Source organism: Hypanus sabinus, chromosome 9 (assembly GCF_030144855.1).
Source record: "Hypanus sabinus isolate sHypSab1 chromosome 9, sHypSab1.hap1, whole genome shotgun sequence".
Taxonomy (NCBI): domain Eukaryota; kingdom Metazoa; phylum Chordata; class Chondrichthyes; order Myliobatiformes; family Dasyatidae; genus Hypanus; species Hypanus sabinus.
The window spans coordinates 159,186,101-159,297,416 of NC_082714.1; the positions used below are offsets into that span (position 1 = coordinate 159,186,101).

Consider the following 111,316-nt stretch of genomic DNA (forward strand, 5'->3'; position numbering starts at 1 on the left):
CTGTTTCTTCATAATAGAGCCAGGGGAACCCTCACATCCACCTGGAAGAACTGATGGGGTCCCATGTTCACATCTCAGGCTGAAAGCTCATCTGGAGTGGTGAAAGGTGCTATATACAGTATGCACAGATTTCTCTTCCCCTTTGATGCACCATCAATAACTCACTCTGAGACGTAAAGGCGAGATATCGGCTTTTATTGACTGGAAGAAGGAACAAGCAGTGAGTGACCACCATACTACATCCTGGAGACTGAAAGGCCGGGCACAGACCTCAATCGCCTTTATACCGGGGTCTGTGGGAGGAGCCACAGGAGCAGTCAGCAGGGGGCGTGTCCAGACAGGTATATGTAGTTCACCACACCCTTCGTTCAGCATTTCAAAAAAACATATGTTAATGAGCGTACATTAAACGCAAGCTGCTACATTTGCAATTATTGCAGCTGCAATGAAATACTGCAGAGAGTAAGAGTAAATGCAATGGAAGAAGTGAAGTCCTCTGTCAATTAGAGTCAACCATGGATATTGCATCCCAGCTGTCTACATGATTCACAAGCCAGGGTAGTACGATATGGAGAGTTAGCTGTTGCTCTTGTAGCAGGCTTCCCCTCCCCATGCAGCTGACGAATCCAAAGGAACGGCAGAGACTGATACAGTTTAGTACCAGCAGCGTCGCGGGAGTTGCCAGTCACCGTTGAACTCAGTGTAGCACTGCCTTAGGGACTCCAGCTCCAGATTTTTTGTTGGGGTTTACTCCTGAAGCCTTCCCACGAGTGGGTTTAACCACAAGGCAGTGGAGCTTTGAGATCAGAATCTGCCTTCTCCCAGATGAGCTGCCAACCACAGCTAACGAGCCCCATCTACCCAGTGACTGGCTTCAAGGCACCAGTAACCTGTCTTTGCCCCTTCTCCTGTCAGTAGAAATGGTTCCGCCAGGCTTAGTAGCTGAGCCGCATGTGAAGGCCAGGAGCAGGGCTTGGTTGTCAGAGGCTATTTGAGACGCACGCGGTTGGGAGTGTACCACCCCTCTCCCCACCCGGGCTTTGACAACCTTAAGGACCCAAAAGCTCCACACAGTGGAGGGAGTAATTTTAATGTATTCCCCACAGTGGGGGATGTGGTGGTTATGGATTTCGGAGGTGCGATCAATACACAGAGTGGTCACATGTACATGGAAACATCCAGTGAAATGCATCATTTATAATAACAGACAGACAGACAGACATACTTTATTGATCCCAAGGGAAATTGTGTTTTGTTACAGCCGCACCAACCAAGAATAGTGTAGAAATATAGCAATATAAAACCATAAATAATTAAATAATAATAAGTTAATCATGCCAAGTGGAAATAAGTCCAGGACCAGCCGATTGGCTCAGGGTGTCTGACACTCCGAGGGAGGAGTTGTAAAGTTTGATGGCCACAGGCAGGAATGACATCCTATGATGCTCAGTGTTACATCTCGGTGGAATGAGTCTCTGGCTGAATGTACTCCTGTGCCTAACCAGTACATCATGGAATGGATGGGAGTCATTGTCCAAGATGGCATGAAACTTGGACAGCGTCCTCTTTTCAGACACCACCGTCAGAAAGTCCAGTTCCACTCCCACCCCCACAACATCACTGGCCTTACGAGTGAGTAACACAACAATCAACACAGTCCGAGGACGTGCCACGGACCACCCACAAGTGTTGCCATGCTTCTGGTGTCAACGCAGCATGCTTAAAACTTACTGAACCTAACGTGGGAGGAAACAGAAACGCCTGTACTGGAAATTGAGCCTGGGTCACTGGTACCGTAAAGCGTCATGCTAACCGCTAATGCTACCGTGCCGCCCTGTGTGGCGGGAAGTGACCCCATCCATGTCTGTAGTTCTGTGGCCAGGACTCAGGACATTTCACCAGTAGCATAACCACTGAGCTACCATGCCAAGATTCAGGCTTGCACTCAGCGGCCACTTTATTAGTTACATCCTGTATACAATAACCTGATCACTGAGAGTATGTCTCTTGTCATTATCTGCTGTAGCCCCTCCACTTTGAGGTTCAACATGTTGTGCATTCAGAGATGCTCTTCTGCACACCACTGTTGTAACACGTGGTTATTTGAGTTACTGTCACCTTCCTGTCAGCTTGAACCAGGCTGACCATTCTCCTTTGACCTCTCTCATTAAAAAGGCATTTTTTTCCCACAGAACTGTTGCTCACTGGATATTTTGTTTTTTCTTTTTTCACACCATTCTCTGTAAACTCTAGAGACTGCTGTGCCTGAAAATCCCAGGAAATTAGCAGGTTCTGAGATCCTCAAACCACCCCATCTGGCACCAACTATCATTCCATAGTCAAAGTCATCTCTTCCCCATTCTGATGTTCAGTCTGAACAACAACTAAACCTCTTGACCATGTCTGCATGCTGTTATGCATTGAGTTGTTGCCACGGGGTTGGCTGATTAGACACGTGCTTTAATGAGCAGGAGAATAGGTGTACCTAATAAAGTGGCCACTGAGTGTACAGCCCTGCTGTAAAAGAGAAATTTAAGTTTGAGGCAGACTACGTTCACTATGCTTTGGTTTAAGGAGAAGCAGGAAACTGCATTAACATCTCCTAAAGTCACAAATCAGCCTGACATGCTCCTTCATCAAAACTGAATCTTTACTCTGGAAATCCTGAGCAAACTTTGGTATGCCATCATTCAAAGAACAAGATAAATCGCTTCCCCTGTGCAAACAGTGAGGGCCAATGTTATTTGTTTTATTTGGTACTGGTTTATTATTGATACATGCACTGAGGTACAGTGAAATACTTGGTTTTACATACCAACCATACAAATCATTCCATCATATTAGCACATTGAGGTAGTACAAGGGAAACAATAACAGAATGCAAATAAGATTAATTTCTCAAATTCTGGTAATTTTTTCCCTTTCCCCCTTTTCTCTTTTCCCATTCGCTATTCTAGCTCCCTTCTCACCTGCCCATCCCCTCCCTCTGGTATCTTTCTCTCTTCCCTTTCTCCAATGGTCCACTGTCCTCTCCTAACAAATCCCTTCTTTGTCAGCCGTTTTCCTCTTCCACCTCGCATCAACCACCTGCCCTCTCACCTATCACCGACCAGCTTGTTACCCCTCCCTACCCCCTACCTTATTATCCTGGCTTCCTCGCCCTTTCTTTGCAGTCCCCATGAAGGGTCTTGGGCCAAAATGTGGACTCTTTATTCCCATCCATTTAGACTCTCTGACCTGCTAAGTTCCTCCAGTTTTGTGTGTGTTGCAGAACAAAATGTTTCAGAGAAAGTGCAGTGGAGGTAGTCTGCAATGCAGAAGATTGTAACAATTGTAACGATTGTGAGGTCAAAGAGTCCATCTTGTCATATTATGGGATCATACAATCATCTTACAATAGAACAGCAGGATAGAAACTGTTCTTGACCCTGGTGGTACGTGATCTCAAGCTTTTGTATTTTCTGCCCTTGGGGGATGACTGGGGTGAGAGGGACCCTTGGTTGCACTAGTTCCTTTCCCAAGACAGTGAGAAGTGTGGACAGGGTCTGTGGAGAAGAGATTAGTCTACATTGTCTCCAGCTGCTCTCCCCTGCTGGTGAAAGATTCCACCACACAGTTCTGAAGACTTTCCAATCTGATTAACATTCTCCCCCATTCATTTCCACTGTCACTGATATCGGATTCTTGAGCAAACCTCTTGAATGACAAGATGGATTCTTGGCCTCACAGTCTACCTCATTATCATCTTGCACTTTATTGTTTACCTGCACTGCACTTTCTCAGTTAATCTGCATTGGTATTGTTTTTCCTTGTTCTACCACAATCCAGGATGTAATAATTTGATCTTTGTGAACAATGTGCAAACAAGCTTTTCATAAGAGCAGAAGACATTGGGCCATTTGGCTCCACCATGACAGATTTATCACCCATCCTCAACTCCATTCTCCTGCTTTCTCACCATAACCTTTTTATGTCCTGATCAATCAGGAACCTATCAAATGATGCCTTTGTACATGTGTGTGTAACTTTTGCTGCTTAGGAAGCTGGGTGACATCAGATGGGAGGTGTGATATGGACATCAAAAGAAGAATAGGGATGGCAAAAGACACCTTTACGAGAATGAAGAGTATACTGACCAATACTAACCTAGGCATGACAAGCCGCCCCAGAGTACTGAAATGTTACGTTTATCCAGTTATGTTATATGGCTCAGAATGTTGGACAATATCTAGTAACATGAGGAAATGAATTGAAGCAGCTGAGATGTGGTTTTTGAGGAGGATGCAAAGAATATCATGGATGAAACAAATATCTAATGAGGATGTCATGAACAGAGCAAGCACACAAAGAGAAATAATGTATGAGATCATGAAAAGGCAACATGACTTCATTGGAAATGTGATTAGGAAAGAGGAGTTAGAATGCACGGTAATTATGGGAAAGATTGAAGGGAAGAAAACAAAAGGAAGGCAAAGACAAATGATGATGGAGGCAGCAGCCAGAGAACTGGAAATGAATACAATGAATTGATCCACATGACCCGAAACAGGAGTGTGTGGGCCGTGGCAGTCAAAGCTCAAACTGGGCACGGCACCCAATGATGATGATGACATGTGAAAATTAACAATAAACAATAAATCACTCTTTAGTGACAAGAGGGGAAAATAAAATAAAACAAAATACCACAGCTGCTGCAAATCTGAAATAAAATCAGAAAACATGGAAATAGCAGTTCAGGATGTCCGGTAGGTGAATGGTTCCGTTCGAAGATCAGATCAGGATGTCTGGGTGGGGAATGGTTCAGTTCGAAGATCAGATCAGGATGTCTGGGTGGGGAATGGTTCAGTTCGAAGTTTGGGTCAGGATGTCTGGGTGAGGAATGGTTCAGTTCGAAGATCAGATCAGGATGTCTGGGTGGGGAATGGTTCAGTTCGAAGATCGGGTCAGGATATCCAGGTGAGGAATGGTTCAGTTCGAAGATCAGATCAGGATGTCTGGGTGGGGAATGGTTCAGTTCGATGATCAGATCAGGATGTCTGGGTGGGGAATGGTTCAGTTCGAAGATCAGATCAGGATGTCTGGGTGGGGAATGGTTCAGTTCGATGATCAGATCAGGATGTCTGGGTGGGGAATGGTTCCATTCGAAGATCCGATCAGGATGTCCAGGTGGGGAATGGTTCAGTTCGAAGATCGGATCAGGATGTCTGGGTGGGGAATGGTTCAGTTCGAAGATCAGATCAGGATGTCTGGGTGGGGAATGGTTCAGTTCGAAGATCAGATCAGGATGTCTGGGTGGGGAATGGTTCAGTTCGAAGATCAGATCAGGATGTCTGGGTGGGGAATGGTTCAGTTCGATGATCAGATCAGGATGTCTGGGTGGGGAATGGTTCCGTTCGAAGATCGGATCAGGATGTCTGGGTGTGGAATGGTTCAGTTCGAAGATCAGATCAGGATGTCTGGGTGGGGAATGGTTCAGTTCGATGATCAGATCAGGATGTCTGGGTGGGGAATGGTTCAGTTCGATGATCAGATCAGGATGTCCAGGTGAGGAATGGTTCCGTTCGAAGATCAGATCAGGATGTCTGGGTGAGGAATGGTTCCGTTCGAAGATCAGATCAGGATGTCCAGGAGTGGAATGGTTAAGTTCGAAGATCAGATCAGGATGACTGGGTGGGGAATGGTTCAGTTCGAAGATCAGATCCGGATGACTGGGTGGGGAATGGTTCAGTTCGAAGATCAGATCAGGATGTCTGGGTGGGGAATGGTTCCGTTCGAAGATCAGATCAGGTTGTCTGGGTGGGGAATGGTTCCGTTCGAAGATCAGATCAGGATGTCTGGGTGGGGAATGGTTCAGTTCGAAGATCAGATCAGGATGTCTGGGTGGGGAATGGTTCAGTTCGAAGTTTGGGTCAGGATGTCTGGGTGAGGAATGGTTCAGTTCGAAGATCAGATCAGGATGTCTGGGTGGGGAATGGTTCAGTTCGAAGATCGGGTCAGGATATCCAGGTGAGGAATGGTTCAGTTCGAAGATCAGATCAGGATGTCTGGGTGGGGAATGGTTCAGTTCGATGATCAGATCAGGATGTCTGGGTGGGGAATGGTTCAGTTCGAAGATCAGATCAGGATGTCTGGGTGGGGAATGGTTCAGTTCGATGATCAGATCAGGATGTCTGGGTGGGGAATGGTTCCATTCGAAGATCCGATCAGGATGTCCAGGTGGGGAATGGTTCAGTTCGAAGATCGGATCAGGATGTCTGGGTGGGGAATGGTTCAGTTCGAAGATCAGATCAGGATGTCTGGGTGGGGAATGGTTCAGTTCGAAGATCAGATCAGGATGTCTGGGTGGGGAATGGTTCAGTTCGAAGATCAGATCAGGATGTCTGGGTGGGGAATGGTTCAGTTCGATGATCAGATCAGGATGTCTGGGTGGGGAATGGTTCCGTTCGAAGATCGGATCAGGATGTCTGGGTGTGGAATGGTTCAGTTCGAAGATCAGATCAGGATGTCTGGGTGGGGAATGGTTCAGTTCGATGATCAGATCAGGATGTCTGGGTGGGGAATGGTTCAGTTCGATGATCAGATCAGGATGTCCAGGTGAGGAATGGTTCCGTTCGAAGATCAGATCAGGATGTCTGGGTGAGGAATGGTTCCGTTCGAAGATCAGATCAGGATGTCCAGGAGTGGAATGGTTAAGTTCGAAGATCAGATCAGGATGACTGGGTGGGGAATGGTTCAGTTCGAAGATCAGATCCGGATGACTGGGTGGGGAATGGTTCAGTTCGAAGATCAGATCAGGATGTCTGGGTGGGGAATGGTTCCGTTCGAAGATCAGATCAGGTTGTCTGGGTGGGGAATGGTTCCGTTCGAAGATCAGATCAGGATGTCTGGGTGGGGAATGGTTCAGTTCGATGATCGGATCAGGATGTCTGGGTGGGGAATGGTTCAGTTCGATGATCGGATCAGGATGTCTGGGTGGGGAATGGTTCAGTTCGATGATCAGATCAGGATGTCCAGGTGAGGAATGGTTCCGTTCGAAGATCAGATCAGGATGTCCAGGTGGGGAATGGTTCAGTTCGAAGATCAGATCAGGATGACTGGGTGGGGAATGGTTCAGTTCGAAGATCAGATCAGAATGACTGGCTGGGGAATGGTTCAGTTTGAAGATCAGATCAGGATGTCTGGGTGGGGAATGGTTCTGTTCGAAGATCAGCTCAGGATGTCTGGGTGGGGAATGGTTCTGTTCGAAGATCAGATCAGGATGTCTGGGTGGGGAATGGTTCAGTTTGAAGATCAGATCAGGATGTCTGGGTGGGGAATGGTTTAGTTCGAAGATCAGATCAGGATGTCCAGGTGGGGAATGGTTCAGTTCGAAGATCAGATCAGGATGTCCAGGTGGGGAATGGTTCAGTTCGCAGATCAGGTCAGGATCTCTGGGTGGGGAATGGTTCCATTCGAAGATCAGATCAGGATGTCAAGGTGGGGAATGGTTCAGTTCGAAGATCAGATCAGGATGTCCAGGTGGGGAATGGTTCCGTTCGAAGATCAGATCAGGATGTCCAGGTGGGGAATGGTTCAGTTCGCAGATCAGATCAGGATGTCTGGGTGGGGAATGATTCCGTTCGAAGATCAGATCAGGATGTCTGGGTGGGGAATGGTTCAGTTCGAAGATCAGATCAGGATGTCCAGGTGGGGAATGGCTCAGTTCACAGATCAGATCAGGATGTCTGGGTGGGGAATGGTTCCGTTCGTAGATCGGATCAGGATGTCTGGGTGGGGAATGGTTCCATTCGAAGATCAGATCAGGATGTCTGGGTGGGGAATGGTTCCGTTCGAAGATCGGATCAGGATGTCCAGGTGGGGAATGGTTCAGTTCGAAGATCAGATCAGGATGTCTGGGTGGGGAATGGTTCCGTTCGAAGATCGGATCAGGATGTCCAGGTGGGGAATGGTTCAGTTCGAAGATCGGATCAGGATGTCTGGGTGGGGAATGGTTCAGTTCGAAGATCAGGTCAGGATGTCTGGGTGGGGAATGGTTCCGTTCGAAGATCAGATCAGGATGTCTGGGTGGGGAATGGTTCAGTTCGAAGATCAGATCAGGATGTCTGGGTGGGGAATGGTTCAGTTCGAAGATCAGATCAGGATGTCTGGGTGGGGAATGGTTTGGGCAGAAGACCTTTGATTAGATCTGGGGAAGGTGATTTTCAAATTACTGTTTGTGGGAGCTTGCTGTGCCTAGTTCAAAGTTCAGAAAGTTGGAAGTAAATTTATTATCAAAGCATGTACATGTCACCAAACACTTCCCTGAGATTCATTTTCTTGCAGGCATACATAGTAGAACAAAGAAATGCCAATTGAATCAACCAAAGATTGTGCAGAACAAGACAATCTGTGCAAATGCAAAAAGCAAATAACTAACAAACAAATACATAGATAGATAAACAATGCTGAGAACTCGAGTTGTAGAGTCTTTGAAAGTGGATTTAGAGGTTGTGTTCAGTTCAGTGTTGCGGTGAGTGAAGATGTGCAACAGGAGCCTGATAGTTGAGGGCTGATAACTGTCCCTGAACCTGGTGGTGTGGGTCCCGAGGCTCCTGTACCTTCTTCCTGATGGTAGCAATGAGAAGAGAGCATGTCCCGGGTGGTGGGGGGTCCCTGATGGATGATACTTTCCTGGGCAGTGTCCTTTGCAGACGAGCTCGATTCTTTTCCTGTGTTTCCAACCTTACAAGAACGGGCACGCTCCTGCGGGATGTAACCGGCCGCAAAGCTCTTTGAGACGCCCTGAGCTCGGGAAAGGCGCTACAAAAATGCAGATGTTATTTGGCTCCATCTCATTTACACGTCCCCGTCCGTCTCTGAACGTGCGGCTCCACCCCCCCCCCCCCCCCCCCCCCGAGGGATCTGCACCACTTGTTTCACCAGCTGACAATCTCCTGGTCCCTGTGCTGCCGATCTGGAGGACACGTCCCGGACTGGGGCGACCCCCGTTCTCTCGAGGGGGGTTTGGGGGAACGGATGGGCGGTTTACAACAAACACACGTGCCGGCCACTGACGTTCAGTCAACCCTGATGTCATGGATTTCCGAAGGAGTATAAAGGAAAGCAGCTGGGGTCGTGTGTGAAATCAAGGAACAGGGATGTTTCGAGGCGTTCCGTGAAACAAACGGCGGAACAAAACTCCTACAGAAGCTTTGAAGCAAGAGGATTATTCCGGCCAGTGAGTAGAAACAGTTTAACCATTCGTTCCAAACCGTAAATACTGCTAAACATTTAATCGCCGCGGTGCGTGGAGAAATTGCCTCTGGTTAGAACTGGTCAGAAAAAGCTGCTCTCCAAAGTTTTGACCGATTGAGTCACTTTTTCCATCCCGAAGCAACAGTCTGGTACTGGTTAACATCGGTGGGGAGGAGGAGGGCGGCTTATGCTTTCTGGGATCAAAATAACGTTTGTCAAATCACCTCAGCACGTTCGCTGGTCATGCAGGAAAGTTTAGTTTCAAAAGTGAGTTTTTTTATATGACGAGAACTAAGTTTTTATTTTCCATAAAATGCTGCCAGAAGTTCTGAAAGCTTTTACAAGGGGGAGGGTTCATGGAAAATATTCCCACCCACTCACACAGAAGCCCGAGGGCTTAGACTTCAAGGTGAGGCGGGAGGCTGGCCGGAGGGCGGGGGAGGGGGGAGAGGGGGAGGGGTGGAAGCTGAGTCCCTGTAAAGCTCTTCAAACATGGTCAAAATTTTCTAAAAAAAATATTATTGAGGCGAATCCTTCTCGTCATTAAGTGCGAGAGTCCGAGCCCAAACTTCCCATCTTTGGCAGGTACTCGACGGGTGAGAACATCAGTCTTTGCTCTGCTTAACGTGTGGGGAATGGGACCAAGTCACCAGATAATGGGTTCAGAGGAGCTGCTATTGGAGTCAGAAACACGTTTAATATCATCGGCATATGTGGTGAAATTTGTTTTGCGGCAGCAGTACAATGCTATACATAATTTTTAAAATCTCTAGATTTCAATAAATAATTGAAATGACTATTTATTCATTTCCATATGAGCTGCCTGACCCGCTGAGTTAGTCTATGTGTCGCTCCGCATCTGCAGAATCTCCTGTGTTTACAGTATGTAAATGTATACAATGCAAAAGCAGAAGAAAAGGCAGTGAGGTAGAGTTCATGGGTTCGATGTGCATTCAGAAATCTGATGGCAGAGGGGAAGAAGCTGTTCCTGAATCATGTGTCTTCAGGCTCCTGTTGATGGTAGCAATGAGAAGGGGGCATGTCCTGGGTGACGGGCGTCCCTAATGGTGGATGCTGCCTTTTTGAGGCATCGCCTTTGAAGATGTCCTTGGTGCTGGGGAGGGGGCGAGCGCCCACGATGGAGCTGACTGACTTCACAACTTTCTGCAGCTTTTCCCGACCCTGAAGAGTGACCCCCTCCATTCCAGGCAGCGATGCAACCAGTCAGATGCTCTCCACGGTACATCTGTAGAAATGTCTGTCTGTGTGAGGTCCTCTTAGCTGGCTTTGGTAATATCACACTTGATTGTGGAGAATGAATTATTAAAAGCATGTTGCCAAGTATTATTTGGTATTTTTAATTTAATAGTTCAGTCATGTGATAACTGATAAGACAAGCTCTCTTTAATTCTTAATTTAAATGGAACATTGTCAATGTGTCATAGATCCACAGACTACAGAAATAAGCCCTTCAGCCCATCAAATTCACCCTGGCCTTCAAGAATCTATACTAATTCTAACCAGCACCAGCCTACCCGCCATCAAAAACATACTGTATATACAGAAAGATGCCTCAAAGAGCCCAGCAATATCATAGAGGAAACCACCCACCCGGCTCATGGACTGTTTGTCCTGCTCCCATCAGTGAAGAGACTATGCCAGCATTCACACCAGGACCACCAGACTCAAAAACAGTGACTTTCCCTAAGCAGTAAGGCTGATCAACACCCCCACCCACTAACCCACCCCTCCACACCCCCAAACACTACTACTTTATCATTTCTTGTCAGAGTCACAGACCGTCCTGTGCCTAGTGTCAGCTTATGTGCATACAATCAGTCTATGTATAGAAGCTTTTCTTGTATGTATATATTTATTTATTGTGTTATTATGTATTTTAATGCTGCATCAGATCTGGAGTAGCAACCATTTTGATTTCCTTTACACTCATGTCCTGATGAATGACAGTAAACAATCTTGAATCTTGAGTTCTATTATCCTGATGCAGGGTTTTGACCGAGACTGAGTTCCTTCAGCAGACTGTTTGATGGTGTAGGTCCAAGCATCTGCTGTCCCTTGTGTCTCCTTATTCCCACCTCCCCGAACATTCCCTCTAAGTCTAGCCCTCATACACATGCACTAAGCTAATTTACAGAGGCTACTTAACCTACTGAGGCAGCACAGTAGCAAAGCAGTCAGTGCAGCGCCTTACAGTGCCATTCGTAAGATCGGGGTTCAATTCCCCCCGTCTGTGAGTTTGTACGGTCTCCTCTTGCACAGGAGGCATGGGTTTCCTCCTGATGCTCCGGTTTCCTCCCACATTCCAAAGGCATACAGGTTAGGGCACGCTGTGTTGGTGTTGGAAGTGTGGCAATGCTTGCGGGCTGCCCCCAGCACATATTCGGGTTGTGTCAGACGTTGGTGCAAATGTATCATTTCATTGTAAGTTTTAACGTTCTTGTGACAAATAATGATCTTTAAGACAAAGATCAACTTATCTTAGCCAGCCCATACATCTTTGGGACATGGGAGGTAACTGGAGTATCAGGAGGAAACCCATACAATCACATGGAGAGCGTGAAAACTCCACACAGACAGCACACAGATCAGGACTGAAACCAGATCGCTGGAGTCCTGTGGCAGTGACTCTACTGATTGTGTCACTGTGTACATAAGTGTATCTGAAACCCCAGGGAGGCTGGACGAGACCCTTTGGCAAAATGGGTCCAGTAGACCTAAATGCTGCCTGGGCCAAAGAGCAGCATCTGGGTGTCATGTGGATAGGTTGAGTGAGCTGTAGCTTAGCCTCCTTGGAGCAAAGGAGGGTGAGAGTTAACTTAATGTCTTTCCAGCTGGTAGAGCTGGTGGGTCTGAAAGAAGCTCCACAGAATGATAAGAGGCATAGATTGAGTGGACAGCCAGATACATTTTCCCAGGGCAGAAATGACAATTAGCGGGGAGCGTAATTTTAAGGTGATTGTAAAAAAGTACAGGGGGGTTGACAAAGGTAGAATTTTTTTCTTCACACAGAGAATGATGGGTGTGTGGAGCACGCTGTTAGGAGTGGTGGTAGAGGCAGGTACATTGGGGGCATTTAAGAAACTCTTAGGCGAATGGATGATGGGAAAATGGAGAGTTGTGTAGGAGGGAAGGGTCAGATTGATCTGAGAGCAGGTTAACAGGTCAGCACAACATCATGGGCTGAAGAGCCGGTTCTGTCTTGTGATGTTCTATGTTCTACCACTAGTTAGTATATATTAGATGTGCATATTAATTAGTTCAGCACAACATTATGGGCAAAAAGGCCTGTTCCTGTACTGTATAGTTCTATGTTCTATATTGCCTGGGTGATAAACTAAACTGGTTTATTATTGTCATATGAACTGAAGTGCAGTGGAAAATGGGGTCCTCATACCGTCCAAACAGCAGTGCATTGAGGGAAAACACTAACCAAATTCAGAATAAAGTTTTACAGTTACACAGAAAGTGCAGTGCAGATAAACAACGAGTGCAAGGCCATAACGGGGTAGATAGTGAAGTGAAGAGTCTATCATATCGTACAAAGGGACTGTTCAATAGATCAGCCTCAACAGCTCTGAAGAAGCTTGACAAGATTCAGGAAATAGCAGCCCGCTGGATAGACACCCACACACTGTTATAGAGTGCGTACATTGGGTGGCAGGCTGGAGATGTGTCTCTGCCAAAGGAGGTGTAAGGCACTGTTAGGTCCCCCCAGATCCCTCTGCTCCTCCACACTACCAAGTATCCTGCCACTTACTTTGTAAATATGCTGCTACATATCACGTCCAGGTTGATGCCAGCCAGACGATCTCTGATGAGTATCGGTAATGGCTGGGGTCACCCATTTTTTAAAGACACTGCCCAGAAGAAGGGAATGGCAAACTACTTCTGTAAGATTTTCCAAGAGCAGTCGTGCTGATGGGAAGACCATGATCATCATATGACAGGGCACATGATGGTGACGTCATACAACCTGGCACATAATGATGATGATGATCAACAAGATGCACTGCACCAGCTTACCGAGACTCCTTGGGCACCACCTTCCAAACCCACCAGGTGCAAGGAGCAGGGCAGTAAAAGCACGTGGAACACCACCCATCACCATCACAGGGTCAGTATTGTGGGGTGCACCAACATCTCAAGGACTGTACTACTGAACTGTTGAACAGTCCCCTAGTACAACAAAATGGACTTTTGACTGCACATTCTTTATAATGACCTTGAGTTTTTGTCCAGCTGCACTGCACTTTCTCTGTAACTGCAACATCCTATCCACTCTCCCCCCACCTTCTCGAGGGTATCTAAGGACGGGCATTTAAATGCTGGCTCAGCTTGCAAAGCCCATCTCCCTTGAATGAAATGCAAGTCTGGTTATATCACTGATCAGGGTTCAATTTCCACCATTATATGTAAGGAGTTTGTACGTTCTCCCCGTGAGTGGGTGGGTTTCCTCCGGATGTTCTGATTTCCTCCAAAGGCACCTCCAGGTTAGAGTTAGTAAGTTGTGAGTGCGCTGCATTGGTGCCGGAAGCCTGGTAACACTTGCAGGCTGCCCCAGCGCATGTTTGGGCAGTCTTGGTCGTTGACGCAAAATGACGAATTTCACTGTTTCACTGTGCATGTGACTGACAAAGTTACTCTTTAAGGTGTGCTGCACAACCACATTATAATATCCAAAAGTGTTCTTTTTAACCCAATGATGAGCCAGTATTTAGAAACAGTAGTCTTTTCTGAATGCGAATGGTCTTTTATTGAAAAAATGTCTTTCACGAGTATAGGATATACTAGAGTATGGGCTGTGTTACACTGTACCCTGGCCTCTGAAGGTCAGCAAAGTTTATTATACGTCACCGTATAGCACCTAGATTCACAGTAGAGCACAGAAATAATAAGAATCAATGAAAAACTACACATAAAGACAGACAAGCAACAGGAGACAAAGTGTGCAAATACAAAAAAACAAATATTGATAATGAAAAAATAAATAATACTGAAAACTTGAGTTGTGGAGTCCTTGAAAGTGAGTCTGTAGGTTGTTGAATCAGTTCAGAGTTGTAGTGAGTGAAGTTAACTCCTCTGCTTCAAGAGCCTGACAGTTGAAGAGTAATAACTGTTCCTGAACCCGGTGGTGTGGGACCTCACTCTCCTGTATCTCCTGCCCAATGGTAGTAACGAGAAGAGAGCATGGCCTAGATAGTGGGTATCCATGATGATAGATGCTGCTTTCTTGTGGCAGGGCTCCTTGTAAATGTGCTCAGTGTGGGGAGGGCTATTCCTGTGATGGGCTATCCACCACTTTTTGTAGAGCCGTGCTGATGGAGATTGTGAAGGGGGTGTTGCTGCCAATCGGAACTGGCTGGGTCTGAAAGTGGAGAAGTCAAGGATCCTGCTTCACAAGGACATATCGAGGCCCAGGTCTTGGAGCTTATTGATTAATTTTCAAGGGATGTTATTGCATGGCACTAAATACTCTCATAAATTTCCATAGATGTGCGGAGCATTCTACCTGTCTGCATCACTGTCTGGTATGGAGGGGCCACTGCACTGCATCAGAAAAAAGCTGCAGGACCTTATAAACTCAGCCAGCTCCTTCATGGGCACTAGTCTACCCAGCGATGCCTCAAAAAGGCAGAATCCATCATTAAGGAACCACCTCACCCAGGTCATGCCCTCTCCTCACTGCTGCCGGCAGGGAGAGGGTACAGGAGCCTGAAGACACACACCAATGTTCAGAATCAAAATCAGGTTTAATATCACCGGCATATGTCGTGAAATTTGTTATTATGTGACAGCAGTACATTGCAATACATAATAACAAGTGTGAATTACAGTAAATATATATAACTAAATAGCTAGGTCAAATAAGTAGTGCAAAAAATAGTATGTTAGCATTCATGGGCTCATTATCCATTCAGAAATCAGATGGCAGAGGGAAAGAAACTTTTACTGAATCATTGAGTGTGTGCCTTCAGGCTCCTGTACCTCCTCCCTGATGGCAGAGGGGAAGAAGCTGTTCCTGAATCGTTGAGTGTGTGTCTTTAGGCTCCTGTACCTCCTCCCTGATGGCAGAGGGGAAGAAGCTGTTCCTGAATGGTTGAGTGTGTGCCTTCAGGCTCCTGTACCTCCTCTCTGATGGCAGAGGGGAAGAAGCTGTTCCTGAATGGTTGAGTGTGTGCCTTCAGGCTCCTGTACCTCCTCCCTGATGGCAGAGGGGAAGAAGCTGTTCCTGAATGGTTGAGTGTGTGCCTTCAGGCTCCTGTACCTCCTCCCTTTTGGAAACAATGAGGAGAGGGCATGTACTGGTGATGGGGGTCCTTAATGATGGACGCCGCGTTTTTGAGACATCGCTCCTTCAAGATGTCCTGGATACCACGGAGGCTAGTGCCCATGATGGAGCTGACTGAGTTTACAACTCTCTGCAGGTTCTTTCGATCCTGTGCAGTGGCTCCTACATACTAGACGGCAACACAGCCAGCTAGAATCCTCTCCACGGTACATCTGCAGAAATTTGTGAGTGTCTTTGATGACATAAAAATAAATTGTTTAGGCATTGAGTAGTTGTGTATAATTTCTTTCATTATAATTACTGGGTGTAAAGATTTTGGGATATTGTCAGGCCTTGAAGCCTGTGATCAGTGCAGATTTTTCAAGTGGTCAGTGTTGTACTGTGGGCAAGAGAGTTGTCAGAGTAAATCCCAGACTGAGGACATGGGAATTGGAATTGGTTTATGATTGTCATGTGTACTGAGATGTGTTGTCTGGTGGTGTAGATGAATTCATTACACAGTGCATTGAAGTAGTACAGCAGAAACAAGAGCACAGTGCTGAGAAATGTAACAGTTACAGAGGAATTGCGGGTGCCCGATCACGGTCACGTGAAGCTGTGGGAGCAGGTGGTGGATGGTCATATGAGCAGCTGGTGCAGATCACAAGTCCTCACTATGTGACCAGTGACACCAGGCAGACAGTCTCTGAAGGGTATTGATAACGGCTGGGGTCACCTGTCTTGCAAAGACACCACCCAGAAGAAGGCAATGGCAAACCACTTCTGCAGAAAAAGTTGCCAAGAGCAGTCACGGCCAAACAGCATGATCGCCCACAACGTATGAGATGGCACACAATGATGATGATATAGCAGTGGGGCAGAAACTGGCCTTGAAGCCTGGAGACGTGGTTTCCGGCTTTTTTTACCTTCTGCTTGATGGAAAAGGGAGTAAGAGGGAAATGTCTGGGGTATCTTATTATGCTGGCAGCTTTACTGAGGGAAAGCAGGCTGGTTTCCCTGATGAAGGCAGAATGCAAACTGCAATCCCTGGTGAGAAAATGAAGACCGGGGGAAACAATTCAGTGTCACATTGTGATGACAGGAATGAGTAATGAACTGGCTTGTTTTACTTGGACTGCGAGAGCAGAACTATAAAATGTTGGCCAGAGTAATCAGCTGGCCAACTCGCTTTGGCTCCTGGTCCAGGAAAGCTTAAATTTAAAAGTTCACACCCTGGGGCGATGCGACTTTGTCAGCCGGTTCGAGTGCGCTGGGAAGTGGGTCACCACAGTGCTGGTTTATTTGTTTAGAGATACAGCACAGTAACAGGACCTTCCGTCCCGACGCGTCCACATCGTCCAGTTACACCCAAGTGACCAATTAACCCACTAGCCTGGACTGTGGGAGGAAACTCATGCGGTCGTGGGGAGAGTGTGCAAACTCCTTACAGGCAGTGGCAGGAATTGAACCTGGGTCTCTGGTGCTGTAAAAGCATTATGCTAACCACGAAGCTACCATGCCATCCCCAAATCTGCTGGAAAGGGCAGGCCATGAATCGAATGTTGATGGGCCAACAGCACTTTAGAGGGTTCCTCAAACTGCCACATGTACCGAGATACAGTGAGAAGCTTGTCTTGCATGCTGTTCATACAGATCAGATCATTATACACGGTGCATTGAGGTAGAATAAGGCAAAGCAATTTCAGAATGGCACCAAAATAGTGCAGTGCAAGTAACCAGTAAGGTACAAGATGCATAATGTATTGAATTACCTTTTAACACAGGGAAATGATGCAGTAGCTGGAGTTTACTGATGTTGTGTGACGGAAATGGCTAATGAAAGAGGTGGATAGAGACAACACGTAAAGACCTCCCTTCCATCTAACAATTAAAGGAGAGTTGCCACAGGAAAGCAGCATCCATCATCAAGGACCCCACCATCCAGGCCATGCTCGTTTCTCGCTTACTATCAGACAGGGGCTACAGAAACCTTGGGTCCCACACCACCACGTTCAGGAACAGTTATTACTCTATAACCATCAGGCTCCTGAACCAGCGTGGATAACCTCACTCACCTCAACTCTGAACTGATCCCACAACCTCTGAACTCACTTTCTAGGGATCTTTACAACTCACATTCTCAGTGTAGTTCTCTTTACCTGCACAGTTTGTCTTTTGGACATGGGTTGTTTGCCAAGCCTTTGCTTATGTATAGGTTTTCATAAATTGTGCTGTACCTCCTTATTTTCCTGTAAATGCCTGCAAGGAAATGTGTAGATGGTAACATGTATAGTATGTACTTCGATAACTTAATTTGAATTTTGCACTTTCCTGCTATGATGGAAGGTTAATACTCCTTGTTTTTTTTTGGTCAAATAATCTGCTGACCTCAGAGTAGGGGTTGCCAACCTTTCTTTATGCTTTGGACTTCTACCATTAACCGAGGGGACTGTGACCCCCCCCAGCCTGGGAACCACTGCTTCAGAGGCTGGTACAGTAGTAGGGGCCCTATAGCAGGACAGACTGCATTTTAACAATCAGAGCTCCTGTGCCTTTTTACATCTCTAGTAGCGATCAGGGTAGCGGTGTGGAGATACGTCTCTACCAAAGGAGGTGTAAGGAGCTCCTTCCCTCCGCTAGCCTGCAGCACACCCTGAGGCAAGGTGTAGCACCTGCTTAACCCCCGATCAGGGTCACGTGAAGCCCTGGGAGCAGGTGGTGGATAGTCGTATCACAAGCCCTGGTTATGTGACCACTGACACCGGACAGACAATCTCTGAAGAGTATTGATAATGGCTGGGGTCCCCCATCTTGTAAAGACACTGCTCAGAAAAAGGCAATGGCAAACCACTTCTGTAGAAAAATTTGCCGAGAACGACCATGGTCTTGGATCCGAGGGAAGACCATGAACATCCAAGTCATATGAGAAGACACACAACAAACAAATATGTGATCTGTGATGGCTAGAGGTAGCTTGAGAAGGCCCAATGACCTTGGCCAAAGCCCTTGAAGTTATAGAGGAATTCAGCATGGATACAAGCCTTTCAGCCCAAAGAATCCTTGCTTTCTCTCGTCATCTCCTCACCTCACATCTGTTGTTAATTGAAAGCCATGGATTACTGTGGTTAATCGATAAGTCCATTACAGTGTAGCTTGTGACTCTCATCCAATGATTTTTCTCCCCCCACCCTGTCAATTTCTTCGGGAGGGAGATGGGATATTTTTGCTCATCATGGTTCATTGACAAGACAGCTCCCCGATTGTCCTTGGGAAAGTGATATTGAATTGAATCCTTGAAGTTCAAACTACATTTACTATCCCAAGTACGTACACACAATACAACCCTGGGGTTCGTCTCCTTACAGTTAGCCAAACAAAGGAACTCAAAAGAACCAATTAAAAGAAAAGATCGTCAAACGTCCAATGTGCAATCATGCAAACAATAAACTCAAGCAAATTGCGTTCTGAACTGGAGTCTATAAAGAAGTACTAAATCAAGTGTGTACTGGGCTGTTTCAGAAGCCCGGTATGCTGTGTGACAATGGGGTGTCTTGGTAAACAACAGCACGCTTCTTCCCCTAAAGGACAGCGGTGATCCAGATGCTTGTACTCAGGCCATGCTGGCAGTTTTGCGGTTCGGCTGCTTGTACAATGGTGGGATTTATTATGCTTGTAGCCCACTAAGTTGTGTAACCGTATTTCCATTTAAAGTCTGAACAATACAGTCAGTAACATGTGCAAGAGGTTCAGATCTGCAGACCGCTGTTACACAGGAGAAGTGTGGGGAAAGATTTTTTACACAGTGAGTGGTGGGCTTCTGACCAGGGTGGCCAGTTGTACTGTTGAAAGCAGATGTGATAGAGGCATTTCAGGGGCTTTTAGATAGAAACATGAATATGCAGGAATAGTGGAATATGGAACATGTTCAAGGTACATTTGTTATCAAAATATCTGTGCAGTATATAACTCTGAGATTCATCTTCGCCGGATAACCACGAAACAAAGAAAACATGAAGCCATTCCAAGGAAGGCATCAACCCCCCCCCCCCCCACGCCCATGCGCAAAAAAGTCCAAGTGAACTACATTCCAATCCATGAATCGCGAGCCCAGAACTTTTCTAACACCCTCCCACAGCATCGAGGGAGAGATGCTATCATCCTCCAACAGCAATGAGGGAAAGAGAGAGATCACTCAAACTCAGGAGTCTGCCCTCCGGAGTAGTGAGTAAGAGACCACCACACGCGGACGCATTCTCCAGTAGCAACGAGCGAGAGACTGGTAGACGATGCTGGACGCTTCCACACTCACTTTGATGTTTCAATCTTCCTCGATGCTTTGATCGGCGAGGAATGGAATCGAACTGGGCTCGCACTCCATTTCGAACATCATTGACCTCGAGGCTGCTTGCCTTCTGGAATCTTCTCAGAGACAGCAAAGAGCCAGATCACTCAATTGATCCACAAACTATAGATTACAGGCTCTAAAAGAACCAGAAACACATTTAAAATACAAAGAAGATGTGAAATAAATAGTTTTATGGACTATCTGGAAGATGTCGCCCGAGGGAGCATTGTTTGTAAGTGGATCTTGATCAGATATGCAGGCAAAAAGCATTCAGTTTAATTTGACATTATATTAAACTGAGGAGTTCAATATCTCAAACTATGAGGGATGCAGACTCAGTTGACACTTTTAAATGCCAGCTCAAAAACTTTATTTAACATTTTTGTCTCTTATTTCATTTTTAATTTTTTTAGTTTATTTTCAACTTAGCACTGTTATCACATTGTAAAGAACTTTGAACTACGCTGTTGATATAAAAAGTGCTCGATGAAAAAAGCTCTTATTCAGATTATTATATTCAGCATGGGCGTTGTAGGCTGAGGAACCTGCTCCTGTGCTGTACTGTTCTGTGTTCTAACTGGGGATAGTTAGCTGGTCTGTGTGTGGAGGAGTGTGTGTTGTATTTCTGGGGGTATTAATGTTCAGCGATGCGTGTATACCACTCAGTCTCCTTGGGGAAGTGGGGAGGGTGCGGAGGAGACTCATCAGATGTTGCCTTGGAGAGGTTGGATAGGCAGCTTTGCCGCAGGACACATACATGGATAGGAACTAGGCCAAAGATAGTTAAATGGGATGAGCTTGGGTAAGCACCTTGGTCAGCATGAACAAGTTGGGCCGAAGGGCTTGTGTCTGTATTGTGGAACTCTACGCCTTTAAAATACCAGAGATATTTTAACAATCATACAAATTATAAGTAATTTTATATAAATAAGTGATACAATAAATAAATATAAATATAAGATGTTAATAATATGAATATATATATTTTACATATATGGTGCACAATAGTATAACAGTTGGCATAAGCTTTACAACGTAAGCGGTCATGGTAAGGGTTCATTTCACGCCGCTGTCTGTAAGGAGTTTGCACATTCTCCCCGTGCCCACACGGGTTTCCTCCACGTGCTCCAGTTTTCTCCTACAATTCAAAGGTATACAGGTTAGAGTTTTTAAGTTGTGTGTCTGCTATGTTGATAGCGGAAGCACTTGTGGACTACCCCAAGCACAATCCTCGGAATGCATTGGCTGTTGATGTAGACGACACATTTCACTGTGTGATGCTCATGTGATGAAGCTAGTTAAATCTTAATCATAAATATAATAATATAAATCCACTCTGCCATCAGATTTGTAAACAGACAATAAACCAACCCTTGCACACTACCTCTAATTTTGCTCTATATTTGCATTAGTTATTTTACATACACACACACATACATACGGTGCCTTTAAAAAGCATTCACCCACCCCCATGGATATTTTCATGTTTTATTGTTTTACAACATTGAATCATAGTGGATTTAATTTGGCTTCTTTTTGATATTGATCAACAGTAAAAGACTCTTCTGTGTCAAGGTGAACAGATCTCTACAACGTGATCTGAATTAATTACAAATAGTCGATTGCATAAGTATTCATCCCCTTCAAGTCAGTATTTAGTAGATGTACCTTTGGCGATAATTACAGCCTTGAGTCTGTGTGGATAGGTCTCTATCAGCTTTGCACATCTGGACACTGCAATTTTTCCCCATTCTTCTTTACAAAACTACTCAAGCTCTGCCAGATTGCATGGGGATTGTGAGTGAACAGCCTTTTTCAAGTCAAGCCACACATTTTCAATTGGATTGAGGTTTGGACTCTGACTTGGCCACTTCAGGACATTAACTTTGTTGTTTTTAAGCCATTCCTGTGCAGCTTTGGCTTTATGCTTGTGATCATTGTCTTGCTGGAAAACAAATCTCCCAAGTCACAGTTCTCTTGCAGACTGCATCAGGTTTTCCCCCAGGATTTCCCTGTATTTTGCTGCACTCATTTTACCCTCTACCTTCACAAGCCTTCCAGGACCTGCTGCAGTGAAGCATCCTCACAGCACGATTCAGCCAGTACCCTGCTTCACAGTAGGGCTGGTGTGTTTTTGATGATGTGCAGAGTCTGGTTTATTCCAAACATAGCATTTACGCTAAAGGTTTAAAAGGTTAAATTTGGTTTCATCAGACCATAGAATCTTCTTTCAGCTGATTTCAGAGTTTCACACATGTCTTCTGGCAAACTCTAGCTGAGATTTCATGTGAGTGTTTTCAACAGTGGCTTTCTCTTTGCCACCCTCCCATAAAGCTGAGACTGGTGAAGCCCCCAGGCAACAGTTGTTCTACGTGCAGTCTCTCCCATCTCAGCCACTGAAGCTTGCAACTCCTCCAGAGTTGTCATAGGTCTGTTGGTGGCCTCCCTCACTGGTCCCCTTCTTGCAAAGTCACTCAGCTTTTGAGGGCGGCCCGCTCTAGGCAGATTTACAGCTGTGCCATGTTCTGTCCATTTCTTGATGATTGACAACAGTACTCCAAGGGATAGTCATTGACTTAGATATTTTCTTGTACCCTTCTTCTGACTTGTGCTTTTCAATAACCTTTTCATGGAGTTGCTTGGAGTGTTCTTTTGTCTTCATAGTGTAGTTTTTGCCAGGATACTGACTCACCAGCAGCTGGACTTTTACAACAATCAATTGAAACACCTTGACTACACACGGTGATCTCCATTTCACTAAATATGTGACTCCTAAACCCAGTTGGCTGCACCAGTGATGGTTTGGTGTGTCATATTAAAGGGGTGAATACTTACGCAATCAATTATTTTGTGTTTTATATTTGTAATTCATTTAGATCACTTTGTACAGATCTGTTTTTACTTCGGCACAAAAGAGTTTTTTCTGTTGATCAGTATCAAAAAAGCCAAATTAAACCCACTGTGATTCAGTGATGTAAAACAATAAAAAATTAAATATCCAAGGGGGTGAATTCTTTTTATGTATGGTTTGTTTGTATGTATTTCACTACACTGCTGCTGCAAAGCAACACATTTTGTGACATACTGTAGGCTGGTGATATTAAATCTGATTCTAGTAAATAAGATCATTTTAAAGGTAAAATACCAGAGGTTGTTGTGGAGTTTGCCTTGCTCTAATGTTCTTCACTTTCCCTTTCTGCCAGCCACGCTGAGATGACTCTCAACACACAGAGAAGCACCGGCCACACTGTGCTTCAGAGGCGTGCCAGTTCCCCTGTGCCCTCGTCTCATCAGCACGCCCACCCCGTCCACAGCCTGACCACTGAGAGGGAGCTGGCAGCCTGCCCGGACCGACCTGGCAGACCTCGGCTGGGGTACTCTGTCTCGTGCCAGCCGTCGGAGAGGGAGCGGAGTGGCTGGTCGTCCGACTCGGCGGATTCCGACGTATCCAGCGAGGACTCTGGCTGTGGCACCTTCCGGGTGCTCCTCCTTGGCGACTCTGGAGTGGGCAAGACCAGCCTGGTCAACGTCTTTGCGGGGATTCAGGATGCTCACGGCGAGAACACAGGAGGCAAGATTGGGAAACCTGGGAAAGGAGGAGGCTGTTCAGCCCCTCTAACTTGTACAATCAATTTTCCACTCGATCGTGGCTTCACTACATTGGCTTAGTCTCCTGCTAATGTTCCATATTTAGGGTGCTGAGGAGGTTTACCATGATGCTGCCTGGATTAGAGAGCATTTCTTATGAGGAAAGCTTGAGCAAGCTGGGGCTTTTCTCTTTGGAGCAAAGGAGGAGGAGAGGCAACTTGATAGAGGTGTACAAGACGATAAGAGGCATAGATAGAATGGACATCCAGCACCTTTTCCCAGGCAATGGTGAATACCAGAGGAGATGGAGGAAGGTGTAGATGCCCGAGGTGGGTTTTGACACAGTGATGGTGTGTGGAGTGCACCGCTGTGGGTGGTGGTGGAGGCAGACATGTAAGGGCCACTTACGAAACTCTTAGATGGTTATGTGGATGATAGATAAGCAGAGGGCTATGTGGGAGGAAAAGCTTAGATTGATCTTGGAGTAGGTTAAAAGGTCCGTACATCATCATGGGTTGAAGAACCTGTACTCTGCTGTAATGTTCTATATTCTGACTCCTATGTTCTACCTCAACAAAGTCGTTTCCATCTTTTCCCTTGGTGTCCAACATCCAGACTCCCACAGACTGGAGAAGGTAGAACATAGAACAGTACGTCACTGGACAGGTCATTTGACCCACAATGTCCTGCCAATCTCCATGCCAATTTATACTCAATGATCTCCTCCTGTGTATCATCCATATCCCTCCACTCCCTTGATATTCACGTGTTTACCTAAGAAGGTTGTCATAACCGGGGTGGTAATAAGGACAAGCTCCCACTACCTACTAAATGCTCCCAATGATGTGTGCCTCAAATAGCCTCTGACAACCAAGTCCAGCTCCCGGTCTTCACGTGTGGCTTAGCTACGAAGCCCGGTGGAAATGTTTCTATTGACCGGAGAAGGGGCAGAGGCGGGCTACTGGTGCCTTAAAACCAGTCGCTTCGGGCAGATGAGGCTCGTCAGCCATGGTTGACAGCTCATCTCGAAGGAAAACTCGGATCTCAAACCTCCGCTGCCTTGCAGCTACACCACTCATGGGGAAGGGTTTGGAAGTAAACCCCGAGAGCAAAAAATGATACTAAGTCAGTCCTACTGACTGGCAACTCCTGCGATGCTGCTGGTACAAAGCTGTATCGGTCTCTGCCCTTCCTTTGGGCGGAGAGGGGGAGCCTGCTACATGGGCAACATCTTGCTCTCCATATCATACTGCCCAGGCTTGCGTATCTAAACAGCTAGGTCACAATGTCCATGGTCAACTCAGACTGATAGAAACCCTCACCTCACATCTAAAAGCCCCTTAAACTCCGCCAAACCGTTTGCTTCCACTACTGCCCCTGGTAACCCATTCTTGGCATCAGTCACTCTCTACATTTATATATAACACAAAAAAGAACTTGGCCCTCACATCTCCTTCAAACCTCCACCTCTCCCCCTCCCCCACCACCTTAAAACTCATGCAGTCATCCATTTGAAGATGTACCTTACACTTTGAATATCTGAGAAGTCTACTCCATACTTAAAGTCATCCTCCCTTATTCTGATTGCCCAAACAAGGGACATAGCTTCCATGGCAACAGACACAAAATGCTGGAGGAACTCAGCAGCCCAGGCAGCATCGATAGGAATGAATAATCAGTCAACATTTCAGACCAAGGCCCTTCTTCAGGTCTGAGGTAGAAGCTAGAATAAGAAGATGGGGGAGTGGGGGAAATTGAGTGGGTGGGGGAGTGGGGATGAAGTAAGAAGCTGGGAGGTGATAGGTGGAAGGGGTAAAGTATTGAAGAAGAAGGAATCTGATAGGAAAGGACAGTGGACCATGGGAGAAAGTGCTGGGCAAGAGAGAAGAGGTGAGAGGGGACCCCTAATTAATTACTCTGCGAGTGGCTAGACTTTAGAACCATTGAGACAAGGGGCCCAAAGCACCACACAGGTCCTTTCCAGACGGGCAAAAGGGAAAGGGTCAGAGGCCTATTCAGAGGGAGTAGGGGAGGGGAAAGCAGGCATGGAGCAAAACCACAGACCCATATCTGTTTCTATGATGGAAATTTCAGCCACATTTTTAAAAAAGAAAGTTTGCAATCTCACTCGAGGAGTGCAGAGCATGGCAACAGGGCACAGGAGGAAATAGCTAGCCAGACCAGAAATAGGGGCAGCTAGAGAAGTTGGAGCTATGTATGCATCATTTCTATAAATATGTTATGCTGATACCACTGATGGCTGTACAAGGTGCAGGACTGAAGAACTGAACCTTCAGCATTTCTGGGAGCAGGCTTTAAATATATTGACCCACGGCACGGGCCAAGTCGTCTGCTGTGGGAGGTGAATCATAGCAGAGCTGACCCTGTTCCACCTAATCCCCAAGAGCTTATACATCTAGAATAAACATCTTATCATAGTCCCATGGTCAGACAGATCTGCAGAAGTAGAAGTAGAAGCCCCGGTAACCATATAAGAACTGAACACAAGAGTTAGGACTCTCTGCTTTCTACTCCCTCTATCATTGAAGGGAGGTCCATTCGGCCCTCCCCATTAATCTCCCTACTGGCTGCAGAAGTGCTACACCAAGAAGAATCTTGGCCCGAAACGTCGACTGACTATTCACTTCTATAGATGCTGCCTGACCGACGGAGTTATGTATGTGGTGCTCAAGACTGGGGACATCATGTCCTAGACAAGGTGTCCAAGATGTTGGTGAGGCCACATTTGGAGGACTGGTATACAGTTCTGCTTGCTTGGCTGTATGAAGGATGTCATAAACGCAAGAGGCTCTGCCGATGCTGGAAATCTGGAGCATCACACACACACACTCTGGCACAATGCTGAAGGAACTCAGCAGGTTAGGCAGCATAAATGGAGAGAAATAAACAGTGGACATTTTGGGCTGAGGCCCTTCATCAAGACTGGAAGGGAAGGGGGCCATAATAAGAAGGTGGGGGGGTGGAGGGAAGAAGTACAAATTGGCAGATGACAGCCAGTCGGTGAAGCCTGGTGAGGGGTAGTTGGTTGGGTAGGTGGGGAAGTGGGTATGAAGTGAAGAGTTGCGAGGGGATAGGTAGAAGAGGTGAAGGGCTGAAGAACTCTGATTAGAGAGGGCGGTGGACCATGAGGATGTCATTAAGCTGAGAAGGATGCAGAGAAAATTCACAAGGACATGGCTGGGAATGGAGGGCTTGTGTTGTGGGGAGAGACTGGATAGGCTGGTATTTTCTTCTTTGTGGTATAGGCAGCTGAGGCGTGACCTTGTAGAGGTTTTCTAAATAATGAGGGGCACGATTAATGTAGCTGATCACAGTCTTTTCCCCAGGGTCGGAGAGTCTAAAACTAGAGGGCATATGAGGAGAAAGATTTATAGTGGACCTGAGGGATAACTTTTTCATATGGAGGGTGGTAGATACCTGGAACAAGCTGCTGGAGGAAGTGGTAGATTGTACTGTTACAAAGTTCACAAGTGACATTTGGACAGGCAAATTGCAAATGTGGCTAACCTGAATATTCAGAACCACAACGTGATTTGCTGACGTTTGTACTCGCTGTGACAACAAGCACGTCGTGCACCTACTGAGATCAATAAATTCCCCACATCGTCACCCTGACAAAATTAATCAAAACGACACTCCAAAAAAAAAGGTCTCGTCCGGAAATGTTGACTGCTTACACTTTTCTATAGCTGCTCCCTGGCCTGCTGATTTTCTCCAGCACTTTGTGAGCACTTCTTCCAAGCAAATGTGCGAGTTGTCAGGTTAATTGCCCACAGAAAATTTCTCCCGATATGTATGTGAGTGATAAAACCTGGGGGAAGTTGATAGGAACGTAGGCATGATCAAAAATGGGATTAGTATAGGTGTAACTCTCACTTTGGCTTGCGGCTTAATATAGGGGATGATAGCAACCCCACCACCCCCCCGGCCTAGCCAAACTTAAGAAATCTCGTTTGGACGGATTCTGCACGATGTGTCCCCTGTTACAAATCAGTACCACGAAATAATAAACAGTACACAATATGCGATTAAACAATTGAGCTTTATAATTCTTAATTTGACTACATGGTTAGTAAAGAAAACGAAAAAAAGACAAAAGGGTCCATTCTCATGAAACAGTCTCATACACAAAGTTGGAGCTCACCGATAAGGCCGTTTGTCCACCATTGACCTCCTCTGATTGTCGCTGACCTTCGGACCCTCGCTCCACATCCACTCCATCCGGTGGTCTACCAACTCTCTCCATTCGCGTCTTCTCTCCTCATCTCTCCCCGGCAAAAGACCCCGAATTCCTGGCTCCCAGACACACAAGGAAGAGCAACATCCCACTCATTGGCTAATGTGCACCGTTATTTCCAGTCATAACCCACCCAAACTGCTACAGAGAAGCCATTACATTAGCAGTGAAAACTTACAGAGTGTTACATAGGATTAGTGTAACTGGATGCTTGGTGAGTTAGTGTAGACGTGATGGGCTGCAGGGTCTATTCTTGTGATTTGTCTAAGACTCTAAAACAAGTATTCCCAATACAGACCCCTCAGTTAATGGTCAAGGTCCATGGCATAAATAAGGTTGGGAACGCCTGTTCTAAATTGACTTTAGAGGGTGGAAGTTCAACAACAATAATATTGAACAGTACAGCTCAGGACTAGGCCTATGATGTGCCAAACTAATTCAGCTAGTAATTAATTATCTACTAAACTGATCTCTTCTGCCTACACAATGCCCATATCCCTCCAGTCATGTGCCTACCTGAGAACCTGCTAAATGCCTTCATCAATTTTGCTGCCACCCCTGACAGCACATTCCAGACATGAAACACACTCTGTGTTTATTAAAAAAAATCTTCCTTCCTCTCACATTAAATGCATGTCTGCTCATATTAGATATGTCAATCCTGGGAAACAATGTTGAGTGTACATATTCTATATCATTTGTTGTGTGCCATGTTGTACAACGTTAACACTTTCATTCCCAGAATCATCCTCTGTACCTTCTCCAATGCCAGCACATATTTTATTATATAAGGGGGCCAAATCCGTATGCCATCATCATCGTACAGCGTGGGCAATCATGGTCTCATGGCCGTGTTTGTTCTTGGCAAATTTATTTTCAGAAGTGGTTTGTCGTTGCCTTCTCCCAGGCAGTGCCTTTACAAGGTGGGTGACCCCAGCCATTATCAATACTCTTCAGAGATTGTCTGCCTGGTGTCAGTGGTTGCATAACCAGGACTTGTGATTTGCACCGGCTGCTCATACAACCATCCACCACCTGCTCCCATGACTTCACGTGACCCTGATCGGGGGTCTAAGCAGGTGCCCAAGGGTGACCTGTAGGCTAGCGGATGGTAGGACTGCCTTACACCTCCTTTGGTAGAGACATAACTACACACATAACCCACCACCAGTTATATATGCTCTATGTATGCCCCTTAAAATCTCTTAAACTTCTTTCAGATCTCCACTCAGACTCAAGACACTGTTGTTCCTGATTCTTTTATATAATAATATCACTTGAGAGAGATGTCATCATTGATGTTGAATGCATAATATTATAGAAATCCACAGTGGTGTAATTAAAGATTGAATAGTGGGTCCAGGAGTGAGTGAGCAAAGACTCATGGCATTTTGAGGGTGGGTCTTGTGAAGAAAGAAAGAATGGGAGAGGGACACCAGGTGGAATGAATGGCAGAGGATGATGAACATTTCTGAGGCTAAGAAAAATGAAGGAGTTTTTCTTTATATTTTGAAGAAACCTGGGAGATTTAGAAGCTGCATTCTTTGTGAAGTTGGCTGTTATATTTCAGTGAGCAAAAGGTCAGGGTTTGCTGAAAGGTCTCAAGGCTTCGGGAAACCGGGGATGACAAGGCAATTAATAACTGCTGGGGCCTTTCTCCAGCCTCACTTCAGACCACTGCAATGGAAAATGTTTCAAAGTGTTAGCTTAACTTTTGATGAAGAGCATGTTCCAAATTAATGAGCTTTTCTATTGGGCAGTCCGCAGGGAAATCTAGAATTTTAGCAATGTGCCTCTTTGTGTTAACCACAAATAATTCCACTGTTTGCAAAGTAAATTCTTTGGAGATTTGATTCCTGACGAGTCAAATAAAAATAGCTGCCTGAAGATATTGAAGATGTTTCCTTTCAACTCAATAAATTAGGGAAAACCGAAGCAGATTCCTCCTTTGAAACTTCGAAAGTCAGAGGTGAAAGATTGGAAATGCCAGCTCTAAGTCCTACATTTCAGAGTTCCCTCCCTAAGTTTTTCTACTACATTCATGTTCTCTCCCTCTCACCCCACCGCACCCCACTACCCTAAAGAACTTAAAACCACCTTCTCTGAACAAAGCTTTTAACCACGTGTAGAGAATGTCTCCTTGTAGGGCCTTGATGTGAAGTTTCTTTGATAAAGCTTTTGTTACCTCACTGCGTAAAGGCCATACATTACAGAATCAGAACTGGATTTATTACACCTCTGATATATTTCATGATATTTGTTGTATTGTGGCAGCAGCACAGTGTAATACATAAAAGATATTATAAATTACAGTATTTAAAAATACAGTAAGGTGGTGTTCTTGGACTGTTGGAAGCCTGACAGCAGAGGGGAAGAGGCTGATCAAGTGTTGCATGTGGGCCTTCGTGATGGTAGTAATGAGAAGAGGGAATAACTGAGATGCTAAGGGTCCTTAATGATGGATGCTGCTTTTTTGAGGCATTACCTTTTGAAGATTCCTTGAAGGTGGGGGGTGGGGGGGGTGGCTAGTTCCAGTGATGGGGCTGGCTAAGATTACAACCCTTGGCAGCTTTTCTGATTCTGTGCAGTGGCTCCTGAATGCCAGACAGTTTATGCAATCAGAATGCTCTCCGATGTGCATCTGTAGAATTTGCTGGAGTCTTTGGTGACAAGCCTCCTCAACAGCACATCATGCCACCATTTCTGGACCATTATGTTCCTACTATTTCCCTGAAAGCAATCTCGTCAGAGTTAGTTCCAATCCTATTCTGCTATTTTCCTTTCCCACTCTAGTACACCATCCCATTTCCTTTTCCTGCTTCCATGGTATTTCTGGAGTTGGAATATCTACTCTTGTGTGATGACATCTCTCACGTTAGATCACACCTACTTCCTCTGGTCTCCACACTAATGAAAGCAAATCCCCTTTTTCCATCTCAATTAAACCCTTCAGGACTTTGAAATTCTGTAGAGTAGAGTTTAGACATCTAAATGTAAGTTACTTATAGAGCCGTACTATAGCACAGAAATAGGCCCTTTGGCCCATCTAGTCCACACTGAACTGTTATTTTGCCTAGTCCCATCAACCAGTCTCTGGGCCATCACCCTCCATGCCCCTCCATTCCATGTACTAATACAAATTTCCCTTAAATGCTGGAATCGACACACATCCACCACTTCCACTGGCAGCTCGTTCCACACACTCACCCCCCCCCCCACCCCCGAGTGAAGAGGTTCTCCTTAAATTTTTCTCCTTTAACCTTTAACCTATGACCATTAGTTCATGTTTCACCCAAGTCAAGTCAAGTCAAGTCACTTTTTATTGTCATTTCGACTATAACTGCTGGTACACTACACATTAAAAATGAGAGAACGTTTTTCAGGATCATGGTGCTTACATGAAACAGTACAAAAACTACACTAGACTACAGACCTTCCCAGGACTGCATAAAGTGCACAAAACAGTGCAGGCATTACAATAGATAATAAACAAGACAATAGGTACAGTAGAGGACAGTAAGTTGGTGTCAGTCCAGGCTCCGGGTATTGAGGAATCCGATGGTTTGGGGGAAGAAACTATTACATAGTCTGGTCATGAGAGCCCGAATGCTTTGGTGCCTTTCCCCAGACGGCAGGAGGGAGAAGAGTTTGTATGAGGGGTGTGTGGGGTCCTTCATAATGTTGTTTGCTTTGCAGATGCAGCGTGTAGTGTAAATGTCTGTAATGGCAGGAAGAGAGACCCCGATGATCTTCTCAGCTGACCTCACTATCCGCTGCAGGGTCTTGCAGTCTGAGATGGTGCAATTTCTGAACCAGGCAGTGATGCAGCTGCTCAGGATGCTCTCAATACAACCCCTGTAGAATGTGATGAGGATGGGAGTGGGAGATGGACTTTCCTCAGCCTTCGCAAAAAGTAGAGACGCTGCTGGGCTTTCTTTGCTATGGAGCTGGTGTTGAGGGACCAGGTGAAATTCTCCGCCAGGTGAACACCAGGAAATTTGGTGCTTTTTACGATCTCTGCTGAGGAGCCATCAACGTTCAGCAGGGAGTGGTCGCTCTGTGCCCTCCTGAAGTCAACAACCATCTTTTTTGTTTTGTTCACATTCAGAGACAGGTTGTTGGCTCTGCACCGGTCCGTTAGCCGCTGCACCTCCCATCTGTAAGCTAACTCGTCGTTCTTGCTGATGAGACCCACCATGGTCCTGTCATCGGCGAACTTGATGATGTGGTTCGAGCTGTGTGTTGCAGCACAGTCGTGGGTCAGCAGAGTGAACAGCAGTGGACTGAGCACACAGCCCTGGGGAGCCCCCGTGCTCAGTGTGATGGTGTTGGAGATGCTGCTCCCAATTCGGACTGACTGAGGTCTCCCAATCAGGAAGTCTAGGATCCAGTTGCAGAGGGAGGTGTTCAGGCCCAGTAGGCTCAGCTTTCCAATCAGTTTCTGAGGGATGATTGTGTTGAATGCTGAACTGAAGTCTATGAACAGCATTCGGATGTACGAGTCTTTTTTGTCCAGGTGGGTTAGGGCCAGGTGGAGGGTGATGGCAATGGCGTCATCTGTTGAACAGTTGGGACAGTACGCGAACTGCAGGGGGTCCAGTGAGGGGGGCAGCAGGGTCTTGATATGCCTCATGACGAGCCTCTCGAAACACTTCATGATGATGGATGTGAGCGCAACAGGATGGTAGAACCTCGGTGGAAAAAGCCTATTCGTATTTACCCCATCTATACCCCTCATAATTTTGTATACCTCTAGCAAATCTCCCCTCACCCTCCTACTATCCAGGGAGTACAGTCCTAACCTTTTACTATAACTCAGATCCTCAAGCCCCAGCAACATCCTCGTAAATTTTCTCTACATTTTTTCAGTCTTATTTAGATCATTCCTGGAGGGAGGTGACCAGAACTGCACACATTGCTGCAAATTAGGCCTCACCAATGTCTCATACACCTTCAACATAACATCGTAACTCCAGGACTTAATACTTTAATTTGTGAGGTCTAATATGCCAGAAGATCTCTTTATGAACCTATCTACCTGCAGTGCCACTTCCAAGGAATTATGATCTGAATTCCCAGATCCCTCAGTTCTATTGCACTCCCTGCACTGCAAAATTTCTCTGTACTCTCAGTTTTATAACTTTTCTGACCAGAACTGTGCGCAACACCCCACATTTGACCTTACCAGTGTGGAATCTTGCTTGGAATCCGTGAATTCAAAACTTGCCCCCGCTTCTCACGTTGCTTCAGGGAGGCCTCTGGTATCTCTGGAATGGAGGGCCACATGTCACTCTGGGAGCACTATCTCTAGAAAAAGAATGCAGGGAGACCTACCAGGCCCGAGATAGCTCGCTCTGGATGCCAAAAATAGAGACAGAATTCCATCCACAGCACCAGCACGGGTCCAGATGATGAGTTAAGAAGTATTTTTAAACAAAAGCTAAAGATACCCAGAGGTTATCCCAGCCACCGGCCATGTTAAGCTTTGACTTACAGCCTGAGGCATGCAACCTAGTCACTGTTTGTAATTAAACCCAAGTTCAAGGCCAATTTAGCAACTGCCTCTCCCCACTGTTGCATCAGCAGTTACCCTGCCCGTGGAGAGCTTGAGAAATCCTCTCGTGCTGGTGGCTCAGCAACATTCTATTTGTGGCCTGCTTGCTCCAGTAGATTTGGGACGGCTAGGTTGGAATGCTATGGCTTTCTTCTCTGGGGATTGTTGGGCATGTTCCATGCTTTCACTTGCTGTTGTCCTTTCGCTCGTTCGTTAGGTGCGGTGTCATATGATGTGGGTGATCATGGTCTTTCCATGACCGTGGTTGCTCTTGGCACATTCTTCTCAAGAAGTGGTTTGCTATTGCCCTCTTCTGGGCAGTATCTTTACAAGGCAGGTGACCCGGCCATTCTCAATACTCTTCAGAGATTGTCTGCCTGGTGTCAGTGGTCGCATAACCAGGACTTGTGATATACACCACTTGCCCATACAACCGTTCGCCACCTGCTCCCACAGCTTCATGTGACCCTGATCCGGGGGTTAAACAGGTGCCCCTAAGGGTGACCTGCAGGCTGGCAGAGGGAAGGAGCACCTTACACCTCCTTTGGTAGAAGCGAATCTCCAGCTCATCAGTTTTTATAGTTTCAGAACAAAAAGCATAAGAATGGGGAATCTTAGCAAAAGAAAATGGAGTTGTTTTATTTGAATTGATGTGTCAGTGCAAGAAATGTCACAGCAATGAAAGGTTCAAAGTTCAAAGCAAATTGAATTTTGTGCAACTTCTAAATACCATCATGGCTTTGAGCTAACTTTCTGTCTTAAGCTACTGTGACTTAGTCTCTGGAGTAGGTAACCTAGTCAGCACAACATTGTGGGCCAAAGGGCCTGTAACCTACTGTAGATTTCTATGTTCTATAATACCAGGAGACCTACTCATGTCCTCCGTCATGGGTCATTGTGGGAGCTGGTTAATCACTTCAATGTCAACAGTGGTGTTATGGTTAAGTAGTTCCTGAAACTGTCCCTTTCATTGAGAATCGATGGCATCATTGTCCTTTAGCAGCCTTTGTCCATCTTTGGAGCGATGGGGGTTTGGGCCATTGATGTACCATCAATAACTCTCGGAGACGTGAGGCGAGGGATAGGCTTTTATCAGCTGGAAGAGAGCACTATCAGCAGCAAGGGACCATCACACAACATCCTGGAGACTGAGGCCGGGTCTGTGCCTCCTATCGCCTTTATACAGGGGTCTGTGGGATGAGCCACAGGAGCAGTCAGCAGAGGGGCATGTCCAGACAGGTATATGTAGTTCACCACAGCCATACACTGCCTTGGTGGCAATAAAGAAACCCCTGACATCATCAGTCAGCAAGCTGCTGTATTTCTAGGCCCCCCTTAGTCCACCACTGACTCTGACTCTACGCTGGACTACAGCCTCAGCTTTGGAGTGGGCTTCCCTTTTTACCTTGCAGTTGGTGTCCTTCAGCCAGGCACAGAACGTTTTCCTTTTGCTGTTGACTAACTCTTCCATTTCATTGTTATTTTCATCAAACCAATTTTTGTTTTTCCCGGTCTTGCATCCACTGATGTTTTTACACGTGTCAGTGATGCTGGTCATGCGTGCTTCAACGTCCTTTGGTTACTGCTTTGGGAGTCTTTCAGAAAGGAGCCTGGAGATGTTCTACCTTTGCTGTCTTTTCAGCTCTGGATGTTGAACCTGGGGCAGTCAGCTTCTTTTGCACTCTACTCTTCCTCATGATTTTGATGGTCATTTGTGAGCGAATAAGCCGATAGTCTGTCTGGCCATCATTGTGTTGCAAGTACTCATGTTGAAAATCTACATGAGCCTGAAACCTGTTTATTAAAAAAATATTTTAGAGATACAGCACAGTAACAGGCCCTTCGGGGCGAACGAGCCCACACCGCCCAATTGTACCCGTGTGATTAATTAACCTACTAACCCATATGTCTTTCGAATAAATGATTCCTCAGAGCTCAAAAAAAAAGTGGTGGAGAGGCCTTTGAGTTCCTGAGATCCCGAGAGCAATACAGTCTTGAGTTTAGCCATCCGGCACTTCATTCCTGGTGGGGCCTCCCAAGGGAGAGGGAGAGGTTCCAGACAAAGTGCGATCCAACCAAGACCTCAGTGGTGGAGCTGGCAGAAGACGATGTCACATCACAATGGCAGTGAGGGTAGAGGAAAACTGCAGTAGTGAAGAATCTGCAGTCCTGCGTTCCACGCCACTGGGCCCTGACCCCGATCCGTCAAGGACTGTTTGGTGGCTGCCCGTGCATCAGTCTCCCTACATTAAACATTCTCCATTAAGGGAATCCACTCTAATATGGATCCTGGATCAGCCCCTGCTACCACCTGAAGATCCACCGATCGACATCCCTTAGGAGAGCATCATACTTGACTTAAAGCGATCACATTACTGCCTGAGGCGCTATAAGGCATTGGTCAAAGCGCATTTGGGGTATTGTGAATTTTGGGCCCCATTCCTCAGAAAGGAAGTACTGGCACTGGAAAAAGTCGAAAGGAGGTTCATGGTCTTGGAAGTGAAAGGGTTAATATTTGAGGAGCTTATGAACTCACTGGAATTTAGAAGAATGTGGTGGGATCTAATTGAAATCTACTGAATACTGAAAGGCTGAGATAGAGTGGATGTAGAGAGGATGTTTCCTTTCATAGGAGAGTCTAGGACCAGAGAACATAGCTTCAGAATAGAGGGACTTCCATTTAGGACAGAGATGAGGAGTAATTTCTTTAGTCAGAGGGTGGTGAATCTGGAATTTATTGCCATAGATGGCTATGGAGGCCAAGTCATTATACGTATTTAAAGCAGAGACGGAGAGATTCTTGATTAGACAGGGTGTCAAGGTTATAGGGAGATAGCTGGGGACGGGGCTAAGAGGCCATAGATCAGCCATGATGGAATGATATAGCGGATTCAATGGGCCAAAGTTCCTATATCTTGTCTTTATTTCAGCTCCACTGACCCGCATTCAATTCGGCCGCTGACTGTAAGGAGTTTGTACGTTCTCCCTGTGGCCATGCGCGTTTCCTCCAGGTGCTTGGGTTTCCTCCCACATTTCAAAGATGTATGACTAGTACGTTAATTGATCACAGGGGTGTAATTGAGCAGTGTGGGCTCATTGGCCAGAAGGGTCTGTTAATGTGCTGAATCTCCAAATTAAACAAGACTGATACTCCAGTGCTCCCATGAGCTGCTCTCGCCTAGCCCACAGCATTCCACCATCAACTCCTGCCCGTCCTACAGTGAAACAACATTCCACCATCAGCTCCTGCCCGTCCTGCAGTGAAACAACATTCCACCATCAGCTCCTGCCCGTCCTACAGTGAAACAACATTCCACCATCAGCTCCTGCCCGTCCTGCAGTGAAACAACATTCCACCATCAACTCCTGCCCGTCCTGCAGTGAAACAACATTCCACAGCAGCAATAGCAGTTAGAGTTAAACATCCAGCCAATTAACGAGGTACTTATCTATTTATTTTATGAGATACAGTGCAGAACAGGTCCTCCCAGTTCTTTTGAGCCGGGCTGCCCAGCAATCCCCCGATTTAACCCTAACCTAATCATGGGACAGTTTACAATGACCAATCAAGCTACCACAGCCTTTGGACTGTGGGAGGAAACTGGAGCACCCGGAGGAAATCCACGCAGTCACAGGGAGAACGTGCAAACTCCTTACAGGCAGCAGCGGGAATTGAACACGGGTTGTCTGCAATGTAAAGTGTTGTGCTAACCACTACACTACCGTGTCCCCTCCACGCAGTCACAGGGAGAACGTGCAAACTCCTTACAGGCAGCAGCGGGAATTGAACACGGGTTGTCTGCAATGTAAAGTGTTGTGCTAACCACTACACTACCGTGTCACCCATCTGAATAGGTTGCTCACATTCATGTGTTTTAGATATAAGTGTCTGAAATTAGAGGCCATAAGCTTAAGGTTGGGGGGGTGTGAGTGGTTTCCAGGAGCACCTCTCAGCCCCCTACGATCCAGCGGGATTATCTGACCTCTCCCTATACCTCAGACTCTGGAGTCCTGGCAACATCCTTGTAAATCTTTTCCGCATTCTTTCCAGCTTAATAGCATCTTTCTTCTAGCTGGGGGACTAAAACTGAACACAGTACTTCAAGTACAATCTCACAAGTACCTTGTATAATTGCAAAATAACCTCCAACTCTTATACCCAATACCCTGACTGATGAAGGCCAGCATGCCTTCACCACCATGTCCACCAATGAATCCACTTTGAGGGAACCATGTACTTGGACTTGAAGGTCCTTTGTTCTACAACATGTCCCTGGCCCCTGCCTTTCACTGTTAAAGTACACCTCCCACTTCTACATATGAATTAAACTCCATAACACAGCCAATCCTTGACTAAGACCATGAGACATAGGAGCATAATTAGGCCATTTGGCCCATCAAGCCTGTTCTGCCATTCAATAGACAATAAGTGCAGAAGTAGACCATTCAGCCCTTTGAGCCTGCACTGCCATTCTGAGATCATGGCTGATCAATTACTATCAATACCCGGTTCCTGCCTTGTCCCTATATCCCTTGATTCCCCTATCCATAAGATACCTATCTAGCTCCTTCTTGAAAGCATCCAGAGAATTGGCCTCCACTGCCTTCCGAGGCAATGCATTCCAGACCCCCACAACTCTCTGGGAGAAGAAGTTTTTCCTTAACTCTGTCCTAAATGACCTACCCCTTATTCTCAAACCATGCCCTCTGGTACTGGACTCTCCCAGCATCTGGAACATATTTCCTACCTCTATCTTGTCCAATCCCTTAATAATCTTATATGTTGCAATCAGATCCCCTCTCAATCTCCTTAATTCCAGCGTGTACAAGCCCCGTCTCTCTGATCTCTCTGTGTAAGACAGTCCGGACATCCCAGGAATTAACCTCTTGAATCTACGCTGCATTTCCTCTATAGCCAGGATGTCCTTCCTTAACCCTGGAGACCAAAACTGTACACAATACTCCAGATATGGTCTCACCAGGGCCCTGTACAAATGCAAAAGGATTTCCTTGCTCAATTCCCTTTGTAATAAAGGCCAACATTCCATTAGCCTTCTTCACTGCCTGCTGCACTTGCTCATTCACCTTCAGTGACTGATGGACAAGGACTCCTAGATCTCTTTGTATTTCTCCCTTACCTAACTCTACACCATTCAGATAATAATCTGCCTTCCTGTTCTTACTCTCAAAGTGGATAACCTCACACTTATTCACATTAAACGCCATCTGCCAAGTATCTGCCCAGTCACTCAGCCTATCCAAGTCACCCTGAATTCTCCTAACATCCTCATCACATGTCACACTGCCACCCGGCTTAGTACCATCAGCAAACTTGCTGATGTTATTCTCAATGCCTTCATCTAAATCGTTGACATAAATCATAAACAGCTGTGGTCGCAATACCGAGCCCTGTGGCACCCCACTAGTCACCACCTGCCATTCCGGGAAACACCCATTCACCATTACCCTTTGCTTTCTATCTGCCAACCAGTTTTCTATCCATGTTAATGTCGTCCCCCCGATGTCATGAGCTCTGATTTTACCCACCAATCTCCTATGTGGGACCTTATCAAATGCCTTCTGAAAATCGAGGTACACTACATCCACTGGATCTCCCCTGTCTAACTTCCTGGTTACATCCTCGAAAAACTCCAATAGATTAATCAAGCAATTCAATCATGGGCTGATTCAATTCTTCCAGTCATCCCCACTCCCCTGCCTTTTCCCCATACTCTTTGATGTCCTGGCTAATCAAGAACCTATCTATCTCTGCCTTAAATGCACCCAATGACTTGGCCTCCACAGCCGCATATGGCAACAAATTCCACAGATTTACCACCCTCTGACTAAAGTAATTTCTCCACGAGCCTGCAGACATGGTCAAGAGGCACCTGAGGAATCCCAGACATGATCACAGGAAGAACGTATAAGCTCCTTACAGACAGTGGTGGGAATTGAACCCTGATCTTACAACTGGCACTGCAAAGCTTAATGCTGAGCACTACACTCCTGCACTACCCTAGTTTCCTTGACCGAGTGGGTATGGATATGAGATGTTGAATGATGCCCACAACACAGAAAAGGTAAAGAGGGACTTGTACTTCATTGACTCTGTCCCTACACTATACAGCCATTGAAGTACACCAGATGTATAATCAATGTAGGCAGCCAATCTACACGTCCAACAAGCTCCCACTAACAACCTCGAGGTCATGGCTGATAATCTGTTTCAAAGATCTTTCTTGAGGCATAAATATTGGTTGAGGCCACAGGGAAAGGGGGGGATCGGGACTGAGACAAAAAATGCCAGGCAACCTCAGAAGGTCAGACATTGTTTACGAAAGGAGAAGCATTTAACATTTCGAGTCAGGAACCCTCCATCAGACTGGTACAAGGGAGATACAAGCTACACAATAATGTAATACTATTACAGCACCAGTTGTAAGACAGGGGTTCGATTCCCACAGGTGTCTTTAAGGAGGTTGTATGTTCTCCCCATGACCGCATGGGTTTCCTCCCACAGTCCGATGGGTTAGTGTTAGCAAGTTGTGGACTGAGCCCGGCACAATCCTCGCTGATATATTCAACATGTGAGGCATTTCACTGTGTACTTCAATGTATATATAACAAATAAAGCTAATCTTTTAAACAAATTGGTTGGAGTAACAGGGAAAGTGGGGAGAGCAAAGAGCGGAACGCAGCGAACTATGAAAATTGGGATCAGGTTTATTATCACTGACATGTCGTCAAATTTGTTGTCAGCAGTACAATACAATACATAATAACAACTATAAATTACAATAAAAATATCTATTAAAATATAAATTAAATAAGTAGTGCAAAACGAGAGGAAAAAGGTAGTGAGGAAGTGGTGTTGATGGGTTCAGTGTGCATTCTGAAATCTGATGGCAGAGAGGAAGAAGTTGTTCCTGAATCACTGACTGTGTGTCTTCAGGCTGTTGTACCTCCTCCCTAATGGTGGCAATGAGAAGAGGGCACGTGATTAGGGTCCTTAATGAGGGATGCTGTCTTTTTGAGCATCTCGTTTTGAAGGTGTCCTGGATGCTGGGGTAACTAGTGCCCACGATGGAGCTGGCTGAGTTTACAATCTTCCTGCATCTTTCTCCCCCTTCAGTGGGCCCTCCATACCAGACGCAACCACTAACAGAGGATTCCCTCATTCTTTTTCAGAATAACAGAACCATTTCGGTCCACCTGTGACCCATTAAAGCTTTACTTTAATGCCATATCAAATAGCCAGCAAATATCCTGCACCCAAGTAATTTTACGCTCAAAGCCTAGAGTGGGAATAGGACTCTGTGACTCACCAAACACCACCCTTGCTGGATTTAGTCTTGATCATTGTGTGTTGCTGCTCTCTTGCAGAGGAGACATATGAGCGAACTCTAACAGTCGATGGAGAGGACACGACACTAATAGTGATGGACACATGGGGATCTGAGGTAACCCCTTCATTGCTGAATTCATGCATAGTATATAGTCCACACAAGAAAGACCGCAGCATGCACCACCCATCCCTAATTGCTCTGATGGAGATATACCTTCCTTAATTGTTGCTGTTTTCCTAATTCGGATGTTCCCAGGAACAGTTGGGTGGGGAGCTCCAGGATTTGGACACAGTGATAATGAAATTAAATTATGAATGAAATTAATTTATTTTGGTCTGTACAAACATAACAGAAAGCATCATTTACAATGATGATTTTGTAGGACAAAAATTACAATAAAAAGACATAGATATTAATTAAACCAGACCAAAAGGGTATAGGCAGAAGCTACAGTTTATTACACCTACCCCTCTTACTTATACAACAACATATTTGGCCTCAATCATCACATCAAAAACAAAAAATGTTGTAATCTTTTAACACAAAATCCAATTCCAAATATCATTTATTTATATTACCCCCATTCATTTTAAATCATGCATTTTATATTTGTTCCTTAAATAATTTTTAAATAACTTTTTAAACTCATTAAGTGTGGTGCATGTTTTTAAATTCTCACTACAACTGTTCCATAGATTCACTCCTCGGACTGAAATACAATGATTTTTAACATTTGTTCTTATCCTTTCTTTTTGGAATGTTTTTGGAATTTTTGGAATACATGTTCCTCTCAAATCATGTTGACTTTCTCTCATTTTAAACAACTTTTGGATACTTCATGGTAGCTGTCCATTTTTTACTTTATACATAATTTGTATTATTTTAAAATCTACAAAATCTCTAAATTTTAAACTGTTTAGTTGAATAGATAATGGATTGGTTAGCTCATAATAACTTGTCTTATTTACAAATCGTTTAACTTCCTTTTGGAGTAGAAAAATCATTGGAGTATTTTGGAGCAGAAAAATACACATAGTGGCCACTCTATTAGGTATACCTGTACACTTCATTAAAGCAAGTATTGATTCAGCCAATCACGTGGCAGCAACTCAATACATAAAAGCATGCAGACATAGTCAAGAGGTTCAGTTGTTGTTCAGAGCAAACATCAGAATGGGGAAGAAATGTGATCAAAGTGACTTTGATTATTGGAATGATTGTCGGTGCCAGATGGGGTGGTTTGAGTATCTCAGAAACTGCTGATCTCCTGGGATTATCACACACAGCACTCTGTAGAGATTACAGAGAACGGTGCAAAAAAAACCAAAAAAAAAAGCATCCGGTGATTGGCAGTTCTGTGGGCAAAAACACCTCATTAATGAGAGAGGGTCAGAGGAGAACGGCCAGACTGGTTCAAGCTGAGAGGAAGGCAACAGTAACTCAAATAACCATGTGCTACATCATTGGCGTGCAGAAGAACATTTTTGAACGCACAACATGTCGAACCTTGAAGTTCCAAAGGCGTACTGGTTAGTTAACCTTTGACGAACCAGATGTACTGGTTAATTAATCTTTGGTAAATTGTCCTAGGGTGGAGGAGGTGGGTTGCTGGATGTGTGGCTCGGTGGGCTCGGTCTGCGCTGTGTCTCTAAAATTGAAAAAGAAATTAAAACAATAACCCAGTAGTGGAGAGAAACGTTTAAACGTTAAGAAAGTTCCAGATGTGCGGCAACAAAGACTACGTGCATGGGAGCATTTCGGTTACTGCGCGGCCATGCGGCTTAGAGAGAACAAGCCCCTTCCCACGCGGGTGAAAGACTGGAGGGTCCCTGGTGTTTGTGGAGGTAGATCAGTGTGGATCTGTGCAGGGTAAGTCATTCGATACACTTAAAGTGGAGGTTGATAGGTTCTTGATCAATCAGGGCATTCAAAGGTTGCAGGCTCCCGATGAAGGGTCTCGGCCCGGAACTTCAATTGTTTACTCCTTCCCATTGATGCTGCCTGGCTTGCTGAGTTCCTCCAGCATTTTGTGTGTGTTCCAAAGGTTACAGGGAGAAGGCAGGAGGGATAATATATCAGCCATGATAGAATGGCTGAGCTGACTTGATTGTCAGAATGACCTAATTCTGCTCCAGAATCTTAAATTAATGTGTAAGATGATGCTCCAATGAAGTATCATGTCCTGGGTGTTTTCACTCTTCCTGAGACAAATGGACATAATTCCATTACACGATAGTGCAGTAGTTAGTGCATTGCTTTATAGTCCCAGCTGTAAGACCAGAGGTCCAATTCCCACCGCTGTCTGTAAGGAGTTCGCACATTCTCCCTGTGGCCGTCTGGTGCTCCAGTTCCCTCACATATTCCAACAACACACAGTTCAGGTTCGCGAGTTGTGGACCTGCTACACTGGTGCTGGAACCATGGCAACACCTATGGGCTGTCCCAGCACAACACTCGCTGATTTGATTTGACGCGTTTCACTGTACATTTCATTGTACATGTGACAAATACAGCCAATCTTTCATGCTAATCGTTAAAACCTCTCTGACAATCTGACTGGATGTTCCTCCACCGCGGTTACTACTTTCTCCTGTCTATATCTCTGTCGAAGAGGGGAGTCTTTCAAAGCCCTTTATCAGAGCTTTTCTAACTTGTGGATAGCTGAGGCTCTGCAGACAAGGCACACTGAGTAACTCTTCCATTTTATCCTTCACTTACCCAACCATCTCCCCTTGCACTTCCCACCAGTCCATAAGACATCAGAGCAGGATTAGGCCATTCAGCCCATCAGGTCTTCTCCACCATTTCACCATGGCTGATCCATTTCCCTCTCATTACATATCTTCTCCCCATACCCTTTCACACCCTGACTAATCAAAGCCCTAACGACCCTGGACATTCACTCTTCTCCCGCTCCCAATAGGGACAAGATGCAAGCGCCTAAAGGCACATTTCACCAGGCTCTAGAACACTTCTATCTTGCTGTTATAAGCCTATTGAACAGTCTCCTAGTCCAATAAGGTGGAATCCTGACCTCACAATCTGCCTTGCTTGTTGTTTGCCTGTGCTGCACTTTCTCTGTAGGTGGAACACTGGCATTTGTCATGAAATTTGTTTGTTTATTTTAATTAGTGATGCAGTGTAGAGTAGGCCCTTCTGCCCCTTTGAGCCACACTGCCCCCATCAACCCCCAACAAACCAGGTTAACCCTAAACAAGTCACAGGACAATCTACAATAGGCAATTAATATACCTGGCATGTCTTTGGACTGTGGGAGGAAACCAGAGGGCCAGGGACAAACCCATGCATTTCACGGTGAAGATATACAGAAACTCCTTACAGAATCGTACCGGAATTGAACTTTGAAATCCAGAATGTCCTGAGACATAACAGTGTTGTGCTAACCACTATGCTCCCATAGCTCCCTTGTTTGGTGGCAGCAGTACATAAAAATATCTATAAATTACAATGATAAATTATATATAATATATAAATGGTATATAATAATAATAATTAATTAAGTAATACAAAAAGGGAACAAAAATAAAGTAGTAAGGTGGTGTTCATGGGTTCAATATCCATTCAGGAATTTAATGATGAAAGGAAAGAAGCTGTTCCTGAATCACTGAGTGGGTGCCTTCAGGCTTCTGTATCTCCTCCTTGATGGTAGCAATGAGAAGAGGGCATGTTCTGGCTGATGGGGATCCCTAACATTGGATGCCGCCTTTACGAAGCATGGCCTTTTGAAGATGTCCTCGGTGCTGGGGAGGTGAGTGTCCGTGATTGAGCTGGCTGAATTTACAACTTCCTGCAGCTTTTTCCAATCCCGTGCAGTGGCCCCTCTATACCAGACGGTGATGCAACCAGTTAGAATGCTCTCCACGGTTTATGTAGGAATTTGCGAGTGTCTGTGGTGACACAAAAATTCTCTTCAGCCCTAATGAAATATAGCCGTTGTCATAAACAAGGGAAAATCTGCAGATGCTGGAAATCAAAGCAACACACACAAAATGCTAGAGGAACTCAGCAGGCCAGGCGGCTTCTCTGGAAAAGTACAGTCAACGCTTCGTGCCGCTGTCATTCCTGCTTTGTAATTGCATCAATATGTTGGGGGCAAGATAGATCTTCAGAGATGTTGACATCCAGAAACTTGAAGCAGCTCACTCTTCCCACAGCTGATCCCTCAATGAGGACTTGTGTGTGTGTGTGTGTTTCCTTGACTTCCCCTTTCTGAAGTCCACAATCAATTCCTTGGTTTTACTGATGTTGAGTGCAAGGTCACTTAGAGCAAAATAAAGAAAATAATAGAACCTATGAAAACCCATACAGAATCAGGTTTATTATCACCGGCATGTGACATGAAATTCATTAACTTAGCAGTAGCAATTCAATACAATACATAATCTGGAAGATAAAAAGATAATAAATAAACAAATAAAGCAATTACATATATTGAATAGATGAAAAAATGCAAAAACAGAAATATTGTATATTAAAAAAAGTGAGGTAGTGTCCAAGGATTCAATGTCCATTTAGGAATCGGATGGCAGAGGGGAAGAAGCTGTTTCTGAATCACTGAGTGAGTGCCTTCAGGCTTCTGTACCTCCTACCTGATGGTAACAGTAAGAAAAGGGCATGCCCTGGGTGCTGGAGGTCCTTAATAATGTACGCTGCCTTTCTGAGACACCACTCCCTGAAGATGTCCTGGGTACTTTGTAGGCTACTACCCAAGATGGAGCTGACTGGATTTACAATCTTCTGCAGCTTCTTTCAGTCCTGTGCAGTAGCCCCTCCATACCAGACATGATGCAGCCTGTCAGAATGCTCCCCATGGTACAACTATAGAAGTTTTTGAGTGTATTTGTTGACATGCCAAATCTCTTCAAACTCTTAACAAAGTATAGCTGCTGTCTTGCCTTCTTTATAACTACATCAATATGTTGGGACCAGGTTAGATCCTCAGAAATCTTAACATTGAGGGACTTGAAGCTGCTCACTCTCTTCACTTCTGATCCCTCTATGAGGATTGGTATGTGTTCCTTCGTCTTACCCTTCCTGAAGTCCAATCAGCTCTTTCGTCTTACTGACTTTGAGTGCCGGGTTGTTGCCGTGACACCACTGCACTAGTTGGCATATCTGACTCCTGTACACCTCGTCGCCACCTGAGATTCTACCAACAATGGATGTATCATCAGCAAATTTATAGATGGTATTTGAGCTATGCCTAGCCACACAGTCATGTATATACAGAGAGTAGAGCAGTGGGCTAAGCACACACCCCTGAGGTGCGCCAGTGTTGATCGTCAGCAAGGAGGACATGTTATCACCAATCTACACAGATTGTGGCCTTCAGGTTAGGAAGCTGAGGATCCAATTGCAGAGGGAGGTACAGAGGCCCAGGTTCTGTAACTTCTCAATCAGGATTGTGGGAATGATGGTATTAAATGCTGAGCTGTAGTCAATGAACAGCATCCTGACATAGGTGCTCGTGTTGTCCAGCTGGTCTAAAGCCATGTGAAGAGCCACTGAGATTGCGTCTGCTGTTGACCTATTGTGGTGATGGGCAAATTGCAATGGGTCCAGGTCCTTGCTGAGGAAGGAGTTTGGACTAGTCATGACCAACCTCTCAAAGCATTTCATCACTGTAGATGTGAGTGCTACCAGGTGATAGTCATTAAGGCAGCTCACATTATTTTTCTTAGGCACTGGTATAATTGTTGCCGTTTTGAAGCAAGTGGGAACTTCCACCAGTAGCAGTGAAAGGTTGAAAATGTCCTTGAATACTCCCGCTAGTTGGTTGGCACAGGTTTTCAGAGCCTTACCAGTTACTCCATTGGGACCTTTCCCTTTAAAGACAGTCTAGCATTGGAATCACAAGGTCGTCAGGTGCAGCAGGAATCTTAACAGCTGTAGTTGTGTTCTCCCTTTCACTGCGTACATACAAGGTGCTGAGTTCATCTGCTAGTGAAGTATTGCTGCTATTCATGCTACTGGGTTTTGCTTTGTAGGAAATAATGTCTTGCAGACCCTGCCAGAGTTGCCTTACATCCAAAGTTGCCTCCAACCTCATTCAAAATTGTCTCTTCACCCTTGAAATAGCCCTCCGCAAATCATACCTGGTGTTCTGGTACAGGCCTGGGCTGCCAGACTTGAATGACACAGATCTAGCCTTCAGCGTTAACAAAGACTGACAAACAACCAATGAGCAAAAGAAGACAAACCGTGCAAATAAAAGTATCTGAGAACACGAGTTGTTAAAGAATCTTTGAAAGTAAGACTGTAGGTTGTGGAATCAGTTCGGAGTCCTGGTGAGTGAAGTTATCCATGCTGATTCAGGAGCCTGAAGGTTGTAGGGTAATAGCTGTTCCTGAACTTGGTGGTGTGGGAAGTAAGAGACCTGATGGTGGTAATGAGAAGAGAGCACGTATCGGATGGTGGCCGCCCTTGATGCTTTCCTCTGGCAGTGCCTTATATGGATGGCAGGGAAGCCTTTGTCTGTGACAGACTGGGCTGCATCCACCACTTTCTGCAAATGTTTCTGTTCCTGGTGTGATACACCCAGATAGGATACTCTCTGCTGTTCAGCTTTAATCAAAAACCATCTCCATCTAGGCCATGCTCTCTTCTTGCTATTACCATCAGGATGGAGGTGCAGAAGCCTCAGATCCCGCTCCACCAGGTTCAGGAACTTTACACAAAGTCAGGCTCCTGAACCAGTGTGGATAACTTCACTCACCTCAAAACTGAACTGACTTCGCAACCTATGGACTCACTTTCACAGACTCTGCAACGTACTTTTTTAACTATTTTCACAATTTGTTTTTGTTCGCACATTTAGTTGTTTGTCAGTTTTACTCATGTATAGTTTTTTAATTATAATTTATCATTTTCCTGTAAATGCCTGCAAGAAAATGAATTTCAAGGCAGTGTACAGTGACATATACTGTACATACTTGAATGATAGAAGTTTTTTTTATCTTGCATATGGAATGATCAGTGCAGAAGACATAGTCCCTATGTCTTAGTCAATAAACCAGTTACCAATTTCCAGTGAATTTCCTTCCTCTGCAGAGTGACGAGTCGTGGGTTCAGGATTACTGTATGCAGGTGGGCAACGCCTACATCATTGTCTACTCCATCACCGACCGCACCAGCTTTGAGAGCGCGTCCGAGCTCCGTATCCAGCTGCGGAGGCTGAGGCAAGCGGAGAACATTCCCATTATCCTGGTGGGCAACAAGAGTGACCTGGTACGGCGTCGCGATGTCTCCGTTGAAGGTCAGTCTCACGGCGGTCTTTTTTATTTTGTTCTGTGACGCACAATGACACCCCTGTGACCAATTAAAACTACCAACCCTTGGACTGTGGAAGGAAACCAGGGGAAAGAAATGTGGTCACGGGGAGAACGTACAAACTTCTTACAGATAGTGGCAGAATTGAACCTGGGTCACTGGCGTTGTGATAGCGTTATGCTAACCGCTATGCATGCGTGTTGACTGTGTTCAAAAACAGCGAATACCAGATCTGAACAGCATCCACCCTGCCCAATGCTAACCCTCAATCTCGACCCCTCTAATACAGAGTATGAACGTAGACCAGTTTCAGTGGGGAACCGGTCCGAGTATCGTTAACTCTTAATCAGAATCAGGTTTATTATCACTGATGTAAGTTGTAAAATTTGTTGTATGTGGGGGGGGGGGGCTGTCCACAGCACAATGTGGATCTATCAGTGATCGTTGGCCTTGGCCATGAAGCCAACATTCATTGGTGTCCACCACCATCTCAACTTGTCAAATTCGACTGCCCAGTTCTGCTCCCATGTCCTGTGGACTAAGTCCAATTCCTTGTGCCTCGCCCAAACTGGACAGATAAGCTGTGCTCTGGCGCTCAACATCATCAGAACGGCTCCATCTCTAAGAAAATCCATCAGAGTTAAAGGATTTGGGCCAACACACAAGAAGTGCTGGAGAAACTCAGCAGGTCAGGCAGCATATATGGAGGGGAAGAAACAGTCGACATTTCAGGCCAAGACCCTTCATCGGGACTGGAAAGGAAGGGCACAGGAGCCAGAATAAGAAGGTGGAAAAGAGGTTAAAGAGGTAAAGCACTAAAGAAGAAGGAATCTGATAAGAGAGCAAAGTTGTCCAGGGGAGAAAAGGGAAGGAGGAGGGGAACCAGAGGGAAGTGACTGGCAGGTGAGAAGAAGAGAAGAGGTGAGAAGAGAGGAACTCAAGTGGGAAGTGGAAAAAGAGTGGAGGGGGAGGGGAGAGAAATTACCGGAAGTTAGAGAAATCAGTGGTCATAACTTCAGCTCAGAAGCTAGCCGGGCGGAATTTGAGGTGTTGCTCCTCCAGCCGGAGAGTGGCTTCATTGTGGCAGTAGAGGAAACCATGGAACAACATATTGGAATAAGAATGGGAAGCTGAATTGAAAGGCGGATGAAGCAAAGGCGCCCAACAAAGCAGACTCCCAAACTCCGGAATTTCCTTTTATCCCACTGCAATCCACTTGGTCCAAGCTAAGCATTTTTTTAACAAGCTGATTATCAGTTTGCAAATTTTCCCTCCCTTCTTTTTCTCACGCTATCCAAGATCACGTAGCTACACGGACACGGTCAGGCAGAAGTTCTGTGGCACTAATTAAATCTCCAGAGTCCTGAACCTTTCCATTTATTGGTAACTTGGAAGCTCGCTGTCAGACAAAAATAGTCTGCTTCTCGCTGGGAGGCTTCAGGCTCTTGGCTGGAAACGAGGATTTGCTCATCGATTGACATCATGATCCAGGAATCTAAACAAAAACTTTAACCTCAACTTTTGCTCACAAGAGTTGGACATCTTGCAAACAATGATTACTGAGCAAGGAAAATTTATCACCCGCATTGCTTGTGTTATGAAATTATGCAGACCGATTTACAAATATTGTTGCTACTGGATGTGTGAAATAAAACAGAGTTTTACTGTGTTGAATTCTGGTCACCCTGTCAAGGTAGGATGAGGAGGCTTTGGAAAGGAGGTACAGAAGAGCTTCACTGGGACGCTGCCTGGATTAGAAAGCATGTGTTATCAGGAGAGGTGGGACACATTCATGTTGTTTCATCTGGAGTGACTGAACCTGATAGAAGTTTATTAAATTATGAGAGGCAGACAAGATAGCATGTCCACAATTTATTTTTTACTCAGAGTGGTAGAGGTGTGGAAAGTATAGGGGGACGATACAGTTAGATATTTTTTACGCAGAGTGGTTGAGGCTTGGAACATGTTGCCAGGAGTGGTAGTAAAGACAGATACATTACCTGGGATGGTGGTGGAAGCAGCTATGATAGTGGCTGTTAGGTAGAGACATGAAGATGCAGAGAATGTTGGGTTATAGATCCTGTGCAGGCAGAAGAGCTTTAGCTTAATTTGACATCACGTTCAGCAGAGATATTGTGGGCCGAAGGGCCTGTTCCTGTAACGTACAGTTCTGTCTTCATATTCTGAAAATATTTCGCAGGTCAGGCAGCTTCTATGGCAAAAGGCATGGATAAGGTTTAAAGTCAAATGAGAGATCACACTTGGAGTATTTTGTTCAGTTCCAGTCACCTTGTTATAGGAAGGATGTGGAGGCTTTAGAGAGCGTCCAGAGGACGTTTACCAGGATTCTGCCTGGATTAGAGAGCATGTCTTATGAGGATAGGATGAGTGAAGCAAAGGACGATGAGGGGCTACTCAATAGAGGTGCATAGATGTTAAAAGGCAGAGATAGAGTGGACAACAGAAAGGGGCAGAACCCAGAGTAAGGTGGGGCGCGGGTGGGGGGGAGATGGGAAGGAGTACAATATAGATTCATTCCTCTCCCTCCAGCAGCTGGAAGATGTTACATTTTATTGACAGTCATCAAGCCCCAAAGGTTCTGTAGTCAAGAGAAAGAAGTAAAGAAATACAGGAATCAAAGAACCCCAGAATCAGAACCAGGTTTATTATCAATTACATACTGTATTGTAGTGAAGTTTGTTATTTTGTGGCAGCAGTACAGTGCATTACATTAAATATATAATAAATTATAATAAGAAATATGATATACATACACACTCAGTGGGCATTTTATTAGGTACACTTGCTCATTAATGCAAGAATCTCATCAGCCAATCATGTGGCAGCAGCTCAATGCATAAAAGCATGCAGACATGGTCAGGAGGTTCAGCTGTTGTTCAGAACGAACATCAGAATGGGGAAGAAATGTGACCTGAGTGACTTTGACCATGAATGATTATTGGTGCCAGACGGGGTAGTTTGAGTATTTCAGAAACTGCTGATCTCCTGCGATTTTCACACATAACAGTCTCTAGAGTTTGCAGAGAATGTGTGAAAAATTTAAAAAAAAAATTCTGTGAGTGAGAAAGCCTTGTTAATGGGAGGGGTCAGAGGGGAATGGCCGGAATGGTTCAAGCTGACCGAGTAACTAAGCTGGTGCACAGGTGTACCTAATAAACTGGCCATTGGCTGTATTTTCATTTCTATCCTTACCACATAGAAGGAAACCTCTCCTGGCCCACAAAGCATTCACAGTTCCTCAACAACGCTCTGTTTCTCGCCACTTTTTCTCTCCACATTCCCACCTCCATGCTGCTCTACTGTGCTACCGTGTCTGAACGGGACATGAATCAATCGACTTTATTTCTTAAATCTGTCACATACATAAGGAGTAAAAATCTTTATGTTACATCTTCATCTAAATGTGCAATGTGCAACCCTAGTAATTTATAATAACTAGAACAGTGAATGAAACACAGAAATACACTCAAATCAGCATGAGTTAATCAGTCTGATGGCCCGGTGGAAGAAGCTGTCCCGGAGCCTGTCGGTTCTGGCTTTTATGCTGCGGTACCGTTTCCCGGATGGTAGCAGCTGGAACAGTTTGTGGTTGGGGTAACTCGGGTCCCCAATTATCCTTTTTTCACACCTGTCTTTATAAATGTTCTGAATCACGGGAAGTTCACAACTACAGATGCACTGGGTTGTCCGCACCACTCTCTGCAGAGTCCTACGACTGAGGGAAGTACAGTTCCCATACCAGGCAGTGATGCAGCCAGTCAGGATGCTCTCAATTGCGTCCCTGTAGAAAGTTCTTGGGATTTGGGAGCCCATACCAAACTTACACAACCATCTGAGGTAAAAGAGACACTTCTGTGCCTTTTTCACCACACAGCTGGTGTGTACAAACCACGTGAGATCCTCGGTGATGTGGATGCCGAGAAACTTAAAGCAGTTCACCCTCTCAACACCAGATCATGAGAATCACCACATAAATTACTTGATGCAGCTACAAAGGCATGGCAACAGGTATATTTCACTAGGGGTTTAATGATGCTTGATATGTCACTGAGGATAGATACAGTACATTGCCAGGGGTGCTGGTGGAAGTAGATATGATAGTCCCTCTTTGATAGACATGTGAAGCTGCAGAGAATGGAGGGATATGGATCCTGTTCAGTCAGAAGAGCTTTAGTTTAATTTGACATCATGTTCTACACAGACATAGTGGGCTGAAAAACCTGTTCCTGTGCTGTACTGTTCTATGATCTGTATTCTGGAAATGTTTAGCAAGCCAGGCAGGGGCACCATGGCGAGCATTCTTTTGTTTTATAATTTATTTTGTATTACATTTATCATCAAACAAACATTTCCATAAGATGTATTTCAGATACTGCACATATATATCATAAATTCATATTTGTCACAAATCTCCACATTAAGATTGTCTGAGATATACACTTAAAGAAAGGAGAGGAGAGAAAGAACCATTGAAATATGAAAACTATGTACAAGTAGGGAGTGATTTTTTTTACAACAGATTCATTAACTTGTGAGAATAAAATCAGGCTTATGAGGTGTTATGTAGTTAAATCATTTTTCCCAGTATGAATCAAATTGTACCAACTTATGATTAACAGATGCTGTTATCTTCTCTATTTTGTAAATGTCCATTGTAATTTCCATCCATACATTTAAAGTTGGGCTCTCCTGTGATAACCATTTCCTAGTAAGAGTCTTTTTACCAGCCACCAGCTGTATATTCATTAAATATTTATCTCTTTTCAACCATTCTTGAGGTATATATCCAAAATATATGGTCTTACTCTCTAAGGGTATTTCACATTTAAAGATGTCTTGTAGGGCATTGTGTATCCCCCCCACTTTGATAATGGGGCAGTCCCAGAAAATATGCTAATTGTTTGCATTTTGATTTCCACAACTTCTCCAGTAAACAGGGAGGTTACTATCATAATGCGATTTCTGAGAGGGTGTAATAAAATATCAAGTTTTTCCACCCGAACTCCCTCCATTTCTGTGAACGGGTACACTTCCATTGATACCTCCATATTATTGTCCATTCTTCCTCAGATATAATTATCCCTCCTTCCTCCTCCCATTTTGTTTTAATGTATGAAGTCGAATGTGTTTTAAGATTTGACAAACCCTTATGCATTCTTGAAATGACTCTACTACCATTGTCTGAATTATATGCTTTTCTAAATAACTCTATCAGACATATACTTGCCTTGGTTACATTTTTAACCGTCCTATTAACATACTGTCGCATCTGCAAATACCGATAAAAGTCTTGTTTTTCTAACAAGTGTTTCTGTTTGAGCATTTCAAAACTGAACAGTGTTCCTTCTTTCATTATATTGCAAATAGCTGTTATTCCTTTAGTTGTCCAGTCCTTAAATCTAGCATCCAGTTTATTCGACGTAAAATCTGAGTCATATGCAAACCATTTAAGAATTGCACTACAATATAATACACTCCAGACATATCTTACAGAAAAAGTAATTATGAGAACTAAACAGAAATATTATGAATTAGGTGAAAGATCACATAAAATTCTTGCTTGGCAGTTGAAAACAGAACAGGCTTCTAAAACAATAAATGCAATTATAAATGCAATTAGAACAAGTGTAAATAAGGTTACATATAAACCTTTAGAAATTAACGAAACTTTTAAAAAATGTTACACTGAACTATATCAATCAGAATCACAAAGTACGATTGCTGAGATAGATAAATTTTTATCACAAATAACCCTTCCAAAATTAAATTTGGAAGAACAGAAAGGATTAGATATGCCCTTTACATTAAAAGAGGTTGAAGAAGCTTTAGGATCACTTCAGAGTAATAAATCTCCAGGAGGAGATGGTTTTCCTCCTGAATTTTATAAAAAAAATTTAAAGATTTATTAATTCCTCCTTTTATGGAATTAATATACTAAGTGGAAAGAATGCATAAACTCCCCCAATCTTTTTCAACAACGATCATAACTGTATTGCCAAAAAAAGATAGAGATCCTTTAAAACCAACATCATATAGGCCTATTTCTTTGTTGAATACAGATTATAAAATAATAGCAAAAATTTTATCTAATAGAATATCTAAATATTTACCAAAATTAGTACATCTGGATCAAACAGGTTTTATTTAAAACAGTCAATCAATGGATAATATAACCCAGTTACTTAGTATAATTCATTTGACACAAAAAAGAGAGGAAATGAGTGTGGCAGTTGCTTTGGACACAGAAAAAGCATTTGATAGATTGGAATGGGATTTTTTATTTAAGGTATTGGAAAAATATGAGTTAGGAAAATCTTTTATACAATGGATTAAAACCTTAAATACTAATCCTCAAGCTAAAGTAATTACAAATGGTCAGATTTCAACACCATTTTGCTTAATGAGGTCAACTAGACAAGGCTGTCCATTATCACCTGCTTTATTTGTATTGGCAATAGAACCATTAGCTGAATTAATTAGAACAGATTCAGATATTGGAGGCTTTAGAGTTAATCAAGAAGAATATAAGATTAATTTATTTGCTGATGATGTTTTGATTTACTTAACAAACCCATTGCAATCTTTGCAAAGATTATCTTTTAGATTGGAAGAATATGGGAAAGTATCAGGGTATAAAGTAAATTAGGATAAAAGTGAAATTTTACCCCTTACCAAAGGAAATTATAATCAATGTCGATTAGTAACTCAATTTCGGTGGTCAATAAATGGGATAAAATATTTAGGTATTAGAGTTGATAATGATGTAGAAAATTTATATAAACAAAATTATTTGCCATTATTAAATCTTGATCTTGATAAATGGATGATGTTACCAATAACATTAATAGGTAGAGTTAATGCTGTAAAAATGAATATATTTACTAGATTGCAATATTTATTCCAAACTTTACCAATACAATTACCTCAGAAGTTTTTTCAAGAACTGAATAAATATGTAAGGAAATTTCTTTGGAAAGGAAAGATGTCAAGAATATCACTGGAAAAATTGACACGTAAATTTGATTTAGGAGGGTTACAACTTACAAATTTTAAGAATTATTATAAAGCAAATCAACTTAGATTTATTGCGTCTTTTTTTGATGAAGAAAAACCGGCATGGATTAGAGTATAATTAGATAACATAGGAGAAAACATACCAGAAGATTTTATATATAAATGGGAATCCAAATGGATACGGGAGAAAAAAGAATCTCCTGTAGCGGTGTGCTACACGCAGCGCTAAAATAATTACATGTAGTCGGTAAACTGCAGTTAAAAAAAGATTTTATTCGAACTTCGCGGCCTCACTTTAAACCCTCCCTGATCCCACCCTCCCTGGGCGCGGATGCTGTAGGGGGCACGTATTCACAGTCCTGTCCCGCGCGCGGATGCTGTAGGGGGCACGTATTCACAGTCCCACGTGGGCTTTTCCCTTTGTTGGTGAAGCAGACCTGGCGCCCTTTTGGGACTGGCCTTTATGCCGGCGCGCTGGCTATTTGTGAGCCGGTTCGAGTGTGCTAGGAAATGGGTCGCCACATAAACCTCCCCCCCCAGCACCGGCGATACACCCCTCAATGTCCACAGTCTGGGTCGGACCCTGTTTGGGAGGTCGGCCTTTGTACTGCGGTGCCGGAAACTCGACCGGTTGCGCCAGGTCCACATGGGCCGGTTTGAGTCGGTCCACGGTGAAAACCTCCTCTCCCCCCCCCCCCCAATGTCCAGCACAAACGTGGACCCGTTATTCCTGATCACAGTAAACGGCCCCTCGTAGGGCCGCTGTAGCGGTGGCCAATGCCCGCCCCTTCATATAAACACTCTTACAGTTCTGCAGGTCTTTGGGTACGCAGGTCGGGTTCTGCCCATGCTGCGAAGTGGGTATGGGGGCCAGGTTACCGAGCCTCTCGTGTAGTCTGTCCAGGACTGCTGCGGGTTCTTCCTCTTGCCCCCTTGCGGTTGGTATGAACTCCCCGGGGACGACCAGGGGTGCGCCATACACCATCTCCGCTGATGAGGTGTGCAGATCGTCTTTGGGTGCCGTGTGGATGCCGAGTAGGACCCAGGGAAGCTCGTCCGCCCAGTTGGCTCCTCACAGGCGGGCCATGAGAGCCGACTTTAGGTGACAGTGGAAACGCTCCACCAGGCCGTTCGACTGTGGGTGGTAGGCAGTGGTGTGGTGCAGCTGAGATCCCAAAAGGCTGGCCATAGCTGACCACAGGCTGGTGAACTGGGCGCCTCTGTCGGAGGTAATGTGGGTTGGTACACCAAAGCGGGACACCCAGGTGGTGATCAGTGCCCAGGAGCAAGATTCGGAGGTGGAGTCAGTGAGCGGGATCGCCTCTGGCCATCTTGTGAACCGGTCCACGATAGTCAGGAGGTGCCGCGCTCCGCGCGACACTGGCAGGGGGCCCACGATATTTACATGAATGTGGTCGAAACGCCAGTGGGTGGGGTGGAACTGCTGTGGCAGAGCTTTGGTGTGCCACTGCACCTGGGCCGTCTGGCAGTGCATGCACGTTCTGGCCCATTCACTGACCTGCTTGCGGAGTCCGTGCCAAACGAACCTGCTGGAGACCATCCAGACAGTTGTCCGGATGGAGGGATGCACTAAGTTGTGAATGGAGCTGAAAACGCGCCGCCGCCATGCTGTCGGGACAGCTGGATGGGGCTGGCCGGTGGCGACGTCACAGAGTAGGGTCCTCTCACCTGGGCCTACGGGGAGGTCCTGGAGCTGCAAACCGGAGACTGCGGTTCTGTAACTCGGAATCTCCTCATCCGCCTGCTGCGCCTCTGCCAGCGCCTCAAAGTCTACCCCTTGGGAAAGGGCATGAATGTTAGGGCGAGAGAGCGCATCCGCCACGACTTTGTCCTTACCCGAGACGTGCTGGACATCCGTCGTGTATTCAGAGATGTAGGACAGATGGCGCTGCTGGCGGGACGACCAGGGATCGGACACCTTCGTGAACGTAAAGGTCCGTGAACGCGGTGAAGGGCCGACCTTCTAAGAAGTACCTGAAATGCCGGATTGCCAGGTATAGCGCCAACAGTTCCCGGTCGAAAGCACTGTATTTGAGTTCAGGTGGCCGCAGGTGTTTGCTGAAAAACGCCAGGGGTTACCAGCGACCCGCGATGAGCTGCTCCAGCACCCCACCGACTGCCGTGTTAGATGCATCCACTGTGAGGGCGGTAGGGATGTCTATTCTGGGGTGCACTAACATGGCGGCGTTTGCCAAGGCTTCTTTCATTTTAATGAAAGCGGCGGCGGACTCCTCGTCCCAGGTAATGTCCTTGCCCTTACCCGACATCAGGGCGAACAGAGAGCGCATGATTCGGGCAGCTGAAGGGAGGAAGCAGTGGTAGAAATTTACCATACACACGAATTCCTGAAGGCCTTTGATTGTGGTGGGTCGGGGAAAATAGCGGACTGCGTCTACCTTAGCGGGCAGAGGGGTTGCCCCTGTGGTGAACTATGTGCCTGTCTGGACACGCCCCCTGCTGACTGCTCCTGTGGCTCCTCCCACAGGCCCCTGTATAAAGGAGATCTGAGGCCTGACGCTCGGCCTCAGTCTCCAGGTCATTGTATGATGGACACTCACTCCTGGTTCCTTCTTCCAGTCAATAAAAGCCGATATCTCGCCTTACGTCTCAGTGTGAGTTATTGATGGTGCATCAGCCCCGTCTTTAGTAATCCTGTGGCCCAGGAAGTCGATGGTGTCGAGCCCGAACTGGCATTTGGCCAGGTTGATTGTTAGACCGTATCCACTCAGTCGGGCATAGAGTTGGCGGAGGTGGGACAGATGCTCCTGACGACTGCTGCTGGATATGAGGATGTCGTCCAAATAGATGAAAGTGAAGTCCAGACCGCATCCATTAACCACAGGAACGTCTGTGTGGCATTCTTCAGGCCGAACAGCATGTGGAGGAACTCGAAAAGGCCGAAAGGGGTGATGAGTGCCGTTTTGGGGACGTCGTCCGGATGCATTGGGATTTGATGGTATCCTCGGACGAGGTCTACCTTGGAGAAGATCCGTGCACGGTGCAGGTTTGCTGCAAAGTCCTTATGAGCAGGGCTTTGAATTCTGTGTACTTGCCATCTTCCGAAGGTGACTGTATGAACTCCTCAACCTGGGCCGCTGTGTCCTGGTCGAGGGAGCTCACCACATAGTAGTAACGCGTGTCCTCCGAGTTTATCTGCCGAACGTGGAATTGGGCTTCTGCCTGCTGGAACCAGAGGTGAGGTTGCAGCATCCAGAAGCTTGGCAGTTTCAACGAAACTGCATGAACAGATGCGGCATCGGTCATCTTCGGCCCAAATATCGTTTGGGCTGTCGGGGTCACCAATTGTAGCGGTGTGCTACACGCAGCGCTAAAATAACGACACGGAGTCGGTAAACTGCAGTTAAAAAAAGATTTTATTCAAACTTCGCGGCCTCGCCTTAAAGCCTCCCTGATCCCGCCCTCCCCGGGCGCGGATGCTGTAGGGGGCACATATTCACAGTCCCGCACGGGCTTTTCCCTTTGTTGGTGAAGCAGACCTGGCGCCCTTTTGGGACTGGCCTTTATGCCGGCGCGCTGGCTATTTGTGAGCCGGTTCAAGTGTGCTAGGAAGTGGGTCGCCACACTCTTATGTTAAGACACTTGATTGATTTATGGAATAAGGTAAATATGGACGATGAGATAAAGGAATCTTTATTAGCAAAAAGAACTTTAATTCAAAATAGACTTATTCCTTTTACAATGGATAATAAACTTTTACATAATTGGTTCCAAAAGGGGATTAAATATATAGGTGATTGTTTTGAAGGAAGTATATTGATGTCGTTTGATCAATTAAAAAATAGATATAAAATATCAAATAACACTCTTTTCTGTTATTTTCAATTAATGGCTTATTTACGAGAAAAGCTGGGACAAACAATGTTGATGCCAAAACCTAGTGAAATAGAAATATTAATTCAAAATGGAAAAATGAAAATATTTACATCTTGTATATATAATTTGATTCAAAAACAATTAAATCAGGAATTCATAAATCAAGACAAAAAATGGGAATCTGATTTGAATGTTAAAATTGATGGAAAAAAATGGTCAAGATTATGTTCTGATTGTATGAGAAATACAATAAATGTTTGACTTAGATTAATATAATATAATTTTTTACAAAAATTATATATAACACCACAGAAAGTAAATATATTAAATTCAAATATGTCTGACCAATGTTTTCGATATAATCAAGAAATTGATACTTTTTTACATTCTACTTGGTCTTGTTTTAAAATTCAACCATTTTGGATAAATCTAAGACTTTTATTGGAACAAATTACCAGAGTACAACTCCCACATAGTCCAGTATTATTTTTATTAGGGGACATTGAAGGGACAATACCGAAACTTAAATTGAATAAGTATCAGAAAAAATTTATAAAAATTGCATTGGCAGTAGCCAAAAAAGTTATCGCAGTCACTTGGAAATCTGATTTATATTTAACTATGGATCGTTGGAATAATGAAATACATAGTTGTATTCCACTTGAAAAAATTACATACAATCTAAGAAATGAATATGATATATTTTTGAAAATTTGGCTCCCATACTTACAAAAGATAGGATTAAATACATAGGTCCTTTGAAGATAAAATTATAAAGTAATTGAGGAAAGTAAAAATAAATATTAAAATTATTTTGAACTCCATGGAGCATGTGGGGATCCTCCGATATCCAGGCAACCTTTCTCTTCTTTTTTTTCTTTCTTTAGACAAGGGTTAAGGGGAGGGGGGGAGGGTTAATATTATTTCTCTCACTATTTCATCATCTCGTTTATTGTTGTAATTTTCTAAAATTTAATAAATAAAAATAAAAAATAAAAAAAAAAGAATTGCAATGTGTGGTGAACTACATATACCTGTCTGGACATGCCCCCCCCCCCACCACTGACGGACCCCGGTATAAAGGCGATTGGAGACACAGACCCGGCCTCAGTCTCCAGGATGTAGTGTGGTGGTCAATTGCTGCTTGTGCTTTCTTCCAGCCAATAAAAGCCTATCTTAACTCACATCTCTGAGAGTTATTGATGGTGCATCACAATGTCTCTCTCTAGTTTATATTCTTTTATAATAGTTTTCCATATTTTAAGAGTCCATTTCACCCACGGGTTATCAGTAGTATTTATGTAACTTTGTAGGTTGTTATTGCCTGTATGGGGATGGAAAGTATCCTCTCCTAAATGTTTTTCCATTGAGCGTCATATGATGGGTTACACCAGCATATCACAGCTCATGGAGAGCATTCTAACCAGTTGTATCAGTGTCTGGTGTGGAGGATCAGAAAAAGCTGCAGGAAGTTGTAAACTGAGCCAGCTCCATCACAGGCACTAGCCTCTCCAGCATTGAGGACTGCTTCAAAATGCAATGCCTCAAAAAAGTGGCACCCATCGTTAAGAATCCCCATCACCCAGAACAAGCCCCCTTCTCAATGCTACCGTCAAGGAGGAGGTACAAGAAACAAGACAAACATGCAACATTTTAGGAACAGTTTCTTCCCCCTGCCATCAAATTTCTAAATGGACAAGGAACCCATGAACTCTACCTCAATATTTTCTTTTCTATTTTTTTTTGCACTAGTTATTTAATTTTAGATATGTATATTTCTTATTGTAATTTCTAGTTTTTTATCATTATGTACTGCAAAGTACCACAGCCACAAAACAACAAATTTCACGACATAGTCAGGTGATACTGAACCTAATTCTGATTCTGATTCAATTCTCTCTCTCCCTCGCTGTTCCTTGCTGCAGAGGGCCGTGCGTGTGCTGTGGTCTTTGACTGCAAGTTCATCGAGACCTCCGCCACCCTGCACCACAACGTGACTGAGCTGTTCGAAGGCATCGTGCGGCAGATCCGCCTGCGCAAGGACAGCAAGGAAGCGAACGAGAGGAGGATGGCCAATCACAAGAGGAGGGAAAGCGTGACGAAGAAAGCCCGCCGGTTTCTGGACAGGTTTGTAGCCAAGAACAACAAAAAGATGGCCTTGAAGGTCAGGTCCAAGTCCTGCCATGACCTGTCAGTGTTATAAATACACGGAAGTGCAAGTAAACCAGACACCGGTGGGGAGCATTCGCCACAACCAGCAAGTTGATTCAGGACCAAGGTCCATTCTCTTCTGTGCCTTTCCTGATAGGTTTTGTTGGTGGTTGTGGCCCAACGATCATGAAGAAAACTTGGTGAAGATGAGAGTCAACAAGATGGATTTCCAAAGCATCTTCATGAAGCCCCTCAATATTCAAAAGGGGAAGAATTGACCAAAATCTCACATGCAATTCATGAGCCAATAAACATACTGTATTTTAACTTGTAGTGAAAACAATGCTGGTTGGCTCCTGAGGAAACAAGGCTTTTCTTCCTTCCATTCTCCTTTGTTGAAGATACTTAATTCTATCTTTAGCAAAGTAACCCAGCCACCTCCTGTTTAATCCCCTTACATCAGAATTCTAAGTCAATTTATTATCAAAGTACATACATGTCACCAGAGACAACCCTGAGATTTGTTTTCTTGCAGGTGTACAAAACAGATTCATAATAGAATAGTAACCTTAAGAGAATCAGTGAAAGACCACACCAACTTGGGTGTTCAACCAGTGTGCAGAAGACAACAAACTGTGCAAGTACACAAAGAAAGAAATAATAAATAAGCAATAAATATCAAGAATATGAGATGTAGAGTCCTTGAAAGTGAGTCCATAGGTTGTGGAAACATCTTAATGATGGGGCAAGTGAAGTTGAGTGAAATTATCCCCTTTGGTTCAAGAGCCTGTTGGTAACTGTTCCTGAACCTGGTGCTGTAGACCCTCAGGCTCTTGTACCACCTTCCTGATGGCAGCAGTGAGAAGAGAGCACGTCCTGGGAGGTGGGGAGACCCTGATGATGGATGAATCTTTCCTGCAACAATGCTTTGTGTAGATGTGCTCAGTGGGAAGGGCTTTACCTGTGATGGACTGGGCCATATCACAGTACATGTCTGAGTCCTGCAGGTAACCCAGGCCCAGCGTCCACCTTCCCCTACTTTGGTGTGGCCGAGGTCCCTGCACTGACAGTCAAATCGAAAATCAAAGTTGGACACATTCACTACATTGTTGACAGGAGGTCAGATCTTTGAACTTTTCAAGACGAGATGGGATTGGAGATGGTACTCTGTCCATAATTTAGTCTCATTACAATGTCTAGTTTGAGTATTGCGTGAGAAGCTTACTTTTAGAATATTGATTTAGCTTAAATTAGTGAAAGATCATGTTGAAATCAACATCCAATAAAGAAGTCTCAAATATGTTGGCTGTCCACGTATGGGGCTATAACCAGATACTGAGCCCACTGCTTGAGGCAGAGGGTTACACAACATGGAAATAAGCTCTGTGGCCCAACTCATTCATGCCGACCATGTCTGCCTGATAAGTGAAGTGTAGAAATATTCCAGGTCTTCAGGAAAGGATATGTAGCCAGAATATAAAAGTAAGGATGTGATACTGGAGATTTATAAGGCATTGGCTAGACCATACTTGTGAGCAGTTTTAGAGACCTGCTATCTAAGAAAGAATGCACTGGCGTTGAAGATAGTCGAAAGGAGGTTCACAAGAATGATTCGGGGAATGCAGGGTTAATGTGCAAGAAGGATTTATTTGATGGCTCTGGGCCAGTACTCGCTGGAGTTTAGAAGAACGAAGGGGGGGGTCTCATTGAAACCTATTGAATATTGAAAGGCCTAGATGGAGCAGATGCTTGAGATTTCCAGAATTATGTGAGTTATAGTTTTTTTGGAGGGTCTGACCTCAATAGGTCAATGTTAAGGATCCTCCAACTTTAGAAGATCAATGTTGACTACATGAGCATATGGACAATGAATCATTGGGATAAGAGAATGGCAATATAAAGGAAGCCGTTCACCGAAAAGGTGCTGAATCCATTACCACTGACCATCCACTTTCATGGACATTTGCTTCAACTTGCCTGCCGTCCAACCATTCCTTCTCAGCACAGGAAACCTCAGTTTGACCTTGAATCTTGCACAAGTTCGGAAGCTACCCTTGCCAGTACAACGTAAGCATTTATGTAGCTTTGGTATCAGAGCAAGATGTCCCAAGATACTTTACAGGAGCATTCTAAAACCAATTTTGGCACAAGGTCATACAGGGAGAAACCTAGATGGAGAAGTAGATGCGGTCATTTAAAGACTGCCTTGGAACTTTGGGGCTGTGATTCTCAGTAATTATGGTTTTATGATTTTGTTTTAATATTGCATTTTCACCTAGTGGCCACTTCTCATGATTCAGTGATAATCGAGCTGGTAGTTGGATGTTATACTGAGCTGTGATCCAGGACAGCATACTTGGTTATTTAGAATAGTGATTTTCAGAGAACGGGTCATCAGAAAAGTACAGTTCCCAGAATGTAATCTGACACTTACCCATCTTACTAAAGATTCCAACCCAACTCCACAAGGTGGCAGAACAATGCTCAATCTCTCAATTTTCCCATTGCCTATTGATCCTCAATAGGAGAACCTCAGCCCAAAACGTTGACTCTTTATTTCTTTCCGAGGATGCTGAGGTTCACCAGCATTCTGTGTGGGTTACTCTGGATATCCAGCACCTACAGAGTCTCTTGGGTTAGCTATTTAAATACTTACTAACTGTCTATGACAGTCTCTGTTATCCCATTCCATAAGATGATTCCCATTCACCTCTTGGTTTTGCCACTTCTGACTATATTCCAAGAGTCCATTCCCCATTCTGACTCCCCTCTTAGCCGTTCTCTTCTCACCTGCCCATCACCTCCCGCTGGTTCCCCTCCTTCCCTTTCCCCTTTCTCCCATGGTCCACTCTCCTCTCCTGTCAGATCCCTTCTTCTTCAGCCCTTTACCTTTTCTTCCTATCACCTCCCAGTTTCCCACATCATCCCTCACTCCCACAACCCACCCACCTTCTCTGTCACCTAGTCTCACCCTTCCCCCCCTCAGCTTTTCACTTCATCCCTCAGCCTCCCCTACCCATCTACCTTCCCCCTCACCTGGTCTCACCTATCACCTGCCAGCTTGTGGTACTCCTTCTCCCCCAACCTTCTCATTCTGGCTTCTTTCCGCTTCCTTTCCAGTCTTGATGAAAGGTCTCATCCCATTATTCCCCTCCTTTGATGCTGCCTGACCTGCTGAGTTCCTCCAGGATTTTGTGTGTGTTATTCTGATTTCCAGCATCTGCAGAGTGCCTTGTGTTTCTATTCCTAAGAAGTCCTACCCCCAAGATCCTGCTATTGGTCTTCCAATGTGTCCGTCATTATAATATGCCTCTCCTGATTGGAGAATCAGCAAGAACCTTGCAGATGTGATTGGATGATGTTTCTCAATGGAATTGGACTACCTTGTTCCCATCTGTGATAGGTTAACTAAGATCAGTCTGTACTTCCTAGATACTCAAAGCCAAAAATGGAGAGTTGATAGTCCTATTCGAAACCGACCTTCTGAATATTTTTATATCTAAATCTCCAGGTTTTGAAGGGTTTTTCTTTTTATTGATTCATGAGAATGCTGCATGTATTCTGATAATAAATGATAAGTTTACATTGGTCATAACTGGTTCTATGTCATTCACTATGGACTGAGTAATGTGTACAGTAATGTATCCGCTTTCTACAATAACTTTTGCAGTAAAATTTTGAACCTGTTTCTGTAATATAGCTCTTCATGTATTGTAGATTTAACTTTTGCAATAAAAACAGACCTTGTTTTCTAAGCCAAATACAACTTACTTTGAATCGTGCCGGTCATTTTGTTACTGGAGACGCAAGAGCCTGCAGATGCCAGAATCTGGAGGTAAAATCGGACTGCTTGAGGAACTCGGTGAATCCAATGGCATCTGGTGGGAAGAGGAATTGTGGGTCTTTCAGGTCGAGTGGACACAGTACTTCAGTCCAAGACACACACTTAATCATATTGAGGGCAAGCTGTATTGTTGGATGTCTTTTAACATCAGCCATTACTGACAGTTTTGCTGCAGCATCCTTTCACAATGGTCACTTAATTAGGCACACCGGTACAGCTGCTCGTTCATGCAAATACCTAATCAGCCAATCATGTGGCAGCAACTCAATGCCTTACACCATGCAGACACGGTCAAGGGGTTCAGTTGTTGTTCAGACCAAACATCAGAATGGGGAAGAAATGTGATTTAAGTGACTTTGCTTTTGGAATGGTTGTTGGTGCCAGATGGGGTGGTTTGAGTATCTCAGAAGCTGCTCATCTCCTGTGATTTTCATGCACAGCCATCTCTAGAGTTTACAGAGAACGGCATGAAAAATAAAAAGCATGCACTGAGCAGCGGTTCTGTGGGTGAAAACACCTTGTTAATGAGAGGGGTAGGAGGAGAATGGCCAGAATGGGTCAAGCTGACAGGAAGGTGACCCTAAGTCAAATAATCACACGTGGTGTGCAGAAGCGCATCCCCAAACACATTCCAGACCTTGAAGTGGATGGGCTACAACAGCAGAAGACCACAAGCATACATTCAGTGGCCACTCATGAAATGGTCACCAAGTGAACAACTACTACAGCGAACTGTCAGGTCATTGGCTGCAGCCTGCCAACACTGCAGGACTCGTCTGTGTCCAGGACAAACAAGCTGGCAGGGAGGTTTGTTGCAGTCACTACCCACACTGCGCACTGCCCATTCCAAAACCTCCTCTGGAATGTACAGTAGGGCTATTAAGTTCAAGTTCAGGTCTATCATCAATATTCCTGCAGCCCATGGTGCATCCATGAAACATATATCACACACAGCTCATAAACCAAAATATAACCATAAATAACAATAAAATATAATTCAAAGGGCACGGAGTGTGCAGCACAAGTAAACAGTAAACAACTTGCTGCCCTAGTGACAAGACCTCGGTGGTGGCAGGGTATTTATTAATCTCACAGCCTGGGGGAAGAAGCTGTTACCCCCTGATGCTCCTGTAACTCCTTCCTGAGGGTAGTGGGTCTAAGAGACTGTGGGGTGGGTAGTAGGGATCCTCAGCAATGCTTTGGGCCCTTTGTCTACAATGCTTACGTTAAATGTCACAAACAGGGGGGGAGGGAGACCCTGGCGATCTTCTCGGTGGTTTCTCCTGTTCTCTGTAGGGACTTGCAGTCCAGTGCCTTGCAGTTTCCATGCCATGCAATGATACAACCAGACAGGACATTCTCGATGGTGCTCCTTCAGAAAGCTGTTAGAGAGACGGGGGAGAGTCTTGCATGCTTCAGTCTCCTCAGAAAGTATACACTTTGCTATGCCTTCTTGACTAGTGAGGAGGTGTTGTGGGTCCAGGTTAGATCACCTACAGCATTATGTACACACCTTCGTGCTCCTCACTGTCTCCACAGCAGAACCATTAATGTGCAATGGAGAGTGATGGACCTGTGTTCACAATCATCTCTTTTGTCTTGTCCACATTGAGACTCAGGCTGTTGGTCTCACACCATCTGACAAACCTCTCTACCTCCTCTCTGTATGCTGACTCATCGTTGTTGCTGATGAGGGCAACCACTGTAGTGTCGTCAGCAAACTTGCTGATCCCGTTTGAGCTGGATCTCGCAGTGCAGTTGTGAGTCGGCAGCAGACTGAGCACAGAGCCCTGGGGCGGGGGGGTGGAGCGAGGTGTGGGGGGCCACTGGTGCTCAGCGTGATGGAACCTGAGAAGTTGCTGCCAACTCAGGGGGTCTTACCATCAAGATGTACTAGATCCAGTTACCGGGAGGGGTGTTGAGCCACAGCAAGAACGGTTTACTCACCAGCATCTGAGGGATAATCAGGGTAAACGCCAAGCTGGAGTTGATGAACAGCTTCCTGGCATACGAGGCATCATTTCTGAGTTGGGACAGGATAGAGTGGAGGGCTGGGGCTGTGGTATTATCAAAGGGCCAGTCAGAGCAGTAGGTGAATTGGAAGGTGGGAATTTACACAATCCATTACCAGCTACTTAAAGCACTTCATGATTGTTGAAGTCAGTGCCACTGGGCAGTAATCATTTACCTTCACTCTCTTGGGCACTGGAATGAGGGTGGCTGCCTTGAAGCCTGCAGGGACGGTGGACTGTTCCAAACATGTTCGTTAAGACCTCTGTTAGCTGGCTGCACAGCCCCTCACCATCAGACCAGCTGTGTCTGGCTCCACAGCTTTGCATGAGTTTACCCAGGCTAGGATTCTCCTCGCCTCGGCTGCAGCCAGACAAGGAGTCTATTCCTCGGGGTGGGGGGGAGTCCTCCTTCGATTCAATACATTAAATCATGCATAGAAGGTCTATCAGGAAGGGAGGCATCACTGTTGTTGACGCACAAAAACAAAGCAGCTGGTTGTGGACTGTAGGAGGAATGGAGGCAGGCTAACTTCTATTGACATCAACGAATCTGGGGTTGAGAGGGTGAACAGCTTTAACTTCCTCGGTGTACAAACCGGCTGTGGTGAAAAAAGCACAACAGCGCCTCTTTCACCTCAGATGATTGAAGAAGTTTGGCATGAGTCCCCAAATCCAAAGGACTTTCTACAGGGGCAAAATTGAGAGCATCCTGACTGGCTGCATCACTGCCTGGTGTGGGAACTGTACTTCCCTCAGTCGCAGGGCTCTGCAGAGAGTGGTGCGGACAGCCCAGTGCATCTGCAGGTGTGAATTTCCCACCATTCAGGACATTTACAGAGACAGGTGCGTAAAAAGGACCCAAAGGATCATTGAGGACTCGAGTCACCCCAACCACAAACTCTTCCAGCTGTTATCATCTGGGAAGTGGTACCACAGCATAAAAGCCAGGACCAACAGGCTCCGGGACAGCTTCTTCCACCAGGCCATCAGACTGATTAATTCATGCTGATACAATTGTATTTCTATGTTATATTGACTATCCTGTTGTACACACTATTACAAATTGCATGTTGCACATTCAGACGGAGATGTAACATAAAGATTTTTACTCATGAAGGATGTGAAGGATGTAAGAAATTCAATTCAATTCAGGGTGGATTTGCAAATCGGTTACGGTTGGTATACCTTAATGCAATTAAAACAAAAACCACACAACATTTTAAAAATGTTGTCTCATAGGCAGTTAATCTAAACAATTATTTTAGTTAGCCCCCTCCCCACCCCTCTTTATCTATTATCCCCATCACTGCACTGCACCTTACACACATAATGGGAGAAAATGGCTGTTTACATTGTAAATACATGCTGGTATTTGCAGTATGTATTCATGCACATTTTATTCCATATCTGTACATTAACGTCCAGCATTATATTTTATCATTTTTCTTAGTAATTGGTGAATGTTGCTTATTGCTGCATGTCATGCCCTGACCAACACACCGCGGCAAATCCCTAATCCATGTAAATGTATATGATGGGAAAGTGGATCCTTGATGCTGACATTGAGCTGCAGAACTTCGTGCCTGTGATCTCAGCTGGGCTGCCTGGGCGGAGAGTTATCTGGCCCAATAGGAAAAAGTCAAAAGTCAAAGCCAATTTATACTCAAAGTATGCAAATATCACCATATACCATCTTGAGATTCATCTTTCTGCGGGCATTTGCAGGAAAATAAGTACAATAGAATTGATAAAAAACCGAGCGTAGAAACTGACCAATGTGCAAAAGAAGAAAAAGGTGCAAATAAAAATGTAATACCGAGAACAAGAGTTGTGGAATCCTTAACAGCACGTCTGTAGGTTCATCCTTCATAGTTCAAGTTCAATTGTCTCTCAACCATACCCAGGAATATGGCCAAATGAAACAATGCTCCTCTGGGGCCAAGGAGCAAACCACAGTGCCAACAGCACAAGGTACATTTAGTAAAATACAGTCACACAAAATAATATCATCCAAGATCCTGAGTCTACGAGCATCCCAGAACTCTACAAGTGAACACAGTACGACTTGAGTAGAGAAGGCATCATCACCCTCACTCAAATTCCCTCTGTTTTCTATCGCACTGCTTTTCATGGGAGCTTCTTGTGCACACGTTTACAGCCCCGTGTACTGGACTACCTCCTGCTTTGTTTCCAAAGAGCCCTGTAAGACAATATGGTTGTGAAAACAGTTCAGTTTTGAGGTGAGTGGAGTTATCCCCACTGGTTCAGGAGCCTGATGGTTGGAGGGTAATAACTGTTCCTGAACCTGGTCATGTGAGTCCTGAGGCTCCTTTACCTCCTACCTGATAGTTGTAGGGTAATAACTGCTCCTGAACCTAGTAGTATGGGACCTAAGGCTCCTGTACCTCCTTCTCAATGGTAATGAGAACACGGCCTGGATGGTGAGGGCCCTTGATGATGGAAGCTGCTTTCGTGTAACAGCTCCTCATATAAATGATAAACAGTCCCACCGAAGGATCTCAGCATGAAACATCATCTATTTTTTTCCATGGACACTGCCTGGCCTGCTGAGCTCCTCCAGCATTTTGTGTGTGTTCCTTCGTGTAAATGTTCTCCATGATGGAGAGGGCTCTGCCTGTGATGGTCCGGGCTGTATCCACCACTTTCTGTTGGATTTTCCATTTTTGGGCATTGGTGTTTTCATACCCAGACACGATGAAACCAGTTCGAAGTCTCCCCGCAGTGCATCTGTCAAAGTTTTAAGTGAAATCTACAAAATCGACAAAATCTTGTATTGAAGTAGATTGCCTCAGCTAACATCGCTGCATGAAGCTGTGCCAGAGTAGCGGAGAGTCACAAATGACACATTTCACAGTATGTTTCGATGTACATGCGATAAATAAAGCTAATCTAATCGAAACTTCACAAATCTCGTACTCCTCTTCCTGCACCAACCCTTCTTATTCTATCTTCTGCTCCCTTCCTTTCCCGTCCTGATGAAGAGTCTCATCCTGAAGATTTATTCCTCTCCATGGATGCTGCCTGACCTGCTGAGTTCCTGCAGTGTTTTGTGTGTGTTCATCTAATCTAAACTAAGAAATCACTTAGCCAAGACACCAGCCTTCTATCTCATCCCACCACAGTTGTCTGCTCCAATGAGCATCACCATCCTCACTCAAGTGCTAAGTAGTTATCACACTGCTCTTTGTGGGAGCTTGCTGTGCACACATTTGCAACCACGTCCACTCGACTACCTCTTGCTTTATTTCCAAACAGCCTTGTTGGGCTGAATTGAAGCACAAGCTCAGTATGTAGTAAACTTGCTAATTTTACTGAGAAGTACAATATAAATTTAAATTTTAATGCTTTCTCACAAGATTTGAAATAAAATGCATTTGTCAGCACTAAACTAATTTCGTACCAAAAATAAACAAATAAAACTTACTAAAACGGAAGTATTTTTAGAAACTCTCTGCTACTGCTTATTGCTGTGTGATCTGGGTCAGTAAAGTGTCGTTATTTCCATCTCGTCTGCTTGTTTGTTCTGCTGATTGAATCTGTGGTTTGAATATTCTTGGCAGCTACCCAGTTTATCTTAACATCAGCTTTAAGCAAATACACCAGTGACCCTCAGATTGCAGCGATACAACCAGGATACAGGCCCTTCGGCCCAAAAAGTGCACAACAGACACATGCCCACCCAGTCTGTAACACACATGCGCATCGCTGGAAGAACTCAGCAGGCCAGGCAGCATCTATGGAGAGGAATAAATACTCGATGTTTCAGGTTGAGGCCCTTCATCAGGACTAGTCGTGAAGCAAGCAGCTTAATGGAGAATATGGACTATATCATCCACAAATTAACTCATCAAGGGATCAGAAGTGGAAAGAGTGAGCAATTTCAAGTTCCTGGGTGTCAATATCTAAGGATCTGACCTGGACCGAACACATCGATGCAGCGACAAAGAAAGCACAACAGCGGCTAAATGTTATCAAGAGTTTGAAGCGATTTGGTATGTCGCTCGTAAATTTCTCCAGATGTACCATGGAGAGCACTCTAACAGGTTGTTTCACAGTCTAGTATGGTGGGGTGGAGGGAGGGCTACTGAACAGGATTGAAAGAAGCTGCCGAGAGTTGTAAACTCAGTCAGTTCCATCATGGGCACCAGCCTCTGTCGTATCTAGGACATCTTCAAGGAGCGATGCCTCAAAAAGGCAGCGTCCGTCATTAAGGACCACAATCACCCACGACATGCCTTGTTCTTATTGCTACTATCAGGAGGAGGTACTGGAGTATTATTTAATCCAGTCCTCTGTTTACCTCTAATTATGCTGCATATCCACAGATGGCCTCTTTTGGAGGGAAAATGCAGAGGAGTGTTTCTAGCTATGGCAGCAGACACCACATCATTCACCATTGTGTCAGATTTGCAAAAGTTGCCCCAAATTTAATCTGGATGAAGCCCACGTCTCCCTAATCCAGGTTAAATTATACTATTGAGGAATTTATCACCCATTTTGCATGTTTTTGGCAGAGGGAAATGTTTGTATCCCTTAGCAGCTATTCAATATATTGTGTTTGTCATTCAGTAAACGAGTGCGGGTGCCATGGTAGCGCAGGGGACAGCATGACTCCGTTACAGCTCGGGGTGCCAGAGTTCACAGTACGATTCTGACAGCCTCTGTAAGAGTTTGTACGTCCTCCCCGTGTGCCCGTGGGTTTCCTCCAGGTGCTCCAGGATCCTCCCCCAGTCCAAAGACCTCACCGTTAGTAGGTTAACTGGTCATTGGTAAATTGTCCCATGATTAGGCTAGGGTTAAATAGGTGGGTTGCTGGGCGTTACGGCTCACTGGGCTGGGAGGGCTTATTCTGCCCTGTACCTCAATAAATAAATAAGGTACATGTGAAAAATTGGACAGGAGGAACCTCACACACATACACGGATTGTCCTTTCCTGTGTCAAGCCTACGCCCACACATTAGAGCAACTCACCTTGCCTCCTAAACCCACCACCCTCTTCCTCGTGCTTCTGATGACAGCGGGTGCCTCCAGGACCTTTGCTCTGCGGACCAGAGGTGGTCTTCCTGTGTTCTGTGGGGCTTCCGGGATAAAGACACAACCTTTCATTCCCTTGTGCTTCAGGATAGTGTGAATGCATGCAGGGTTATGGAATCATGAGCTAGGTTAAGGTGAGAGGGAAGAGATTTAATAGGAACCTGAGGGGCAATTTGTTTCACTGAGAGAGTAGTTTGTTTATTTATTGAGATATAGTACAGAACAGGCCTTCCAGCCCTTTGAGCCATGCCACCCAGCAATCCCCTTACTTAACCCTGTCCCACTCAGGACAATTTACAATGACCAGAGCACCAGGAGGAAACCCACATGATCACGGAGAGAACATACAAACCGATTATAGGTAGCAGCAAGAATTGAACCTGGATCGCCTGTACTGTAAAGAGTTGTGCTAACCACCATGCTACTGTGCTGCCCCATATGATATATGGTAATGGATGAGTTACCAAAGGCAGGTACATTAACAACATATCCAAGGTACTTAATAGGTACATGGATAAGAAAGGTTTAGATCTATTTTATGCCATGGAGTCTACCATTAACCGAGGGGTTTGTGGAGCCCAGGTTGGGAACACCTGGTTTAGAGAGAATTGGGCTAAATATGGCCAAATGGGACAAGCTTAGGTGGGCATCTTGGTCAGCATGAACAGGTTGGGCCGAAGGGCCTGTTCCTGTGCTGTATGTTTCCATGACTCTGTGATGCATGCACATATTCTCACTTACAGTCATAAACACACTCATATTCTAGCTCACATACAAATGCAAACTCAAACACAAATACAAACTCTCACACAGGCAATCAGCTGGCTCTCTGTCTCTCCTGTCTCTCTCTTTCTCACTTCTCTCCTCTCTCTCTTCTTTCTCTCCTCTCTTTTTAACCCCTCTCTCTCTTCCCTCTCTCTCCGCTCTCTCTCTCCTCTCTCTCCTTTCTTTTTCACCCCTCTCTCTCTTCCCTCTTTCTCCCCTCTCTCCTCACTTTTCCCTCTCTCTCCACTCTCTCTCTCCTCTCTCTCCCCTCTCTCTCTCCTCTCCCCTCTTTCTCCTCTCTTTTCCCTCTCTTCCCTCTCTCTCTCTCTCTCTCTCTCTCTCTCACTCTCACTCACTCCTCTCTCTCTCCATCTCTCCTCTCAACACACACAGCCAGTTTTTTTTATCACTCTTTTCTCTGATGTGAAAGTGTTGTTTGTGGCAGCAGTACTAAGCAAAGACATAAAGTGACTATGAATTGCAAAATGGTGCCAGAAAAAGTAATGAGATATTGGTCATGGGTTCAATGACCATTCAGAAATTAGATGGCAGAGGTGAAGAAGCTGTTCCTGAATCGTTGAGTGTTCTTCAGCCTCCAGTAACTCCTCCCCAGTGGTAGTAACAAGAAGAGGGCATGTCCCGAGGACAGCCTCCTCCAATGGCTTTTTCTGTTAACCCTACGGGGTGCAGGACTAACCTCTGTAACACACCCAGCGTATTGAGTTCAATTGAATGACTCGTGCTTTCAACATGAGATTCACAGGCAAGGTTAACTTCCACGGACCTTTCTCAGGGCCCATGAGCTGGTGGTTAGTTGAGCATTTTCAGGTGCAATGAGGAGCCAATCACATGGCGGAGTTGTGGTTAGCATAACACTTTACAGTGCCAGTGGTCTGGGTTCAATACCCGCCACAGTGTGGAAGGAGTTTGTATGTTCTCCCTGTGGCTGTGTGGGTTTCCTCTGGGTGCTCTGGTTTCCTCCCAAAGTCCAAAGACACGTGTTAGGGTTAGCAAGTTGTGGCCATGCGATGTTGGTGCTGGAAGCATGGCAACACTTGTGGACTGCCCCAGTACCTCCTTAGACTGTGTTAGTTGTTGAAGCAAAATCACACACTTCACTGTATTTTCTGATATTTCAAAGTACATGTGACAAATTAAGCTAATCTTTATCTTTATGAAACTCTGGGCCACATACAGATCAAACCAGACAAAGGCATCAGATTCCCTTCCCCACAGGAGCATTAGTGAACCACAGGGTACTTACAACCCAGTAATTGCATATTATTACTGATATAGGCTTCCTCTTACAGAATTAAAATTGGTTTAAGATTTCAGCTGCCAATTTGGGATTTGACCTCCTGTTCTCAGGTAAGTGTAGATATGAAGAAAGCACGACAGCACCTCTACTTCCTTAGGAGGCTGCAGAGATTCAACGTGATCTCTGAAAACTGGGCAAACTTCTATAGATGTGTAGTGGAGGGTGTATTGACTGGCTGCGTCACTGCCTGGTATAGAAACACCATTGCCTTTGAACAGTGGAAAGTGGCCAGTGAGTGAGTGGGCCAGTGAAGGAGTGGAGATTTGAGGCTTTGACTCGAGAGGCTTCAACAAGAAGAGAGTTAGGATGAGCTTCACTCCAAGTGAGGTAAGGCTGGGTAAGTTCCTTTCAAAGGAGAAAGTTTCAAAAGTTGAGGCACATATTGGGTAGGTCATGGCAGATGAGATCAGCCCCGTGGTTTATTCATCCTGCAGCATGTGGGAAATCAGGGATACTTCCAGTGTCCCTGACGACTATATGTGCAGGAAGTGTGTCCAACTGCAGCTTCTGGCAGACCGCATTGAGCATCTGGAGCTGCAATTGGATTCATACTGGAGCATCCGCGATGCTGAGAAAGTCATGAATAGCACGTTCAGTGAGTTGGCCACACCACAGGTAAAGGCTACACAGGCAGAAAGGGAAGGGGTGGCCACTAGACAGTGTAGCAGTAGGCAGGTAGTGCAGGAGTTCCCTGAGGTCATCTCCCTCCTAAACAGATATACTGTTTTGGATACTGTTGGGGGAGATGTCTCATCAGGGGAAGGCAGCAGCAGCCAAGTTCATTGCACCTTGGGTGGCTCTGTGGCACAGGAGGGAAGGAAAAGGAGTGGGAGAGCTATAGTGATAGGGGATTCGGTTGTAAGGGGAATAGATAGGCGTTTCTGCGGCCGCAAACGAGACTCCAGGATGGTATGTTGCCTCCCTGGTGCAAGGGTCAAGGATGTCTCTGAGCGGCTGCAGGACATTCTGGAATGGGAGGGTGAACAGCCAGTGGTGGTGGTGCACATAGGTACCAACGATATAGGTAAAAAATGGGATGAGGTCCTACAAGGTGAATTTAGGGAGTTAGGAGATAAACTAAAAAGTAGGACCACATAGGTAATAATCTCTGGATTACTACCAGTGCCATCTGCTAGTCAGAGTAGAAATAGGAGGATATTTCAGATGAATACGTGGCTTGAAAAATGGTGCAAGGGGGAGGAATTCAAATTCCTGGGGCATTGGAACCAGTTCTGGGGGAGGTGGGACCGGTATAAACAGGACGGTCTGCACCTGGACTGGACTGGAACCAATGTCCTAGGGGGAGCGTTTCCTACTGCTGTTGAGGAGGCCTTAAATTAATGTGGCAGGGGGATGGGAACAAGTGCAGAGAGACAGAGGAGTGTAAAATGAGGGTAGAATCAAAAAGTAGTAAGGTGAAAAGTAAAAGTGGCAGGCAGGCAAATCCAGGGCAAAAAGCAAAAAGGGCCACTTTTCAACATAATTGTATAAGGGCTAAGAATGTTGTAAAAACAAACCTGAAGGCTTTGTGTGTCAATGCGAGGAGCATTCGTAACAAGGTGGATGAATTGAATGTGCAGATAGTTATTAATGAATATGATATAGTTGGGATCACAGAGACATGGCTCCAGGGTGACCAAGGATGGGAGCTCAACATCCAGGGATATTCAATATTCAGGAGGGATAGACAGGAAAGAAAAGGAGGTGGGGTAGCATTGCTGGTTAGAGAGGAGATTAACGCAATAGAAAGGAAGGACATTAGCCAGGAGGATGTGGAATCGATATAGGTAGAGCTGCATAACACTAAGGGGCAGAAAACGCTGGTGGGAGTTGTGTACAGGCCGCCTAACAGTAGTAGTGAGGTTGGGGATGGCATTAAATAGGAAATTAGAAATGCGTGCAATAAAGGAACAGTAGTTATAATGGGAGACTTCAATCTACATATAGATTGGGTGAACCAAATTGGTAAGGGTGCTGAGGAAGAGGATTTCATGCAATGTATATGGGATGGTTTTCTGAACTAACATGTCGAGGAAACAACTAGAGAGCAGGCCATTCTAGATTGGGTATTGAGCAATGAGGAAGGGTCAGTTAGCAATCTTGTCGTGCGAGGCCCCTTGGGTAAGAGTGACCATAATATGGTGGAATTCTTCATTAAGATGGAGAGTGACATAGTTAATTCAGAAACAAAGGTTCTGAACTTAAAGAAGGGTAACTTTGAAGGTATGAGATGTGAATTAGCTAAGATAGACTGGTAAATTATACTTAAAGGGTTGACAGTGGATACGCAATGGCAAGCATTTAAAGATCACATGGATGAACTACAACAATTGTTCATCCCAGTTTGGCAAAAGAATAAACCAGGGAAGGTAGTGCACCTGTGGCTGACAAGGGAAATTAGGGATAGTATCAAGTCCAAAGAAGAAACGTATAAATTAGCAAAAAAAAGCGGCACACCTGAGGACTGGGAGAAATTCAGAGACCAGCAGAGAAGGACAAAGGGTTTAATTAAGAAAGGGAAAAAAGATTATGAGAGAAAGCTGGCAGGGAACATAAAAACTGATTGCAAAAGCCTTTATAGATATGTGAAAAGAAAAAGATTGGTCAAGACAAATGTAGGTCCTTTACAGTCAGAAACAGGTGAATTGATCATAGGGAACAAAGACATGGTAGACCAATTGAATAACTACTTTGGTTCTGTCTTCACTAAGGAGGACATAAATAATCTTCCGGAAATAGTAAGGGACCGAGGGTCTAGTGAGATGGAGGAACTGAGGGAAATACATGTTAGTAGGGAAGTGGTGTTAGGTAAATTGAAGGGATTTATAAATAAATTTATATATATTTATAAATAAATTTATAAATCCCCAGGGCCAGATGGTCTGCATCTCAGAGTGCTTAAGGAAGTAGCCCAAGAAATAGTGGATCCATTAGTGATAATTTTTCAAAACTCCTTAGATTCTGGATTAGTTCCTGAGGATTGGAGGGTGGCTAATGTAACCCCACTTTTTAAAAAAGGAGGGAGAGAGAAACCGGGGAATTATAGACCAGTTAGTCTGACGTCGGTGGTGGGGAAAATGCTAGAGTCGTTTATCAAAGATGTGATAACAGCACATTTGGAAAGAGGTGAAATCATCGGACAAAGTCAACATGGATTTGTGAAAGGAAAATCATGTCTGACGAATCTTATAGAATTTTTTGAAGATGTAACAAGTAGAGTGGATAGGGGAGAGCCAGTGGATGTGGTATATTTAGATTTTCAAAAGGCTTTTGACAAGGTCCCACACAGGAGATTAGTGTGCAAACTTAAAGCACACGGTATTGGGGGTATGGTATTGATGTGGATAGAGAATTGGTTGGCAGACAGGAAGCAAAGAATGGGAGTAAACGGGACCTTTTCAGAATGGCAGGCAGTGACTAGTGGGGTACTGCAAGGCTCAGTGCTGGGACCCCAGTTGTTTACAATATATATTAATGATTTAGATGAGGGAATTAAATGCAGCATCTCCAAGTTTGCGGATGACACAATGCTGGGCGGCGGTGTTAGCTGTGAGGAGGATGCTAAGAGGATGCAGGGTAACTTGGATAGGTTAGGTGAGTGGGCAAATTCATGGCAGATGCAATTTAATGTGGATAAATGTGAGGTTATCCACTTTGGTTGCAAGAACAGGAAAACAGATTATTATCTGAACAGTGGCCGATTAGGAAAAGGGGAGATGCAATGAGACACCAGTAACTGGACACCAGCCATTGAAGGTGGGCATGCAGGTACAGCAGGCGGTGAAAAAGGCAAATGGTATGTTGGCATTCATAGCAAAAGGATTTGAGTACAGGAGCAGGGAGGTTCTACTGCAGTTGTACAAGGCCTTGGTGAGACAACACCCGGAGTATTGTGTGCAGTTTTGGTCCCCTAATCTGAGGAAAGACATTCTTGCCATAGAAGGAGTACAGAGAAGGTTCACCAGATTGATTCCTGGGATGGCAGGACTTTCATATGAAGAAAGACTGGATCAACTAGGCTTATACTTGCTGGAATTTAGAAGATTGAGGGGGGATCTTATTGAAACGTATAAAATTCTAAAGGGATTGGACAGGCTAGATGCAGGAAGATTGTTTCCAATGCTGGGGAAGTCCAGAATGAGGGGTCACAGTTTAAGGATAAAGGGGAAGCCTTTTAGGACCGAGATGAGGAAAAACTTCCTCACACAGCGAGTGGTGAATCTGTGGGATTCTCTGCCACAGGAAACAGTTGGGGCCGGTTCATTGGCTATATTTAAGAGGAAGTTAGATATGGCCCTTGTGGCTAAAGGGATCGGGGGTATGGAGAGAAAGCAGGTACAGGGTTCTGAGTTGATGATCAGCCATGATCACACTGAATGGCGGTGCAGGCTCGAAGGGCTGAATGGCCTACTCCTTCACCTATTTTCTATGTTTCTAACACAAAATCGTACAAAATGGAGTGGATTCGGCTGAGTACATCACAGGTAAAGCCCTCCCCACCACTGAGCACATCTACATGAAACACTGCCATAGGAGAGCAGCGTCCTTCATCAGAGATCCCAAGGTCAAGCTTTCTTCTTGCTGCTTCCATCAGGTAGAAGGTACAAGAGCCTCAGGACTTGCACCACCAGGTTCAGGAACAGTTACTAACCATCAGGCTCTTGAACAAAATGGGAAAACTACACTCTCTTGCCCATCCATTGAGATGCTCCCTCAACCAATAATCTCACCTAAGGACATATTATTTCACTTTCTCTTGTTCTCATTAGTTATTGCTATTTATTTATATTTGTATTTGCACAGTTTGTTGTCTTCTGCACTCTGGTTGATCTTTCGTTGATCCTGTTATCCTGTTATCTATGGATTTGCTGAGTTTGCACACAGGAAAACTGTCCAATGAGTAAAGTACTTTGCAAATTGCTAACATTCTCTATATTTTTATTTACAACTCCATACAATTGTTAAATAAATCAAGAAATTTAGATTTATAATCAAGACAAATCAGTGCCAAGCTATGCATCCAGACTTAAAAGTTTTTAAACATATTTTACAGATTAGCTTTGTTCGTCATAAATACAATGAAACATACAATGAAATGTGTCATTTTGTGTCAACAACCAACACATTCTGAGGATTTGCCAGGGTTGCCACGCATCCAGCACCAACATAGCATGCCCACAGCTTACTAACCCTAACCATACATCTTTGGGATGTGGGAGGAAACCAGAGCACCTGGAGGAAATGCACGCGGTCGTGGGGAGAATGTACAAACTCCTTACAGAAAGCAGCGGGAATTGAACCCCGGTCGCTGATTGCTGGCACTGTAAAGCGTTGTACTAATGAGTCATTAAGTCATAGAAGTACAGCATATAAGCAGGCCCTTTGGCCCATCTAGTCCATGCCAAAACCATTTAAAACATCTCCTCCCATCGACCTGCACCGAGACCATAGCCCTCCATACCCCTTCCATCCATGTACCTATCCAAACTTCTCTTAAACATTGAAATCAAGCTTGCAAGCACTGCTGGCAGCTCATTCCACATGATCACAACCCTCTGAGTGAAGAAGTTTCCCCTCATGTTCCCCTTAAACTCCTCACTTTTCACTCTGAGGGATGTAAAATGCCTCCTCCTTCAGCCCTTAGAAGTTTCCACCTCCAAGTTACAACTGTTTAAAAGGCATTTGGACAGGTATGTAGACAGGAAACACACAGGGGTATACAGGCCGGGCAAAGGGGACGAGCTGAGGATGACATCTGAGTCAGTCTGGACACTTTGGGCCGAAAGGTCTGCTCCCTTGCTCAGTGACTTTATGAATTTCTAAGGGAAAGGCCTCGGAGGTTTACTCAGTCACAGCCATACAGACCCTTTGGCACAAATCATCCAAGCTGACCAATTAAAGTTGCTCCCATTTTCCTGCCTAAAGCCCATATCCCTGTAAGTGAGGGGTTATCAACCTTATTTATTCCATGTCCAATACTATTAACCAAGGGGTCCACGGACCCCTGCTCTAAACCTTTCTTATCCAACTATCTTTTAAATGTTGTTGTTGTCCCTGTCTCAACCATTTCAACTGGTAGTACGTCGCAGAGACAGACCACCCTCAATGTGAAGACATTGCCCCTCATACCCCTTTGAACTCTTTCCCCAGCACCTTAAACCAAAGGCCAATAGCTTTCCATTCCTCAACCCTGGGAAAAAAGACCGCGACTAGTCACCTTATGCCCTTCGTGATTTTACACTTGGCAAGCCATTTAGAAAAATCATTCTGGGCCTCAAATTTGTTATCCAATAGTGTGAGATAGCAGTTAATGGTAATTAAATCTTTGTACCAGTCTGGCCCCCTTGCAGCTAACTGAAAGCCAAATAATTTACAACCCTGTGATGTGTATAAAAGTTCCAACTGCAGTTTAATGCAGTTGCCATAACCACAGATACTTGTCTGGTTTCAATATTCTTTAAAGGCTTCAGAAGTAACAAGATGTGACAGGGCTGGTAGGATTTCAAAAGGGTAAATAATTCCAGCATCATCCGCCAAGAATATCATCACAAAGAAATCCAGTTGGGAACTCCTTCGCCTAGCGAGTGATGAGAACGTGGAATGGGGCATAATTGAGTCTGGAATGCACTGCCTCGGAAGGCAGTGGAGGCCAATTCTCTGGATGCTTTTAAGAAGGAGCTAGATAGGTATCTTATGGATAGAGGAATCAAGGGATATGGGGATAAGGCAGGAACCGGGTATTGATGGTAGATGATCAGTCATGATCTCAAAATGGTGGTGCAGGCTCGAAGGGCCAAATGGTCTACTTCTGCACCTATTGTCTATTGTCTATTATCTATTGTCTATTGTCAAATGCTATTGAATCACTGGAGAACATTTGGCCCAATGTGTCCACTCCGCCATTCATTTTCTCAACCATTCTTTCTCACCATTCTTTTTCTCAACCCCATTCTCCCACCATTTCCCCAAAACCCTCAACCCCCTTGCCAATGAAGGACCCATCAGTTTCTGCCTTAAGTACACCCAAATGACTTGGTGTAAATGGCTAACACAAGGGGGCATTGCTTTAAGGTGATTGGGGTAAGGGGGGGGATGTCAGAGATAGGTTTTATGCAGAGAGTATTGGGTGAGACACATGGATAAAATGGAGGGCCATGTGGGAGGGAAGGTTAGATTGATCTTTGAGTAGGTTGAAATGTCAACACATCAACATCATGGGACACTGTGCTGTGGTGTTCTATCTTCTACCATTCATTCACTGTGTGCCTTTTCATAGGAAGTGGTCAATCATGGTCTTGACCATGATTGTTCTTGGCAATTTTTTCTACATTGTTTGCCATTACCATCTTCTGGACAATGTCTTTGCCAGACAGGCGAGTCCAGCCATCATCAATACTCTTCAGAGACTGTCTGCCTGGCGTCAGTGTCAGGACTTGTGATCTGCATGAGCTGCTCATACAACCGTCCACCACCTGCTCCCATGACTTCACCAGACCCTGACTGGGGACTAAGCAGGTGCTACACCTCGCCCAAGGGTAACCTGCAGGCTGGCAGAGGGAAGGAGCACCTTACACCTCCGTTGGTAGAAACGTATCGCCACCCTGCCATCAATCATTTGATACAAATGGTGAACCCTGAGCCATAACCAAACAACCAAAGCCAAATCTGCTGTTAATGGCCAGGTCCTGGGAGATGAGGGTCGATGAGGGAAGGAGGCTGCAGTTCCCGGAGGTGGTGCACGCAACCCTCCACCCGGACATTGTATTGTGGTCAACTGAAGACCGGAAAATAATTCTGGCTGAGCTGACGGTGTCGTGGGAGGAGGGATGGGAAGAGGCCCACGAGAGAAGGGCCTTGAAGTATCAGCCCGTAGTGCAGGAGTGCAAAGACAAGGGATGGCAGGCATGGTTGTTCCCTGTGGAGATTGGCTGCAGAGGTTTCCAGCCAAATCGGCATGGCGATTGTTGTCAGCTCTGGGCCTGGACGAAAGGACCGAAAAACAAGCAATTTGTAGGATGGGGTAAGAGGCAGAACGAGCCTCTTGTTGGATTTGGAGTAGGTGAGAGGAGGGAAACTGGAAGCCAGGAGCAGATGGGCAGTTATTTGGCCACCACTGCCGGCCCACCAACTGGAGAGTGTCGTGGTTAAGGGTCGAAACACTCTGTGAAGGTGGGGAACCACCTGATGACATCTGCTCCTGGCTGAAGGCTATGGTTACCTCATAAGGTATCTGGAGACTGCACCCTAACAGGTGTATGTAACAAGAGGAACACCTTCACCAGAGGGACAGTTCAAGAAATCAACTTACCACCATCTTCAAGGGGCAATTAGTCATGGGCATTAAATGCCAGCTTGGTCAACTTGCCCAGATGCTGTAACTGCGTAATGAAAAACATTGTCATGAAAACATTGGCTCCTGAAATCCTTCCATCACTCCAAATTTCAGAAGCACTTTATGGAGGATCAAAATATCCAGAGTTAGTGAAATATAGAACACAGAACCCCCTCACCTTCTTATTCTGGCATCTGCCCCCTTCCTTTCCAGGCCTGGTGAAGGGTCTTGACCAGAAACTGCAACTAGATATTCCTCTCCGTAAATGCTGAGTTTTTGCAGCATTTTGTGGGTGTTACGCAAGATTCTCAGCATCCACAGAATCTCTCGTGTCAACGGAAATATATGTTTTCTTTACCCATATAGTTAATGCAAATATTTACTACAATTTAATGTTTCTTAATCTTGGTTGGGCTCTTCACTCTGAGGGTGGGCTAGGCCTAGTGAACAATCTGAGCCTTGGCTTCTAAAAAGCTTTTACTGAAATTCTACCATATTGTGCAAAAGTACATTGTATATTGTATATTGTACATAAGCTAAGACTTTTGCTTAGTGTCTTACAAAAAGTATTTGTCAACGGGGAGCTAACAGCATGTTTGTAAATTTGGCAGGAGCAAAGGATGTTGGGAATGGCAAGGGTGGAGCATTGTGAAAGGGGTGTGAGATAGAGAAGGAGTGCCAGAGGTGGGGGCTGGCACAGGTGTAGACACACCCAGCCCTGAGACACCAGGCAAGGTCATTTGAATTCAAATAATTGGTTTATTGATCGTTGCAGAATGTCCCACTGGTGCTTTCTGCTTCCTCCCCTCTCCCTTCCCCTTTTCCCAACTATGATTCCCCTCTTCCAGCCCCTTTCCCACTCTTAGTCCACAATAGAGACCCACATCAGAATCAGGTTTATCATCACTCATATATGTCATGAAAATTTATTTTTTTTGTGCGGCAGCAGTACAGTGCAATGCATAAAATTACTACAGTACCGTGCAAAAGGCTCAAGCACCTAGCTGTATATATATGTGTGTGTGTAAGACTTCTGCACAGTGCAGTAAATAAAGTACTTTCCATCCTGGACTGAATTTGTCAGATGGTTGGTGAGTGAGAGGAGGCTACTCACAGCTCTGAATCAAAAATAAAACCCTGGTGTCACTGAAGGAAGTGTTTGCTGTTACAGGGAATGGTTCATTAGGATTTTCCTGGACAGAACAACAAAAAACTTGCTCTGATCATTAACAATTAAAAGCAAAGTCAAGCTTATTGTCATCTGCACAAGTTCATGTGTGCACAGGTGCAATGAAAAACGTACTTGTAGCAGCATCGCAGGCACTTAGTATCAGATAAGCAGCATTCACTAGAAAAACATCAATTATACACAATTTTTACAAAAAATAACACATTACAATAATAACAAATTCCACTGTAGTGCCAAGTGGTCATAGTACTGTTATACTGAGACCATAATAAGACCATAGGACATAGGAGCAGAATTCAGCCATTGGGCCCATTGAGTCTGTTCTACCATTCCATCATGGGTGATTTATTATCCCTCTCAACCCCACTCTCCTGCCTTCTCCCGTAGCCTTCTCCCTAATCAAGAACCTATCAACCTCCGCTTTAAATGTACCCAATGACTTAGCCTCCACAACCATCCATCGCAATGAATTCTATGGATTTACCACCATCTAGTTACAGAAACTCCTTCTTATTTCTTTTCTACATGGATATCCTTCTATTCTGAGGCTGTGTCCTCTGTTCCTAGATTTCTCCACTATAGGAAACACCTTCTCCACAGTCACTCTATCTAGGCCTTTCAATATTTGACAGGTTTCAATAAGATCCCCCCTCATTCTTCTAAACTCCAGCCAGTATAGATCCAGAGCCATCAAATGCTCCTCAAAAATTAACCCTTTCTTTCCTGGAAACATTTTTGTGAATCTCCCCTGAGTCCTCTCCCATGCTAGCATATCTTTTCTTAGATAAGGAGTCCAAAACTGATCACAATACTCCAAGTGTGATCTGACCACTGCCTTATAAAGCCTCAACATCACATCCTTGCTTTTGTATTCTAGTCCTCTTGAAATGAATGCCAACGATGGATTTGTCTTCATCACCACCGACTCAACCTGCAAGTTAACTTTTAGGGAATCCTGCATGAGGACTCCCAAGTCCCTTTGCACCTCTGATTTTTGAATTTTCTCCCCATTTAGAAAGTAATCCATGCCTTTATTTCTTCTACCAATGTGCATGACCATGCATCTCCCTATGCTATGTGCCATCTGCCACTTACTTGCCCATTCTGCCAGTCTGTCTAAGTTCTCTGCAGACACCTTCCCGCTTCCTCAATATTACCTGCCCCTCCACCTACCTTCATATCATCCAAAAACCTGGTCACAAAGCCATCCATTCCTTCATCCAAATCATCATTGACATGCAATGTGAAAAGAAGAGTTCCCAACGCTGACCTCTGCAGCACACCACTAGTCTCCGGCAGCCCACCTGTAAAGATCCCCTTTATTCCCACTCCTTGCCTCTTGCCAGGCAGCCAATCTTCGATCCATGCTGGTATCTTTCCTGTAATATTATAAGCTCTTAGCTTGTCAGCAGCCTCATGTGTGGCACCTTGTCAAAGGCCTTCTGAAAATCAAAGTAAACGACATCCACCGACTCTCTTTTGCCTATCCTGCCTGTTACTTCCTCAAAGATCTGTCAGGCAAGATTTCCCCTTCAGGAAACCGTGCTGACTTTGGCCTGTTTTGTCATGTGCCTCTAACTACCATGAAACCGCAGCTCGTACAGGAGGGTGAAGAGGTAATTGATCAGAGTTATAGGGAAGTAGTCACCGCAAAGTTGCAAGAGATGAATAGCTGGATGACTGTTGGGAGAAATGGAAATGAGAATAGGCAGTTAGTGCAGAGCACCCCTGAGGCCATTACCCTCAGTAATAATATGCCACTTTGGATACTGTTGTGGGGGGTGACCTCCCAGGGGAACGCTGCAGAACACCACTGGCACTGAGCATAGGTCTGTGGGGCAGAAGGGCAAGAGGGAGAAGAGGGGAGTGGTAGTGATAGGGGACTCGATAGTCAGGGGAACAGACAGGAGATTCTGTGGACGTGAACGGGACATGCAGATGGTACGTTGCCTCCCAGGTGCCAGGGTCAGGGATGGCTCAGAAGGGGAGGGAGAGCAGCCAGGTGTCTCGGTACATATTGGTACAAATGACGTAAGAAGGAAAAGCAAAGGGAACCTGAAAAGAGAATTTAGAGAGCTAGGTAGAAAGCTGAGAAGCAGGACCTCCCAGGTAGCAATTTCTGGATTTCTACCTATACCACGTGCCAGTGACGGTAGAATCAGGAAGATTTGGCAGATAAATGTGTGGCTGAGGAGCTAGTGTGGGGGGCAGGGTTTCAAGTTCTTGGATCATTGGGATCTCTTCTGGGGGAGGTATTCAAAAGTGAGGGGTTGCACCTGAACCTGAGGGCGACCAATATTCTCGCGGGCAGGTTTGATAGAGCTGTTGGGGAGGGTTTAAACTAACTTGGCAGGGAGGTGGGAACAGGAGGGAAGGGACTCAGGATAGGACGGATGGTTAAAAAAAGCAAAGGTAGTGTGCAGTCAGCCTGTCGGGAAGGGCAGGCAGATGATAGGACAAAATTGCAGCCAGCAAGGTAAGAATCAGTGCATTAGGGATGCAGAATCAAAAAGAGTAGCAAATACAGAACTCAAAGTCTTATATCTCAATGCACGGAGTATAAGAAAAAAGGTGGATGATCTTGTTGCACTATTACAGGTTGTCATGTATGATGCTGTGGCCATCACTGAATCGTGGTTGAAGGATGGTTGTACTTGGGGACTGAATGTATCAGAGGGATAGGAAGGTTGGCAGAGTGGGTGGTGTGGTTCTGCTAGAAAACAAAGTGCCACATCAGTAAAACAATGTGACATAGAATTAGAAGATGCTGAATCCTTGTGGGTTGAGTGGACAACTGCAAGGTTAAAAGGACCCTGATGGCAGTTATATCCAGAACACCCAACACTGGGATGTGGACCACAGATTACAATGGGAAATAGAAAAGGTGTGTCAAAAAGGCAATGTTATGATAATCATGGGAGATTTTAATGTGCAGGTTGATTGGGACAATCAGGCAGGAAATGGATCTCAAGAGAGTGAGCTTGGTGAATGCTTACGAAATTACTTTTTAGATCAGTTTGTTGTTGAGCCTACTAGGAGATCAGGTATGGGTGTTATGAAATGAATGGGAGGTGATTACAGAGCTTAAGGTCAAAGAACCCTTAGGAGGCAGTGATCTCAATATGATTGAGTTCAACTTGAAATTTGATAAGGAAAAAGTAAAGTCTGGTGTAGCATTATTTCAGTGGAGAAGAGGAAATTACAGTGGTGTGAGAGAGGAGGTGACCAAAGTAAATTGGAAGGAAATGCTAGCAGGGATGCCAGCAGAGCAGCAATGGTGTGAGTTTCTTGGAAAAATGAGGAAGGTGCAGGACATGTGTATTCCAAAAATGAAAAATACTCAAATGGCAAAATAGTACAACCGTGGCTGACAAGGGAAGTCAAAGCTGATGTGAAAACAAAAGAGAGGGCATACAACAAAACAAAAATTAGCAGGAAGACAAAGGGTTGGGAAGCTCTTAAAACTCTACAGAGAGCAACTAAAAGAATCATTAGGAGGAGAAAGATAAAATATGAAAGCAAGCTAGCAAACAATATCAAAATGGTTATCAAAAGCTTCTTCAAGTATGTAAAAAATAAAAGCGAAATGAGAGTGGATATAGGAACACTAGAAAATGAGGCCAGTGAAATAATAACGGCGAACAAAGAGATGGCTGATGAACTAAATGAGTCTTCACTGTGGAAGACACTAGCAGTGTGCCAGATGTTGAAGGGTGTGAGGGAAGAGATGTGGGTGAGTTGCTATTACAAGGGAGAAGGTGCTCAAAGCTGAAAGACCTAAAGGTACATAATTCAGCTGGACCATTTGATCTACACCCTGGGGTTCTGAAAGAGGTAGTGTTAGAGATTTTGGTGGCATTAGAAATAATCTTTCAAAAATCATTGGACTCTAGCATGGTGCCAGAAGACTGGAAAATTGCAAATGTCACTCCACTCTATAAGAAAGGAAAAAGGCAGCAGAAACAAAATTATAGACCAGTCAACATGACCTCGGTGGTTGGGAAGATAGTGGAGTGAATTGTTATGATGAGGTGATGGAGTACAAGGTGACCCAGGACAAGATAGTACAAAGTCAGCATGGTTTCTTTCAAGGAAAATCCTGCCTGACGAACCTGTTAGAATTCTTTGAGGAGATTACAAGTAGGATAGATAAAGGGGATGCAGTGGATGTTGTATATTTGGACTTTCAGAAGTCCTTTGACAAGGTGCCACACATGAGTCTGCTAAGTTAAGAGTCCATGGTATTACAGGAAAGTTACTAACATGGTTAGAGCCGCAAACACGAGGAAATCTGCAGATGCTGGAAATTCAAGCAGCACACACAAAATGCTGGTGGAACACATCTATATAGATGCTGCCTGACCTGCTGCGTTCCACCAGCATTTTGTGTTTGTGGCATGGTTAGAGCATTGGCTGATTGGTAGAATACAGTGAATGGGAATAAGAGGATCCTTTTCTGGTTGCCTGTCAGTGACTAGTGGTGTTCTGCAGGGTCGGTGTTGGGACCACTTCTTTTCATCCTGTATAGCAATGATTTAGATGATGGAATAGATAGTTCTGTTGCCAAGTTTGCAGATGATACGATGGTTGGTGGAGGGGCAGGTAGTGTTGAGGAAACAGGAAGGCTGCAGGAAACAGGAACTTAGACAGATTAGGAGAATGAGCAAGAGAGTGGCAAATGAAATACAATGTTGAAAAATGCATGGTCAGGCACTTTGGTCGTAGAAATAAATGTGCAGACTATTTTCTAAGCAGCAAAGCAATCCAAAAATCTGAGTTGCAAAGAGACTTGGGAGTTGTTGTGTAAAACATACTAAAGGTTAACTTGCAGGTAGTCGGTGGTGAGGAAGGCAAGTGCAATGTTAGCATTCATTTCAAGTGGTCTAGAATGCCAGAGCAGGGATGTGATGCTGAAGCTTTATAAGGTACTGGTGAGGCCTCACCTTGAGTATTGTGAACAGTTTTGGTCTCCTTATCTAAGATAAGATGTGTTGGCATTGGAGAGGGTCCAGAGGAGGTTCACAAAGATGATTCCAGGAATGAAAGGGTTATCATACGAGGAGCGTTTGATGGCTCTGGGTCTGCATTCACTGGAATTTAGAAGGATGAGGGGGGATTTCATTGAAACTTTTTGAATGTTGAAAGGCCTGGACCGAGTAGTTGAGGAAAGGATGTTTCCCATGGTGGGAGAGTCTAGGACAAGAGGGCACAATCTTGGAATAGAGGAGCATCCATTTAAAACAGAGATGCGTTACCACAGACAACTGTGGAGATCAGGTTGTTGGGTATATTTAAGGTAGAGCTTAATAGGTTCTTGATTGTACACAGTATCAAAGGTTATGGGGAAAGAGTTGGGGAGTGGGGCTGAGGAGGGGAAAAAGGATCAGCCATGAGCAGACTCGATGGGCCAAATGGCCTAATTCTGCTCCTGTGACTTATAGTTGTATTGCAGTTTTAATAATAAACTCCTACGTCTTCCCAACCACTGAAGTCAAACTAACTGACCTATGATTTCCATTCTTCTGCCTCCCTCCTTTCTTAGAGTAACATTTGCAATTTTATTGTCCTCAAGAATTATTCCTCCTGAGGTAGTGATTAAGGTTGCACAGGTTGGCTCAGAAACCAAATGGTTGAAAGGAAGTAGCTGATCTTGTCTCTAGTGGTGGGAAGACTTTGTGCTTGTGACCTCTTGCCTAATGGTAGCCGTGGGAAGATGACATGTCCCAGATGGTGGGGATCTTTGATAAAGGATGGTGCCTTCTTGAGGAAGTACCTCATGTAGATACAATGGAAGGTCCTCAATGAGTGGTCAGTTTGGAAAGGGTGAGCTCCTGGGCATCAACGTCTCAGAGATCTACCCTGGGCCAATCACAAAAAAGGCACACCAGCAGGTGCACTTTTTTAGGATTTTGAGGATTGGACTCTTACAAATTTCTACTGTTGCACCATAGAGAGCATTCTGACTTGTTGCATCGCAAGACCAGAAAAATCTGTGGAAGGTTGTAGACTCAGCCAGCTCCAACATGGATACAACCCTCCACCTCATGGAGTACACATTCAGAAGAAGGCTTCCATCATTAAAGATCCTCACAGTCCAGGGCATGTCCTCTTCTCATTGCTACCATCAGGGAGGAGATGCAGGAGCCTGAAGTCAATGTTTTAGGAACAACTTCTATCCATAAGATCTCATCATCAAATTTCTGAACAGTCCATGAACACTACCTCTTTATTTATCTTTCTTTTTGCACTTTTATAAAAATATGTTTCTTATTGTAGCTTTTCACAACTATTTTTATTTTGCTCTGTACTCCTGCTGCATAAAAACAAATTTCATGACGAATGAGTGTCAGAGACAATAATGATTCTGATTTTACCTCATTTGCCAGGGTTTACTAACAACCACAATTCTATATAGTTCCTCAACCTCAAGAGACAAAAGAACAGCACCCACAACATGCTGGAGGAACTCAGCAGGTCAAGCAGCATCTATGGAAATGACTAAAGTTGACGTTTCAGGCCGAGATCCTTCTTCTGGACTGGAAAGGAAGGGGGAAATCAGCAGGATAAAAAAGGTCGGCGAGGGGAAGGAACACCAGCTGGGAGGTGATAAGATGAAGACTGATGGGTGGGAAAGGTGAAGGGCAACACACACAAAATGCTGGGGGAACTCAGCAGGCCAGGCAGCATCTATGGAAAAGGGTACATTAGATGTTTCGGGCCGAAAACCTTTAGCAGCATTTAGTGTGTGTTGCTCAGATTTCCAGCATCTGCAGACTTTCTCTTGTTTGTGAAGGTAAAAGGCTGGAGAGTAAGGAGTTTTTTCTTTTCATCTTGTCCTCCTTCCCCTTCCCCCACCTTTTTATTCTGGAGTCTTCCCCTTCCTTTTCCAGTCCAGAACAAGGGCCTCAGCCCAAAACGTCATCTGCTTATTCATTTCCATAGATGTTGTCTAGATCCTTCAGCATCATGTGTGTGCGTTTTGCTCTGGAACCACAGCATCTGCAGAATCTCTTGTGTTAGTGTCAAAAGAACATTCAGTGAATTTTTAATGAATATCTCATGGGTCTCCTCCAGACACTTCTCCCGCAGTACCGTCATCTTGCTGGAACTGACAGTGCTTTGGGAGGAGCTTCTGGAGGAGGTCCATGAGAGGAAGTTTGCCAGATACAATGAACTGGTCAGCGACTGTTGAAGGCAGGGATGGAAGGCAAAGTGCATGCCCATTGAAGTGGGCTGCCAGGGCTTCACAGAGCCCTCAGCGCATTGGGCATCACTGGCACAAGGAGGCAGAGAGCCAATGGCAACGTCACTGAAGCATCAGAGAAAGCCTCAAGATGGCTCTAGATGGGGATCTGGATATTGGTGATATTGGAGGATGGTATCGTGGTTCTGTGTTTACAGATTGGTCTATTGCGTTTAAGGATTGAACTGTTGCTTTTACGAACTGTGAACTTTTTCACTCTTATGGTTTTTATATTGTGTTTTTTATTGCCTGTTCCTCTTCTATTTTATTGTACAGGGGAGGGTGTTTGGGGGTTGATGTTCTGTTAGTTTTTTGTGCGAGAAAGGTTTGTCTTTTGGGTGTCGATGTTCCTGTTCCATTTTGTGCGGGGTGAGGAGTTTTTAAGGGAAGGTTGATGATTGGGATGCCATTCTTTTTTGTATGGGAGAGGGGTGGGTTTAATGTTTCTCTCTGAATGACTTTCATGGTCTTTCTTTGTTTTGTGGCAATCTGGAGAAGACAAATTTCAGAGTTATAAATGGATACATGCTTTCATAATAACAAATCAACCTTTTGAAGCTTTGCTACCTGAGCACAAGTTGTAGCTTGATCAACCAGGGCTGGGTCATCTGAGTGAGGGTATCTGATGCTGAAAGACCTGAAACACATGATGATCTCAGGCTACATCACTGACAATGGGTTCAGAGGATCGTGAGATGCATTCTTAACAGAAAAGACATAAATTATTGGATATACTTAGCTGGTCATGCAGTATCTGTAAAGAGAGCTGGGAGATTAACATTTAAAGTTAATAACCCTTTATCGGAACCATTCTGATGAAGGATCAGTAACCCAAAACTTCAGCACAGTTATCCTCTCCACAGCTGGCGGTTTTGGTCTTTGTTTCAGAATTGCAGCTGCTGCAGCATTTTGCTTTATTTTAAAAATAGTTTGTTAGATGTTAGAAAAGCTTCTGAGAGATAAAGCACAAGAGGTTTCTCCACTCTTTGTGCCAAGTACACAGCCGACTTCCAGCCCCTTGCAGGGACCTTGTGCTGTGGGCCATCTCATGTTATCTAATCATTCAGGATCACAAATGTGATGACATTTCTGTTCAACAGTGAAAAAACATCATAGTCAAGAGGTAAAAACAAGAGGATCTGTTTTGGTCGTAAACATGCTAAGGATTGGTTTGAATCACCTTTCAGCCCACAATATGCATTTGTTGACAGATATGCTTCTCTTTCCAGATACAGCACCTTGTTGTGTTTTAAATTAAACCGTACAGCCAATAAGTGAACTTACAGAACCTTGAAACAATTAAGACAAATATTTTTGATTCTGAGAGTGATAGAGCAGTACAGTACAGAAACGGACCCTATTATTCTGCTGTCCCATCGACATGCACCTGAACCATAGTCCCCTGCCATCTATGTACTTATCTAAGCTTCTCAAATGTTGAAATCAAGACTGCATCTGATTCCTCATTCACACCACCCTCTAAGTGAAAAGGTTTCCTCTCAAGTTTCCCTTAAATATTTCACTTTTCACCCTTAACCTATAACCTGTAGTTCTAGTCTCACCCAACCTTGGTGGAAAAGGCTTGCTTGCATTTATCCTATCTATACCACTCATAATTCTGTATACCTCCATCAAATTTCCCCTTGTTCTCATATGCTCCAGAAAGTGAAGTTTTAACCTATTCAACCTTTCCCTATAATTCAGATCCTCAAGTCCTGGCAACATCTTTGTAAATTTTCTCTACTCTTTCAATCTTATTGATATCTTTCACCTTTTCATTTATGGCCCAACTTTGCTTGCATATCTTAGGGTCTTCTGACACAGAAGTTGGTGATGTTATGGAAAGAAAGGAAGTTTGTCTGAGGTTACAACAAGATATGATTAACATGGAAAATAGAACAAATGGAATTTAATCACAAGTGGTGTAAAGTGATAAGCTTTGAGAAGATAAATAGAGAAACTGGTAGGGCGAGCAGGATGCTGATGATCGGAAGGACCAGGGGTTCAACTCCATAGTTCCCTGAAAGTGGTAGCAGACATCTTAATAAATTCAGAATCAGAATCAGATTTATTATCATTGATATAGGTCATGAAATCTATTGTTTTGCATTAGCAGTAGAGTATAATGCATAAGAAATACTCTGGACAACCCAACCCACCTTCGAACAGCTCGTCAAATGCCATACAAGAGAAAGTAGAACATTGGATCCCTTGTGTGCAAGTGTTAAAGACGCACACAGCTCCACAGCTCTCCTCCCACTTGGAGGATCTGATCACAACCACACTTGGAGGATCTGATCACAACCTGGTTCACCTCATGCCCTTGTATAAGCCCAAAGTACAGCAACAGTTAGCTACCACCAAGATAGTAAAGAAATGGTCTCCAGAGACTATCAAGGCCTTGAAGAGCTGCTTTGAAGTTACTGACTGGAATGTGCTTTGTGAACCATATTGGGAGCACATTACCCGACTTACTGATTGCATCACTGGCTGTATCAACTTCTGTGTGGACACTGCAACACTATCAAGGACTGTTGGCTGCTTCCCTAATGACAAACCATGGGTCACCAGTTATCCAAAGGCTCGTCTCAACCACAAAAAGAGAGCCTTTCGATCAGGAGACAGGGAGGAACTGAACCATGTGCAGAGAGAGTGAAAGGAGAAGATCAAGGTGGAATACAGGAGAGAGCTGGAGAACAAACTGGGGCAGAGTAGCACACGGGAGGTGTGGGGAGGCATGAAGAACATCACTGGCTTCAACCAGCCTGGCTGTAGAGCCGTAGAATGCAGCCGTGAATGGGCTAATGAGTTAAACCAACTCTTCAACAGGTTTAACTATTGCCCTCCTGCTCACACCTCCTCAGCAAACAGTCCAGATGCTGAGGCACCCAATGCTCCCTCAGCACCAACACCTCCCCCTCTCCCCCCCCAAATTCAACATGTGAATGCACAACACAGGCTACCACTGTCCACACCCCCTCCTTCCCCTGCATCTAGCATCCACACCTCCACATACCAACTGCTATTGTCCCAGTCTTCACCTCTCCCAGCCCCCATCTTCCACCAACTCCCAAGACATCATGGACTCACCTTCACTACAGAGCAGGTGAGAAAGGCTCTGGGGAAACTCAGACATGGCAAAGCATCGGGATCAGGTGGTGTGAACCACAAGATCCTGAAGGAGCGTGCTGAGATCAGCTGTGTGGAGTTCTCCAGAGCATTTTCAATCTGAGTCTCAGCCTGGAAAGGGTCCCGACTGTGTGGTGTTACGTACCCCGTAACTGGGTCACTTACCAGCAAAGATAGAGAGGTCCGTTGAAGTCTGATGGTACTATTTTCAACAGTATTTATTGATAAAAATACACAAAATAATATCAATGCAAACATAAAGATAATATACATCGTCAATACTAAATCTAAAAGCGCGGGTATAATAATAATCGATAAGGAATAGCTCTATCGTTGTCTAGGGGATAATGTATTGTCCGATGGAAATATAAAAGTCACTTTAGTTCATTCAAGCTGCAGCTTTTTGGTTGGAGAGAAAGACGGGTTAAAACTTGCCCAGTCCTTTTATGATATCAATCCTTCGAGAGTCGTTGGGAGTTGATTTCCCCGTTGTTAGCTAAAAACCGTTCTTCCGTGGTAAAGGCTCACCGATCCCGGGGTAAATGGAAACGGACGCACGTGGCCTTCCCACTGGCTTTTGCTATTACGGGATCACTAGCGTTCCTTCTGGTGCGTCTGAGGGGCTGTTCCCACAGACCCTCTTTTATCCTGACACAGAGTCTCAGATGTCAATCAGGTCGGGATGGTGCAATCCCCCCACCAACCTCCCCCTCGGTTCATTGCCTGGGGGCTTCGATGCATCGTACAGGATTCAATACATAATTCCGTCTCCAAGAGACAATAGCCGGTATCAATGGTTCCGCCTTTTGGGAGACCAGGACACATTCCACTCTTTCTCTCATTTCCTGGGTCTCCTGAACTGACTTAATAGTGATCTTGCGATTCTCACAAAGGAGGGGGCTACCCCGCACCCTTCAGCCCCTCAGAGCTGTGGCACATTCGTAACAGTGGAAAACATCACGTGTGGTCCCAGTCCCCAAGAAGGGCAAACGAAAGACTTGAATGGCCCTGATCTCACACATCATGAAAGAGGCTGGTCCTGGCTCACCTCCGACCCCTGTTCAGATCAGCCCTCGATCCCCTGCACTTTGCCCATCAGGTGCACAGTTATCAAAGATGCTGTCATCTAGCTGCTAAGCAGAGCCTACTCCCATTTGGATAAGCAGGGCAGCACTGTGAGAATCATGTTTTTTTTAATTCTCAAGTGTCTTCAACACCATACAGCCCTGATTGCTGGGGGTAAAGCTCTGTTCAATGCAGGTTGACACTTCCACTGTATCTTGGGTAATGGACTAGCTGACTGGCAGACCACAGTATGTGTGGCTTCAGAGCTGTGTGTCAGACATGGCTATAAGCAGCACTGGGGCCCCACAAGAGTCTGTATTGGCTCCATTCCAGTTTACCCTGTATACCTCGAACTTTAGATGCAACACTGAGTCAAGTCATCTGCAGAAATTCTCTGATGACTCAGCAATAGTTGGATGTATAAAGGGAGGATGGGAGGATGAATACAGGGCCCTGGTGGAGGACTTTGTCAAATGGTGCAAGCTGAATCATCTGCAGCTCAACATCAGTAAGAGAAAGGGGATGGTGATGGACTTCAGGAAGACTAAGCCCGCACTGCTCCCTGTTACTATTGATGGTGAGGATGTGGATGTGGTGAGGACCTACAGGTACCTGGGATGCACCTGGATGACAGACTTGAGTGAACACCAACACCGAGACTGTGTATAAGAAGGGCCAGAGTCTCCTCTACTTCCTGAGGAGACTGAGGTCATTTGGGAGTGTGCAGGCCTCTCCCCCACATGTTCTACCAGTCTGTTGTCAATAGTATAATCTTCTGTGTGGCAGTGTGCTGGGGCAATGGCATCAATACGGGTGATGCCAACAGACTCAATAAACTGATTAGAAAGGTTGGCTCTGTTATAGGGGTCAGACTGGACACACGGGAGGCTGTGGTAGAACAAAGGACCCTGTGGAAAATCCCAGCAATTCTGGACAATATTTTTCAGCCTCTTCCTGCCACCTTGGCTGAACAGAGGAACACTTTTAGTAATAGGCTAAGACAACTGTGCTGTATCAAAGAGCGCTATATGAGGTCATTCTTACCCTCGGCCATTAGGCTCTTTAATGAGTCAATCTATAGCCAGGGAAGTGATGACCACCTCCCGTTAGACTGTTTGGTGCAACAACAGCGGGCAATCCATGAGAGAGGAGGAAGTGATTGAAATGGCTCGGTGCCTCTTCCCCAGTAACACTCTCCAGTTTCTGATGCGTTCCAGGCTTTGCTGAGTTGGTGCTTTCCCCAGCCAGTGCACCTTTCTCCTTCCAGTGACACACAAAGGAACTCAACGTGTCAGGCAGCATCTGTGGAGGGAATGGGCAATCAGCTTTTCAGATTGAGGCCCTTCTTCTGTGTTTCCTTTCTTCCTGAATCCGTTATCCATTGTTTTGCAACACTGAATCTCATTCCCATCTCCCATCTTTGTTCACCTCTACTGTTCCATCCACCATTATACACACAGTTCAACCATAACCTTTTCTCCCACCCTTAACCTACCTGGTTCTGGTTTCAGCTGCCACGCCTCTCTCCGCTAATAAGACCACAAGACCATGAGATATGGGAGCAGAATTAGGCCAATTGGTCCATCAACTCTGCCACTTAATCATGGTTGATCCCTTTTATTTCTTCTACCAACGTGCATGACCATGCACTTTCTGACTTGCATTCCATCTGCCACTTCTTCGCTCATTCTCCTAATCTGTCTCTGTCCTTCTATAGCCTCTCTACCACCTCAAAACTACCTGCACCCCCCCCCCCACCTAGCTTTGTATCATCTGCAAACTTGGCCACAAAGCCATCAATTCCTTCAGCCAAATCATTGACAGATCCCAACACAGACCCCTGTGGAACACCACTAGTCACTGGCAGCCAATCAGAAAAGGCTTTATTTATTCCCGCTCTTTGTCTCCTGCCAATCAGCCACTGCTTTATCCACACTGGTATCTTTCTTACTAAAAATAAGTGCTCTTATCTTGTTAAGCAACCTCATGTGTGGCACCTTGTCAAAGGCCTTCTGAAAATCCAAGTACACAGCATCTACCAATTCTCTTTTGTCTATCATGCTTGTTATTTCTTCAAAGAATTCCAACAGATTCGTGAGGCAAGATTTTCCTTTGAGGAAACCATGTTGACTATGGCCGATTTTCTGCCTCTAAGTACCCCAAGACCACATTTTAACAATTGACTCAAACATCTTCCCAACCACTGAGGTCAGACTAACTGGCCTATAAGTTCTTTTCTTCTGTCTCTCTCTTTTCTTGAAGACGATTTGCAACTTGCGAGTCCTCTGGAAACATTCACGAATCAATTGATTCTCAAAAGACCATTACTAATGCCTCCACAATCGCGTCAGCCTCTTTCAGAAACCTGGGGTGTACACCATCTGGTCCAAGTGACTTACCTACATTCAGACTTTTCAGTTTCCATAGTAATGGCAACTTCGCAGACTTCTGCCCCCTGACACTCTTGAACTTCTGGTAAACTAGTAATGTCTTCCACAGAGAAGACTGATGCAAGATACTTACTCAGTTCTTCCCCCATTTCCTTGTCTCCCACTACTACCTCTCCAGCATCGTTTTCCAGTGGTCCAATATCCACTCTCACTCCTTTTTTTACATTTTATGTATTCGAAGAAACTTTTGGTATCATTTTCAATATTATTGACTAGCTTACTATCATATTCCATCTTTCCTTCTTAATGAAATTTTTGCCTTCTGTTGGTTTTTGGAAGTTTCCTAATCCTCTAACTTTCCACTAATTTTTGCTCTTTTTTGCTGCCCTCTCTTTGGCTTCTATGTTGGCTTTGATTTATCTGTCAGCCATGGTTGTGTCATCCTGCCTTTAGAATACTGCTTCCTCTTTGGGAGGTGTTTATCCTGTGCCTTCCAAATATTCCCCAGAAATTCCAGCCGTTGCTGTTCTGCCGCCATCCCCACCACTGTTCTTTTCCAGTCAATTTGGCCAGCTCCTCTTTTATACCTCTGTAATTCCCTTTACTCCACTGTAATACTGATACATTTGACCTCAGTTTCTCCTTCTCAAACTGCAGGGTGAGTTCTATCATATTATGATCACAGACTCCTAAGGGTACCTTTACCTTAAGCTCCCTAATCAATTCAAGTTTCATTACACAACACCCGGTTGAGAACAGCTGCTCCCCTAGTAGGCTAACCCTCAAGCTGCTCTAACTAGCCATCTTGTAGGCATTCTAGAAATTCCCCTCTTGGGTTACAGCACTGACCTGATTTTCCTAATCTACATGTACATTGAAATCCCCACAACTTTTGGCATGCATTTTCTATCTCCCATTGTAATTTGTAGACTACATCTTTGCTACAGTTTGGGGGTCTGTATATAACTCCCATCATGGTCTTTTATCCTTGCAGTTCCTTAGCTCTAACCAGAATGATTCAACACTTTCTCACCCTATATCACCTCTTTTTAATAACTTGCCTACCTGCCCCTCCTTTCTAAACAATGTATATCCTAGTACTGTTAAGTTAAGCCCCCAGCTATGATCTTCTTTCAGCCACCATTCATCGATGTCCACAACATTATTCTGTAACTGTGCTACAAGTTAATCTACCTTATTCCGTATACTGTGTGCATTCAAATGTAACACCCTCAGTCTTGTATTCACCCTTTTCAATTTTGTTCTGCCTCTTACATTGCAATTCATCTTGTTGACTGCAATTTTACCCTATCATCAGCCTCTCCTTGCTAGGAGTCTCACTACACACTGCCTCTGTTTGTAAACCCAATACCTCATCCTCAGCACTATCACTGATTCTCATCCCCCTGCCAAATTAGTTTAAACCCACCCAAACAGCAATAGTAGGCGAGCCACCAAGGATATTGGACCTCCTCGGGTCCAGGGGTAACCCAACCCTTTCATACAGGTCGTACCTTCCCCCATAATGGTTCCCATTCTCAATTCTTATTTATCAGAGTCCGGCACTTTGTGGCCCTGCTTATCTTCTCCATCTGCTGTCTTCAACTTCACCTTCCCCTCCTCTGTCCATCTGAAACTTAATTATTATTGGGGTCTTATTTTAAAACCATAAGACATTGGAGCATAATTAAGCCATTAAGCCCATCAAGTCTGCATCACCATTCTGTCAGGGCTGATTTATTCATTATCCCTCTCAACCCCATTCTCCTGCCTTCTCCCTGTAATTTTTGACACCCTGAATAATCAAGAACTTATCCACCTCCCCTTTAAATGTACGCAAAGACTTGTCCTCAACGGACCACGGCCATCTGTAGCAATGAATTCCACAGATTCACCACCCTCTGGCTGAAGAAATTCCTCCTCATCTCTGTTCTAAACGGACATCTTTAGCCTGAGACTCACCCACTATAGAAAAACCTCTCCACATCCACTCTATCGAGGCCTTTCAAAATTCAATAGATTTCAATGAGATCACCCCTCATTCTTCTAAGCTCCAGTAAGTACAAACCTGAACCATTCAATGTGCCTCATACATTAACTCCTTTATTCCCAAGATAATTCTTTGAATTTCCTCTGGACACTCTCTGCACATCTCTTCTCGGATAAGCAGCCCAACACTCAAATTTCAAAGTACGTTTACAGTATTATCAAAGTAGGTATGCAGCGTACAACTCTGAGATTCATCTTCTCTGGACAGGCACGAAACAAAGGAAAGCATGGAAGCCGTTCAAAGAAAAGTATCACATCCCCCCACACGAAAGAAATGGATTGTGCAAACATGCATGCTTGGAATATGGTGAGCAAAGTGCTCGTATTCCAAGTGTGGTCTGTCCAATGCCTTATAAAGCCTCAGCATTACACCCTTGTTTTTATATTAGTCCTCTAGAATATAAAAGCAGGGAAGCAATGCTGATTACAACCAGGCTGCTCCACATGAGATGCACACATCGAGAGGAATGTGATTCCTTGTCGCTCTTGACCTGTGTCAACAGATTAATACCACTTCCAACCACTGTTGATTAACGTGGAAAACATGTGAAATATGAAAAGTCACTTGGGTCAGCGAAGAGGGTATTTCAGCCCTGTCCACAGCCTATTTTTAAATGTTCTAATTGGAGCTTGTCCACCAACATGCCTTCTCAAGACTTTCCAGCGGGCTCGGTTATTGCTGTCCAGAAATATTGGATGTTTTGTTTAAGAAAAAGTTCATCCAGGCATAGGCAATAACTTACAACCAAGAAACTATAATATTTGCAGGAGTCCTTTAACCCCATAGGCTGTTTGTTACTGTTAACAGAGGCATTCATACAATTAGTTTAAACTCATGTCATAAAACTACATTAAACATTAGCTCTGTATTTTGCAACCAGCAAGCTTTCAAGGGCTCCTTGTTCCTAATCAACCCAGTGAGGTTAAACTGATACTTCACAGGGATGCAGTATTTAACTGTCCTTTGCCTCAAAGCTGACTTTAACCCATGGTAACACTCGGAGTTTCTTGAGCGATACAGCGCAGTAGCAGGCCCTTCGAACCCAGCGAGCCCGTACTGTCCAATTACACCCGTGCGACCAATTAACCTACTAGCTGGTATGTCGTTGGAAGAAACTCACCCAGTCACGTCAAGAACGTACAACTCCTAATAGAGAGCAACAGTATTGAACCCAATCTACTGTTCATAGAGGTGTACACTGTTCATTATTGTGGGTATAAGAGGCTCCTCAGACACTAATAGTGACCCCTTGCCATGTCCCCCACACTCCCCTTCCTCTTTGATACCCCCTTCAGGCCTCTTACCCTCTTGACTTTTAAATCTCCAACCCCTCTTTTGTCTCCAAGTAGTGTGCAATCCTCGTTATCGTGAAGAACATTGTGTCAATTGAATGACGGATGGTCTTGATTGTATCTTTCATTTTATTTTAAGACACAGCATGGAATAGGCCCTTCCGCTCCTCCGAGACGCAGTGCCCCACAACTGAGTTATGTTTTGTAACTTCAGAAGCTAATCAAAAGGAAAACACAGGAGCCGGGAAAATGTGTCGACATAGTTTTTCTTTAGTGAGGTGCTCAAAAATGACGTGATGATGTAATGACATATGCCATTCATGTACTTCTTAAATATAACCCGTAATGAATTATGTAAATATAATCAAACAATATATTTACAATATTACTCTAATATTAAATACATTACACTCTTCCTGGCTTCATTATAAATTCTAACTCAATATAGAATGCACCTCAACTCAAATATGCAATATATTGCTCTCTAGTCATCTCATTTATATATATAAGTTGTCTAATACTGCATGTATATAGAAGTGAGGTCGAGCTCCCACTCCCTGTTAAATGCTCCCAATGGCGTGTGCCTCAAATAGCCTCTGACATCCAAGTCTAGCTCCTGGCTTTCACGTGCGGCTCAGCTACTGAGCCGGCAGAACCATTTCTACGGACAGGAGAAGGGGGCAAAGGCAGGTTACTGGTGCCTTAAAACCAGTCACTTTGGGCAGATGGGGCTCATCAGCCTGGTAGGCAGCTCATCGAGGAGAAGGAAAACTCTGATCTCAAACCTCCGCTGCCTTGCGGCTGTACCCACTCACGGGGAAGGCATCAGAAGTAAACCCCAAAGGAAAAGTCCGGAGCTGGAGTCCCTAAGTCAGTCTGATGCTGAGTTCAATGCTGACTGGCAACTCCTGCGTCGCTGCTGGCGCCAAACTGTTTCGGTCTCTGCCATTCCTTGGGGTTCACCGGAAGCATGGAGAGGGGGAGCCTGCTACATGAGCAACAGCTTGCTCTCCATATCGTACCGCCCAGGCTTGCGTATCTACACAACTAGGACGCAATATACCCATGGTCAACTCAGACTGACAGAGGCCCTCTGCTCACCTCACCTCATGTATATGTATGTATTTACTTTGTTTTCTTACCCCTAATGGGTGGCGTATATGTGCATTTTTCCCTCAGTCTTGTGTCCTCTACCAGAGGCCTGGGAGCTTGATGGTTCGGTGCAGTATCCTTGTTGTTCCCAGTAGTGTGCTCTTCAGCACTGAGATCTCAGATGCTGTTGGAGCCACTCTCCCAGTCCAAGTGCTCCTATCACCACCGGGATTACTCTGCCTTTAATCTTCCACATCCTTTCTATCTGCTCTTTTGAACCCTAGTATTTACACACACAGGAGAAATTGCTTTAGTCAGAGAGTGGTAAATCTGTGGAATTTGTTGCCACGAGCGGCTGTGGAGGTCACGTCATTAGGTGCATCTAAGGCAGAGATAGATCGGTTCTTGATTAGTCAGGGCATCAAAGGGTATGGGGAGAAGGCAGGGGAGTGGGGATGACTAGAAGAGTTGGATCAGCTCATGGTTGAAAGTCGGAGCAGACTCCATGAGCCGAATGTCCTACTTCTACTCCCATATCTCATCGTCTTATGGTCTTATAGGATACTATATTAAACAACTACTCTATAGATGTCCACAGCATAGTAAATTTTAAATTGTCCCATTCAAACTTAAAGATCTAATCACTGTGGAGAATTTCTTACTCTTGTGAGATAACATCTTCCCTGACAAGGTGGTCACTCTGCTTGGCAGGTGAGACTTGTGGCTGTGAAACAGTTTCCATTTCTGGGACCTCCTCTGTGATAGTGGTAGGAGATGACTATGGGACTGGTTCTGACTGTTGTGTGTTTAATATTTCAGTAATACCTGATATATATACCCTGGTTTCCCAGCTTGTCTAGGGAAGGCAATCTCCGGCCCTGCCAAACTTTTGAGATTGAGACCCAATCCCACCCCAAACCTCCTGTTCATGTGGTTGCTGTGTAATTCAGCACCCTGTTACAAATGAGTGCCACAAAATAACAGACAGTACACCGCACACAATTAAATGACTTAGCTTTATAATTCTTAATTTGACCAAAGAGTTAGTGAAGAAAAGAATAAAAAAAAGGAAAGGGCCCATTTTAATGTAACAGTCTAATGTGCACAAGTTGGAGCTCACAGTTTCCCCTTTGCCGATCCTCAATCGATCTCACCCTGGGCTTCGTTAAATCACGGTCTTGCTCTGGGTCGAATCCAAGACTGCTTCTCTCTGGCATCTTCCCTCTTCATCTCCTCTCGAACAAAAAAAAAAGAAACCCAAGCCCAACCTTAGTGTCCCTCACCAGTGAAACGACCCCCTCAATCCGACCACCCTAAATGGATGCCAGACATTTCTCCTCATCTCTTATCTTCAACAGTAACCCAAACATAAGCTGAAAACAAGCAGATCTCACAGACTGCACAAAATGAAATGCACACAGAACAAAATGAAATACGTACAGCATAACAGTAAAAATATGAACCAGGGCATTGCATATATGATTAAGCATTCATGTTTGTTTAAGGAATTAATTATGGGTTATATGTAAAAATATGTGAATTGCATATGTCATCACACTACCATGTGATACGGGCTTGCCTTGCTTATGGTAAACATGAAATTAGACCCACATTCCTGGACTCCTGTGTCTTCCTTTCAATTAGTTTAATGTTTTGAAGTTATAAAACAATACACTGACAGCTCTGAATACCTTTCTTCTGGGCGTGTTGGCATCCTAAGCAGTGCATGGCAAAATACTCAATCTGCTGATCTATCCCAGGCCACCAGACAAAGCTTTGAGTCAATGCTTTCACTTTGATCACACCCGGATGACCGGCATGCAGCTCCTCCAATGGTACAACTCTCAATCACCATCAAGAGCATGTTCAACCTGGCACTGTCCCTCTGGTGAGGAACACTAAGGTTGGGCTTGTGTTTCTTTTTTTTGTTTCTGCAGCACATTCCAGCCATTTTGGGAGGCCGCATAGACCCGGGACAGTGTGGGATCTTTTCTGATTTCCCGTTGAATCATCTCTGCCATAATGGAGAGACTTTTACATAGAACAACATAGAAACATAGAAAACCTGCAGCAGGATACAGGCCCTTCAGCCCACAATGCTGTGCTAAACATATACTTGCTTTAGAAATTACCTAGGGTTACCCATAGCCCTCTATTTTTCTAAGCTCCATGTACCTATCCAGGAGTGTCTTAAAAGACCCTATCGTATCCACCTCCACCACCGTCGCCAGCAGCCCATTCCACGCACTCACCACTCTCTGTGTAAAAAACCTACCCCTGACATCTCCTCTGTACCTACTTCCAAGCACCTTAAAACTGTGTCCTCTTGTGCTAGCCATTTCAGCCCTGGGAAAAAGCCTCTGACTATCCACATGATCAATGCCTCATTTTGATTTGCAATAGGAGAATACGTCAAGAGGACTGTCCTCTTTTGCAAATTTTTCAGGCATTTACCTTTCCAAAGGCAAACGGGACAATCCATCAGCATTTCCATGATTAGTTGTCCTCTTGAATTCAAACTTCTAATTGTGTCCTCCAAGAAACAGAGCCCATCTCTGCATTCATCCTGCTGTTAGTGGAACAGCTTTCTGTGGATCGAAAATGGAAGTAGTGGTTGATGATCAGTAATGAAGGTAAACTCTCTCCCATACGGGTACTGGTTGAAATGTTTTACACTCCAAACCAGACTCAAGGCCTCTCTGTCAATCTGTGCAGCAGTAAGGGAGCGTGATGCAAAGGCAACGTGACATGGCATCACCCGTACCATATGGTACGTTGTGTTGCAGCCAAGCTTCACTGGATGATGTGGATCATAGTGCGTGGGTACAATGGCTGATGCCACCACTTCCTTTATCTTGTGGCATCACACTGCTTTGTCAATTGCCATTTCTTTCTGATCTGTAACAATAAGTTCAATGGGTGAAGCACAGCAACCAGGCTTTGCAGGAACTTGTCATAGTAAATGACAACTGCAACTGTGACACATCCTTTGGCCTTGAGGCATCCACTACAGCTTGAATTTTCTCAGCACATTTGTGTAATCCTTGTGCACCAATGGTGTGACCACAGTAAGGGTGCTTGGTTTAAATAGTTCACACTTGTTGTATCATGCTCTGAGTCCATAATCTTCTACTCTTTTTAATACTATCTTGAGATTAATTTTGATTCTTCTTATGAAACCTAAAGCATTCTGTAATTAACAATGCCTTTGGTTCTAAATGTTCCAGTTTTATATTCACAACAGCAGCAAAACTCATTTCAGCTGGTTTGGTTAGAGGAATTAAACTTCTAAGCAAACTAAATGCTTTTCCACCAATTTTGCTCATCAACACTGGCACTTACTTCTCATTGGTTATTTCATTTGCTTCAAAAATACAGCTCAATTCATTCAGTATACACCATCTGGTTATCCGTTGTGTAATCAAATGCATCTATATTTCCAATGAAATCAGCCATTTCTTCTTTTTTTTTTAATTTATGAGTATTATCACCCAGTACTCACTGTTTATGAACCTGTGGTCATACTCGTTCCTTGTTAATTTTCTCTGTTTTCTGCTTTTTTTTTAAACTCGTACATCTTTTTCCCCTTCTGAAGAAAAAGAAATGTGCTGCACTTCAACAAGTAAGTAGTCATCTTGGGTTTGTCTAAAAACTTCATTGTTGCCACTGTTTATTTTTGTAACTCGAGAAAATAATAAAGAAACACAGGAGCCAGCCAGGAAAGCACATCATTAATGCGTCATTAGTTTTTCTTTACTCAGGCACTCAAATATGATGTGTTGAAGTAATGACATTTGCCATTTATGTACTTCTCACATGTAACCCTTAATGCATTATGTAAACAACAAAGAAAGTTTCATCGAACAATATATTAATAATATTATTCAAATATTACTGAAATATTAAATACACTGTAAATATTAACCAGTAAGCATCACAAATAGCGAGGAAGGATGCTATTTCCTCTCAGAAATTGTTGCTATCCTCTGTTGGGTCTTGTGGTCCAATGCCTTGCATCTTCTACTGCACCATAATCCAGCCAGTCACTGTCAATGGTCAATGGTCAATGGTCACTGTCAATGGTGCTCCTGCAGAAAGTTGTCAGAATGAGGGCAAGGAGCCTTGCATGCCTCAATCTCCTCAGATTGCATGTGTAGTCTTATTGTCTTATTGGCTAGTCCAGGAGTTCCCAACCTGGGGTCCACAGACCCCTCAGTTATTGGTAAGGCTCCTTGGCATAAAAAAAGGGGACCCATGCTCCAGTCTCTCTGATAGTTAATCATCAGCATAACGTTTAACCAATAGTATAATTTTAGCACTAAAATACTCGAGATAAAATTGAAAAATTAATTGCAGGGGCAAATGTACAAATGGGATTCCCCAGACTAGCTCAATAACAAACCAAGTAGAACAGGGAGAATTCGATTTACCAGTCTGTTTGCTTGTGAGCAGAGGCCTGCGGATTAGCTGGGAGGATTTCTGGAAAAAACTCGCACAGGCATGGTATTGATTATTGAGAGATGTTTTGCATTAGAGGCTTGTCCTTGGATTTCAGCCCCACAGATTATATTTTCCATTCGTTTATTAACTCCTTCCTTTCCATATGTTTCCATTATCACTTTCCCGGAGTGTACAATCGTGGATTGGCTTCCTGCTGGGTTCAAGCATCCAGTTCCCTGATCTCAAGGTCTGAGTTTACCTTGAGCTCACCTATACTCAGCTGCCTCAGCCTCCTTCACCACCAGTTCACTGGTGGCAATCACACCTGTGATAATGAAACAAGCTTGATGCAAGACCAGTGAAGAGACAGGTAACTTGCAATTGCTTATTACTGTCACATGAACCAAGGTCCAGTAAAAAACTTTGTTGTGCATGCCTTCCATACAGATCATTTCAACATATCGGTACGTTGAGCTGGGACAAGGGAAAACAATAACAACGCAAGATGAAGTGTTACAGAGAAAGGCCAGTGCAGGCAGAACATGAGGTGAAAGGCCATAATGAGGTAAGTTGTGCAGTCAGGAGTCCAGCTTACTGTGCAAGAGGTCTGCTCAACAGTCTTATGACAGTGGGGTGGAAACTGTTCTTGTGTCCACTTGGTACGTACTTTCAGGCTTTGTGCCTGATGGGAGAGGGGGGAAGAGAGAATGTCTGGGGTGGGTGAGGTCTTTGATTATGCTGGCTGCTTTACCAAGGCAGCGAGAAGCATAGACAGTCTATGGAGCGGGGTGGGGGCGTCATGTGATGTGACGAGCTGAGCTGTGTCCACAGCCTTCTGCAGTTTCTTGCTGCTTTGGGCAGAGCAGTTGCCGTACCAAGCTGTGATGCATCTGGATAGGATCCAGATATCAAAAGTTATGCAGTTGTTTGTTTGTTTATTTATTTATTTAGAGATACAGCGCAGAACAGGCTCTTCCGGCCCAACGAACCGCACCTCCCAGCAACCCACCGATTTAACCATGGCCTAGTCATAGGACGGTTTACAACGACCAGTTAACCTACTAACCAGTGCATCTTTGGACTGTGGGAGGAAACTGGAGCACCCGGAGGAAACCATCGTGGTCACAGAAAGAACATACAAACAAAGAGCACGGAAATGAACTCCAATCACCGACGTCCCTAGCTGTACTAGCGTCACACTAACCACTGCGCTACCGAGACAGCTTAACAGTGAAATATGCCAAACATCCATGTACTCCATCTCAGTTTCCAGATGTAGCTTGGATGACATCCAGCTTCTCAGTCCTGCTCTACTCCATGGACGTTTGCTCCCATTGCTCCGAGATTCCAGTGCAGCTTCATTTGGCATCCTCACAGATGCTTGAATCCAGTTGAACATAATTAAACTGGAGGTTAGACAGAAGGGAAGCTTTTCCGTATGAGCCTAATTGCATTTGGCCTCTGCCATGGATGGTCCCGAGCCCAGCTGCAAAAGGTGGAGTGGTGGGCATGGGGATAGCAGCCTCATCCTGTAAAAACCCAAAGCTACAGAAACAGCATCACAAACTCCTAAGACATTAACCCTGGGAGAGGAAGAGTACACCAAGAAGATGGGCTACAGCTGGAAACAGTATGAAAGACTGGACCAGGACAGAGGGATCTGGCGAGCTGCTGTTGGTAGCCGATTTTCCCAGTATAATAAATAATTGCCTATGTCTTTGTCATTGGGCCATAAAACACAAAAAGGTGCTCCATCCCCCCCCCCCGCTAGCTCACACGTCACCCTTGGGCAAGGTGTAGCACCTGCTTAGCCCCCACCCCCCAATCAAGGTCATGTGAAGCCATGGGAGCAGGTGGTGGATGGTCGTACGAGCAGCTGGTGCATATCACAAGTCCTGGTTATGCGACCACTGATGCCAGGCAGACAATCTCTGATAATGGCCGTGATCTCTGGTCTTGTAAAGTCACTGCCCAGAAGAAGGCAACGGCAAACCACTTCTGTAGAAAAATTTGCCAAGAACAATCACGGTCATGGAAAGACCATGATCACCCACATCATACAAATGAACAAACAAACCCCAGAAGAAATACTTATATTTGCCATTCATGATTTTATAAATCTTTATCAAGTCACTAGGAAAATTTCCTAGTCTCTGTGGCCTCTCCCCATAACCCAAACCCTCCAAGCCCGATTTTATTTGTCTTGAAACTCAAACAAAAAATAGAAGATGCTGGAAAACCTAGCAGGTCAGGCAACATCCGTGAGGAGAGAAACAGAGCCAATGGTTCAGGCTGAATACCTTTTGTCAGATCTGGGAAGGAGACAATGAAGCTCGTGATGTTGCAGGGAGGGTGGGAGAGGGTAGTGTTTCTGAGGGGGTAAAACCATGGGGATAAACTGTATCAAAGTATTGGTATTGGTTTATTATTGAGCAGCACGGCCATGTAGCGGTTAGCATAACGCTATTACAGCACCGGTGACCCGGGTTCAATTCCCACCACTGTCTGTACATCCTCTCCGTAACTGTGTGTGTTTCCTGCGGGTGCTCCGGTTTCCTCCCACATTTCAAAGATGTATGGGTTAGCAGGTTAATTGGCCCCATGGGATTAATTGGCAACACGGACTAGTCAGACGGAAGGGCCTGTTAAAGGTTCAAAGGTCCAAAGGTCAAATTTAATGTCAGAGAAATGTATACAATATACATCCTGAAATGTTTTATTCTTCACAAACACCCATGAAAACAGAGAAGTGCCCCAAAAAATGAATGACAGTTAAATGTTAGAACCCCAAAGACCCCCCCCCCAGTTCCCCCTCTCGCGCATAAGCGGCAGCAAGCAACAATCCCCCCCTCCCTCCACCAGCAAAAAAAAATGTGCATCGGTACCACCACTGAGCCCATTACTATTCTGTATTGCTAATCAAATTTTAGAATGTTTTAAATGCCACGTATATGAAGATACAGTGAAAAACTTGTAGATCAGATCACTCCACAGGGCATTGGGATGGAACAGGGTAAAACGGTAACAATGAAGAATAAAGTGTAACAGCTACTGAAAGTGTGCCGTGCCGGTTAACCAGAAAGTACAGGGTCGTAATGAGGTAGACTGGAAGGCCAGGAGTCCACCTTATCATACGTTAGGTCTGTAAAATAGTCTGATAACAGTGGGGCAGGCGCTGACCTGGCGCCTGCTGGCATGTGCCTTCAGGCTTTTATATCTTCTTCCCGAAGGGAGAGAGGAGAAGGAAGAATCCCCGTCATGGGTGGGGGTCTTTGACTATGTCCTCTGGTTGATAAGAGAATGGGAACAGTTAAAGGTTTGAGAAAATAGACTAAATAACCAGAACAAAATACTGCAGGAGATGCCAAGTCCTGAGTAGGAGGCCAAGCTGGGCAGGTCAGGATGGGCCTGGCTTCCAAACTCAAAGAGAAAACAAACACAAACTGAGCTAATATTATGAACACAAGAGATTCTGCAGATGCTAGAAACCCAGAGCAGCACATCAACAATGCTGGAGGAGCTCGGCAGGTCAGGCAGCATCTATAGAAAGGAATAAGCAGTCGACCTTTCAGGCCGAGACCCTTCATCGGGACGGGAAAGGAAAGGGGAGGAAGTCAGAATAGGCATATCGTGGGGGGAGGGGGGAGGGGAATCTCTGCAAGGTGATAGGTGATAGGTGGAGGAGGAGGGAATAGGGCTGAAGAAGAAGGGATCTGATAGGAGAAGACAGTGGAACATGGAAGAGCGGGGTGGAGGGGATTCTCCAGGGGGAAATGATGACAGGTGAGGAGAAATGAAGGAGTGAAAGCAGAGCCAGAATGAGGAATGGGAAAAGAGAGAAGGGGGAAGGAGGAGAATTTACCAAATCCTGGAGAAATCAACGTTCTTGCTGTCAGGTTGGAGGCTACCCAGTTGGAATATGAGGTGTTCCTTCAACATGAGAGTGGCCTCATCATGGCTGGGGAGGAGGCCATCAACTTACCGTAGCCTGCGAGCGTTAGGTAAAGTTGCGGGCAACAGATGTAATCCTAGGCATTTCAATGCAGTGATCCCATGTCAGCTCTAGTGTAATCAATATTTGACAGGGAAACATGTGCTGGGCTAAGAGAAAAGTTGCAGTAAAGTGGCATTAATCTAATAGATCTTCTGAAGAGTCATTTCCAAAATAATGGTGCCCTTGCCCATCCGAATGAAAGGTCAGTTCAGGAGCAGCTTTATGAACAGTCAATGAACCATGAATGCTACAGTCGTAATATTTTGCACTAGTTATTTATTTATTGTAAATTATCATAATTTATGGCTTTATACTATACTGCTGCTGTAAAATAGTTTTGTTAACGATAAAGATTAATTTGATTTGCTACGCGCACATGGAAACATACTACGAAATCTGTCATTTGCATCAAAGACCAGCACAGTCCAAGGAGTTACCGTGTTACCGTGCCAACGTAGCCTGCCCACAAGTTATTAACCTGTGCAGTATGAATTTGGAATATGGGAGGAAACAGGAGCACATTGAGGAAATCCACATTGTTGCTTGGAGAATGGACAAACTCCTTACAGACAGAGGCAGGATTTGAATCCTTTGCACTGGCACTCTAAAGTGTTATGCTAACCATTACACTACCATGCTGCCTCCTGTGTTTATCTAAAATCTTCTTCAACCTCACTATTGTATCTGGTCTCATCACTTCCCCTGACAGCCCAGGCACCTGCCATTCTCTGTGTCAAAAACTTGCCTTGCACATCTTTAAACTTGCTACAACTCCTGGTAACTTGTCAGCAGATACATTTCATCAGGAGTTTGAGGAGAGTTGGTACGTCAGCTAAAGCTTCACAAATTTCTACAGGGGTACCGTGGAGAGCATTCTGACTAGCTGCATCACTCTCCGGTATGGTGGGAGTGGGGTTGGGGTGGGGGGCTACTGCACAGGATTGAAATAAGCTGCAGAGAGTTGTAAACCCTGTCAGTTCCATCATGGGCACTAGTCTCTATAGTATCCAGGCCATCTTCAAGGAGCGATGCCTCAAAAAGTCAGCGTCCATTATTAAGGACATGCCTTGTTCTCATTGCTACCATCAGGGAGGAAGTACAGAAGTCTGAAGCCACACACTCCATGATTCAGGAACAGCTTCTTCCCTTCTGCCATC

General features: G+C 44.7%; 1 protein-coding gene across 2 annotated transcripts; it reads left to right on the plus strand.

Moving 5' to 3' along the window:
* The first annotated feature begins 8,903 nt into the window (after positions 1–8,903).
* rem1 (RAS (RAD and GEM)-like GTP-binding 1) lies at positions 8,904–64,712 on the plus strand. 2 transcript variants are annotated; one of them, XM_059980958.1, is made up of 5 exons: positions 8,904–9,217; positions 23,072–23,439; positions 40,655–40,731; positions 47,689–47,893; positions 60,723–64,712. In XM_059980958.1, the coding sequence occupies exons 2-5, from the start codon at positions 23,082–23,084 to the stop codon at positions 60,998–61,000; spliced, it is 918 nt and encodes a 305-aa protein (XP_059836941.1). In that variant the 5' UTR covers positions 8,904–9,217; positions 23,072–23,081; the 3' UTR covers positions 61,001–64,712. The 2 variants fall into 2 exon arrangements, with proteins under 2 accessions (XP_059836941.1, XP_059836943.1); XM_059980960.1 differs by lacking the exon at positions 8,904–9,217 and adding an exon at positions 9,385–9,501.
* The last annotated feature ends 46,604 nt before the right edge of the window (positions 64,713–111,316 follow it).

Coding starts and splice junctions, on each gene's coding strand:
- rem1 (XM_059980958.1), top strand. CDS start 23,082: ATGACTCTCAACACACAGAGAAGCACCGGCCACACTGTGCTTCAGAGG. Junction 40,732..47,688: donor TGGACACATGGGGATCTGAG/GTAACCCCTTCA, acceptor CTTCCTCTGCAG/AGTGACGAGTCGTGGGTTCA. Junction 47,894..60,722: donor TCGCGATGTCTCCGTTGAAG/GTCAGTCTCACG, acceptor TCCTTGCTGCAG/AGGGCCGTGCGTGTGCTGTG.